The sequence below is a fragment of the Papio anubis genome, chromosome 2, assembly GCF_008728515.1.
Source record: "Papio anubis isolate 15944 chromosome 2, Panubis1.0, whole genome shotgun sequence".
NCBI classification, from domain to species: domain Eukaryota; kingdom Metazoa; phylum Chordata; class Mammalia; order Primates; family Cercopithecidae; genus Papio; species Papio anubis.
The window spans coordinates 32,481,700-32,615,556 of NC_044977.1; the positions used below are offsets into that span (position 1 = coordinate 32,481,700).

Consider the following 133,857-nt stretch of genomic DNA (forward strand, 5'->3'; position numbering starts at 1 on the left):
TGTCTCTATTGGTTTTCTCTTAACTACCATGACAAATTACCACTGTAGAGGCGGGAAGATGTGATACTTTTCCTCATCCATCATAAGGGTCAAGTTGGATACTCCTATAACAAAAGAAAGGTTAGCAAGAGAAAAGCATAACAAATTACTTAATCAAAGTTTAATAATGATACAGGAGCCTTCAGAAATGAAGACCCAGGGGCCAAGTGCAGTGGCTCATGCCTGTAATCCCACCACTAAGGAGGCCAAGGCAAGCAGATTGCTTGAGGACAGGAGTTCGAGACCAGCCTGGCTAACATGCTGAAACCCTGTCTCTAATAAAATTACAAAAATTAGCCGGGCATGCTGGTGCATGCCTGTAATTCCAGCTGTGTTGGGAGGCTGAGGCATGATAATTGCTTGAACCCAGGAAACACAGGTTGCAGGGAGCCAAGATCGAGCCACTGCACTCCAGCCTGGGTAACAAAGTAAGGCTCTGTCTCAAAAGAAAAAAAAAAAAAAAGAAAAAAGAAAAAGAAAAAGAGGTGAAGACCCAAACACCCACAGGAAACGGTCTATTTTTATGCTTAGGTTTGATGAAGAATGGACAGCTGTGTAGAAATGTGACTGGACAAAAGGGTATGATCTAATGATAATAGACTGAGATGGGAAACCCGGCAAGACCTGTCTGCTCAGATTCTTCTTGGCCTCTCTCTATAGCATTTCTTTCCCCCACGTATTGGGCAGGACCCCTCTGGAATGAGCATCTTATGAAATATTTTCAGGCAAGTTAGGTTAGAGAATTTCTTTTTTGATCAGTTCTCAAGCAGAAAAGTAGGCGAAGGTCACAAGGACCTTCTTGCTTCTGAGGCCCTCCCAAGCTCTTTCATTTCTTAATACTTTCGGGTAGTGTTTTCTGAGCCCCAACACCATAAACCTAGTAGATCAAAACAACACAAATTTATTATTTTATACCTTTGGAGGTGAGAAGTCTGAAATGGGTCTCACTAAGCTAAAATCAAGGTATTGGTAGAGCCTCATTTCTTCTGAAGGCTGTAGGGGAAAATCCATTTTCTTGTCTCTCCAGCTTCTAGAGGTTGCTTGTATTCCTTGGTTTGTGGCCTCGTCTTCTATCTTCAAAGCCAGCAGTGTGGTATCTTCATGTCTCTCTCTGATTATGACCTCTCCCTCTGCCCCCCTTTTCTATTTTAAAGGACACTTGTGGTTACACTGAGTCCATTTGGATAAACCAGGACAATTTCCTTATTTTAAAGTCATTAGATTAGCACTGAATTTCATCTACAACCTTCATTCCCCTTTTCCATGTAACATAATGAGAGGTGACAACATGCTAGCAGCCCTAACTCTTGGCGCCTCCTCGGCCTTGGCATCCACTCTGGCAGTGCTTGAGGAGCCCTTCAGCCCACCATGACACTGTGGGAGCCCCTCTCTGGGCTGGCAGAGGCCAGAGCCAGCTCCCTCTGCTTGCAGGGAGGTGTGGAGGGAGAGGCGCGGGTGGGTAGCGGGGCTGCGTGAGGCACTCATAGGTTAGCATGAGTTCTAGGTGGGCATGGGCTCGGTGGGCCCCACACTCAGAGCAGCTGGCTGGCACCACTGGCCCTGGGCAGTAAGGGGCTTAGCACCTGGGCCAGCAGCTGCAGAGGGTGCACAGGGTCCCCCAGGAGTGCTGGCTCACAGGCACTGTGCTCAAATTCTCCCCAGGCCTCAGCTGCCTCCCCATGGGGCAGGGCTCTGGACCTGCAACCCACAGTCCCCCATGCCCAAGCCTCCCCCACCGCCGTGGGCTCCTGTGGGGCCCAAGCCTCCCAGACAAGCAGCACCCCCTGCACTACGGTGCCAGGTCCCATCAATCACCCAAGGGTTGAGGAGTGCAGGCACAGCGCCAGACTGGCAGTCAGCTCCCCCTGCGGCCCTGGTGCGGGATTCACTAGGTGAAGTCAGCTGGGCTCCTGAGTCTAGATGGGACTTGGAGAACCTTTATGTCTAGCCAAGGGATTGTAAATACCCCAATCAGCACCCTGGGTCTAGCTCAAGGTTTGTAAATACACCAGTCAGTGCTCTGTACCTAGCTAACCTAGTGGGGACTTGGAGAACTTTTCTGTCTAGCCCTCTGTGTCTAGCTAAAGGATTGTAAATACACCAATCAGTGCTCTGTGTCCAGCTCAAGGTTTGTAAACGCACCAATCAGTGCTCTGTGTCTAGCTAATCTAATGGGGACTTGGAAAACTTTTATGTCTAGCTAGAGGATTGTAAATGCACCAATCAGCACTCTGTGCCTAGCTCAGGGATTGTAAATACACCAATAAGCACCCTGTGTCTAGCTCAAGGTTTGTAAATATACCAATCAGTACTCTATATCTAGTTAACCTAGTGGGGACTTGGAGAACTTTTCTGTCTAGCACTCTGTGTCTAGCTCAGGGATTGTAAACACACCAATCAGCACTCTGTCAAAATGGACCAATCAGCTCTCCGAAAAATGGACCAATCAGCAGGATGTGGGTGGGGCCAGATAAGGGAATAAAAGCAGGTTGCCCGAGGCAGCAGTGCCAACCTGGTTGGGGTCCCTTCGACTCTGTGGAAGCTTTGCTCTTTCACTGTTTACAATAAATCTTGCTGCTGCTCACTGTTTGGGTCCACGCCACCTTTATGAGCTGTGACACCGCGAAGGTCTGCAGTTTCACTCCTGAAGTCAGCGAGACCACGAACTTGCAGGGAAGAAGGAACAACTCCAGACGCGCTGACTTTAAGAGCTGTAACACTCACTGCGAAGGTCTGCAGCTTCACTTCTGTCAGTGAGACCATGAACCCACCAGAAGGAAGAAGGTCCAGACACATCTGAACGTCTGAAGGAACAAACTCCGGACACACCATCTTTAAGAACTGTAACACTCACCACAAGTGTGGGTGGCTTCATTCTTGAAGTCAGCGAAACCAAGAACCCACCAATTCTGGCCACAATAACATATTAATAGGTTTTGGGAATTAGGACATAGATGTCTTGGGATGTGGGGCTAGAGGGGCACTATTCTGCCTACTGCAGTGTGCGTTCACTGGAATGCTCATTGTTACCTAGTGGAAAACCAGGGAGTTATCTGATTCTAAAGGAATAGTCGTCTTGCTTTGACAAGGCTGTTTACTATTTCCCAGGCCCTGGGCTGAACACTGCATAATCTCTCTTAATATCTGAACTACTGATAGCCACATGTTACTAAAGAAGCAGCTAAGCCTTAGAACCAGTGAGTCACTTGTTCAAAGTCACATGGTACATCTTCTCTTTCTATGGATTGTAGCCTCACTTGCTGGAGCACCTGTAACAATACGGATTAACAAGAGAAGAGCATACCAACGTATTTATATATCTCATTTGCAAAGGTGCCATATTGTAGCATGTCCTGATCCCCATCACTGTTTTATCACTTTATTAGTTGGAGAAACAGGGTGATGCAAATAATTCTTCTCTTTAGAAATACAAATGGATTTTGTCTAATTGGTATATAATTGATGCATGCCTTGTAGGAAAGACTTTATTTTTATTTTTGAGATGGAGTCTTGTTTGTCGCCCAGGCTGGAGTGCAGTGGCGCAATCTCAGCTCACTGCAACCTCTGCCTCCCGGGCTCAAGCGATTTTCCTGCCTCAGCCTCCTGAGTAGCTGGGACTACAGGTGCCCACCACCACGACCAACAAATTTTCGTATTTTTAGTAGAGACGGTGTCACCATATTAGCCAGGCTGGTCTCAAACTCCTGACCTCAAGTGATCCACCCGCTTCGGCCTCCCAAAGTGCTGGGATTACAGGCGTGAGCCACCATGCCCGGCTGGAAAGATCATTTCAAACGTTAAATTTTATTGTCCTATAGATATTAAATAGTTCTGCATCAATTAGTAAATTCATTTCTGTATTGCTGAGTGCCTATATATGTCTATTCTTCAGATTATTTTTGAATCAGTTTTAACATCTTACTGATTTCTTCATTAATGCATTAAATAAAATATTTGATATGTATTCATTATACATTCAGATGAGTGATTATTTTATTTTTTTAAAAATAAATTTTGACACGCTTGAAATTACCTAATAGCCAAGAATTATCTGCCTGAATTATAAACAGAAGTTGATACTCTCTGAAACAGTATTCCCCCAGGTACACTCTATCTAACACAAATTCTGTGGGTGTTAATAAATTCCCTGAAAGAAGGGTTTCACTTTTAAATAATTTGGGGAAATTTTTTTATTCTTACAGCACTAGTATTTTATGTACAACATTTTAGAAAATTTTATTCTAGGCCAAGTGCAGTGGCTCGCACCTGTAATCCCAGCACTCTAGGAGGCTGAGGCAGGTGAATCACCTGAGGTTAGGAGATTGAGACCAGCCTGGCCAACAAGGTGAAACCCCATCTCTACTAAAAATGCAAAATTTCACTGGGAGTGGTGGCACTCACCTATAGTCCCAGCTACTCAGGGATGCTGAAGCAGGAGCATCGCTTGAACCCAAGAGGCAGAGGTTGCAGTGAGCCGAGATCGTGCCAATGCAGTTCAGCCTGGGAGACAGAGTGAGACTCTGTGTCAAAAACTAATAAACAAAAACAAAAATTTTATTCTAGATTTTTGGATCATTGTAAACTAATGACAAACCATTAGCCAAGACCCACATTCAATTATTGTGCTCATGTCAAAAAAAAAATTATTCTATTTCTTTGCCTTAGTTTTCCCACCTTCAAAATGCTCTTGGCTGTCTGGTTGGCTGTAACTAAAGCCTGCTTGCAACCAGTAAGGTTGTAGGTGTATAGGTGTGTCTTAGAACCAAGGGTATCTCTGATTTTCGTTTGGTTTGATTTTTCTAGGTAAGAGATTAAGATAGGATCTAGAATGTCAAATTATTGATTTATAATGGATCATCAGTGGCCCAAAAACTCATGTTCATCATTCAAGATTTCACCTTCCTAGTAACAGTGGACCTGGTGACTGGTAGTCAAATGACTGGTGACTGTGAATCAGAGTAAAGTGAGGTATGCACTTTCTCAGATCAAGTAATAATAACAAAGTATGATGATAATCACTAACACTTATTAGATGTTTACTATTTGCCAGGTCCTGGGCTGAACACTGTGCATAAACTCATTTAATATCTAAACTAGTAATATCTCCATCTTACTAAAGAAGAAGTTGAGCCTTCCAGCCAGTAAGCCACTTGTTCAAACTCACACGGCACAGGTTGAGCTGCGATTGAGGCCCACACAGTAGTGAGCATTATAATACACAGGCCTATAGTCCTTTGGCTGATTGGGTCCAGATGTAGTTCAGATTTCTGAATTGTTAAGATTTGAGAGAAGTAAACAGTTCATATACTGTACATTAAAACATCCCTAGTGGGAACTCTACCTTTTAACATTCTTAGTAGGAATACGGGCAGCCTCTCATGATTAAACACATTAATATATCTGTCATAAAATATAAAAATACATTAAGATAATAAAGACTATGTCCTCATATTGCAGGTAAACATTGTTGCCAAATGGGTCTCAAAAGAGTTTCCGTTTTCAAAGTTGTTTGAGTTTTAGAACTTCACGTAAAGGATTCTGGACCTGCACTGTTCACTAGGTTTCATATCTCTCCCTTCCCGGGGTAGTCCTGACAATACTGCTGATTCTTACTCTTACTTTAGGTTTGATGAGCCAAGCCTCCAGACTTCTAGCTCCAGGTTTTCTTGAGTCAGGGTAAAATACATTTGGCCTCTAGGGGGAGCTCCAGACCTCCAGTTTCACATCACTTCACCACTTCCCCACACCCCAATCTACACCCTCAAAAGCAAAGCCCTCCAGCCCCAAAGAGGAGTTGTACACCTGGGCATGTCAAGAAGGACTTACATTGAGCCACCATACAAAGGCTGTGGTCTCTTTTTCCCAGCATTTTCTTCGCTGGGAGTGTGTCTTCCCTCTGCATACGTGGTACAGTAGATGACCAGGAGCTGATCATCTGGCTGTGACTCATCCCTCCCCGAGAAAGCAATGGGGTGGGCAATGTCAACAGAACAGTGTCCCACAGTGCTTAAGAATATGCAGGCCAGTCCTCACTTTCCTTGGCAGGCTTTCCTACTGCCCTTCCTTGCCATCAGCGTGGTACAATAGAAAAGTCGGAAGGGCGGTGGCTCACGCCTGTAATCCCAGCACTTTGGGAGGCTGAGGCTAGCAGATCACGAGGTCAAGAGATCAAGACCATCCTGGCCAACATGCTGAAACCCCGTCTCTACTAAAAATACAAAAATTAGCTGGGCATGGTGGTGGGAGCCTGTAGTCCCAGGTACTCAGGAAGCTGGGGCAGGAGAATTGCTTGAACCTGGGAGACAGAGGTTGCAGTGAGCTGAGATCGGGCCACTGCACTCTAGCCTGGCGACAGAGCGAGACTCCATCTTAAAAAAAATAAATAAATAAAATAAAGAGCAGTAAAAAAAATTTCTATTGCCATTAAAAAACCATAATTCATGCTGCAGTGGCAAACAAAAACCAGTGCTAGTGTAACCACCCAAGGGGTTCACCTTGCCGGGTGCCTAGATAGAGCTGATTCATCAAGACAGGGAAATTGCAATAGAGAATGAGTAATTTACAGAGCCGGTTGTGTGGGAGACTGGAGTTTTATTATTACTCAAATCAATCTCCCTGCGCATTCAGGGAGCAGAGTTTTTAAGGATAACTTGATGGGTCGGGGGAAGCCAGTGAGCCAGGAGTGCTGGTTGACAGGGATGAAATCATAGGGAGTGGAAGCTGTCTTCTTGTGCTGAGTCAGTTCCTGGATGCGGGCCATAGGATCAGATGAGCCAGTTTATTGATCTGGGCGGTGCCAGCTGATCCATCAAGTGCAGGGTCTGCAAAGTATCTCAAGCCCTGATCTTAGGAGCAGTTTGGGGAGGGTCAGATTCTTGTAGCCTCCAGCTTTATGACTCCTAAATTCATAATTTCTAATCTTGTGGCTAATGTTGGTCTAGTCCCCAGGCAGGAAGGAGGTCTTTGAGAAAGGGCTGTAACCATCTTTTTTTTAAACTATAAACTAAATTTCTCCCAAAGTTAGTTCGTCCTATGCCCAGGAATGAACAAGGACAGCATGGAGGTGAGAAGCAAGATGGAGTCAGTTAAGTTAGATCTCTTTCACTGTCTCAGTCATAATTTTGCAAAGGCGGTTTCAATCGTGCTAATTATTCTCACTATCTACTTATGTGTAGTATGAAAGGAGCTATTCCTCGGAGAAACTGATATCTCTATCTGAAAGGCAGGATGTGGCCTCTAAGAACCCGCTCTTACTTCTAAAAGGACAGTTCCTAAGAGACTGCATCAAGTCTTCAGCTCACAAAGAATTGCTGCTGGTACCATTCAAATGATTCACTCTAGAAAGCCCAAAAATATATTTCCTAAACCTGCTAACTATAACCTTCTACAACAGCAGCAGAGACTACCAAAAGCCAAAAATATACGTTTCATTTAAACAGCTTTGAGCTTTGTGAAGCGTTAAGTACTGAACTGCTCATTGTACATGACTCAAAGTGTCTAACTCAGGGGTGTTTGCTGCACACATTAGTCAATGCCATCTCCTGATAAAATTTGACATGCCATTTGCAGCTCTACTAGACATTCTAAATAGCAGGAAAAAAAGAAGATAACTAAGGTATGAGATTGTTACATGCAGTTGTGAGTAACAGCAAGGGAAAAGCAATAGAACAGAGGTCTCTGGGCAGAAAGTTCCTACCAGAGAAATTCTGCTGGCTTGTTATAATACCCAGGCACAGGGTTAGCTTCCAATGCAAAAGCACAAAATATTAGAAGGAATATTAATATAACCTCTTACTCTATAGAGGAGAAAGCAAAATCTTTCAACTATATCTCAATTTTAGTTGAAGCATTTAGAGGAGTTTTGTGATGGATATACATAAAACCTGCTTTATACAAATTGGTTTTATGGTGTCCTTGGTTGGAGCATCTCTATTACATAAATCATGAAATGACTGCTTTGGGACAAAATTTCCCCTTTATATTTCTCTAGACTAGGGAACCTGATACAGTGTATGAAGAACTTTTTTCTTCTCCTATTCTCTTTTTTGGGGGGCTGATTTTTTGTTCTTATTTGTAGGTTCAAGGACAACTCTGTACAGAATTTTGAAAATTGAAACTTCAACCAATTTGCAGATATCCTAACCCAGTACTGTTGAAAGTGTGTTCACAGACTACTGACAACTGTTTCTTATCAGTTCATGACAAGATTCATACCGAAATTGAGAACTGCATTTAGAATGTTGCAATAATTTAAAATCCCTTAAAGCTAATGACAAGAAAAGAGTTGTTTATACTTTGTGTATTCATCCATGAGGAACTGGGAATTTAAAATAACTAGCTGGTTTTTAACCCCAGATATTTTGAGAAGCATCGTTTTAACTTGTGGTCTTTTCAACTGCCCATGCCTTGCTTTTGATCCATAGTTGTATAATGATTGATTCTGACCTTCTGATTAGCAAAGCCCAAAGTACAAAAATCAAGCACAAAGTCCAGTAAAAATAATTCATCAACTAGTACCAGTATAATGTGGTTTGGTTTTTGCCTTGAAAAGCACTATCACATGTTAGCTCATTTAAAGTTTTGCAAACGTATGAGATAGGAAAGATATTACATATATTTTATATGTGATTCAGCTGAGCTCAGGGATAGTGTGCCCTGTCTGAGATTCCACAGCTAAACTGACAAGCTGGAGAGGGTTAGGAAAGAGTTGAAAGACTATTCACTGGATGTGTGATCACAAAAAAATTGCTTCATTTCTCTGAGGTTCACTTTCCTTATTTGAAGCAAGCAGATAATAATTACCCAGCAGATTGAATGCTTGATGAAAGAAACAAATGAGAAAATATGGTAAACATTTAAAAACTTGTATTTGTCCTTATTACGATTTGTTCACTCGCATTACAGGTAGAACAACAGTATCTCACAAAAGTAGGTTAGTTTTCCCAGGGCCTGGAACACATACAAAAAAAATGTCAATAAATAGTAGCAGAATAAATGTCTAAATGAATGAGCATGGGTTTTTGTCTGTACTCAATTCTTTCTAATGCACACAGAACTTAACCAAAAGGAATGTAATCTTGACAATTCTGTTCTCTGCTAGTATATTACTTAGGATTTCATGGATTGTATTCAACTGTATACACATTTTTGGATAGTCAACCCAGAGATTTTTCAAACTCATTTTAATTAAAGAACTCTTTTCTCCAAAGTTTTATATAGAGTTTCATTGTTTCAAAACAAATATATATACACACACACAGAGTGTATATATATACACACAATAGATGTTGTATATATACTATATGAGGCATAGTATATATACAACCTCATAGTATATATTATATATACCATATATTCATATGAATATAGACATACACACGTATATATATGCATATATAAAACATATGTATATATAGTATACACAAGGGATTATTTTTATTGGACTTTGTGCCTCATTTTGTATTTGGTATTGTATCTGTGTGTGTATGTTTGTGTGTGTGTGTGTGTGTGTGTTTGTATTTGGTGACAGAAACAGTGTGATCTGGTTCCTGACTCATTCAGCCTCTCCCTGGCCCCAAAATAGCTCCTGAAATGCTTTCTCGGGCCCCTAGGGCTCCATGAAGCACAGTCTAAAAATCACTGTTTTTATTAGTGGACAGCATGAACAAGTGACAGTAGAAAGGAGTTTAACCAAAATGACCAGAATTGACAAGAATTTATAGTAAGTTAGAAAAAATAAAGGCAAGCATACAGACTTTCAGAAACATAGGTATCTCTCCTGAAAAATCTCCCAGAAGTGACAGCCATGAGTCAATTATTACATTTACCTTTGAAAGTCCAAACTGTAGTGAGTTATCCATAACCTTCTATGGTTCCACCCAATTTTGTGTTTTGCATGTTTTGAGAGAAATGCAGAATTTCCTGTAGGGTGCTGTGGTTTTCATTGTTTGGTTGATGTTGTGAACATCCAGAGCCAGCTTTCCTCAAGTTCAAAGACAGGAAAACACAAGACACCAATGAAGAAGTTACAAACCTCCTGATACTCTAGTGACCCTGACTTAGAAGGGTCAGGTAGCTGAAAACACTGGCCTGATCAGTCAGAGGAAGTCGAATGAGACCTCTTTAGCGATAAAACTTGAAAGAACATGCTACAGCCTCAGGTCATGTGCTAGACGAGACATTGAAGCTCCCAAAACATCGCCTGGTTACAGCAGTCAGTGCAGCACAGGAAGCTTACGCAGTTGAGGACACTGAAAAGGTAGAGGGCCAAGGGGCCCATCCATAGGTTAAAGTGGGCACATGGTGAACTTTCAAGGTGAGGAGCTTAGTTGTAGCTTTGCTGAGTTCATGGAGAAGACAGGACACGCCATTCATTTATTAAAGGGCCAAAAAGTTGAAAGAATCATGGCTTTGTTTTCCTGACTTTCCTGGTCCCATTCTCTCATCTACATAGCAGATGGACTCCCCTCTGTGCTGACAACCTTAGTATGGTTTGAATTAGCAAATGCTACTCCAAGGTATGCCATTCCATCTGTCTTCACCCATAGATTTTTCTTTTTATTTTTTTCTTTTTGAGACAGAGTATCACTCTGTCACCCAGGCTGGAGTCCAGTGGTGCCATTTCAGCTCACTGCAACCTCTGCCTCTTGGGTTCAAGGAATTCTCCTACCTCAGTCTCCTGAGTAGCTGGGATTACAGGCACCCGCCACCACACCCAGCTGACTTTTGTATTTTTAGTAGAGATGGTGTTTTGCTATGTTGGCCAGGCTGGTCTCAAACTCCTGACCTCAGGTGATCCACCTGCCTCAGCCTCCCAAAGTGCTGGGATTACAGGCATGAGCCATGGTGCCCAGCCTGATTTCTCTTTTTCCTTAATTGCAGAAGCTCTAATATGTAAGTTGGAGGATTCTTATCTCACTATAAACTTATCTTTTTGAGTCCTGCAGACAACAGAGGAGGTGGGTAGGAGAACAGGAAATACTTTAAAGAATCAGAGAGGACATCTCTTCAATCTGAGGTAGCAGCTATGTCTGATTTCATTTTTCCACTGCTCCGAATGATCTTCTCTTCAATTCATGTGACTTATGAGATAGTGACAGATAATACAGGAATTCATGATTGCTGGATGATTTTCATCTAGAAAGACCTCAGTGCAACTTGCAAGATTTATATCGCTTTCTAGCTGTCAGTTACAAATTCAACAATATACTTTCGCAACAGCACTTTAAAGACAGATACCCTCAACATTTCGCAGAATAATTTTGAAATAATATGTTTGAACATCAACTCTGATGCTGGTAAAGGAACCTAGCAGATGTGTCTTTAATTTAAAGCAATAGACTATTTCATTAAAACTCTGGAAAGGGCTGGGGACCACTATTTTCTACTTTACATACAGGTGAAATTTAGGCCCAGTAATGTTAGAGGGTTTGTAAATTCCGTGACTACGCTCCAGTTTTCTAGGTTGCTGACCTTTCACCTGCCCATTAAATTAGGGTTCATTCAAATGGAGTTTTTTTCAGAGGTAAGATCTTTCATAGTTTTTCATACCACAACATTTTCTATCCCTATTTTGAGAATTAAAACAAACAAACAAACAAACAAAAAACAGGTAAAACTTGACATGGGGTAAGAAAATTAAACCACGTTTTGTTATTTTTGGATTTCCAAACCAAGTCTGTGCTGTCCAACAAAGTACTACCACCTACAATATTAAATTTTAGGGGAAAGACCTTTTTAAATATTAGTTGTCCTTCTAGATTATTCTTCTTTCAACCAGAAGACTTAAAAACTGAATATAGACTTAATGAGGACGTCAGATGCTATTTACCTTAGAGTTGGGAGTGCTAGAATCTTAAAATCATTTCATTTTGATTGCCTCCCTGGGAGAGATGATAGGGAGTGAGAGAGAGGGAGATCTGTAGGTCATACGGTCATAATGAAATGTTCATTTCCATATGCACAGCCCGAAGATTGAGATGGGAGGAAGTAGTGAATTGCTTGATAGAATATCTTGCAGTTGACGTATTTGTTGGGCAGTTGGTAACCTAAGAGGACGCACATCCAGGTAGGATGAAGAGAAAATTGGTGAAGATGATGTGAGATTTATTTTCATTCTCTCAGGTCAGGAAAAAGGATCCAGGAAGGGAAAAACCATTCAAGTAAAGCAACCTATGTTGCAAATTATGCTACAAACTCCTCATTACACCATGTAGAAAATTTATGTACTTTTGATGAAAGCTTAGGCTTGGCTTGGCATCAAAGGAAGGTGAAAAGTTTGGGATTCCAGTCAACACTTATGCTCCCCTTCTTTGATGCCACAAAGATGGATCACAGTCTCTAAAGCCAAGAAGATGCATTTTGCCAAAACTAACTTATCTTGAACCATGATGGGTATGAAACCTCAAAATTATGATTTTATAATGAGTTTACACAGCCATTATGAAAAATATGATAGTTTTACCACATAGGCCAGCCAGGGTTTATTCCATTGGATTTCAGTTTGTAATGCAAACATTGTGATCAGGAGTATTTTCACAAGAGACTCAATATTCTTCCTTTTTAAGGCTTTTGAAGTATTTAAATATTACAATTGTCTGTGTCTAGTTACCACAGTGGTTTACGGTCCTGGATTAAATAGGGCAAGGTCAAAAGTTTGATCTCTTTAGGTCAGCTGGCCTTTCTCAGTTCCATGTCACTGCCAGAATGAATAAGAGCTGCCTGGTCCTAAAATATATGTAGTTTTTACCTTCTTATACATGCTGACTACTACGATTAGCCGCATAATCAATGCCCATAATGCTTGCTGGAAGTTTTGTTTACAAATTCATTCAACAAATATTTATTGAGCAATGCATTAGGCATCACCCCACTTTATCTTCAACTGGACAACTCTTCATCTTCCTTTAAAGTCTAAGAAAATATCATTTCCTCTGGGGGGTCTTCCCTAACACTCCTCTCATACAGTCACTGACGAATTAGTTTCCCCGTTCTACACTCCTAAAACACAGTGACTTCTCCTATGTAACACTATTATAATTTTAACAAAATAATCAGCTATTATTTATTTAATGTCAGTTTCTCCTACAATTGGGTGGAGAGGTTGAACAGGGCCCTTCCCTTTTATTTATGACACATCTAGCAAAACGTCTGGCATATAAAATATTTTTTGGATTAGATGAATGAATGAAAGGTTATGATATAAAGACCAAAGACTCAATAGGCATTCTGCCAGGATCAGAGACTGTGAAAATGGTCTAGAAGTTGCTGCTCTAAACCCTGGGGTATATGTGGTTGGGGCAAAGGAGTGGGAGAACAGTACAACAGGAGGAGGAGCAATATGACACAGAAACAGTGAGAAATCTTAGGGAAGACACTAAGGAATATGCTGCTAATTTGCACAGTAGATAAATTTATGAAATTTTACTTTTTTGAGAAATTAATCCGTTTTCCTCTACATACACTATGAATTCTAAGACATGGATGCACACACACACATTTAAAAACTATTTAAGAGTGCATAGGAGAGGCGCAGTGGCTCAGGCCTGTAATCCCAGCACTTTGGGAGGCCAAGGCGGGTGGATCACGAGGTCAGGAGATTGAGACCATCCTGGCTAATACAATGAAATCTCATCTTTACTAAAAATACAAAAAAATTAGCCAGGCGTGGTGGTGGGTGCTTGTAATCCCAGCTACTCGGGAGGCTGAGGCAGGAGAATGGCGTGAACCCGGGAGGGGAAGCCTGCAGTAAGCCGAGATCACGCCACTGCACTCCAGCCTGGGCGACAGAGCGAAACTCCATCTCCAAAAAAAAAAAAAAAAAAAAGAGTGTGCCTAAAGATTTTCAGATCAAAGAAATATCCAGAAATAGCTCTCTCCTAGTCATCATCCCATGCAATAAGTCAAATACTTTACCAAATGTTCTGCGACACAGAGAACTTAGAAACTTCCTGGAATCAGAGATGTGGGAAAGAGAAAATCTCTCATTTCTGGAGAAACACTTAGGGCAATTGTTTTAAAAAGAAATTCATTAAAAGAAGCAGTTTTAAGCAAGTGTTTCTTATATCTTTTACTTTCTGATTTCTTTCCAAACCAGATGAAAAGTACCAACTGAGAAGCCTAAGTCTGCTGCTTCAAATTTTCTTACATTTGCAATGAGGAGATGCAGTCTCTTTATGAGTTCTGCGCTCCCTATTGTTTTTGCCTTAGTATTCTCCAGGCTTCATGGATTTAAGGCATGTCGTAGCTGGCAGTGCCTTATCGATGACCTATTCCAGCTTTATCACTTTGCAGTTGAAGAAAACAGAGGAGTGGAGAGAATTGTCTATGCTAGTTGCTGGCAACTAGAACCCAAGCCTCTGTACTCCCTGTCTGTCCAGTTATTCTTTCCCTGGACCACACAGTCTCCCAGGATGAACTGTGTTTGTTTGTGTTTTGGAAAAGGGTGGATGAGAGGATGGGACAATGCTCAAGATTTGAGACTGACCAATCACTTATGTGGTTTAGGCCAGAGGGATCCAGACTCCCATGCAACCTAAGGAGCCAAAGGACATAATAATGTTTTAGCATAGAAATGAGAAGACTTGAAATGCTGCCTGATGTCTGCAAAAGAGCTTCTGACATCCTAAAGGAACTCAGATCTGGAATGACTATCCTAAGAAAACAAAAGCGGCAGGAAAAGGATTTGGAATATTAATTTGTTATTTATTGAATTTATAGAATTTGGTCTGCACCAATCCACATTTGGAGAGTATATTTTCTACCATCCTTAAAGTGTATTTTGAGAATATGATCAATAACAGATCAAAGTAATACCAGACAGAAAATTGAATACCTCCCCAGACCTCCTCATCTGTGTATCACTCCCATTTAATTAAATAAAGAAGATGATAAGATATAGAAGCCAGATTAGAAAAGAGACAGCCAGGGCCATTTTCCCACTTCAATGACATGACAAAAGTCTTGTAAAACATGCAAATGAGCGTAGGCCCACCAAACATCACCTAATGAAGATGAGTGTACGTGAAACCACCCAAGCAAAGGTGGCATATAATGAATGGCAAACGCCGAACCAAGTTCTTCTGTGCTAAGGAGCTGCAGAGAGCTGACTTTTATCTCCTTGTGAAGTAAATAAAGAGTTGAGACCTGGCAATGTGCTTGGTCAGCTCATCCCTGGAGCGCAGCACATCTGGGCCCTGACTTTACAAAGAAAAGCAAAGAACAATGTAATCCTCATAGTCTTTTGGCCCCAAAGATTCTTCAACCCGTTCCCAATCTGTCAGGGCGCTAATCTGTTTTGAACATTTGGTCCTTCTTTCCAGAACGTCTTCCCAGAGTAACCCAACCCTTCCTCCACACTGCCAGTACAGCCTGACTTCTGTGCTTCTCTCCGCTGGAATTCTACTGCACACACATCTGGCTGGTTGGCTTGCTTCCCTAGTAATTTAGACGCTACTTGAAAAAATCTGACTTAAACATGCATATTGGTCAGTGGTCTGCAATGTTTTGTCTTGTGAGTGTTCATTTTAAAAATGCGGCTTCATGTATATCATACCTATGAAAAAGTGCCGGTATCTACTGGGCAAGAAGTTATTGTGCTCTCTCTAAACCCTCTCAAAACTATGGCTGTCATACAGACTTGGAGGTAGTAAGGCTTGTGGGGAACAGAAGGTAAAATAGAAAAAGATCCTTTATCATTTAAATGATACTGAGAAATTAATTTACATGTTCTATTTTTAATCTCTCATATAACTGTAACCCGTATACAACTAGGCCTGGTCACTCTTGCTTTGAAGCCAGGTGCAGCTAAGGGTAACAGTTAAATCGCATCACTGACTCAGAAAGCTTTCAAGAATTTACAAGATTGTTGCTGTAATTTCCTTAAAACTTTCTAAAAATCCTCTTTAGACATGTTTTCTTCAGCCTAAGTTTTATGTTGCCATCGGCACCTTTCCTCAAATTTTAGCAGATAAAGTCCTTCCATCTAGTTATATATCAAAGAACATGTTGAAGTAATGAAAGGGAGCCATGTAAATTGTTTCATTGTTTAGCTTAATGAAATTTATTGAGCACCAGCTGTATACCACTCACTGTTTTAAGCTTCATGGTTACAAAGATAAATAAGACATAAGACACAATCCCTGCTTATTGATGATGAAATAGCAGGGCAGGCAACATCACTGTCTCCATTTTATAGGGAAGAATCTACACTCAGAGGTTAAGGGAGACATACAACTGGTGGTGGTGACATCTGAACTAGACCAAGGACTGCCTGGTTTTTGGATTATTACTCTCAAGTGGTGCATGTAAGAGTCTTTTTTTTTTTTTTTTTTTTTTTTTTTTTGCAGATTGAAAGACATGAGGCCGGGCACGGTGCCTCATGCCTGTAATCCCAGCACTTTGGGAGGCTGAGGTGGGCAGATCACTTGAGGTCAGGAGTCAAGACCAGCCTGGCCAACGTAGTGAAACACCATCTCTACTAAAAATACAAAAATTAGCCGGCTGTGGTGGCAGGTGCCTGTAGTCCCAGTTACTTGGGAGACTGAGGCATGAGCCTGGGAGGTGGAAGTTGCAGTGAGTTGAGGCTGTGCCATTGCACTCCAGCCTGGGTAATGGAGTGAGACTCCATCTCAAAAAAAAAAAAAAAAAAGAAAAAAGAAAAAAAGAAAGAAAGAAAAAGAAAGAAAAAAGAAAAGAAAAACATGAACTATTTGACCAAAAAAAAAAAAAAAAAAAAACCCGCAAAACCATTTGACAAAAAAAACCCCACAAAACTTATAGTTAGTTAAACATCATGAGCGGTCATAAAAATAATAGTCTTAGTCAACCTGGAATTTGAAATGGCTTTCTATATACTGTGTGAGACAAAGTAGCAAAGAAGCCATGTTTGCTCATTTCCCTTTGCTGTTATAATTTCACAAAGCCTCTGACTCTACAATGATGTGCAGCTCTTTTGAAAGATGTTTTGGAGACAAAACACAGACAGCACATACCTCCCTCCCACCTCACGTCTTTTGCCTGAGTCACTACATTTCATAAAAGATAAATGACCCTGTCCTTGCCTTTTCCTGGACATAAGATAACGTCTGACAGAGTTAGTGATTATGCTTCTGTAATCTACAACCAGATGTATTTTTACACCCAAACTTCGAGGTGATTCTGCCTTGATACAACTTCTGAGCAAGTTTTATGTGGTTTTGCAAGTACAGAACCCCTACCACATGTACATAAGCTGTGGGCTAAAATATTGTGCTGAAACAGGCTGACAGAACTGCATTGGGGCTCTAGACCGTAGTCTATAGACCTCAGTAAGACTTCTGAATAAAATTAACTTTAATTCTCAAAAAGCTTGATTTTTTTTTCTTTAGTCAACAGATACATTTACTCAGTAGGCCTTCTATAGCAGTACTGTCTAATAGAAGTTTCTGAAAAAATTGAAATACTCTGTGCCACCTAGTAGAGTAGTCACTAGCCACATGAAACTACTGAGCCCTTGAAATGTGGCTGGTGCAACTGAGAAACTGAATTATTTTATTTTAATAAATGTAAATGTAAATCTTCACATGACCAGCAGCTGCTGTATCAGACAGCACAGCTCTATAATGTGCAGATAATGCTAACGTTGGGGATGACCAAGGATCGCCTCTTACTGGAGGATAATCTTCCTCTTAACAGATATAGGGATATTTAACAGATATTTAACGTGTTTTCATATGGGGGGGTTTGCAGGTTCAAGTAGGGTTGAAAGAGAAACAGACAAATGTGCTAACAGGCAGCCTTTCATGAAACAAAATAAGTCACAATGACCATCATTTCACAAGCTGGTCACTGGAAGGAGATGGATGATCTATCTGCAGAGACAGGCAGTTATACTTGCAGCGATAGAGAAAATAAGCTTGTGCTTACAGAAGTCTGTTTCTAAATGAAAGGCTTGGCTATTTTTATCTGTTTAAGCCTAGACATATCACTGAATATTAATAAGCTCTGTGGTCTGAAATGAAGTGGTTAAAGGTGGGAGGGAGAGAAATATTTTTCTTCCTTTTAGTAAGAGACAAGCAAACCTGAAACTTTAAGTCTTTATCTATGCACACCAGAAAAATATTTCAGTCCTTAAAGCTTCAAGAGTTGGCTCAACAAAGGGCAAGATGGTTTTTTTTCTGGTATCCCTTCTTCTCATAATCCTCTGACTTGTACATTGTAGTGTCTAAGGATTTTTCTAATAAAAGCACACCTGCTTTTTCTTATTCATTTTGCATTTCCACACTACAAGAATATCCAAGCTGCTCGGTGTAACAATATTCCACCTAAGCCAAGGATGCTGGGGAGATTCCGTGACCAGGGCCCAGACAATGTAACAATAAAAGAGAAATTTTTAATGAAATCACTTTCACCAGATCCTTTCCACCAGCCCACTGGGGCATGATCACACAGAGGAAGAACAGAAGCCAACACACATGAAGTTCTAAGAACATCATAATTTTCTTCCCTTAATTATAAGAAATTATTCTGAACATACAAGACACAACATATGGTAATATAAAGGTAACAGGATATGAGTTTTTAACCAGTTTTGATATGGTGACATCACTACCTGTTTTCTGTTTCTCTTTGCTTCTTTGGAATGGAAGGACTGATTAAACCCATTCTAGGAGGGAGGGAACTTTCTCTGCCCCTACTCCCCACACCCAGGAGGGAAGGCAAATATTTCTTCTTCCCTTCTAGGAAGTATATGATGACTAAGCATCCCCAGCCTGGAAAGAGAAGTTAGCTTTTAGTTGTTAGCGATTTGAGCCCTGGATTTCATAGTTATTGAGGATAATTGCACCAAAGAAAATGAAATAGTACAAGGCTTTGAGCCTGAAGGATAGAGGGTCCAGAGCTGGCCACCTGGAAAGTACTAAAAGTTGGGGATAATGAGCAAAAGGAAAGGGGAGTTACTAGACCAGGAGAATTATCTGGAAAAACAGGATGGGGCAGAGAAGGTGGGTAAAGGGGCATTGAATAGGAAATATAGGGTGAACAACCGGAAAATAGTCTTGAACATGAGAACCATAGTTTTCTCAATTTATCACTCAGTGTTCTCACAAGTGAGAATCATCTTAAAATCTGTGCACAACACGTGTGTAATCCCACCACTTTGGGAGGCTGAGGCGGGTGGATCACAAGGTCAGGAGATCGAGACCATACTGGCTAACATGGTGAAACCCCGTCTCTACTAAAAATACAAAAGTTAGCTGGGTGCGGTGTAGTCCCAGCTACTTGGGAGGCTGAGGCAGGAGAATGGTGTGAACCCGGGAGGCAGAGCTTGCAGTGAGCCGAAATCACACCACTGCACTCCAGCCTGGGCAACAGAGTGAGACTCCGTCCAAAAAAAAAAAAAAAAAAAAAAATCTGTGTGCAAGACCTCTGGGGGGACTATTTCTTCCTCTGTATCGTGACTTCACTAAATTGGCTGCCTGAAGGGGACAGCAATCATTCTCGCCACAGAATGTTGCCATGCCATTTGTGGTGGTACTCTCTGGGCCACCTTACCACTACATTCCAAAACACTTTAAGGCTGAGGGGCTCCCTGGATTCTTCCACAGGTCATAGGGAAGAGCCTCTCCAACTGTATGTGGAAAGATTGGGTGGCAGAAGTTTCCAAGCAAGCTGTGATAGAAACCTTTAAATGGAAAGCTCTGTACCGTTAAGTCTAGTCAACCACTGATCGCTTCTCTGGTATCTATTCTCTTTTCCATCTTTTCCAAAGAGATCCCAAATATTTTTAGGTGTCCACTACCCCTTTTCTTTGTAGTCCTTGTTACCTAGGGGAAGTTGACCCTATTCCCAGTTTGGGGGTGGCTTCTTATTGATCCAAGTGTGGTTATCCCATCCCCATTTTCAGTGATTGGTCCAGGACGCAGGTTTAAGCCAATTAGCTCATGGTATTCCCTCTTGATTCAGCTACTGGTCCAGGGCTGGGGAGTGTGAACTACCTGGGGCACTGGTCCGCTTAGTCAAAAGGAAAGGACTTTTATTTCAAGTTTGGAAGAGATGCGATTGCTCTATCCTGCTGGACACTAAAAAAAAAAAAAAAAAAAAAAAAAAAGCGTATTTCCTTGATTCCTAATGGCAGCTATCTTATAATCCCATATAAACCAATAACCTTACACCATATTACCTTACACCGAATATATATGGGTTACACCCATATAACCCAATAACCTTACACCAAATTCCCCTAAAATTGAGGAGCCAACCTTAAGATGTTCAAAAGCTGTGAGACAGAGAGAGATGGAAAATATCATCACGTCTGAAAACTTTGTTGAGTCACGAACTCAGCCATTTTTGCAGCCCACCCTACCTATGAATTTATTCATTTCCTTGTTTAAATTAATTTTCTTGAAGTTTTCTACTACTTGTAGCTGAAAACTGGCTTAAAATCTTTATTACAAATGCCCAGGAAGCTGGTAGGGAAAATTACTTTTCTATTAGAATGAAACCCAGAACTTTCAATGATTATCCAGAAAGGAAAATCCAGTGTAGAGGTAGGGAGCTTATTAGACAGCTCCAATTTTATCCCTCCAAATCTCACACTTCTACATGGGGTTCTCCGAAGTTAGACACTGTAGCCACCACCATATTTGGACCCAAAGGTGTGTCAATTCCCTTTTAAAGTCCAGTGTAGATACAATTAAGCTGTAACTCCCAAGACAACTTTGTTACATGCCAAGAGAGAACAACAGGGACATGAGCAAAGAACATACCAGTGGATCAAATTTGTCTGACTTTCGAAGTACTACATAATTGTTCCATAGCTAGTTAGGGCCTGGGTTTACAGACCTTGTCCTAATATCTGAGATGTTTACCAAAAGTTGACCCAGCTTCACATGGGATCCTGCTCAGGTTTCTAATTTCCTCCTAATTGACCTCAACATAGAGAGCACCATTTTGAAATTTGTCCCTCTGGAGTTCCCTCTTAAAACTTTGATAAATTTTAATGTAAGATTTCCACTTGAGTTCTAGTCAAGAAGAGTCTATCCCTAGTTGTGTTTCTCAGTCTGACTCAAGAACCATCCACAGTAAGATCACTTAAAATGCAGATTCCTGAGCCCCAGTCTAAGGATTATGATTCTATAAGTCTTGAGTGGCACCCAGGAATCTACATTTTAGTCAGTTTCTTTAATGATTGTTCCCAAGACAAAAATTTTCAATTTTGTTTTAAGAATAGTTTTAACTTTTCCAAAACTAGCAGTAAAGGTAGTCTGTATATCATGCTATCATGAAACAAACATACAAATACAATTGTCCACAAATGTACATATAGTAGTTATTCTGGACTTTTAAATCTGGCTTATAGCTGCAGTTGTACAAGCCATTTTCTATATCCTCTTTTTTTCCCTTAACCAATCCAAATGTATGCTTTTTTTTTTTAACCAGAAGAATGAGTACAACATGACAAAATGTTTGTTCTCTCCTGCATTTAAAGAATTATAGTGAAAGTCCATATATACATTTCTTTGTAAAATGAGAATTTCACAAGAAGCATATGGAACGATATATCTAAGGCTGATCATAGAGTTTTGATGGAAATAATTTGATTTACAATAAATTTTAAAGAGTACTAAACACATATTGGAAACAGAATGCTAACACATTAGAATGCAAGGGTGATGAAAAATAAAAAGTAGTTCAAGAAGTGACCAGTCTGCAGGCCAAGCTCACTTCTACCCATAACATAATAAGAAGGGCTCTCCTATGGTAACATATCTCCTCACCCATCCACCCATCCACCCACCCATTGTCTTCTGTTTCCACAACACATTAATTTATTGTGTTTCACGCTGCTATAACCTTACATCATTATTTGGAAGAACATGATTTAAGAACCACATAAATCTACTGTAAACAGTTTATTTCAATGCATGTAATTGTTATTTAGGTGGAATACCTCTGCTGTAATGACACCCAGGTCAGATAAGTTTCACTGGGTTCTCCCAGAAGCAGTTGCCAAGACAAAGACTTAAGTACTAGTAATTTATTTGATGTCATAGCCAAGGAATCAAGGGTTAGGGAGAGGTGAAGTGAAATAGAGAAAAGTAAAAAGAATAACGGGGTGTGATAATGAGCCATTTACTTCTGTGGCAACTGGGACTTATCCCACAAGGGACCTCTAGGACACTACACGTAACACACCTCAGAGTTTTCCCAACCAAGGTGTAAGGAACCAGGATATTTATCCACCAAGTGCCTTTCATCATTGGTTGAGGGATGCTCCAGGGACATCTGTAGGAGATTGGTCAGAGTGGTGGGAGAAGCTATAGGGAAAGGAGCAGGCTTTCTGATTAGTCAGAAGGCTCTGCAGAGCTTTGGGGGAGAAGAGCTGAAGGCAGCTGTTCTCTACCCTTGAGGCAGAGGGTAAGGAGTAGGTACAAGGAAGTGTAGGGGAATTTATCTTAAACAGACCTGTTTACTTATGTTGACCAGGAACTGAACTTTGATCATCCATGGGTGTGACACAAGGGGAACAATAATGTTAATTACCCACAGATTGTGTTTGCTCCAGGCTTTGGCATTATGTCTGTACTGAATAAAAGCAAGTATCTCCAGCTGTTAGAGACTGCTAACTCTTTGGCCACTAGTGCTGGGCAGTCCCCCAGCTGCTTTTACACTGTATACCTGTGTCTGAGTACTCCTTTCATCCATTGCTCTGCCAGGGTCTGTGGGACAGACCTGGCAGTGTCTGCTGCAGTCCAGCCTTTGCATCACTCAGATTCCTTTGGGTCCCATGTTAAATGGACACAGTCCTGACACTGATTTTTCAGGAGGTGATTGGTCAGAATTTCAAAAGAGGAAAAAAAAAAAAGAAGAAAAACAACAGAAAGTTTAATAGGGTAAGATACAATCTAAACAGCTGCAGTTGATCCCAAAGTCACCCTTGATAATTATTATCTCCCTCCTCTACCCCTTGTTTAGCAGTCCTGCTAGTCGAGGTTGTTTGCTTCATGTGATAACATACACTTTCATCCCTGAGGGATCTGAGTCCCTGATTCCATGCTCTTATTAAACTATGACTGCTTGAATTACCTGGTCATAAGGATCACAATGTATGAACTCAATAAAAAGTTTCTCAATAAATTTCCTGAGTTCTAGACATCTTTCCTGCTCACATTTTGTATGAGCAATCCTATTTCTTTCTTTTTTTTTTTTTTTTTGACAGAGTCTTGCTGTGTCACGAGGCTAGAGTGCAGTGGTATGGTCTCAGCTCACTACAACCTCCACCTCCTGGGTTCAGGTGATTCGCCTGCCTCAGCCTCCTGAGTAACCGGGACTACAGGCACATGCCACCATGCCCGGCTAATTTTTGTATTTTTAGTAGAGACGGAGTTTCACCATGTTGGCCAGGATGGTCTTGATCTCTTTGATCTCTTGACCTCGTGATCCGCCTGCCTCGGCCTCCCAAATTGCTAGGATTACAGGCGTGAACCACGGCGCCCGGCTGAGCAATCCGATTTCTTTACAGTAATCAGGACCAATGACCACTCCCACTACAGTAATTCTCGTCTTTACTGTTGATCTATTAGTATGTGGAATCCAAAATGACTAGGTGGAAGTTATATCTTTATGTAAGAAGATCTCAGAGAGAGGTCTAAAGAGCCCTGACAGTTCCCAACACTGTTTTAGGGGGTGACAGAGGTCCACTATTTTCAACTGCATATCTGCAAGAGACCAAATTTTCTTCATATACTTAAACCGAAACATATCACAACAGAGTGAATACTGAAGCAGATATGAGAATCTATCTCCTATTAAACCACATATTAAAAAGATTTGTGAAAATATAAAATAATAGCATTCTCTCATTAAACCTTTTGGTTTGGAAATAATTTATTTTTTCATTAAAACGTGTTATTTATAATAACATGTAATGGGTTTACTATGGTTACTTTTAAATAACCATATTTACTTACATTTTAAATAGTAAAATTTATTTACATTTAAAAATACTAAATTTTTTAGTTTTAATTATGAATAGGGTATTTAGTGGTAGAGAAAAACCCACACAAATAAAACTCATTGGTCTGCAAAGAGTGTAAAAGATCCCTGAAAGCAAAACATGTGAGACCTCCGCTTTAGTTTTAATGGCACACTGACAGTATTCCCTGATAATTGTGACCCTTCCCTGTGTTATAAGAAAACTTCAGAAAAATTAAATTGTATGGAGTTTAATTGAGCAAGAAAACAAAATGATACACTAATCAGGCAGCCTCCAGAATCACAGCAGATTCAGAGAGACTCCAGGGATGCCTCATGGTCAGAACAAATTTATAGGCAAAAAAAGGAAAGTGACCTACAGAAATTGGAAGTGAGGTACAAAACAGCTGGACTGGTTACAGGTTGGTGTTTGCCTTACTGGAACACAGTCTGAACACTCAGCAGTGTATGAGTGGTTGAAGTACTACTGCTGGGATTGACCAAGACTCAGCTATTGTTACAGGCACACACTCCTGTTAGGTTTTAATCATGTTTGCCTATTATGTTCCGGTTGGTCCACAAGGACTCAAATATAGAAGTACGGAGTCCTTATCAGGCCATATTTAGTTCACTTTAACACCTGTGAACTAGTACCTCCACTGCAGCAGAGCCTAAAAGTGCTAGAATGGAAAGTACAAATGTCCTGAGAGGGTCACTGGGAGTGACAGTGAGAGGAATCACTCCTTCTACCACTGGTTTCTTTACCTACGTATTATAACTTTTGAGTCACCAAACCATGTAATGGCTATAGATTTGAAGTTTAGGCTGGGCACGGTGACTCATGCCTGTAATTCTGGCATTTTGGGAGGCTGAGGTGAGCAGATCACTTGAGGTCAGGAGCTCGAGACCAGCCTGGCCAACATGGCCAAAACCTGTATCCACTATAAATACAAAAATTAGCCACGCGCAGTAGCTCACGCCTGTAATCCCAGCTACTTGAAAGGCTGAGGCAGGAGAATCCCTTAAACCCAGGAGGCAGATGTTGCAGTGAGCCGAGATTGCGCCACTGCACTCCAGCCTGGCAACAGAGCGAAACCCTGTCTTTAAAAAAAAAAAAAGGTTATATCTCTGCAACTCTGCAGGGTATCATTCCCAGATAGGCATGTTAGTTGTATTTTTTAAATGATATTATGAAAATTTTCTAACGTGCACAAAAGTAGATAGTACAGTATAATGAACCTCTCTGTATCTAGCATCCATATTCAACAGTTGTCAAAATTATGTAACATGGTTTATCGTTATTCCTTTGTTTAATTTTTCCTCTTTTGCTCTGCCTATGTTATTTTAAAATTCTTTTACATTTTTTGAGATATAATTGAAGTACACTTCACACATTATAAATGTATAACTTGATGAGTTTTGACATATTATACACCCTTAAAGTCATCACGAACGTCAAGATAACAAACATTTCCATTACTTTCCAAAAGTTTCCTTCATGCCTGTTTGTGATCCATTCCTCCATCCACCACTGTCCCCGGGCAACCACTGATCGGTTTTGTCACTGTAGATTAGTTAAATTTTTCTATAATTTTATGTAAATGTGTTAAAAATATTAATTACGAGACCATTAGGCTGAGGTAGCTCCCGGGCTCTGGGTCCCTACATAAGCAAACCAAAACCAACTCACTGTACATAAAACAAAGCGTCACCAGTCAGAAAGTAGCAACTAACCTCTAATTAGGGACTTTCCACTGGAATGATCCAAACAAGGCTACTCCTCCACTTTGACCAATTTTTAAAAATTGTTTTGCCTTGCTTCCTCGTTTAGTCTATAAAAGTGTCCCCTTACACCCCTTTGGGGAAGCCTCCAAGACACTTGCAGTCTGGAGTTGCCTGATTCATGACTCCCTGTTTGCTGAAATAAGCTCTTGAATATTTGAATGTGACTCAGTTTATTTTTAACAAATTAAATTATATTAATATATGCTCTGTTTTTTGCTTGGATTCCTTCACTCAGTGTAACTATTTTGAGATTTATGCACTGATAGGGTTGGCTGTGTCCCCACCCAAATCTCATCTTGAATTGTAGTTCCCATAATCCCCACGTGCCGCAAGGGGTCCTGGTGGGAGGTAATTTAATCACAGGAGTGTTTACCCTCATGCTGTTCTCGTGATAGTGAGTGAGTTCTCATGAGATCTGATTGCTATATAAGGGGCTTTTCCCCGTTTTGTTTAACACTTCTCTTTTCTTTATAAATTACCAAGTCTCAGGCAGTTCTTTACAGCAGCATGAGAACAGAGTAATACATGCACATTGTTACATATCTCAATAAATTATCCATTTTACCATCGAGTAGTTTCCCACTGTATGAATATAAAGTTGTTCTGAATTATAATGCTTTGGTCAAGAACAGACCACATATATGACAGTGGTCTCATAAGATTATAATACTGTTTTTTTTACTGTACCTTTTCTATGATTAGATACACAAATACTTATCATTGTGCTAAAATTGCTCACAGTATTTAGTATAGTAATATACTGTACAGGTGTGTAGCCTAGGCGCAATGGATTATAGCATATAGCCTAGGCATGTAATAGGCTATACCATGCAGGGTTTTATAAGTACATTCTATGATGTTTGCACAAAGGTAAAGTTGCCTAATGACACATTTCTTGGAATGTATCAATTTCATTAAGTGATGCCTGGCTGTACCAGAATTTGTTTATCCTTTCACCTGTTGATGTACATCTGAGCTGTTTCCAGGTTTTGGTTATTAAAAATAAAGCAGCTATGAGCATTTGTACACAAGTCTTTATGGGAGTGTAGGTCTTCTTTTTTCTAGGAGAAAAATGGCCTGGTCTGTGATAGGTGGTTGTTTTTTGTTTGTTTGTTTTTTGGTTATTGTTTTTAGTTTTTTAAGGAACTGTCAAACTTTTTTTCAAAATAGCTGTACCAGTTTACATTTCCACTAGTAGTCCAGAAGAGTTCCTGTTGCTCCATATCCTCCCCAAAACTTGGTTGGTCACTTATTTTAGTTATTGTATTAGGTGTGTACTGATATCTCATCGTGGTTTTAGTTCACATTTCCCTAATGACTAATGATGTTAAGCGTGTTTTCATGTTAATTTGTCATGCATATATCTTCTTACATGAAGTGTCTGAATAAGACTTATGCTTATCTTCTTATATTTAAGACTTTTTATATGCTTTAGAAACAAGTTCTTTGGTAGATATATGTGTTCCAAACATTTTATCTAAGTTTGTGGCTTGCCCTTTCGATTTCTTTTGAAGAACAAATGGTTTTATTTTGATGAAGTCCAATTTTATAATTCTTTTTATTTTATGGTTTTTGCTTTTTATGGTCTGAGAAATCTTTACCTACCCCATGGTAGCAAAGATTTTCTCTTGTGTTTCTTCCTGATGTTTTATAATTTTACATTTTACGTTTAGGCCCTTCATCCATTTCAGGATAACTTTTGTGTATGCTGTGAGGTAGAGGTTGGTATTTTTCATATTCATATCAAGCATCAACTTTTTGAAAAGCCATTTTTGTTTCTCATTAAATTGCCGTTGCACCTTTGTAATCAATCAATTGATCATGTATCTGTGGGTCTATTTTTAGACTCTATTCTGTTCCATCGATAGATTAATAGATGTATAATTTTTTTACCAATGCCAAAATGTCTCTATTACTGTGACTTTATAATAAGTCTAGAAATCAGGTAGAAGAAGTCCTCCAACTTTGTTCCTTTTTTGAAAAATCACTTAGGTTATTTTAGGTGCTTTTCGCTTTCCAACTTCTACAAAAGAGCTTGCTGGAATTTTTATTGGTATTGTACTGACAAATTTGGTGATAATGGAAATTTCCATTGTCTCAAGTCTTCTAATTCATAATCATGTCATGCTTCCCCATTTACTTAGGTTTTCTCAAACTTCTCTAAGCACGTTTTACAATTTTCGAGTGTAGAGGTCTTGGACATTTTTAATTCAGTTATTCCTAAGTATTTTATGTTGTTCAGTTGCTACTGTAAATGGAATTGTATTTTTTCAATTTAATTTTCCTATTGTTTGCTAGTGATGTATAAGGAACAATTGATTATTGTATATTAACCTCATAGCTGTGGCATTTCTAAATTCATTCATTAGTTCTAGCAGTTGTTTTGTAGAGTTCTTAATATTTTCTACACGAGCAATCATATCATCTGCAAATTCTTTTTCCTTTCAACTTTTTATGCCTTATTCTTTATTTTTTATTTCTTATCATACTGGCTAAAACCTTCAAAACACATTGAATAGAAGTGGTGAGGGTGAGCAGGGACCTTTTTCTTGATTTAAGGTGCAGCAATTCACTCTTTCACCAGAAAGAATGATATTCATTGTAGGGTTTGTTTGGTTTTGTTTTGATCAGTTTAAGGAAGTTTCCTACTCTTCCTAGCTTGATGATAGGATGCTGAATATTTGAAATGCTTTATATGCACATATTGAAACAATATAATTCTTCACTTTTATTCTGTTAATATAGTGAATGACATTAATTGATTTTTGAATGTTAAACCAAACTTGCATTCCTAAGATAAAACCTACTTGGCCATGCTCTATTATACTTTTGACATATTGTTGGATCCTACTTGTTGACATTTTCTGTTTTATTGAGTTCTCTTCTTAATTATTTCCCTTCTTCTACTTACTTTGTGTTTACTTTGCCCCTGCTCTTCCAGATTCTGCAGGTGGAAACTTATGTCGTTGGTTTTATACCTTGCAGATTTTCTAATGTAAGCATTTAAAGCTATAGTTCCTTTTTGTATCCTTGTTTTTATTAAGATCAACATGTTTTCTAATTTTCCTTGTGCTTTCATCTTTCACCCATGAGTAGAAATGTGTAATGGTCAAAGAATACACTATGTATGATTTTGACCTTTCTAGTTTTATTAATTCTATTAAGAATTATCTGATTATATGTTTGTAACAATAGCTTGTGTTAGTATTATTTTACAAATGAAGAAACTGAGACTTAGGGAAGTTCTACAGCTGGAAAGGACAGAGTCAAGATTCCAGTCCAAATAATCAGGCTCTAGATCCGGTGCTAGGAAGGGCCATGTGATACAAGCTCTGCCTGCTTTCAGGCCTCAGGGTATTAGCCATGTGTGCTCTGTGGCATGGGCCCTTCGGAAAATTAAACTCTGCAAACAAATTCTTCTCAGCTGGATGACCAACAAGGCATTGCTCAGTTTGCATTAACAACTTCTGGCACCCAGACAAGGGCAAGAACAGGGCTCTCATGGGGACTAAGAATCATCTTCTGCTGTGGGCCCTCCAGGGCAGGTTCCTGCACTCCACCCTCAGCTGATTCACAGCACTAAGCAGACAGGGGACTCCCTGACATGAGCTTTCAGGATAAGGAAAAGGGAGGCTCTGCAGCATCCCAATCATTTCACGCAGCAGCTGCTTGGGTCCAAGCTAGCTGTGGATCAGCAAGGATGGCTCCGTTTGAAGGGCTGATGAGGAAGGTCTAGCCTCCCATGTGAAAGCTCAAGGCGCCAGGTGGCCTCTCTTGGGACTGATGTTCTTTGAGCATAGACCATTTTTCAGGTGTTTAATGTTCTTGGTTACAATTTATATTGACTCAGCTGCAGGCACTCTGCTGACACAGCTGTGTTGTCATCTGAAGATTGTTAATTCCTCATATAAATGTAATGATACACACATATAAGCTTTGGTCTGGGTCTGGCTGGAAAAAAAGCGAGCAGGTGCCCCCTCTCCAAAATTACATAGGAGCCATAAACCCATGGTAGGAGGCTACTACTAAATCTAGACATCTTGTACTAGTTAATGCTCTGCTAGCTAGGCCTTAAATCATGCCACTCATATCATTCTCTCTCACATATACCCCTTCTACAAATTCACTAAGCTTCACCGCACCTCTGACACTTCTGTGAGATACATGGGATCCAGCCTGAGAGAGCACCTCTATTTTGTAACAAGGAAACTGAAGTCCAAGAAGAAAGAGTAACGCACCCAAGGTGAAGCTGGACCAGAACTCAGAAGCAGGAGGTCTTTGTTCAGTAAACTTTGCGGTAGAGTACAACACCCTGGGTTAAACACGGTGGCCCACGTTCTGCCTGTCAACCTATACATACTATGGAATGGAAACTGTCAGTTCCACAGGGATGTTTGAAAAATAAATACTCTGCTTTCTCTGCGTTTCCTATAGATCCTGTGTTAGTTTCCTGTGGCCGCCATAATAAATTACCATAAATGTGGTGGCTTAAAGCAACAGAAATTCATTCTCTCACCGTTCTGGAGGCTAGAAGTCTGGAATTCAAGTGTGAATAGTGCTGGTTCTTTCTGGAAGCTCTGAGGGAGAGTCAGTTCCATGCTTCTCTTCTAGCTTCTGCCAGAAATTACTGGTATTCCTTGACTTGTAGATGCACCACTCCAACCTCTGCCTTCATCTTACTCACCTTCTCCTCTGTGTGTCTGTCCTCTGTGTGTCTCTTATAAGGATATTTGTTTTTGAATTTGGGGACCACCTGGATCATCCAGGATGAGCTCATCTCAAAACCCTTAACTTAATTGCATCTGCAAAGAGTGTTTTTCTAAACAAGGTCACATTTACAGGTTCCAGGTGAAAAGACAGGCACATATATTTGCGGTAGGGGCACCATTTGCTACATGCCAAAGCTAAGTAAAATACCAGAGTTCATCATTAATTTAAGTAAGAAAGTATTACTGAGTTTTTAGTATGAGGCAGGAATTCAGCTAGGAGCTGGTGATAAAGAAACAAGTGAGATATACCACTATATACCTAACTGTAATCTAATAACAGGCCCATATGCAACTGATCTAAACACTGGTAAGGTACAAGTACAGGAGCAGGCATTATGCCATCATCCTATTGGAGACATACTTAGCTTACATGAGTAATTTTAACAACAACAAAAGAAGTCTTTCCTAAAATCCCACTCACAGTTAAAGGAAATGCCATCATTTCCTTTGCTTTTGGTGTGAACCCACCATATGGGAGGGGATAGTACAAGAAGTCAACAGAGTTAAGATATATCAAACTTGACTCTTTGAAAGTACTTCATGTGGTGTACAGCAGAGCTCTGGCCAGTTTCATCTTCTTTGATTTCTGCGGTCAGACTCTCTTAAAGTGAATGTGGAGCTCAAACTACTTTTCACTGTATCAAGTAATAAACATGCTAAATCATTCCCAAAAGGCAATGAAGAATGAAAAGATGGGACTCAATAAATGAGAAGTGCATTTCCCTATAGCAAAAACAAAACAAAACAAAACAAAAAAACAAAACAACAACAACAAAAAACTGCTTCAAGTCTTTTTTTTTCCTGTGGAAACCCTGGAAACAAGAGCACATTCCCATAGAGATCCACATTCTCTCCTAGTTAAGAGATTGGCCCGCTTTACTAACTTTTTCCATCAATGTAGATTTCATAACTAATTCACGAAGACAAGACCCCTAAACCACCAGAATTTACAAGTATCAAAGTTACTGAATGAATTTTGTCTGAAATTAAAGGAGTGCCAAATGCTTTCAACTTCACCTCCTACTCCATTCCATTATCCCAGGTATGGCATTCAGTAGATTTTTCCTTCTCTGATTCTGACCCTCAGTTCATTGAGTCGGAGCCAGTTTAGAAGCTGATGCAGTTCAATGCTTTCTTAATGCAGCAATACAGTGGTGGACAGAAAAGAAGAAAGAAAAGCTTATATCTCTATGGATGCATATTCCTCAAGCTTGCCAGAAATATTAGAAAAGGTTTAATCCCCTCTAATTTGAGAAGATTAAAGCTTAAAAACCATCCTGAGCAAAGCAGTGTGTTCTGCCACTATGCTGCTGGCATGGGCTACAGATGAGATCGGGGCCCAAGACTTCTAGGTTTGGGCTTCTTTTTCCTAAAAGAGAGCGGGAAGGACAGGGAGAGAAAGAGAGACAGACAGAGCCTTTTGACTTAAGTAAATGGCCTGATTCGAAGCCCAGCTTGCCAAAGCACCAGGGCCAGGAGTTTCAGAAAAAGGAATCAGAATGGAGGTGCCCACAAGAAACGCCTTGATTTGGAGTCCAACTTAAAATTGCATTTCCAGACACAGCAGAAGGATGCGTTTCTGGTTGATTCTCCTTGCTGTTGTCATGACCAGGAGAATTCTGGTCCACATCCATTCTTAATTGGTTGATTACATTTGATCCTGAGGCCATGAAATTGGCCAGTTGGTTATACCCTTTCAGAATGGTTCTCTTTGGGAACCGCAGTCTGGTGTTACACTGGATGGGGAGTTTCCTTGTGGTTTTTACTCCTTTTACAGAAATGCACTTCTTTCTCCCCAAACAAGTCTCCTAGGCCCTTCCCATTGTCCCTCATAACTCTTCTTTGGCCTTCTCTCATATTGCAGAAGATTTCCAGGTTGTAACCTAGAAATTTCATTACTTAGAATTGTTTATTCCCAGTGTCACAAGAACATGAAAGACTGATCCAGACCCTGCCCACTTTTCCCTTCTAGGGCACATTCCAGAAATGCAGTCACAGCAATGTTTCTTATGTATGTGACCCTGCAACTTTGGTATTTGCTTAAAAAAATTTGGCAACACACGGTCCGAAGTGCTTAGTTTTACTGGGGCAATTTCTAGGTGATTTGTGTCCTCTAATTTGATTATTCAGTCCACAAAAATCTGCTCTTCAGACCTGTCTAGAGCATTTGCATTCAGTCTCTTTTGTCTCTGGGGAAACAAGTGAGCCTTAGGCCACAAAAGATGCTCTAATTTGCCCATCCCTTTATGGTAACAAGAATTAGCCAGCCAAAGACTGGAATAAAATAATCACTACTTATTTCCTATTTTACCAAAAGGACAAAATGATTACATGCAAAAAAAAAAATAGGAAGGTATACACTGCAAACAAGTTTCAGGGAGAGACAGAGAGGGGTAAAAGACGGTGGTTTCATTTGACAAAATTATTATGCTCATATTTTCCAGTTTGCTTAATCCACACTTGCTTTACTTTCCCTGTTACTGGACTGAATAATCAAATCAGAGGACACAAATCACGGAGAAAGTGCCCCAGTAAAACTAAGCACTTCGGATCATGTGTTGCCAAATTTTATGAAGCAAATATCAAAGTTGCAGTGTCACATACATAAGAAATATTGCTGTGGCTGCATTTCTGGAGTGTGTCCTAGAAGGGAATAACCACATTATTGGGGTTATTTTCTCAGGGTGCAAGTTATAGCTAGTCCATGCAAGTGTTTTCTTGGGTAACCTTTGGATCTAAGTAGCATGAGGTCACGATTGCTCAATTCACATGTGAAGATAATAGGAGTGAGAAGAGTGGCGCAGAATTAAGACCAGTTAAACAAAAAGTTAATTGCGAAGAGGATATGCTTCTGCAGCCCCCTTCCTGAACTTTCCTAAATCTGTTTTATTATAGTGCCCTTTTATTATAAAGAGAAAGCTTCTCTGTAGGCTTTCAAAGATCAGAGCTCTTCAGTCCCTGCTATATTGACCATTATTTAACCTTAATAATTAAGAGTTTTTCTCTCCATTCACTTCCTTCCACTGGGGACTTTATGTCAACCTTCCCCCCTCCGCAAAAAAAAAAAAAAAAAAAAAAAAAAAAAATGAGCTAGAAAGTTTAACTGTGTTTTGACTAATAAAGAGAAGAAAGAAAATGGAATTAAGCCTAAAAATGTGGCCCCAGAATGACGAAATTATTAGAATAAGGAGCATCTCAAATAAGAAATGCATTCTAGTCTGAAAAATGTTTAGAGATAGAATAAACCAGTGGCGGTCAGGCGTGGTGGCTCACACCTGTAATCCCAGCACTCATGGAGGCTGAGGCAGGTAGATCACGAGGTCAGGAGATCGAGACCATCCTGGCTAACACCATGAAACCCCGTCTCTACTAAAAAATACAAAAAATTAGCCAGACATGGTGGCGGGCGCCTGTAGTCCCAGCTGCTCGGGAGGCAGAGGCAGGAGAATGGCGTGAAACCTGGAGGCAGAGCTTGCAGTGAGCCGAGATCATGCCACTGCACTCCAGCCTGGGTGACAGAGCTAGACCCCGTCTCAAAAAAAAAAAAAAAAAAAGAATAAAAACTTCTACTTCTACTCCCCTTTCACCAGGCTCTTATATAATGAAATGTCCCTTGTTAAGTCACTATAGCTTTAGGAATTCTTTCATTTTTAAAATGTTTATCAAAACCACTAATGGTATGTATACTCCATGATCAGGTGGTACCGATTATACTTTATTTTAGGTCTGAGTACATCATTTTGAGCAACCCTTTCCTCGATATGTAAAAATATTTTCAGAAATAATCATGAGATGAAACAAATAATAAAATGGCCAGAAAAGAAATACAGACAATGAAAAAATAAATAAATAAAAATAAACCAGTGGTGGTGAAACAGTTTGAGACAGATGAAATGCTGTTTCTTTCCTGGACTGGCAATCATCCTCTAGTGGCCAATGTTTTTAAAACACAGAGTATATTGGGTTTGCTTTTCATTTAAGAAAAAAGCACTCAAGATAATCAGGGAAAAAAAATTGAAAAATACAGAAAAGGAAGGAGGAAAAACAAACCCACAAAAACCATCCACTTATAGTCCTACTAGATTAGAAACAATTTTGGGAGTGTGTGGAATTCTGCGAATTTTGTGAAAAGAACATGACCTTTGGAATCAGAGAGATCTGGATTATTTTATTTTATTTTATTTTGAGATGAAGTCTCACTCTGTCACCCAGGCTGGAGTGCAATGGCATGATCTCAGCTCACTGCAACCTCCACTTCCCAGGTTCAAGCAATTCTTCTGCCCTGAAGTAGCTGGGACTACAGGTGTGTACCACCATGCCTAACTTTTGAATTTTTAGTAGAGACGGAGTTTTACCATGTTGTCCAGGCTGGTCTCGAACTCCTGGCCTCAAGTGATCTAACCGCCTCAGCCTCCCAAAGTGCTGGGATTACAGGCGTGAGCTACTGCACCTGGCCGAGATCTGTATTTAAGTCCAGTTCCAAGCTGTGTGACCTTAGACAAATCCCTTCAATTTGAGCAGATGCTTAATGAATGGAAATTGAACAACAAATCTGATCATTTTTCTATATCAGAGTCACTGTAGAGGGATACTCACTTTTTCTATTCATATACCTCCCTGAGTTTCAGATTGATGTTTAACTATCTTTAATGTTCCTAATTTGGCTTGTTTATTTTTCATTGTTATGATCTGAACTCCACATTACTGGCTTCTTCATTTGGCCAGTAACTGCAACTCCATTGCAGCCTTCTTTTAGCTAAATCTATTGTAGCTCTTGCCTTTCTCCCCACAGGAACCCTTCTTTAGCCTTTTCCAAGGACACTTTCAGTCCCTACCTGCTAGCCTTCGTGTGCCAGTGATGTCCTACTCTTCTTCTTGAAAGAGGGAGCAGCCCATGAACCTGATGCTGCAAGACCTCCTTCTTAGTTCTCAAAGTAAACAAAGGTTAAAATGAAAATGGTTATGATGAATCATACTGATGCTGTATTTCAAAGAACTTTCTGTAGTAGTATGTCAACAAGATAAATTAATTCTGAATTCAAATGTTGGGAAAACTACTGCACCTCTTGCCCACTGCGTTCTCTAGTGTGCTTTGGAGGAGCACCCACTGCTGCAAGTCCTTCCCACACAGCTTGCAGAGCAGCACCCAAGAGTCCTGAGGGCTGCCCTCCCAAGTGGGATGTAAGTGAAAGTTTATGTACAAACTCTCTTCATTACCCAGGCTGCCGAGAGCGCCTTCTGGAGCTCACAGATAAAATTCAAAAAGCTCAAGCAGTAGCAAAACCTTGATGCTTATTGAAAACCAAAGCAAAGCAAAACAATAATCCACCTTGCTTATCAACACCTTTCCTGGGACTAGGTGAAGTCGTGCTTTACAAAACACCATGGGTTGTGAAATTAGTTTGACAGATGCAGTTCACAATTTTTAAATAAAAAAAGTAGAAAGCATTACAGTAGAAGATAGATGGTACAGGTAGATAACGTTTCACAAACTTTTTTCAGTGTGTGTCTTTGTGAAGCAAATATTTCTTCCTACGATCACAGTTAGAAAGGTTTAAAAACTTTTTCCGTGGTCTGAACATTTGTGTACCTCAGTTCATAGCTAAAATCGAATCCCCACTGTGATGGTATTAAGAGTTGGGGCCCTTGGGAGCTGATTAGGTCATCAGGGCAGAGCCTTTATGCACGGAATTAGTATTCTTATAAAAGAGGCCCAAGGAGCTTATAAGTCCCTTCCTCCATGTGAGGACACACAGAAGGTGCCGTCTATGAGGAACAGGACCTCGCCAGACACTAGATCTACTGGTGCCTTGATCTTGGACTTCCCCGTCTCCAGAACCGTAAGCATTACCTTTCTGTTGTTTATAAATTACCCAGTCTAAGGCATTTTGCTATAGCACCCTGGATGGACTGAAACAACCTTTGTGACAGGACTTGGGCCTGGAGTAAGAGCAGGGTAACACGAGGGATTTGAAAGATCCTTGGAGAAAAGAACAGGGCAACGATGGGGACGGGCAGGTGCTTGGGTGGGTACCAGAGAAAGTTCTCTTCACAATTCTGCCAGATTCCTACACATATATGCATGTACACCAAATCATACCACACCCTCTATACACATGTGCCTATTCCTAACACCACTCTTCTAAATCCCTAATATGTTTCCAATTGCTGCCTCCAGCATAAATGCCAGAGCCTCCATCTTTGATCTGAGAGAATCTTGGAAAATATCAGTCCAGGTGGATGCCCACAGGAAGAACATTAGGAACAATGCGAGACCTCTGTTTCTTCTTGAGCTGGGTGTAAACGCTAATGCAAGAGTGATCAACCACCTTGTTTACATATCTTCCTATTTTAGAGTTTCTGCTTTGGAATATTTAGATTAATGAGAATATTATATGTACATATGAACAAAGTCTCCAATTTTAGGTTACATTGCTAAGCAGCTATAATTCAAATATGAGAAAACTTGAAGTTTCATGTTCTTAGCCGCATCTTGTGCTCTACAAATGTTGACGGTCTTACCTAAGGAAGGTCTAGTTAAACCGCAGCCTCCTCTCAGTTCTCTCCAAATCCAGCAGGGAGTGTGCGTGTTGTTCCTTTTCCCTGTGTCTTGCTTGATCTCAAGGGGTACCTTAGGAAGGCTGCAGTTGGACAGCTGAGCTAAAGCCGCAAAGACCGCATTTAACTGTCCTCATTTGGGTACATTTGACATGTTCTCACATCTTATCACCATAGAAGTCCCCCAGAGAGAGTGTGAGTGAGGGAGAGGGGAACTGAAAGGGACTCACCCACAGGACATTACCGCCACGCCCAGAAGCAGATTGGTGAGAGGTGAAAGCAGCCTCCCGGGTCTCCTCAGCTGCTGGTCTACCCAGCCCTCATAGGGTGTGGGATGCTCAGCCCTGTCCCAATTCCCTCCCTCCCCACCGTGGGGCTAAAAGGCAGCCTCAGCTCCATTCTTCAAGCTTCTTTCCTGACCTTCCTCCCCCGACCCTCAGCCCCCTGACTCTGTCCCATAATATTTACCTGCAGTAGGCAGATGTTCAGATCACCTCACCCAGGAAACCTCCCTCAGAGAACTTTGCTTCTTCCCTTACCCTCCGAAAATTTTTTTTCTATAATTATTTATCTTAATTTTGGTGAGCCTTGTTGCATATTTAATCATTAGCATCCTATTGGTTTTTTGTACTACACTATTTCTTCGTGTTCCTGTTCAAGCTACCTTACACAAACCAACTATCCCGCCAGCTTGGCAGGGTGCCTTTATATTTCACAGATGCTGCCTGAGATTCATGAATTGCTAACAAAAGCCAGTTAGATTATTGAATTACATCTATTGAAATTTTGTTTCTTGACATTATAAGTATGAAAAAGAGCCCCATGAATGTTTGACATAGAACACAAATGTAGCCCAGGAGTGGGGTGTATGAGGATCAAGAGAATGGAAAGGGCTGAGTGCGGTGGCTCACGCCTATAATCCCAGCACTTTGAGAGGCTGAGGTGGGTGGATCACAAAGTCAGGAGACCGGGACTATCCTGGTTAACACGGTGAAACCCCGTCTCTACTAAAAAAATATAAAAAATTAGCCAGGTTTGATGATACACACCTATAGTCCCAGGTACCCGGGAGGCTGAGGCAGGAGAATCTCTTGAACCCAGAGGCAGAGGTTACAGTGAGCCAAGATCGTGCCACTGCACTCCAGCCTGGGTGACAGAGAGAGACTCCGTCTCAAAAAAAAAAAAAAAAGAGAGAGACAGAGAGAGAATGGAAAGGTCAAACAGGGAAAGACCACAGAAAAGACACTGAATCTGAATGTGATATTTGGGGCAGTGGAGAGGCAGTGGAATGAGCCTTAAAGAATAGAACTTGGGCAGGGTGCGGTGGCTTACCTATAATCCCAGCACTTTGGGAGGCCGAGGCGGGTGGATCACAAGGTCAGGAGATTGAGACCATCCTGGCTAACACAGTGAAACCCTGTCTCTACTAAAAAGACAAAAAATTAGCCGAGTGTGGTGGCGGGTGCCTGTAGTCCCAGCTACTTGGGAGGCTGAGGCAGGAGAATGGCGTGAACCTGGGAGGTGGAGGTTGCAGTGAGCCGAGATGGCGCCACTGCACTCCAGCCTGGGCGACAGAGCGAGACTCCGTCTCAGAAAAAAAAAAAAAGAAAGAAAAAAGAATAGAACTTACACCATTTAGGGTAGTATAAACATGTTGTGTCAGGTGGTTTCTCAGAAGTCTAATATGGCAAGTTCTAGTTAGTGTTTGGTCTCCAACAGTGATGTGGTTGATAAAATTTTCTAACATTAAATAGGCTGTATCACATAAGCAAAGATTTCTTAAACAGATTACAAAAATAAAGTGCTTATACAGAAAAAGAGTGATAAAGCAGACTTCATTAATTCCAAGAACTTCTCAAAAAAGATACCATTAAGAGAGCAAAAAGATATGCCACAGACTGAGAAAAATATTTGCAACTCATGTATCCAACAAAGATTCAGTATTTAATGTACTTAAAGAAATCACAGGTCAATAAGAGAAGGACAGTTGACTCAAATACAGTGACTTCTTAAACAATGTAGGGGTTAGGGGGCAGCAACCCCTGTGCAGTTGAAAATCTAGGTATAACTTTTGACTCCCCAGAAACTTGACTACTAATAGCCTACTGTTGACCAGAAGCCTTATTGATAGCATAAACAGTCGGGTGACACATATTTTGTATGTTCTATGTATTATATACTGTCTTATTTCAACAAAGTAAGCTAAAGAAAAGAAAATAATAAGGAAGAGAAGATATGTTTACTATTCATTAAGTGGAAGTGAAACATCATAAAAGTCTTTATCCTCATCATCTTCACTTTGAGTAGGCTGAGGAAGAGGAAGAGAAGGAGTTGGTCTTGCTGTCTCAGAGGTGGTGGAAGCAGAAGGAAATCCACACATAAGTGGACTTGCGCAGATCAAACCCGTGTTGTTCAAGGGTCCATTGTAAACACAATTTTATGAGAAGAGAGGCAAGTGGCAAAAGACTTGAACTTCACAAGTTATTCAGGGAAATGCAAATTGAAACCATTCCTTGCTCTCAGAATAGGGGGGGAAAAGGGTGGTGACAAAGACATAAAACATCTGGAATTCTCATACATTGTTGCGGGGAGCAAAATTGGTATGAACATTTTGGAAATACATTTTTAATAGAAGTATTTACTAATAGCTATATAAACACATACCCTATAATCCAAAATTCCATTCCTTAGTGCACAAGAATAGTCATAGCAGCAGTTTATGAGTCCCAACTGAAACCAGCCCAAATATTCATTAACAATAGAATGAATAAGCATATTGTGATAAATGTATTAAAATAGGATATTATTCAGCAATGAAAATGAACAGACTGGCACTAACATAGCAATGTGAATGAGTCTCACAAACATAATGTTGAGTAAAAGAAGCCCAATATGAGAATGATTTTGAAACCGCCTTTGCAAAATTATGACTGAGACAGTGAAAGAGATCTAACTTAACCGACTCCATCTTGCTTCTAACTTCCAAGCTGTCCTTGTTCATTACTGGGCATAGGCTGAACTAACTTTGGAAGAAGCTTAGCTTGTAGTTTATAATTTAAGCAAAGATGGTAACAGCTCTTTCCCAAAGCATACCTCCTTCTTGCCTGGGGACTAGACCAACACTAGCCACAGGATTAGAAATTATGGTTTAGGAGTCATGCAGCTGGAGGCTACAAGATTCTGACCCTCCCTAGACTGCTCCTAAGATCAGGGCTTGAGACATTTTGCAGACCCTGCACTTGTTGGATCAGCTGGCATCGCTCAGACTGATTAACTGGCTCATCTGATCCTGTGGCCCCCACCCAGGAACTGACTCAGCATAAGAAGAGAGCTTCAACTCCCTATGATCTCATCCCTGACCAATCAGCACTCCTGGGTCATTGGCTTTTTCCCACCCACCAAATTGTTCTTAAAAACTCTGCTCCCTAAATGCTTGGGGAGACTGATTTGAGTAATGATAAAACTCTGGTCTCCCACACAGCCCATCCTGTGTGAATTACTCTTTCTCTATTGCAATTCCCCTGTTTTGATGAATCGGCTCTGTCTAAGCAGAAGGCAAAGTGAACCCCTTGGGCAATTACAAATTTATTTACATAAATTTGAAATGACAAAAACAAGTTATGGTGATCACATCAAGACGGCAGTTATCTTTAAGGGAGTGGGAGGTGACTGAGAGAGACACAAGGGGAAATTCTGGAATGATTTTCATGTTCTATTTCTTGACTTTATGAAGGATAAGCATTTTTGGTTTTTAAAAACTCACCAATTTGTACACATTTATGAGTTTTATATTTGTCTGAGTGTGTTATATGTTAATAAAAATTCTGTGGTAAGTCTGGGCATGGTGGCTTACACCTGTAATCCCAGTACTTTGAGAGGCCAAAGCAGGTGGATCATCTGAGGTCAGGAGTTCGAGACCAGCCTGGCCAACATGGTGAAACCCCTTTTTACTAAAAATACAAAAATTAACCGGGAGTGGTGGTGGGTGCCTATAATCCCAGCTACTCAGGAGGCTGAGGCAGGAGAATCACTTGAGCCTGGGAGGCTAAGTTTGCAGTGAGCCGAGATTGTACCATTGCACTCCAGCCTGGATGACAAGAGGGAAACTCTGTCTCAAAAAAAAAAAAAAAAAAAATGTGGAATGTAATTATGTGGAATGTGGTTCCCATGTGAGTCTGACTTTGCCAGTGACTTGGAACTCTGCAGCCTTTCTGGGAGGAGATGCCTCATCTCCATGAGCATGAGCAGAAAGATAAGAGAAGCAGTGAAGAGTTAACAAGGTGCAATCCCATGAGAAGCCTTGTGAAGTGACAAAGCAACTTTTGCACCATGTACACTCAGTGTCAAAGGAGAGTCACTGCTAGAGGGAAGGCTCACGCATCAAGGAGTAGGGGAGGGCCTCAGGGAGACAGCAGATACTGCATCTGGGTCTTGCTCTGCCCATTAGGCAGGCACTGCTGTTAGAGAGAAGAAAACTGAGGCATGTAAAGATTTGGTACAGAGCGCCAGGTCACGTGAAGTGGCAAGATCTGAATCCAGGATTTGAACTTTCAGCAGCCTGTCTTCAGAGCTTGAGAACTTTACAACTATGCAGTGCAACCTCTTGCAAGGGCGAGGTTGTCCAATAGACATGGAAAGAGAGCCACATATGTGATTTTAAATCATCTAGCAGCCACATATGAAAAAGTAAGAAGAATGAGGTGAAATTAGTTTTAATATTATATTTTAACTTGATATATCCAAAACATTATTTCCACATGTAAGAAATACAAGAATAAAATTAATGATGAGATAGTTCACTATTTTTAAAATACTGATATTTCACTGTTTTTTAAAAATCTTTGAAATCCTGTGGATATTTTCTATGACAGCGGATGTCTGTGTTGTACTCTCCCATCAGATTAGTCCTTACGCTTCGCTGGTCAGAATCACATAACCAAACCTAAATAATTATTGCTGTAGAAGACCAAAAATGTGCCATCCAGAGTAGGACTGTAGGAGACCTGAAAATGATACCTCCAAATACGCCTCTTCATCATAAGGATTATTTTGAAGGTGTTATTTTGAGGAACTGCACACATGAGATTTACAGCACCTCTCTATTTGGACTAGCCGCATTGGCAGGGTTTATGTGGCTAGTGGCTACTGTACGGGATGGCGCAGGTCTAGAGAGCTGCAAAGAAAAGAGGAAGACTATCCCAGTGAGAGGAGCAGCCTGGGCAAATGCTCAGGACAGGAGTGCTCTGAGCATTTGGGGCATCTTTCATGAACGGCCTGAATCTGAGCATTCTGACAACTGCTTCCAGGGAAATATGTTCTGCCACCTGGCAGACTCCTTTCTGCCTCTAGTAATGAAAGAGAGCTGAAGTGCACATCCAAATGGGCCTCACTCAGAATCTCATGAACACACGGGCTTTCAGGCCCACAAGTCAGGATGAGGGAGAACCTACCTTCAGCCATGTCCCTGTAAGTCTCTAAATTTCCAAGGCCAACCCTGGCCCTAACGCCCTCCATCTCCACCTGACCCCCAACCCCCTCAGGCCTATCCCTCCTCCCCCTGCCAAGCACTCCCTTCTCAGGCTCATTCTTCACTGTCCTTACCCCTCCCACCCACCTCCATCCTCTTCCTCATTTCTGACTTCACACTTTGGGGCTGCTATTGTTCCTTCTTGCCTCCTCCTCTCTACCTCTCCAAATCTCCCCAACAGTTTCCTTAGGACCTTAAAGTAAGCCGTTTACATGATCTGTGAAGAGGCCAGCTCTAACCTGCAATCACAGTTTGGGCTGCACAAGCCAGCATTGTTCTCATATCCCGTATATCATAGTCTGGTTAGTTTCACAGCCAACTTGTCCCCCAACTAGAGCCATATCTTCTACCAACACAGTGTCAGAGAAATAGAAGGCAACTTAAAATAAGTGTCATGAGAATAAAATCTCCAGGGACTGAAAGAAACAGAGTTCTCTTGCCAATAGGACTCTTAAAAGGTGACATTTTATAATCATTGTGCATTTGCCCAACAATGTCCTGCTAAATCATTCCTTGAAGTCTGATTACACCATTAACTATGAATTAATTCTCCATCTGTATAGGAAGCAGATATGCAGTAATGTGAACTATGTCCATGTTTAACTCATTTAGAAATACTGGCAAGAGCCTGGGAGCGGTAGCTCATACCCGTAATCCCAGCATTTTGGGAGGCCGAGGTGGGCGGATCACCTGAGGTCAGGAGTTTGAGACCAGCTTGGCCAACATGGTGAAACATCATCTCTAGTAAAAATACAGAGATTAGCCGGGCGTGGTGGCGGGTGCCTGTCATCCCAGTTATTCAGGAGGCTAGGGCAGGAGAATCACTTGAACTGGAGAGCTAGAGGTTGCAGCCAGCCAAGATCGCGCCATTGCACTCCAGCCTGGGCGACAAGAGTGAGACTCCTTCTCCAAAAAAAAAAAAAAAGAAAGAAAGAAAGAAAAAGAAATACTGGCAAGAGTGGACTGAGAGATGCTTATTTGCAGACAAGCATGCCATGCAGGTGTGGGGGTGTTGTGAACAATGACGTGTGTTAGGGTCAGCTGCCACCAGAGATACATGACATGTAAATAGTGTTCTCAAATGTCTGCAATGATGCCTTATTTCTATGTAATCTCGGAAAAATTTAATTAAAATAATTTTACCATCATCCCTGAAGGCATGGTCCTTGCCTTGAGGTCTTCATCAAGTAATACTGACAAATGCTCTGTTTCTGGGAAACAGGTGGCTATTTCTTTTTTCTTTCTTTTTTTTTTAATTTTATTTTTGAGATAGAGTCTATCTCTGCCACCCAGGATGGAGTGCAGTGGCATGTTTTTGGCTCACTGCCACCTCTGTCTCCTGAATTCAAGCAATTCTCCTGCTTTGGTCTCCTGAGTAGCTGGGATTACAGGTGCCTGCCACCACGCCCAGCTAATTTTTGTATTTTTAGTAGAAACGGGATTTCACTGTGTTGGCCAGCCGGGTCTCGAACTCCTGACCTCATAATCCACCCACCTCGGCCTCTGAAAGTGCTGGGATTACAAGCGTGAGCCACCGTGCCCGGCCACAGGTGGCTATTCCTACAGATAAAACCAGTGGTCGCCAGGACCATTGTTAGAGGTGTGCTGTAAACCACAGGGCTAAACCTCTGTGCCAGGACCTGAGTCAAGTGCAAGATCAGCTGATAATTTGCAAGGTTGCTTCCTCTCTGACCTGCTTCTCTCTGCATCTGTGAAATGGGAGGAAATGAGCTTATATCACGGGGTGGAATAAAACACTAGGTAGAATGTACACATAGTGCAGGACTCTGCTGCTCACTGAATGGAGTCCTGAAGAGAAAGAGAACGAATGTGCCTTCTCTGATCCTCCCTGAAGTAGAAATGAAGCTTTAAATCTAGTTTCATAAAAAAATTATTGTGGGGTGCAGGATGTGAACCTCAGGAGGAGAGAGTAGAATTAAGCACATCATTAATTCATGGTGCCCAGTCATCATCATTCTGGGCAAGGCTCTTTCTTGTTTTGTTTGCTCTATTTTTATTTATATGAGTCATCCCTGACTTCTGCTTGCCCTCACCCTCTCCGCAATAGGTGCTCACTAAATGTTCTTGGGGGTGTGTATATAGTAATACATTTGAAATTGTATGATGTTGCATTACTCTGTCTATTCTCTCTTTCTCTCTCTCTCTCTCTCTCTCAATAGATAGATAGATAGATAGATAGATAGATAGATAGATAGATAGATAGACGGACAGATAAATAGATAGATAGATACGTGGTAGGAACTATAGAGCTCATGCTTTCTCTTCCTTTTTCACTCAGCATTATGCTTTCAGAGTTGTCCAGGGCTTGATGCACATCGTTCCATATTTACCTACCCATTCCCCAGTGGTGGACACAGAGGTAGATCATCAAGCGTAATGATTAGGACTTCATCCTCAGGAAGCAGGCTGCCTGGCATCATACCCTATTCACCAGCTGTGTGAATTTAGCCCGTTTACTCCACCTCCCACACCTCAGTTTTCTCGTTTCTAAAATGGAGATAGTAAGAGTATTGAGAAGATGTAAAGTGTTTAGCACACATAAGCACCCAGCAAGTGTTAGCCATCAGCATCAGTATCATCATTTTCATTCCCACACCCAGTGCTGCAATGAACACCCTCGTACACATCCCTTTATGAGTCCATGCCTGGGTTTGTCTGGGGTGTAGGCTCTAGAACGGGGTGGTTGGGTCACAGGGCGTAGACACACTTCATTTCACCATGTACTGCCAAATTACTCTCCAGAATGACTACCCCGGTCTACAATCCCACCATCAGGTCCTGAGCATTCCGGGAAAGGTTTTCGCAGCCAGAGAGAGCACAGATTTTTAACGTCTCCCCTCCAGTTGCACTGACATCATCTGTCTGAGAGACTTCTGTCCAAGTTGGATGGAGAAACTGCTCTAAGACACGTGGCTGATTTAGCAGTCTGTGCTATTCTGCACTCTACAGCCCTAGGCCCTGTGGGGATTATGAAACAAGGGGAATCAGAATCACCCTAATTGGGAGGAGAGGTTCAACGTACTTCCCCAGGGGTTTCTGACCTGCACACTCTAGAAGGATGTGGACCTCCAGTTCATTCCCTGTGGGTAAAATCCCTGCCTCTTGGAAGCATTGTCACTGATGGAGGATGTCAGCCCAGGACAAAAGGCAGAGAACCAAGAAGGGAGGACAGCCGTTCAGTGGCTCAAGGCCCTGGAGAAGCTGGAAGATGCTGATGCAACTTGATGGGTCAGGGGCATTGAATGTCCCTTATTCCAGAAAATTATTCTATTGTCAAAGATCTCTCCACAGCCTGGAGAATACCAGAAATGCCACTATTTAACTCAGTCTTTGGAATTAAGGCCACGTTTTCTCTGGCAGACCATGTACTATCAACCATTACCTTGGAGGGCTCTGGGCTCAATGCCTGTTAGTACCAGAGAGTGTAAAAGATCTAAGTGCTAGTTGCTGAAGAATTTGGACATCTGATAATTTTTTGGTAGGTGAAGCAGATGTGTGTCTCGGGCTCCCTGGGGATGATGAATATAGCTCTGGGGGAGATGCTGAGGCTCATGTAAGTGTGCCATTTAAATTCAGTCTGACATCCACATCATCATAAAGATATTAAACCTAACAGCTTCTAGTAATCCCAAATCTAGGTCTGGAATTAAATATCCTCCAAAATGCTCCTTTTTATGAAAGGCAAGTCAGTAAAATTTTGTTTCCTTTGTGTATGTCTCCCTCATAAGAGTTCATTAAACTTCAAAAGCAGAAACCGTGCAATTCACCCATTGCCTCACCCACTGGTGAACTGTTTCTTACTTGGTCATCCTCCCCTTCTAAAAAGTAGCGCTCTGGCTCCCAATTGTACTGAAGCTGCTAGGAAGTGAAATTGACACTTGGATATATGAAGGTTTGGAGCCCCCAGGGATGAGAAGCAGAGAAAGAAACTTTGAATCAGCTGATGAGCAAGCAGCTTCCTGCCTAGTGAAGCAACAATCATGTGATGCTGGTGGGCTCCCGGCTTTCACTCTCTGGTCTCAGCACTGTCTGCTAAGTATTCAAATTTCTGGATGCTAGAGAAGATAGTGAAAAAAGATTTAAATTGGCATAGCAATAGATCACCAATTTTAAACATTGTTTATTTTTCATTACTTTTTATTCCTTGTAATTTTTTCTGTGCAGCAATAAGCTGTCATCTAGCAACAGATATTTGTTGATGAGTGAGAAGTCAGTGAAGGACAGGGCTCCTCACTCAGTTCTCAGATCTCACTGAGGCTTGAGACCACTCTCACTTTCCCACATGGCCATTGATACCATAAGGTAAATATAGATTAAAATTAAAGAAATGGGCCGGGCGCGGTGGCTCATGCTTGTAATCCTAGCACTTTGGGAGGCCAGGATGGGCAGATCACGAGGTCAGGAGTTCAAGACCAGCCTGGCCAACATGGTGAAACCCCGCATCTACTAAAAATACAAAAAAAATTAGCTGGGCACGGTGGCAGCAGTCCCAGCTACTTGGGAGGCTGAGGCAGGACAATTGTTTGAACCAGGGAGGCAGAGGTTGCAGTGAGCCAAGATGGACCATTGCACTCTAGCCTGGGCAAAAAGAGCAAAACTCTGTTTCAAAAAAAAAAAAAAAAATTAAAGAAATGTTGAAATCTGATATAAACATCTCAGCTGGAGAGTGGTTAAGCTATGGTTGAAGCATTAGTCTGAGGTGTGGCAGGATGGGAATCCATGGGGCCTGAAACCTAGGCCAACAGATGGCTTAAGAGGGAGAGAGATCAAGGTCTTATGAGGATCAGGGTTAGAAAGTGGGTCAGCCTAAGAAACAATGATGTTTACAATGAACCCCTTAAAAAAGGCAGGGATTGATGTTGCAAAGGAAAAGATGATTTAAACAAGGAACATCTGATGGAAGAGGCAGGTTGAAAGGTGACAGTGGTGCTGGATTTAGGGGCAGGGATCTGATGTACAGGCAGTGGAGGGTGCTGGGATGAGTAAAATCACAAGGAATAAAAGAAGTAGAGGCTTGAGATCTGGGTCTAGAAGGACCTTTGTTACAGTTTTCCCTTGCCCATGTTTTCTCCCTTTACAGCGTATTTCATCCCCATCTCCTCCTCCCACTCCTGCATATAGGCAGCGGGGCTCAAGCTAGACCCCACAGCATCCAGAGGAAGGCATCTTTGGGGGTTTTGTCTCTCCAATTTGGTGTCAAATTGATATTAATGAGTGTCCTTGTCTCTATCTGCTGGAACCAGGCCCAGCTGGATTCAAGCCTCTGTGGCCCTCCAAGTGAGGCCCCCAAACCCACCCAAAGGTTTTCTCTGCCCCAGAATAGACAGGCCCAAGAAGAGAAATTTACCCAATCTTGCCCAGCCATCTAGGTCCTGGACCCAATCACTTTGGCCTCTAATCTGTCTCTGACTTTGACCCTCAGCTCTAAAAACTGCGCCAGATTCTTCACTCAAAAACATTGATGGACCGTCTGCTATGAACCGGGCATGCTCCTCCTTCCTGGAGATAGAGTTGTGAACAAGACTCTGTCCCTATGGTCATGGAGACTGTGGCCTAGTGAGAGACAGAATTCAGTAAATAGGCAATTTCAGGAAGATGTGATAAATACTGGGATGGGGAAGTGGAAACTCTTAGGAGGGCAGGGGGAGGCAGGGTGGGGCAGAAAAGACTTCCTAGAGGAAGTGAGAGCTAAATCCAGATGCAAAGGACCAGTAGAAGTGAACCAAGCAAAGAAGAGGTCTGTGGGTGTGGGCAGGGTGGTGATTTTGGAGGAAGGAATGGCAAGTTCAATGGCTCAAAGGCTAAAGTGTAGGACAGGTTCAAGGCTCTGAAGATAATATGGCTGAACCCAGAGGATCATGGAGATGGGGCTGGAAATGTGATGGCTTCCTACACAGCTGTGTGAAAAAGTGTGTCCACTGAGCATCCAGGCTTGGAAAGAAAAAAAGAGTCATGTCTGCCCTGGATTGGACTATAAATTTCTTGAAAAAAACTGTACTTGTTCATCTCTGCATCCCCAGCACCTTGCAAAGTATGCATAGTAATCTGTCAATAAACTTTCATTCAAGTGTTCAATTATTGCATGGGCTGGCTAATAGCTTTTCTCTCCCTACAATCCCATATGATGGATCACTGCAATGACAGTGTTATGGTTGCATAGTAAGTATTAGAGCAAACGCTGGCCTCAGTCAGGTGGTAGTGGTATGTTAAGAATACACAGACTAAAATGAAGATATTCTACATTCTATACATTCAATACATTCCAAGAGGGATTAAAGATATATCAGGATCCTCCCTGCCACCACATAGTACTACACGTGGACACTTTTGATTTATATGTCTCTTTTCTTCTTCAGAAGTTCTTTTTTCTACCCCAATTTGAAATGTTTTATAAAAATTATTTGAGGATATTCAAGTTTTGTGGCAGTAATATGGCAATGACTCACCTATATTTCACAATAAAATACTGTAAAAAGCAACACCCACAACTTGCCAATGAATTCCTCAGTTGTCTTCTCTATGACCTATGAAAATAGAAACATTTTCTTTAATCATCATCATAGAGAATACTGAAGACTTTGTCTACAATTTTAAAAAACATCATTCAGCACTAAAATATTAGAACAGAACTGGATTACCTTAGTTTTTAATCTCTAAACACAAATTCCAGATTATGTCAAAACATATAAGTATTCCTGAGTTACTACTAGGGTCATAGAAGAAAGAATATTTCTAGTAGGTTCTAGGAAGGTGATGATTATTAGAAATGAGGTAGTATGCCATAAATAGAGGAAAATGTAAATTGGGGTAACACTAAGCTTTTGGATTTAGGTGACAATTGCTCCTGACCTTCTCAAAGAATGATTACCCACAAGCTCAGGCGACCCTGCTTAAAATTCTGCAAGTCAAGCTGGTTTCTTCATGATACAGCAGGTAGGATGTATCTGAGGAATCTCACTCTGAACTTATTGTGGCTACTGGTTAGGATAGGAATCGGGTGAAAGATGAGGCCTGGCTCATTTGGAGTTAATAAAAGCTGGTGAACTGTAAGAGGAAAGGGATGGATATTCAAGCAAAAGGTCAGCAACACTTTGGTTTTTGCAACTAAGCAATCATCTTTATATAGCACCCTCTTCTTGGGAAAAAGAAACTGTATTCAAAAGATCAAAAATTTAAATCAGAAGAATTATATGGCTAAGCATGAAATTAGTGTGAAGTCAATGGTTAGTAATTCTTCAGGTATATTTCTATTTGACAGCAGCATATCTATTTTAAAAGCTATTTAATTCAGAAATGTTTAGATAAGGGATACATTGGTGGAAACTAATCAAACTTTAAAATTGCTGGTGCAGGCAGATTTATTTTCTTAAAACTTGAATGATTTTGCTGCTAATATGTTCTCTTCAGCAGTCCGGAACAAAATAAGTATATAAATTCTAGCTTCAAATAACAGAATCATTACTCCTTGAAAGACAGAAAAACTGAATCAAGAAAACTCTCATAGTTTTTCCCTAGAGCCAGGGAAAGTGGAAGGTTCCCTAATGATGAGAAAGTCCAGCCTGACTTTTTCTGTGAGAAACAGAACCATGCAGATAGTAGTCAGATGAGGCTTCAGTTTCCAAGAGCCCTACCCTGAGTGTCCTATTTTAAATTGAGAACAGTCCGCCCTGAAACTTCCCATCCCAACCACTTTACTCTGTTTTTTTCCATAGCACTTACTTCCTTCTAATATGCTATTTACTTTTGCATGTCTGTCTCCACTCACCAGAATGTAAGTTTTACAGAGGTTAAGGATTTTTTTTGCCAGTTTTGTTCACTGATGTATCTCACCTTCTTAGAACAATGACTGGTACATAGTAGATACTGAATTTGTCCTTATGTAATCAAAACTGGGAGACAGTAGACTAAAGAAGGAAGGTCAGACTATTAAGGACAAGTGCTAGTGCTTCAAGGTAGGTTATGAGCAAATAGTGAAATATCTAACAGGGAGGGCCAACAGTTAAAATTCAGTGAGGCCCAGGATAACAAGCTGCTCAGAAGCTTTAAAGTCCAAAGTAAGTCAGTAAAGATTGAGAGTCCAGAAGACATTTAATTCTTCGACAGACACTTTAGTTACCTACTCATTTTCCACTTCCCACTTCTACTCACCATCTGAAACCTTATTTTGGTTATAATAACATTGTGCACCACTTCAGATGGGGAGAAATGGACTAAGCCAATTATGACCATTCTTTTCCCAGTTTCTTAGCTGCTCAGTCCAAGCCAGTGAGAACCAAATAGAAGTCAACTGGGCGCATTTTGGAAAATAGAAATTGGTTTTGCTGGTAAATGGAGACATAAATGATTGGCATAGCCTTTCCCTCTTCTTCCTACCTTGTGCATGGACATTAGAGCTGGAGCTGTCCCAGCCACCTCAGGTGCTCAGGGAACGACCAAGAGAATTCTCTTTATTTAATTCACGGTACACGCTATTTACCTGCTTGTTCCAAAATTTATTTTGCACTCTTACCTATAAATAAAATTTCCCAACTCCCTTGCCAACTGCCTTCCAGCTAGATATAGTCATTGGCAGCACTAGGAGGAAATTGAGGAATAAGAGGAAGGGAGAAGCCGGGGAATTTATCTTCCCTTCCTCTGCTTCCAGCAGTATCTCCAGTGTCGACATGGTCTTCTCCATAATCCCGGCCAATGCCAACAGGCCCTCTTCCATGGCCCTAGCTGCCACCAAGCAGCCATCTTACACATCTTACACATCCGGCTTCAGGTGACTCTGACTTCCAAGCTCTGGTACACACTATCTCCTTTCTTTGTCCCTTCAGTCCTGTGGGTGGTAGTGGCTTCCTGCTCTTACTCATCTTTAAGCTGCTAATCTTTAAGAAGCCCTATTTGACTTCTTAGCTCTTCCAGTCTTTTTGTACCTAGTGCCCTGTGTTAAATTATTTCTATTGGACACCTGGCATGAACTGAGCTTTCCTATCTGGATCCTGATTTATATTACATCTTATTTGGCTTGTTCATTGCTTGACATAAACTACTTTTCAAATTGACTTAAACCTTAAGAAATAATTACAAATTCCTTATCTTGTGTACTGGTAGATTTTGTAGTCTATCCCCTTTTACAGGGTACTCATGGCCTCAGTGGGTAAGAAGAGAGTAAAGACAGCAAGCTGGTGTGGTCATATATGTGTGGATACATACATATATAACTACATGGTTATACATGTCTTTACTATCTCCGTACCCGCTGAGGTCATGAGCACCCTCTAAAAGCCGTGGCTGCTCCCTGTCTGGGAGATTCTAAAATCTGACTCTTCCATGTTATACTTGGAACATTCTTTCTTATTTTATCTCTGACTCACTCCACCCCAATGGCTCTATACCCTGACTCACCCTTTCTGTCAAGCGCCTTAAGATAAATAACATATTTAGATAGTCTATCATCTCACCCCAAGATTTTTCCTCCCCAATTTCTCCCTTGGATCTACTCACCTTCAGCCATAAAGCAAATGATGTACTATTCTACAGTTCACCAGTAGTCTCTTGGAACCAAAAACAGCCTGGACCTAAAAGCATCTGGCCTTCTACCCCTGCAAAGAAAGATCCAAACAGTATGTATGTGTGTATATGTGTGCACATGTACTACAGGATGAATTTAAAATTTCCTTCTTCTCATGGGTGCAGGACAGGATGGATGCTTTAGAGAATCAACAAATTTATTATTTCAACCAATATATATTTAGCTTTTGCTTTGGGCTTATTCCTCTTCTATATGCCAGGGATACAGCAAGTGAACAAAGCAGATAAATCTCTGCCCTCTGACCTCCTAGAGCTGATTCTGACTCTCCAGAATGGCAAAGAGAGCCATTAGGTCCTGTTATTAAGGTTATTAAGGTCATGTTTCCATAAGAGATGGGGTCAAAGTTTTGGTTTCAAAAGGAATACCCTTTCTCCTTATAAGATTAGATAGTGTTGTCCACCCGAAAAATGACTGCTCGTTCTAGCAAGGTGTGGCTTGCTTCGTGGGAAAATCAGCAAGAAAATAAACCAGAATGCTAAATGATAAGTAGACCAAAATAAAGTGAAGTCAACACTTCTACTTTCTCTCATTGGCTGTAATTCAAACCCTCCTCATCTACGGTCAGCAATTTGGGGGCTCAGAACATGATACTGCAAAGTATGGTGCCTTGGCATGCTAAGTACTTTGAACTGAAGGAGATTGGGAGGACCTCAGAAGCAAGGTCTCTATGACCTTCCCCCGCCCTCCTGTCTTCCACTTCTCTTTCTTCCCTGAAGGGAGTCAGGGAAACCAGAATTCCTCTTCCCCAAGGCAGATCATAAAAACTAGACTCCACTCGCCCAAAGCAAGCTATGAAAACTAGAAAGGTCATGCTGTCTCTCTCTTCACCCTGCATGACCCTCACTCCAGAGGGTCCTGCCCCAGGGAAAGGAATGCTACAGAGAGAGGCCAGAAAGAATCTGAGCAGACAGCCCTTGCTAGGTTTTCCCCTCAGTCTATTATCATTAGATCATACCTTTTTGCCTAGGCATGTTTCTACACAGCTGTCCTTTCTTCATCAAACTTAAGTGTAAAAATGGACACTTTTCCCTGGGTCTTTGGGTCTTCGTTTCTGAAAGTTACCATGTGACATAAGATTTTGTATTATGCTTTCTGCTTCTTAAACTGTCTTTTGCTATAAGAATGTTGGTTGTGACCCTTATGATGGGTAAGGAAAGGCATCACACCTTTCTGCCCTGATGCAGTACCTGAGTTACAGTCTTCATCAGCATTCGGTCCAGGACTGAGGCACCTAAAGTGTGAAGGATGTGTGAAGGGAAAATAAATCTAGGGACACCAAATTCACTAAGCCAAAGTGAAAAGTCAAGCTAGGAATTGCTTTGGGCAAGCTTGCCTCTCATTCTATTTCTAAAAAAGATAGCTACTAAGAAAAAAAAAAAAAAACAACTGCATACTTCCTTCACAATTTGTCCACAAGGCAATTCCTTGCAGACAAAGTACAGACAGGCTCAAAGTTATCCCTCTGCTCACCGAGATAAATGCACATCGAATTGCTTCCTTTGGAAATACTAATCAGAAACTCAAAATAATGCAATCCTTTTTCTCTTGTCAATTTATGACCTGGAAGTCCCCTCCGTGCTTCGAGTTGTCCCACCTTGCTGAAATGAACCAATGTATATCTTACATATATTGATTGATGTCCTCTGTCTCCCTAAAAATGTATAAAACCAAGCTGTGCCCCGACCACCTTGGGCACATGCCGTCAGCACCTCCCGAGACTGTGTCATAGGCGAGTCCTTAACCTTGGCAAAATAAACTTCCTAAATTGACTGAGATCTGTCTCTGATATTTGGGGTTTACAGATGCAAAAAGGGACTGAGTGATAGGCAGGAGGATGACAGAATCTGTTTCTTACTGAGAAAGAGTGGAATTATCAGAGAAAATAATGAGAGAGAGAAGGAGTGGGAGGGAAAAAGAGAGGGAGAAAAAGAAAGAGACACAGAAAAAGAGAGAAGAGAGATAGTGTCTTCATGGGACTCCCTCCTTTTGAAAGCTTGAATATATTACTCCCTCCACAGCTACACTCGAAGATGTCATGCATCCGTGTGAAGAGACCACCAAACAGGCTTTGTGTGAGCAGTAAAGCTCTTTAATCACATGGGTGCAGGCGGACTGAGTCTGAAAAGAGAGTCAGCAAAGGGTGATGGGATTATCATTAGTTCTTATAGGTTTGGGATAGGTGGTGGAGTTAGGAGCAATTTTTTGCAGGCAGGAGGTATATCTTCTTACAAAGTACATTCTCAAGGGTGGGGAGAATATTACAAAGGACCTTCTTAAGGGCAGGGGAATAATATTACAAAGTACTTTCTTAAGGGTGGGAAGGGTGTATTGTCACAAAGTCAATTGATTAGTTAGGGTGGGGCAGGAACAAATCACAATGGTGAAATGTCATCAGTTAAGGCTATTTTCACTTCTTTTGTGAATCTTCAGTTGCTTCAGGCCATCCGGAGGTGTACGTGCAGGTCACAGGGATACGATGGCTTAGCTTGGGCTCAGAGGCCTGACAGAGGATATATTCTTTAAAATTCTAGTTAGCATCAACATTCCAGGATCTAAGATCTACAGCAGAATGGAAAAAATCTCAAGTTCATTAACTGGATTATGTCTCATTTGATAAGGTTCAACATTTCTTAAGGAAGAACACTGTGTTTTTATTAGTTCTCATAAAGAAATAAAAAGTACGTTCTAATTTTCAAAAGTAGTTATGAATTTTATGCATCATATGTCTCAAGAAAGGTCTAAGTTCAACCAACTTGGTTGAACTGGTTTCTATAATCAGGATAAAAATTCCTTCTAAAAGTAAAAAAATAACTGCTATATTAAACTGAAGTGAGATCTTTGAAATATTTTAATACTTACTTTGCCTTTATGATCTGGCTTAATCTTCACATCTACCCTATGAGGTAAACAGTATTTTAAATTTTGCATTTATAGGTGTGGAGACCGAGCTTTGGAAAAGCTGAATAACCTGCTCAAAGCCACTTGGCCAGTGGTGATGGAGCTGGGATCTGAACTCTGGCAAGTTGATAGCTAGCTATTTATTCCACTATCCTATATTGCCTCAGACACACTAGAGGATGTTAAAGTGGCAAAAGACAGTAAGAGTCTCGAACTGTGCTTGCTTTAATCTTCTCTATGAAATTTAAAACAAAAATGCTTTTGTTTCTTTTTCTCTAATGAACACATACTGCTTCAGTTTATAAAATGTGTGCTTGTGATACACATATCAATCCACTTTCATCAACTGAATGGATATTCAGAGCAGAAAAAAATTTCTAAACAATGACAAAAAACATTTTGAGCAAATAATTGTAAAGCTAAGCGTAACTCAAGATACTGTTTCCCAAAACAGATTGCTATGGGTTGAATGTGCCCCTTGAATTCATATGTTGGGAACTTAACCTCCAACGCAACAGTGTTAAGAGGTGAGATCTTTAAGAGGTAACTGGGTCGTGCAGGCTCTGCTCTGCCCTGATGTGGGGATTAACGTGGTTAGGATGAATTCAGTCCCCTTCCACCATCCCCGAACTTGTGCTCTCTTGCCGTCTGCTTTCCTCCATGGGATGATGCAACACGAAGGCCCTTGCCAGATGTAGGCCCCAAGACCTTGGACTTCCCAGCCTCCAGAACTATGAGAAATACATCTTTATTCTTTATTTTATTTTTATTTTATTTTTTTGAGACAGAGTCTCACTCTTTCACCCCGGCTGGAGTGTGGTGGTGCTAGCTCGGCTCACTGCAAGCTCCGCCTCCCTGGTTCATGCCATTCTCCTGCCTCAGCCTCCCAAGTAGCTGGGACTACAGGCGCCCGCCACCACGTCCAGCTAATTTTTTGTATTTTTAGTAGAGACGGGATTTCACCGTGTTAGCCAGGATGGTCTGGGTCTCCTGACCTCATGATCCGCCAGCCTCGGCCTCCCAAAGTGCTGGGATTACAGGCATGAGCCATCGCGCCCAGCCTAAATCTTTATTATTTATAAATTACCCAGTCTCAGGTATTCTGTTACAGTGGCACGAAGTGAACCATGACACAGACAGACAACTTCATATTTAATTAGAGCAGCACACATCCCAACCATATACAAAAACAGCTGTGTGCATGTTTTCCAAGAGCAGAATCACCATCTTCATGGTTTTATCATCATCACTGAGACACTTAAGAGCAAAGTAGAATATATTATCCAGGTTTCAGAGGAGAGGCAGGAATGTTAGCCAATACTTCCATGTGAAATTTTTGTTTAGCTTACTTAACAGGATTTTCAACCTGCATGGTAAATAAACTTTTTGGATATTGGGCTGTTTACATTTTTCCTCTACAAGTTTGAAAGATGATTTCCTCCAGTGAAATGGATGTGAAAATAATGGATGAAAGAAGTTTTAAGTGCTCCAGCACTTAATGTAAAGGCACCATAAGATTGTACCCCACACACATTCTGTCCAGGAATAAGCTTATCAGGTGCCAGCCTCAAGGCAACTAGTCTGAAAGGACACTGAAGAGCTTTCCATTCTAAAGACTCTCGTTTTCCACCTTCCTTATCTTTAAGTGAGGAGACAAGTAGCAACAAAACTATGTATATCACTTCCTACAGAATTCTTGCTCCCTTATCCACATAGCTTCATCCAGTTTCAAAAAGGAAATACAACGGACTTTATCACCCTCACTCAATGGCCCCACTGCAGCAAATCTTTGTGGTCTACAGCATAATTTTCCAGATTATTGGAACAGATCCATTTTCCAGATATTTGTGAACACAGCTGCTGACTGCCTTATCAGTGAGAACAAGCAACAGGCAGCATAACCCGAGTTTTTTTTGTTGTTGTTGTTAAAAATAGGAGCATAGCCAGCTAGCACTCTGGGGTTGGGATGGTGAATGAAAGGATATAGAAACCACAAAGAAAAGGGGAGAGAGAAAGAATGTCAAAACTCTGCTATAGGGGGCTGGCTTTTATACAAAATATTTTTTAATGCCTTTGACCTGACAGCTACTGATCGAGTTTATGAGTTCAACTGCTTCCATCTGTGTTGCATCTACAATGAAGATCAGTCCTATCCTAAATTCCCAAACTCCTCCAGCAAAGTGTCATATTCCACAGGTTAGGAGATTTATAGCACTGGTTCACTAACGTTGTATGTAGAAATTGGGAACGGTGGTTCTCAACCTGACTTATGTAATGGAATCCCTTAAAAGCTTTAAAAACTGCTGAAGCCTGGACCCTCACCTCCAGCATTTTGGATTTAATTAAGCTAGATACAGTCTTGACCTCAGAATTTTGAAACTCTCCCCAACTTTCTTGGTCCTAGACAACAGTGTGAGACCCAATGCTCTCAAACCTGCTTCTTGAAACCGCCTGTGCAAAATTATGACTAAGACAGTGAAAGAGATCTAACTTAATCAATTCCATCCTGCTTCTAACCTCCAAGCTGTCCTTGTTCATTCCTGGGTGTAGGCTGAACTAACTTTGGAATAAATTTAGTTTATAGTTTATAGTTTAAAACAAAAACAATAACAATCCTTTCCCAAAGCAGACCTCCTCCTTGCCTGGGGATTAGATTGCCTTTGTAGGACTAACGATAGCCACAAGATTAGAAATTATGATTTAGGAGTCATGCCACTGGAGGCTACAAGATTCTGACCCTCCCTAAACTGCCCCTAAGATCAGGGCTTGAGATGTTTTGCAGACCCTGCACTTGATGGATCAGCTGGCACCACCCAGAACAATAAACTGGATCACCTGATCATGTGGCCCCACCCAGCAAATGACTCAGCACAAGAAGACAGCTGCGACTCCTTATGATTTCATCCCTGACCAATCAGCACTCCTGGCTCACTGGCTTCCCCCCACCCACCAAATTGTCCTTAGAAACTCTGCTCCCTGATTGCTTGGGTAATGTGATTTGAGTAATAGTAAGACTCCTGGTCTCCCACACAGCTGGCTCTGCATGAATTACTCTTTCTCTTTTGCAATTCCCCTGTCTTGAAACGGCTCTGTCTAGTCAGCTGGCAAGGTGAACCCCTTGGGCAGTTACATTCTGAGGCCGAGACTCTCTACCTGAAAATCAGGATTCTTTGGGACACAGTAAGGATTACACAGGTTGTCAGTGAATATGGTCTTGGCCATCTGGGGGTCTCCTGTGGCTCTACAAGTCACTTCTTTAAATGAAGACTGGGGCTTTAAGACAGAAGTTTCCTCTAGCATACCCACAATGCTGCACTTTCTTTTTGTTTTTTTATTTTGAGATGGAGTCTTGCTCTGTCGCCCAGGCTGGAGTGCAGTGGTGCCATCTCGCTCACTGCAAGCTCCGCCTTCCGTGTTCACACCATTCTCCTCCCTCAGCCTCCCGAGTTATGTGGTACTATAGGTGCCCGCCATCGTGCTCGGCTAATTTTTATATTTTTGGTGGAGACAGGATTTCACTGTGTTAGCCAGGATGGTCTTGAGCTCCCGACCTCGTGATCCACCTGCCTTGGCCTCTCAAAGTGCTGGGATTACAGGCAGGAGCCACTGCGCCCGGCCTGCACTTTCTAGCAATATAAAACCTCACAGATTTGAGTCAAAGCTACCAGGACTAATCAAAGCCCACCCATCCTTCTATCAATAGGTAGACACAGTAGGCCGAGGATGACTTCTTGGCCTGCTGTTTTCTTCTTGGACCTGATATTGAGTCAAGATGAATTTAAACCCATAATCAAATAATGAGAGTTCATCCTCTGCCCCATAATTCCTGTTGACCTGGAAAGTATATCACCTCCTTCCTAATTGCCATGCAAATAACATGCATCTGATGCTCAGAGGAGTGAGGGCAAGACCAGGATTTCAAATCTCAGAATTTGAGGTACATCTGATTCAAATTTAAAGCATTGCTGAAATTACGCATTTAGCAAAAAACATGCTATCTTCTCCCTGCAGTCCCCCTGAGAATATGTGCATAATAAAGGTATCATCCATTTTACATGCAAAGCCTTTGTGGGGTTTTCCAGTGTCTCATATCTAATCACAGTTAAGCCAACAAAGGGATTACAGCTTTATCGGGAATTTATTTTGCAAGACTGCCACATGGTTCTGCAAGATATGGTATCCTGTTTTTCCCACTATGCAGAGTCCAAAGATCCCATTAAATAAAGTTGAACTCTTCAGTTATGCAGAAATATAAACAGTCTGCTCAGTGTGGCTTGGTATTATATTTTCATTTAGGAAAAAAATAAATTTCTAATACTAAACAGTGTTGACCCCTGTAACTCAGAAGTTAGAATATAATAAAAGGAAATTCTAAAATTTCACCAGAAGAAAAGGCACTACATAGTCACATACACACATGCACATGTTTTGCCATTTAATGTACCATAGCCATAGAATCTACTTGCTAATCAATGATGCCTGAAGCTTTTCAGTGGATAAACTAGCGAGGGCGTTCTATACCCCTTTGTAGTATGAAACAAACGCAGCAGAAATCTTTATAGCATCAAATCTAAACTATTTTCTTAATACATAATTAATTCAGTCCAATCTGAACATTTGGTATTGTGTGGGATTGGTAACAGAGTGGCTGGAGAAAAATACAAATAGGGTGTCACATCTCCACTGTGTAGGTTTCCATAGGCTAAAGATCTAATGCTGCCATGGTCCTCAGCAGGCCAAACCAGTGGAATAGATTGTCCAGGCCCAGGTATGATTAGATTCAATCAACCTTTTTAACTAAAACAAGATTATTCTATTTCCATGTAATACTGTGAACTTAAATCCCAAGGAGGAAACCTATTATATACCTTCAGACCTCTATACACTCTCTTTCTACTAACAGTCATAGAAATTCAAGCCACATCTCCTCAGGTGCATTTCCTTTGATGAAATGATGAATGATATGGTAGGAGATGGTGGCAATGGCAGAAGATTGTGGAATTGTTTCTTTTGAAAGGACATTGATAACCCCATTCTACATTGGATTTTTGTTCACTCACATAGTTGCCTCTGGCTGTTACCTCCACATAAAGGGAGATATTGCATTTTCCAAAATGGCTGCAACAATATCTCCATCTTTCCTGCTCTTATTATGTGATCTCACCACTCCTCTATCTTGAAGGGAGTCTAATTCTCCTCAGTTTGAATCTGGGAAAAGTATGTGGCTACTCCTACTAGTGGAATACAGCAGAAGTGATGCTGTGTGACTTCAGAGACTGGGTCATAATAGATAATGTAGTTTTTGCCTTGTTTGCTAGAATGTTTACACTTGGAGTCCAGAGCTGCTGTGTAAGAAGTTCAACTACCCTGATGTCACCATGATGTTAGGAAGCCAAACTCCATGGAAAGGCCATTAAGTGGGTGCTGCACTTGACAGCCCAGTGTCATTCCCAGCAAACAGTCAACACCAACAGCCAGCCTTGTGGGAGAGTTGTCTTGAATGTCTAGACCAGTCTAATCTTCAGAGGACAGCAGCCCCGTGACATCTGACTCCAACCGCTTGAGAGATCTCATGCCAGAAACACCCAGCCAAGCTCTTCCCAAATTCCCGGCCCCAAAGAATTATTAGCAAAATAAAATGGTTGTTTTAAGTCACTAAGTTTTAGGGTAATTTGTTATGAAGTAATAGCAGCCAAAACAGAACTATTTCGTAGTCACTTTTATTTCCTATTGTTAGGGGGGGGGGGGGGGTCCTTTTTCTTAGAGCTCTCAAGATGGTGGCAGGCCGCTTCCAAGATGGTGGCAGGCCGCTTCCAAGATGGTGGCAGGCCACTTCCAAGATGGCGGCAAGCCTCTTGTTCTTTGACCTGGGGTTCTTGGCCTCACAGATTCCAAGGAATGGAATCTTGGGCCATGCGAAGAGTGTTATAGCTTTGTTAGAAGCCATGGGTCACAGAAGAGAACCGTGGAACCCAGCGACTAGTGTTCAGCTCGATTAGGATGAACCCAGGCACTCAGCTGTGCAGGAACAATGGCAAGCCTTTAGCCTGATCAGGAGAGGCAGTGGGGGCCTAGCTGGATCAGAAGAAGCACAGTGGACATCCTGCTGGATCTGGAGGGGTGGAAGTCAGCGGTGGGTCTGCGATGGCGGCAAACAGCAGTGGTGGACGGCAAGCAAAAGCTCAGCTCAAGCCATAACACACACAGACCAGAAGAGTGTGCAGTTGCAAGATTTAATACAGTGAAAACAGTCCTCCCATAAAATGGGAGGGGACCCAAAGCGTGTTGCCCCTGCTGGCACGAATGCCTGGATTTATATCCCAATTATTGTCCCTCCCCCTGTGCTCTCAGGCAATAGATGATTGGCTATTTCTTACCTCCTGTTTTAGCTTAATTCGCAGTTTAGTGAGCTCTCTTTACTACCTGATTGGCTGGGTGTGAGCTAAATTGTAAGTCCCATGTTTAAAGGTGGATGCTGTCACCTTCCCAGCTAGGCTTAGGGATTCTTAGTTGGCCTAGGAAATCCAGCTAGTCCTGTCTCTCATTATTCAGGCTGTTTCCAAATTTAGGAAAATCAGAAGTTTCTGGTCACCCTCAGGGAAGGAGCATCTTTTCTAAGATACTTGACTGCTAAACTTTCCAACATTGGTGTTCCTAGAATCTGCTAACAGCCAATGGCCCTGATAAGCAGCCATATTATTAGGGAATTAGTCATAGAAAATTACATTTACCAACACTCTTCGAAGAGAAATTGCTCTGTATATTTGGGAAAACACACTTTGATCAACTACATAGCAGGGATGCAATGAAAGTAGGGCAGAATGAGATATTCAAGTCCATTTTCAAGTAGTAACAGTCACTAAACTTCCTTCTAAGAGGAGGAGGGAGTCATATATATTGTAGATCTTTTTGCTTTGTTGAGCACCTAGCTAAGTAGGGATTGCAAATTTAGGAGGAGAACTGAATTACTTAGCAAAATAGAGGAAACTGGACCGTGCTTGGAAAAAGCAAAAAGGAGAACACCCCATTTGCTTAGTGGCCATAATGAGAACTTTGGGAAACAGAGATATTTAACAATATTTTGAAAGAGTTTGCTGTGGAGCATATAAGAAAAATGGAATCCCCTCTTATCCTTACCAGAGTTTCAGTAAATAATGTATTGTTCAATAATTCTCCTGTTGCTAGTGGTTTAGGGAAATGCAAAGGTATTGAAGTTAGCAAGGGGATGAGAAAAAGACTATATTCAGGAGCCATCAGAAAGCTAGGATAATCCTGTACTGGTAAAGATGTAGCAGGGACAAAACATTTAAAAAAAAAAAAAAGGGTGAGTCTGAGTATAGTAGTCTGAGTATAGTGACTCATGCCTGTAATTCCAGCACTTCGGGAGGCCTAGGCAAGAGGATCACCTGAGGCCAGGAGTTCAAGACCAGCCTGAGCAGTATAAAGAGACCTCATCTCTACAAAAATAAAATTAGCCTGGCACACACCTGTAGTACTATTGGGGAGGCTGAAGCAGGAAGGTTGCTTGAGCCCAAGAGTTCAAGGCATAGTAAGTGAGCTATGATGATACCACTGCACTTCAGTCTAGGTGACAGTGTGAGATCTTGTCTCTAAAAAACATACAAGTTTTTAAAAATTAAAAAGAGAATGAAAACTACAAAAATAATAATTTACCTTATGGTATCACCCAGTTATGGAAGGTATTTTTTAAAAGAAGAATTTTATGCACACCGTTCTCTGAAGATTGGAAGAGAGAACAGGTACACACACAGGAATTCTTACGCATTGATCAGTACTTTTTTTCTCCAGGTGCTAATGATTATTTGGTTTGAAGGATAAAGAGATTTGTGGAGAAAGTTGGAGTACAGATAAATAGAAAAAGTCATATACCAGAGTCCCATAAAAATGGCTCAATGTTTCAACCAACTGCTACCAGTGAGTCGTCATCTCTTGCTCTTTTTTAACCTTTTCAAAATCTTCCACTCATCTGTCCCATTTTAAGGGAATGAGTTCCAATGTGAGTCTACCCCGATGGAAAAACCTGCACTAAATTGTCACACACTGAGTCTATTTTATGTGTTTCAGCTCCCAGGGTCCTGTGCATTTGTAGCCTATGCAAACCTCTAACTCCATAAAGTTGGGTGTAAGGGAAGTATCTCATTTCTTTACTTCCTTCAAATTTAATCCAAATGTGAGTGTGAAAAAATGCTGAATATACCATTGTGAAGAGATTTTTTTTTTTCTTGAGCTCTCCTTAGCTGTCTTTTTAGAAGCAGAGCCTCCCAAAAGAATTCAATGATTATAAATCCCCTCCTTGAGAGTTAACCAGGGAAGATTGACTCCTATGGCTAGAGAGGAGAAGTTGGCACCAGAATAATAATTTCTCTAAACAAACATGGCCAGAAAACTATCTTTATCTCCCATCCATTCTCTTAAGGGCCAGTTTACCTTTCCTAAAAGTCTTTTGCTTTCCTGTAAATACCCTTTCTCCCACTCCCCTTCCCCTACAAAAGATTGTACATAAGTCCTCAATTTTAACCACTTCCTTGAGTCACATTTTGCTACAAACTTCTGTGTACATTCATGCATAAAATTTGTCTTTTGTCAGTTTTTGTCAGTTTCATTGGGAGGGCACCAAATACTAAACCTATGAAGGTACAGGAAAAAGTTTTCCTGCCCTGCAAGCCTCCTGCCTTCTGAAGTGTAGAAAAATTCAACCTCTCATTACTGGGGTTGGTGGAGAGGAGTCTTCTCTTTAGGCTCCACCTATAATGTGGGAGACTCAGGCTCCAACTAGAATGTAGGAAATAGAGGGAGAACTGAAGGAAGGCCATCAGTTCACCCTGATGATGATGCATGCTCATTGTCCAGGTTTCGTTGTTCCAGGATACTGCAGAGTCTAGCGTCTATAGAATCCCCTGCTGTCTGTGGGCAGAGCCCTGTGCTAGCGTCCAGCCGCCTTAGCTGCAGCTTTCTTAAGTCCTGTCTCCTTCCTGGGTCTCTTCATGGTGCAGGGAGCACATGCCCCTACTCTCCATGCAGATTTCCATTCACTCCAGTCTTAGGGAGTCGCCCTTCTCAAAAGACACTTATTTCTCCCCCATCTTCCTGGTACAATCTACTCAAAGGGCTCAGTTATTGGGAACAAAAGACCCAGAAAGATCCATGGTTTATAGTAATTTTTGCTTCCTATGCCCACCACATAAACCTCTCTTGAGGCAAGGGAAAGGCTCAGAGGGCAAAGCTACCTTCCTGGGAGAAGGAGAGGAAAACACAAGGCAAAAAGAAAAGAGTGATGTCTCAACAAAACACTCAAACACATATTTAACAAATTATTCCAGAAGCAGCAACTACTGCTAAAAGTAGCCCTATTTGAACTCAACGGAATGGACCCTTTAAAGTGAATCCTCTAGTTCCTGTGGGTCAAACCACAGCCTCTCCACAGAAAGGTGACACCCCATTAGAACACAATCCACTTGAGACAAATCTTGAGTTTAGGCATGTTATTCTTGGAGACATAGTTCTCGTCCTATAGCAATGCTTGTGGGGCTTTCATTCCCCCTCAACAGAAAATTCCAAACTGACATGGTCACCTTGAAGGTAACAGCACCCACAACAATCTTAGAATCTCTGATCACAATGTCCTTGCTTCTTTCTAAGGCGGGATTAACCGACCTTCCCTCTTGAGTTCAGTTTCCCTGCCCACCACAGTCTCCGCCCCATAAAAGATGAGACCTGCCTGCCAGGACATGGGCTTAAATGACCTCTGAGAGGTAAACACTGAGAAGACATTTTCCTGCCCCAGACCCTACCCTCCAGGAGCATGTCAGCAATGATTCTGACGTTAGTGAGCCAAAGGCAGCCCTGTCCTACCTGGCTCCTGCCAGAAGCAGCTGCCTTTGAAAATAGCAGAAAGAGCTTTCCCTGTTAGGAGGAAGCAACAGAACCCCTGGCAACAAGCAGACCTCATACTTCTCTCAAGTCACTTGTTTACAGACGGGCCCAGAGTAGGGAAAATGAGGTCAAGGAGCTGCTTCTGTTTCCCTCTTTACTGGGCCTAGGTGACCTGTGAGATGACCGTCAGAACCAGATACCTTTATCTACTGCCTCGGTGCCTGCGAGACTTGTGATATCAGCGGGGTTCTGCCAAAACCCCTTGTTGTCCTCCTGAGGATAACAAGTGAGAAGTCTTTTAAAATGATACAGATTTTCATGTGCAAACTAAGAGATATAGTCTGGAAAAGTGCAAGCTATATAGTTTTCTTAAGGCACTTTCCTGAATTCACTTTGATCAAATAACCAGCAGCCCAAGTCTTTACTCTCTGTATTTATACTTCTTTTAGCATCCGCACTTTATAAATGAGGTAAACTGAGGCTCAGAGGGATTAAGTGACTCATTTCAGGTCCCACAGCTAGTAAATTATACAGAATCCCAAGGATTCCAAGCTAACTGTTTACTTATTTGTGGTCTTTTCAGATGTGTATTTCACCAAAGCATTTTCAGGTTTATTTGTTAGTTTAAGATGGACGATTTAAGACTGAAACTTTCTAACATTAAGAGAGTCTGAATCCCTGTTAGAAAAACCACACATATATTTATGAAATTCTAAACAAATTATGTGTCTCTGGGAGAAACCAGTAGATCACAATTGGCAAAGGAAATCTAAACCAGTCTCTCTTAATTATGTTACCAAGAGTTGCTTTCTGTGTATAAGTCATTAGTTCAATTTAAGCATTAGTGTGTGCAATGGGTGTGTTTGTGTGTGTGTGTGTATTAGAGGCATCCGTGGGACAGACAAATAAGCTTTAATATAGAGCAGGGTAAAGCCAAAGAATAAGTACATTGTATACAACGGAACAACTAGAGCGTTCTGTAGCTTTGAAAAACATTGTGGCCAAACAAAATGTTCTGCCAGGAGCAACATGGGCTAGGTCTCTATCATCCCAATATGAATGGGTCATATTTTCAGGTTTTGTTGGCGTTTGAGGCGCAGCCTAACACACTATGTTCTTGTGTAGCTGAGTTGCCTAACAAAACCAACAGTTCCATTTGAAGATCAAGAAAGAAAAAGTTAATTTTCATTCCCTTTCACAGAACTGTACCTTTTTCAGAGAAATTCTTAGTTCTCAACAAGTGCCTCCAAAGAGAATAAAAAGAAACGTGTTTCCTTTGAGAAGCTAAAGCATTTTTAAAGCATGTTTTCAACTGGATGAAGGTTTCATTACAACCATGTAATAGTAACTACTGTTAATTGAATGTGCAGGTACAATACAGATGTCATCTAATTTAACCACCAAGAAAGGCTCATGACAAAGGCAGCATTTGTCATCTTTTCAGATTCAGAACTGGGGTTTAAGTATTTTAAGTAATTTGATCAAAAAGAACCTGTGGAAAGTGATGGAGCTTTCCTACCACAAAGCCTTAGCCACTATGCTATATTGCCTCTCAATTTTACACTAGGGAAAGGCTAAGTTATCCACACAGGATAGATGGTAGTTAGCACTAGATGACCAAGAACCAAGCTGTGAGGAATAGTCCTTGTAAATTAGAGGACAACTTTAATTTTTATCTTTGCTTTGAAGGGAACTCACCCCAACAAGCACACTCCAGTTTTTAGCTGGTTACATTTGTTTTAAAATATACTAATATTTAAATGCCATGTTAAAAACACAATTCCTCTCATCTTCTGAAACAAGAGAAAAAAGTCACATAAAATTATATCCAAATTATTCATATGTAAAAACTTCTCTTGAGCTGATTACATGATTATTTTGTCCTAAAGGAAAATTACATGGAAGTTCAAATGTATCTAAAATGGAGACCTCTATGGAAGCTTCCCTACAAGTACCAGTGACATTGATAATTTTAAATCACAGTAGTCTTCATACAAATTCCATTGTAATGTTCTTGAAAAGTAAAAATGATAGCACCAAAAATTATAAAATAGTGATTAGTTTTGTGTACTTGGCATTGCTAATGCTAAAGTCAAGATACAAAAACAATTACAGATAGGAGAAGTTACTTGCAATGCATACACAGATAAAAAAATTATAGCCTGAATATATAAAGAACATTCATAAATCAAAAGAAACATAAATATGAACAATGACAAATGATAGCACAAGAAAAAAAATGGCTTATGAACAAATGAGAAGCCACTCAACCTGACTAATAATCAAAGATATGTATTTTAAAATCATGAGATGCTCTTTCAGTTCTTCAGAGTAGCAAAAGATAAAAAGCCTAACAATACCAAGTATTGGAGATGATATTAAAAAATAAAACCATTAAAGTGTAGGCCAGGCGCTATGGCTCATGTCTGTAATCCCAGTGCTTTCGGAGGCCAAAGCAGGAGGATTGCTTGAGACCAGGAGTGTGAGACCAGACTGGGTAACATGGCAAGATTCTGTCTCTACAAAATAAAATAAAATTAAAGTGTAAATTGACACAGCCAGTTAGGAGAACTAGGTGTTACGACATTTTACATCTCACTATGTACATGTCAAGAGTTTTTTGTTGTTATTGTTTTGTTTTGTCTTTGTTTTTGTTTTTGTTTTGAGAAGGAGGTTCATTCTTGTTGCCCAGGCCGGAGTGCAGTGGCTTGATCTTGGCTCACTGCAACCTCCGCCTCCCAGGTTCAAGCCTCCCAAGTAGTTGGGATTACAGGCATGCACCACCAAACCCAGCTACTTTTGTATTTTCAGTAGAGACAGGGTTTCACCATGTTGGTCAGGCTGGGCTCAAACTCCTGACCTCAGGTGATCCACCTGCCTCAGCCTTCCAAAGTGCTGGGATTACAGGCATGAGACACTGTGTCCAGCCTCAAGAGTTTTTTACAGGGATAATCCTTGAAATAAAATTGTTAGGAAAGAAAATTCAATTTTAGTAAATATAGCTATATTTACAAGAAAAACTCTTGACATATACATAATAAGACATGTAGGATTAGCAGCATTATATGTCACAGAAAAAGTGGAGAATATCCATCAATGGTAGAATATCTAAATAAATAGTGATATATTCAAACAATGGAATATTATTTAGCAATGAAAATGAAAGAAGTACAGCTACACACAGTAACATGGATTAATACTTTGGACATGATGAGAAGCAAAAACTATAAATTTCAGGAGAATGAATAAATATGAAACCATTTATATAAAATTGAAAATATGAAAATTTAAAAATATATTTTATAAGTATACAAACATATGTGGAAGCTATAGAGAATTTCAAGACAATGACACATCTTGAGTTCAGGACCATGGTTATCTCTAGAAGGGAGAAAGGAGATGAAATCAGGGAGGGGCACGTGGAGGGTTTTAACTGGGTTTGTCCACTTTTGTTTCTTAAGCTGAGAAGTGGATGAGGTATTTCTCTTTTACTGTTTACATCCTTTTTTAAAAACAACTCTATGGGGAAAAAAATCTAATTTGTTCAAAAAATGGGCAAAAGATTTAAACAGATATTTCTTAAAAGAAGACAAACAAATGGCAAACAGGCATATGAAAATGTGCTCAACAGGCCGGGCACCGTGGCTCACGCCTGAAATCAAAGCACTTTGAAAGGCCGAGGCAAGTGGATGACTTGAGGTCAGGAGTTTGAGACCAGTCTGGCAAACAGGGTGGAACCCCGTCTCTACTAAAAATACAAAATTAGCCAGGTGTGGTGGTGCATGCCTGCAGTCCCAGCTACTCAGGAAGCTGAGGCAGGGGAATCACTTGAGGCGGGGAGGCAGAGGTTGCAATGAGCTGAGATCCTGCCACTGCACTCCAGCCTGGGCAACAGAACGAGACTCTGGCTCAAAAAAAAAAAAAAAAAAAAGCAAAGAAAAAAGTGCTCAACATCATTGATCATCAGATAAAAGAAAATCAAAACTAAAACTTTAATGAAATATCATCTCACCCAGTTAAAATGGCTTATTTATTTATTTATTTATTTATTTATTTATTGAGATGGAGTCTCGCTTTGTCGCCCAGGCTGGACTGCAGTGGCGTGATCTTGGCTCCCTGCAAGCTCCACTCCCAGGTTCACGCCATTCTCTCCTGCCTCAGCCTCCCGAGTAGCTGGGACTACAGGCGCCCGCCACCAAGCCCGGCTCATTTTTTACATTTTTAGTAGAGACAGGGTTTCACCCTGTTAGCCAGGATGGTCTCGTGACCTAATCTCATGATCCGCCCGCCTCGGCCTTCCAAAGTGCTGGGATTATAAAATGGCTTATATTCAAAAGAGAAGAAATTACATTTTATAAATTTTTAAAGTACCCCCAGAGACCGACACCCTCTCTCCAAGTGTGCAAAGTGAAGGACTGCTTGTCAGTTTTGGAACGCATCTGTTCCTTTTGACCATGGCTATGACTGAGCTCACAAGAACTTCCATTTCAGATAGAAGAATGAAGACAATTCCCAAGCCCATTCTGGAAGAATGAGAAACTCTCCCAAAGTTTTACCCTGAACTCCTTTTTCAACAATACTCAGGAACCCACTAGTGTGGATTCCATGCTCTGCCCTCAGCGTGGGAACTGGTGTGAAAAGAAGAACTAACTTTTAAAGGCAGAGATGGATTTGGGTTTGAATTCCAGCCTTGCCACTTTCTAGCTTCAGCTTCTTCATCTATAATATGGAACTAATAAGACAAACCTACTTCACTGGGTTTTTATGAGGATGGAGTTATTTCCTATAAAATGCCTGGTATACGGAAACACCCATAAACGATGTTGTCATGATTCATACAAGTCAGCAGTCTAGTAAAGTAGTCTATTCTTATTCTCTTTCTTGCTTTTTTTCTCTAAGATGTCTGCCATTTTCAAATTTGCCCTGTAACTAAATATTTTCTTTCAAATTCCCTTTCCCGAGGTTTATGGTGACATGCATCCTAATTCACTGTTAGATAGTCAATTTTCTAGTTATTTTTAAACGTAGAAAAAAAGAAAAAATATTAGAATGTTCTACTAACTCACGGTTCTTACTTCCTTAAAAGCACTGGTGGAGGTCATTAAGACCATTACCTCAGAGTGCTCAGACATTACTAAAACAAATTACTCTGGGTCAGTATAAGGAGAGCCTTAACACTCATTCCAGTAGAGGAGGTTAGGAGGCCCCCTGAGAAGAAGTGAAAGAATGGACCTCTTGTTGGCTCACACATGACAATATTTAGAAATGGTTTGTTTTTCTAATATGACCAGATGGCTCCCAGCCACATATAAAAACACTCCAAACTACACTGATTTGCTTGACAAGTGTCCTACAGCATGCAGTTAACCTAGACTGAAGGGTATGTGTCTCTCTGGGGGTAAACCTTATTCAAAGTTTGTATTGTCTGCTGATGAGAGCTCTTCCTTGAGAGTATTAAAATACCAGTGTTAGAAGGAAAAGCACTTAGTTGAGCCAGAAGTTGTATTTTCACTCCACTACTTCCTGGTGAGGGGGCGTGAGTAAACTGTTTTAGTTTCTAGGTCTCCATTTCTTCATTTGTGAAGCAGAGATTATAACACTGTAACTCACAGAGTTCTGATAAGATTTAAGGGAATATTATGAAAGACTCTGGAATGGAGCCAGATGCCTAGTAAGCACTCAACAGATATTAGGTAAAGTGTCAGCTGCCAGTAGGTCAACTTGGACATGTGTCTTCAAATTTTATATCCAAATTTCAAGATGGAACATAATGGAATAGAAAAAAGTTTTAGACTTGCTGCCAAGGAAAAAACTAAATTGAACTTGCTTCTGGCTGGGTGGCTCTGAACAAATTTCTCACCTTTTCTGAGTCTTATTTTTTTTAAATTTTTGTAGGTACATAGTAACTGTATATATTATGGGATACATGAGATGTTTTGATACAATCTTGCAATGTGACATGAGTCTTATTTTCCTAATGTACAAAATGGGGCATCATAGTATCTTCTCTGTCTACTTTCTAGGGCTGTTGAAGGGAACAAAGTTTATCTTTGTGTGTCCCCAGCCTTCACACTCTGCATGCCTTCTGTCTCTAAAAGTAATTACCATTGTTAAGCATGTATTCGTGTTTTCTCAAATTACTAACTTCTCAATGGAATCGATAGTCTTTTAAAATTTCGGTGGAAGAATTCTAGCTGGGCTTTGGAATTCCAGTCTCCTCTCAGGGAGCACTTTATATGTAAAGGCAAACAACAACTCCACAACAGAACACTAGTAACAGTAATGATTAGGATAATTATTTATCTCTGGAGAAATGCCACCATCTTCTGTGACCTTATGCTTGCAAGTTCAATCAAACGAAATAATTCCATCATAGTTTAAATCCCAGAACTGCCTTTACTCAGAATCTGAGTAATAGTTTCTGAATACTCTAGAAAGCAAATGGTATAGCCACTTGGCTGCCTTGTTGGGTAAATCAAAAGATAAGGCCTGGAATAGCCTGAGTTCTTGAAGGGTTCAGACTCAGTGAGTTGGATGGTATTCTAGCACATGGCGTGTGCATGGAAATTTACATAATGTGGCTTGGAGGAAAATAATTCTTAGATTTTAGTTTGGCTGAATGGGAAATATTCAACTTTATAGTCTTATCTCCCTTTAAAAAACAAACAAAAACTTTCTTTAATGTTTACATTATACATGAACACAATCTTACTAAAAAAAAAATTCTGTGAATAAACTTTATGTCTCCTTAATCACTACTCCCCTTCTTAAAGGTGACTACTATTACCAGTTCATTGTACATCCTTTCAGAACCCTTTTCTCTGAATTTCTTAGCACATGTATGTGCTATAGAAATACATAGTTTCATGAGTGTGTATTTGTACATAAATAATACAAATTATTCTATGACTAGCTTTTTACTCTATAATGTGTATTAAGAGGGAATTCCATGTCAGATTGCAGATAGCCACCTCATTCTTTTTAACTGTTGTATAGTACTCTGTAGCATGAATGTGTTACTTTTTTTTTTTTTTTTTAAGACAGGGTCTCCCTCTGTCACCCAGGCTGGAGTGCAGTGGCACGACCTCAGCTCACTGCAACCTCCACCTCCTGAGTTCAAGCAATTGTCCTGCCTCAGCCTCCCAAATAGCTGGGATTACATGCACCATGCCACCACAGCCTGGCTAAGTTTTGTATTTTTAGTAGCATGTATACATATGAAAAAAGTAATTACTGATCTTAGGATATACACATTAAAAGCTATAACCCTGACAAATTACCTTTCCACATGCCTGTCCCAGTTTATATCCTCATCAGCAGTGCATCATGGAACCCATTTCCCTGTACTTTCACCAAGATTTGATAGCAAATATTCCGTTTTTGCTTAATGAGAAGAAAATGTTATCTTATTGTGGCTTTTATTTGTATTTATTAGATTAGTAGAAATATTATTACCTTTTCACGAGTGTATTTCTTATGTGTATTTTTCTTCAATAAACTACCTGTCAATATATACATAAGTCTTCTCTGGACTTCATTCTTTGAATCTATTTGCACTTTCCTGCATAGATGCCACATTTGCTTAATTAATCTAGCTTTTTAATATGCTTTAATATTTGGGGGAAGGGAACTTTTTTCCATTTGTATAGACCATTTTACTTGCAAATTACGTACACAAGAAAATATCTAATCTCACATTACACTTGTCACCAAATGATAGATACTATTCTCCATTTCTTAGAAATGATGAAATAAAACCACAAAATGTACAAAGTCAGATCTAAAACCCGTACCTTTGGGTCCAGACTTTTCTTCTAAAGTTCTGCAGTTACACACAAATGCCACAGAAACATAGGATCTTAGAGGGGAAGTAACTTAGGTAAGAATTATCTAATCTAAACTCCTCCTTCTACAGATGAGTAAATTAAGGTGTGGGAAAGCTAAGTACTTAAAACCTAGTACTAGAACACAGAGCTTTGGTTTTTTGGTCGGTTAGGTTTCTATAATGGCAGTATTTCATAAACAAATTATAGTGGGTTTTTTTTCCCTATCACTGTCCTGAAAGAGGAAAAATCTAGAACCATTGTCAGATCTTCAGTTTTTTTCAGTTTTTAAATTACGAAATAAAGGGAAATAAATGGTTAAAGTTGAGACTGGGCACGTACGAGTTCAAACTCAGGAGTCTTTTATATGTTTATACCAACTCTGGGGGAGAGACAGGGAGAATAAAAGCATTCTCAGTTGTAATAATGAATATATTCTGTTCATCTACTGCCCACCTCCTGGGTATCTCAAACATTTCATGGACGGTGCTGCCTCTGTAAGCAAGGATGGGCAAATGTGTCCAGAACAAGCAGTTGTAACTATTGTGAGGCCCCATCTGGAACAGAAGGTGATTCAAGCTCTTCCTTTCATTGGAATCTTTCGTACCTTGGTTTTCAGCATTCTCAGCTAGGAAACATGTGAATACTGAATTTCAACAGCGATCTCATTTCACCTGACAGTACTTTTCTTTGCCTGGGCAAAGGAAAAGAACAGTTTAACCTTCATCACAAACTTCAAAAGAGTTGTAACAACTCCTGGAAAGAGAGAGATAGGAGGCTGCTCATGCTTCAACATCCTCTGGATTTTCAGCCAGAATTTAAAAAAAGAGGCAAACAACAGTTTGTTAGAACAAGTTCTAACAAAGTCTGGGCCCACAGTCTCAGATCCTCTGAGTTACACAGCAGGAAGGAAAGAGTCCCCTATGGGGTCATGAACCACATCGCCTGATTGAATAATTGGTGCTTATTTCTGGGTCCTCAACTTGGCCATCTAACAGCTTGCATGTGCTCTATTTACAGTCCTCAGGCAAAGTCTTTAAGCTTTTGGGTTGCATTTTTCATTTCTCTTGGTTATAAATAATAAGTCAGGACACATGTCTTGAATAGCCTAAGATCTAAACCATATGTTTGTGCAATGAGACCACAGAGGTAGAACTATAGAACTTGAAGCCAATTTTATTTTTAGAAGAGACTTTAGTTCTCTGTTCAACATATTTATTTTAAAAGTAATTTTTGTTCATCCAATATGCCATGCTATTAAGAAACATGCCAGATAAGAAGGCCAACTTCCTGCCCTCCAGGAGTACATAATCTCATTCCTCAGTGCCCCTTCTTCATGCTCAAAGAGTACCAGCTTGAAGAACTGGAGGTCCCAAAAAAGGTAATAGGAGTAAGGTGAAGTTGAAGGGGAGCACACTTTCCCTTCAGTCAGTCTCAAGCCAGTGAAAAATCCCTACCAATTTTCTTCAGACCCTTCAGCAGGAATGTAGAATAGCTGTATGGACCTCTCAACTATACATGATAGCTTTGGCCTAATTTATGAAAATGTTCCTTTGTTCCCTCGGAGACTGCAGTTCTCCTATCTGCGCACACACTTTCCTGACTCTGCAGCAGAAGCTTAGTTACAAGACCTATTTCTTAGGTCACTCTGTCTTCCTCTTTGGGTGAAGAAGTTTCCTTCTCAGATATTCCTCCAGTGAACTTTATGTCTTTCTTCACTAATTTTGCAGACACTTTCCTGATCCTTCTGGAGATTCCTGGTCCTAGAACAATTCCACTACTACTACTAATTCTTCTTCTTCTTCTTCTCCTTCTCCTTCTCCTTCTCCTTCTCTTCTTCTCCTTCTTCTCCTTCTTCTCCTTCTTCTCCTTCTTCTTCTTCTTCTTCTTCTTCTTCTTCTTCTTCTTCTTCTTCTTCTTCTTCTTCTTCTTCTTCTTCTTCTCTTTTCTTCTTCTTCTTCTTCTTCTTCTTCTTCTTCTTCTTCTTCTTCTTCTTCTTCTTCTTCTTCTTCTTCTTCTTCTTCTTCTTCTTCTGCTTCTTTTTCTTCTTCTTCTTCTTCTCTTCCTCCTCTCCTTCTCCTCCTCCTCCTCCTCCTTCTCCTTCTCCTCCTTCTCCTTCTTCTTCTTTCTTCTTTCTTCTTCTTCCCTGTCTTCCTCTTGTTCTTTCTTCCTCTTGTTCTTTCTTCCCCTTTTCCACTTTCTAGAAAAATAAGATCTAAGAGGTAATGATGTTGTGCAACAATCCTGAGTTACGATCTGACTCCACCACTTAATAATTGGAGCTTCAATGTTCTTGACTGTAAAATAGATGAAAACATTAACACCTACCTGCCTCGGCAGATTGATGAAATGATTAAGGTATATGAAGCAGATGCCTCTATAAGTATTGGCTCCATTCTCCTTTTTAAATCCCAAATTGCTGTTTTAGGCTATATACCATGCAATTCCGGTATGTAGTCATCTTTCTTACTTTTTAAAAAAGTGTTCTTGGCTTTAATCCCTGAATTCCTCCCTGGACCAATTTTCTCTGTCCTGTGAGCATAGCCTTCAGTTGGCCGAGCCAGCTTTGTCTCCAGTGACATTCAGCTTCCCCCACCACTACTCCCACCATTAGGTTGTTGTAAACTGTAGATCATAGGACCATCTTCCAAGGCATCCCCATCATATTCGTCCTACAGGTCTTGTGATATGTTGATTAGTTGCCTCTTTATTGAGATGGGTGAAAAGGGAACCCTGATTTGCAGTGTGGTGTAAGTATTCTTACTATGTTCTACTTTCAGCTACCAATGGTTTAATGATCAGCTTATAAATATCCTGAAGATTTAATAATAAATCTTTTAACCTATCAAGAGCTGGCTCCAGCATACAGCTGACACAGGTTCCAGCTAAATGTTCCTTTTGGTTCAAAGGGATCTCCTTATAACTCTGTAACTATCAGATTTCACAGGACCTTCTACTATATCTTGCCTCCACCATTAGTTTGTAGCCCATTTGCAGTGCTGAAATGATTGACATACCATTGAACTCGGCAAATTCCCCAGCTTTTCCTGGACTAGAATGCCTGTCACCTCAGATGGTAAACCATTGTCTCTGCCCCAAAGAATTTAGTCATTGGGATGTATTTTCTTTCTTTTCTTCTTTTCATCTTAAATGTGATGTTATTTATTTAAACCCAAAGAGATACATGCTGTAGACTATTTGTGTCCCCCTAAAATTCATGTAGAAATCCTAACCTCCATTATGATAGGATTAGGAGGTAGGGCCTTTGGGAGGTGACTAGGTTGTGAGAGCAGAGTCTCTTATAAAAGAGACTCTGGTTTTTTTTGTGTTTTTTTTGTTTTTTTTTTGAGATGGAGTCTCGCTCTGTCGCCCAGGCTGGAGTGCAGTGGCCGGATCTCAGCTCACTGCAACCTCCGCCTCCCGGGTTTACGCCATTCTCCTGCCTCAGCCTCCTGAGTAGCTGGGACTACAGGCGCCCACCACCTCGCTCGGCTAGTTTTTTGTATTTTTTTTAGTAGAGACGGGGTTTCACCGTGTTAGCCCGGATGGTCTCAATCTCCTGACCTCGTGATCCGCCCGTCTCGGCCTCCCAAAGTGCTGGGATTACAGGCTTGAGCCACCGCGCCCTGCATAAAAGAGACTCTGTAGAGCCCCATTGCCCCTTCTCCTGGAGAGGACACAGCAAGAAGATGGCTTCTCATGAACCAGGAAGCAAGCCCTCAGACACTGAACCTGCTGGATTCTTGCTCTTGGGCTTCCCAGCCCCCAGAACTGTGAGAAATAAGTTTCTGTTGTTTATAGCCACACAGTTTATGGTATTCTCTTATAGCAGTTATAGCAGCCCAAACAGACTAAGATAGACATATATACAAATAATTTTACTTAGAGCCAAGGAGAACGCTGTCAGAATTCTCCCCATTTCTCAGTTGATCTTGTGAGAGCAGCAGCAGAATGGGAAGAAACGGAATTCAACTCATGAGAGTTAAACAAGAAAAACACTAAGACTTGTCCTAAAGCTTGCAAAACAATGATCTTTATCTTTTAAGCATCACTGTCTGAAACTGCATGATGAAATACAGTTCTAGATGAAAAGAATCTAATACTTTAAAATACTTTAAAAACTTTCCAAACAGCCAAATGATGCTCAAAAAGAGCACTTCTTCTTAATTTTCTAATTTCTCATTTTATTCTGACAATTTTTGGAAGAGGACCAGGAAGTATCTTTCAATAAAGAAATTCCAAATTGGCTTTAGTTGAAAAAAATTCTTGACTCTTTTTGTGACACATTTGAATTTCTGGGTTTTGTTTAATCATTAAAATTTAATGGATTCAACAAAGCTTTTGGGATTCAAATCAAGTCAAATCAAGGATTATGATAACCTCCTTTGTGTCTATATGTCCCAGAGTCACATGGGTAATGGATCCATTTGAATCCACTACCTTTGTGAAATGAACCAGATAATTCACAAATTTCTATTTTGCTTTGGCTTAAGTCTGCCAGCTTCCAGTGATCCTCTCCTCCTAGTGTTCATGCCCCAGTGTAATTCTTTTCTACACTGATTAGGAATGATTTGTGTTACCAGTAGAATACTGTACAGAAATAGAAATGTCTTTTTTTTTTTTTTTTTTTTTTTTTAGATAGAGTCTCACTTTGTCACCCAGGCTGGAGTGCAGTGGCACAATCTCGGCCCTCTGCAACCTCTGCCTCCTGGGCTCCAGCGATCTTCCCACCTCAGCCTCCTGAGTAGCCAGGCCTATAGGTATGCACCATCATGGCCTGATAATTTTTTTTTTTTTTTAATTTTTATAGAGTTGAGGTCTCACTATATTGCCCAGGCTGGTCTCAAACTCTTGGGCTCAAGCAGTCCTCCTGGCTCGGCCTCCCAAAGTGCTGGGATTATAGGCATAAGCCACTGCGCCTGGTTGAAGTGTCAGTTAAAAAAGACACTGCAGCTTCTACTTTCCTCTCTCTTGGATCACTGACCGCTTCCACATTATGAGAGCCACATGAGAGCATTCAAACAGCCCTATGGAGAGGTCTATGTTGCAAGGAACAGAAGTCTCCTGCCAACCCTAGGCATCAACTGTCAGCATGTGAATAAGCCGTCTTTGAAGTGAATCCTGAAGCCCAAATCGAGTTTTCAGATGACTGCAGCCCGCCTGACATTTTGACTGCCATGTCATGAGAGCTCTCGAGCCAGAACCATACAGCTAAGCTGTCACTGAATTCCTGAACCATAGAAATGGTGTGACATAATGCTGACTTTTATTTTAAGCTGCTAAATTTTTAGTTAATTTGTTATACAGCAATAGAAAACTAATACATTTAGGTAGAAATTTAAAACCCAATATTAAGCGAGCCAGTGGTTTATAAGCCTCTCAGGGTCAGTAGGTGCAAAAAGATTCCACTTTAATCTTTGTGATAGAAAATACTGAGTTTTTAAGACCCTCTTGGCCTTTGAACTCTCCTTCACTGTTTATGAATTCTCTACCTTCTGGGTCTTGGTGAGAGGCTGAGCGTTTTCTTTCATCCTGGACCCAGAAGAGGCAAGATGTGCACTTGCCAACCTAGGATCTTGAATCAAGCAAGAGTTAGTGATGCAAACAGGTAGACAATGAGAGGTGGAGCAGTGTCCGATGCCCAGTGGCCACAGTGACAGTAGACTAAGCTACAACCACGGAGATTCCACGAACTACTTTATATTCCTTAATGCATGTGTTTTGTGCTTAAATCAGCATCTTCCGTGTGCATACTACATCGTGATAGGTGCAATTGAAGTCACAAGAGAAGAATCAAACACATCAAATGACTGTTGTCAACAGTAACTACCTAAGAGAGAGGATGACCTCATTCTGGCCAATTGAATCTGTCTTCAAAAGCACAAGTTAATTGACAGGAAGAAGCTGAGTCACAATATGGAAAAAAAAGGTTAAAAGGCACCGTCTCTAATAGAAACCATTAGAGATAAGCATCAGTACACCTGGAGTCTGAGATCCTCACGCATTGGTGATTTAAAAATGAAATGTTTTATAAAGTCTAAGTTCTTTTCCTTCAGTAGCTTTATATTTAAATTTGTATTAACTTACTAAAAACAATTTCAAATCTTTTATGAACTTCAAGAAACAGAAGGCATCAAACTATGAAAAACAAAATTAATTGTAAGTGAATACTAGCTAGAGCAATGACACTTAGAAAATAAAATTTAACTTGCACACAATTTAACATGCTTGGAATTGAAACCAGCTATAAAAGTCTGAGATGGTCATAAATATCAGATTTTTATATTGTTTTCCCAAATAATTAAGAAGGAATAGCCATGGCAGAACTTGAATTTAATGTTTCATCTTTCTCCTCATATGCCTTTGATTAATTTTTGAGTTACAAATTCTCATAAATTTTGATATTTAGGCTCCCAAACAGATCTGTAGGCAGGCCAGAAAAATACTACAGGAAAAAGAAACAAAAGTGCAGAATCACAGCTTTTTGCAAACAGTATTTGGCCAGCTGCATCCCAGCCTCATTTGGATCTACTCTTAGTAGCCTGTCAGCTCTAACCTCAGTCCCTCTCCATGACCTTAGCAACCCCTACAACTCTTGCTCTACCTTTTGGCAAGAAAGTATGTTGGATTGTTTTACTTTTTATTTTTTGGAAATACTTATTCTTAATAACACAGAATACATGAATACATTCTTGGTACAAAATTCAAGCATTACAGAGCAAGCCCCTCTTCACCACCACCCACTGTCAATGCTTGCAACCTTCCAGACAGTTTTCCATGCACATATTAAAGTATATACATACAGGTGTAAAAGCCTAGCCTCAACTCTGATTTGTAAGAGAAACTATTAATATTTAGAGGATGTATTATGTATTATGAAGCTAGCTTCATGAAAAAATTACTCCCAGTCCATCAATCCCTTCTATTCTCCCTTCCATCATGGTTGCATCTAAATTTGGTAATGGTTAGAAAAGTATCTGGTCCTCCAAATCATCTGCACCATAGGCATTTCGGAAGAAAACTCTTGTTCCCATCTTTTCAGCTCTTTAGAACTGGAGACTGCTTTTGCCACATTAAGGTCGGAAGAGTAAGAATCAGTCTTCTATCTGCAGTGCTATTATAGCAAGAGAATTCCTGCAATGCCATCCAGGTTCTTTTCTGCTAAAACTCCCTTTGGGGTCTCTCACTTTCTGGGTACTGCCTGGGAGAGATAGCTTCTCTCAAAGGAATCCACAGTCCCATTGCTTGCTCCATTTGTCCTACTCCTCTCAGTTCAAGGAATTTTTGTTCTGTTTTGCTTTTTAGGCTCGGGGGTAGGAGGGGAGAGAAGACTCAGAATTCCCTCTGTTCCCCTAAAACTTGGATGCTTTTAAAAAGCAGAGGTAGGAAGAGACATATAGGTGATATTTCCACCTTTTGTCCACTTACATCTTTCTGCTGAGGTAATGCATCTAGAGTAACCACGTTAGAAACAGGAGAGAACGAGGAGACAGTGAAATTATTAGAATAATATTACAAAAAGAAATCATTTTGTACTTATTCTACATGAATTATATCATCCTATATGAATTATTCTGTAAATTTATTTTTCTTCTTATCAATATGCCTTGGTGAGTTTTCTATGTTGTTATACATAGTTCAACATTATTCATTCAATAACAATTTATTGAGTCCCTATAGTACATCAGGCAATATCTGCTGGGGGCTCCCTATGTGGCACTGGAGAAATGGGCTACATCTCTATTCTCATCAGTCTTACACTTTAGAGAGGGAGAAAGATAATAGCCAAATAAGCATGTGCATAACTAATATAATAACATGAAGTGATAGGTGCTATGAAGACAAAGAAAGTGGGTAAAAGGACATAGGCAGGAGTGGTATTTCAGTTAGAGAAGGCCACTCTGCTGAGGCAAACTCATTGCTTTTAGCTGTTGCATAGCATTACATTTCCCTAAAAAAGGATAGTGAGGTTTATTTCCCTTTTTTTTGTCTATTACAAGTCATGTTGTAATATTTACCTCCTTGTGCACACAAACAGTAGTACTTTGAGTAGACACTGAAAAGTGGAATTACTAGGTCATATTTGTAAACTGCTCTCTGAAATGGATACGTTAACTTGCACTCCCATCAGAAACTGCATGTTCCCTACACCTCTCTTAGTAGTTAATACTATCAACATTATTAATTTTATCAATGTGATATATGAAAAAATGATATCGCAGGTATTTTTAATTGGCACTTCTCTTATTACTCTTTAGTTTGAATATCATTTCATATGTTTATTAAACATTTATTTTTCCTATCTTGTAAAATGACATTTTATTTCCTTTGCCCATGTTTTTATGGGATTTTCTTTTTCTTTAGATTTGTTGGCATTCATGTATTCACTTTGTCTTACACATGTTGCAAATATTTTATCTAATTCTTTGTCATATAGAACTTTATTTATTCATGTCACTGAACGTATCCATGTATCCCTTTAGTGGTCATATATTTCTCAGTTGCTGAGTTTTTAAATTCAAATTCAGGATATGTTTGTTAAGTATTCCCTATATATAAGACATTGTGCTAGGCAGTTTGAAAGACATCAAAGTAAATGAGATGTGGCGTCTGCCCTCATGAGTCTCACAACTTAGTGGTGGAGACACATGAAAACAAACACCTGTAGAGCCAAGCGCCTTGATCATCCAGAAAATACCATAAAAAGAATCGCTATGTTAGAGCAATGCTTCAGTCAGAACCAGGCACCTAGGAAGTTTTCACAGATGCAGTAGCTTTGAAGAGAAAACAGCCTTTCATAAGACAGGGATGAGAGTAAAGACCTTCATCTTAGGAGAAACAGTGCAAGCCAAGGCAGAAAATCCAGTAAGGAAGGGATAGAGAGAAATGTCTAAGAAAGCTGGACAGTGGACGTGTGGTTAGGGATAAAAGGAGTGTGGTAGAGAACAGATTGAAAAGGTAGGATGCAACTACTTAAACTTTTACCCATTAATAAGAAATATTGATAAATTCCACACTTCCTAGTCTTTTTGAAAAGCAGTCATTAAAGAAAAGAACAACTAACTGTGAGAAGTTAAGCACAAATCTGGAGTGACTGGGTGAACACAGATAGCTTCGCTCTAGTGTTCGATGACAGCTGAAGATGGATTGTCACACAGCCTGTGTGTATGCATGTGCACTGCCGGTGGATCTGCTGGTTTCTACCTGGCCAGAGCCCTTGCCCAAGAACAGCTGCAATTTGCAAGTCTTCTTAAATCTGTTTTACCATCCTGCAGAGGTAAGAGTTGGATAATTTATGCACTATGACTTCACAGTCCTCTGGGGAGGCTGCCAAGGAAAGCATGTTTTGGATAGAAATCTGAAAAAAGGCAAAACAAAAAAAAATGTAAAAACCTAAGCCCAGTTTGGCATAGGGCTAAAGTTTCACATCCAACTCCTCCCTAGGATCTGCCATTTAATCATCCTCCAGGATGCAAGGGCTGCCATGAGTTACTGGGGATAGCGATTAGGCATCCTTGGGCCGCATCAGCAAACACCCTCTCCTGATAGGCAGCTGGAAAGTAATGGGATTTGGGTTTTAGTTGTGAGAGAATGGTGGAAAATGTTACAAACAGCTGACCTCCTTTGCCCCTGCTGAAATAGCGGCCTTCCTCTGTACATTTTTATGTTGCTTTGGGGAGAGTGACAAAAGACAGATGCTTCTGGCTGGAATTCCAGTTGTTTAATCATTCTTTCTGGTCCCAAGACATTTACTGTAGCTTCTTGGAGCTGACATCTTGGGCCGCTCCTTGGTTTTCAATGTCTTGTAAATTGTGTTGCAATTTTCCATTACATGGAATATGGGAAAGTTTGTGGGAGAGTTTTTTGTAGGTGTTATGTCGCAGATGGTGTCCTCAGGCAAAAAGCCTTAAAGTTGGGAGTGCAGGAATTGCAAATAAACTGTAAGCTCTGTAGTGAGACACACACAAAAAAGACCTCATCTGGCTCCTGTCTCCTACACAGCTTCAGTCAGGTCCGCAGAAGTATTTATGTCCATGCCAAGGCTCGGCAGTAACATCTGAGATTAATCTTCCCAACAGCATGACCTGACCACACAGTGCCCACGACAGAGGAGACCTGCTTCTTTCTCCAGGTTCTGTGGCCCCACAGCACCCCGGGAAGCAGCATGGTAGATAAAATGTCCTTCAGAAGTATAGTAAACTCTCTTCTTAGCCACAGACTGCCCTCCTCAGCAGGTCTCTTGCTGTCTGTTTTCAGGAAGATAACATTAAGTTTTGAGAAACCGAAAAGTTTTGATGTAGTCAGGCGTTTTTATTATGTTAAGAAACAGGAGTAAATGATTAGTCTCATAATCACATACAACCTGTTTCCCAGGAGGATGGCATGCTTAGGAATAGGCAAATCATGACAGTGATTTGGAAAGATATTCATATTCTTTTCCCTTAAAAGTCATAGTATTTGGTTGAACTTCACGATTCCTCCTGTTTTAGTGTATCTTGTTAACTTTACTTTTTCTGAATGTGAGCCTGTGAATGTTTTTTGTCACCCTCATGTCATATTTACAAATTCTCCTCCTTCTCCTGTGCAGAGATGCCTATTTCTTTCCTCCTTGGTGACTACTATACTCTAAAGAGCTCTCTCCTCAATGTGTGGGAACTTCAGACTGAAGAAGTCACAGCTAAATACGTTGTATCTGTGTGTTGGCCCCCATGTCTTAGGGAGAAGAGACATTCTAGGGAAGAACACACTCACATTTTGTTGATGTACCAATGTGCGCATGAGGAGCATTTGGAGACAGGTAGGATGGCTAACAAGACTTTGTGTTTCTATGACACTTTTCACATGGACATTTATAAACATATAAAGATTATCCCCCAAACCCTCTCTTCAGCTGGGTTAAGAGCAAGAATAATTTTTGTATTTTATCAAGAAAAACCAGAATAAGGAGAAATGTCTCTACTCTGTCAGCTTTACCTAGTTCAGAAACCAAGTCCCACCCTTCTGAGAGTAGAGACATCGTCTGTCAAACTCACTGCCTCTCCCCAGCCTCTCTTTGGTTCTCTACTTCGTATAAACCAATGTTCTTGGCTCCTTATTTAATCTTAAAATCAGTGTTGGGTGAATCAGTCAGAATATTTGGACATTCTGTTCAGAAAACATTATAAATTGATCAAGATTTGCTTGTCCTGCAAAACTCTCTTGGCATTCTTAATAGCAGTCTTCTGTCCTTGGATGACTTTATGAAATGTAGAGTTTGTGTGAGGAGACGATATGGACAATTTCCCCATTGCCCTGAAAGAGACACACCCTGTTACACCTCTTTGCCTTCATCCATGCTGTCCTCTTTTCCCAGCATGCCTTTCTTCCCTGCCCGCATCCACCTGCAATGTTCTTCTGTGCCTTCTAAAATTAAGTTTGACTATTATCATCCCCCTCATCAAGGCTTCACACGTATTCTTCATTTCTCCTTCTTAACAAAGCCCCAGTTTTGTTCAAGTCCCACTCACTCCTCTCCCACTAGATGTGTATCTGGTGAAAGATGTTGATCTTAGTCCCATCTACATGAAAGGACTAATCAACGTAAACACAATCTCAGTCCCTTTGGCCGGGATTGGCTAAAGAATTGTCATGTGGTCTTGGCCAATCAGACAAGAGGGAAAGCATGTGAAGCGCTCTCAGTCCTAATTAGTAAGATGGGGACCAAGAAAGAGATAGTCAGCCCTCTTCCCCTAGTTGTGCCATGTCTGACTGTGGTCTTAGGGTGGCTGCCTTCCTCTCAGCAGCAAGCCAAGTAGGCCAGCTGGCTTCTTAGTAACACTCCACGGTCACTTAACTCTGAGAGTCTCAGTTTCCTCTTTTTCAAAATGAGGAAGTTGACCTCATTTATCTGTAGCTTCCTTTTAACTTTAGAATACCATACATGCCTCTAAAAGATGATGGGGGAGGAGATATGGAGGAGGATCTAGGAAGTGAAGAAGGCCAGTTAATTTTATTTGTAGCTCTAACCATCTGCTGCCATTAACATGAGCAAGCAGTTATTTGCATTTTATGGTTGAGTGATCTCAACTTTCCAGTTTAAGAAACAAGTACTAATCTTGGTTTAACCACTAAGATAAACTCACATTTCCCCATTCCCTGAGGTGAATCTATTAATATCTCTTTATCTTGTATGGTAAACAAAATGTTTTTACTAACATTAAATGAAAAGGGTAGTACAATTCAAGTTTGGGAACCAAAACGATTTTTTCCCCTTAATTTCAAGTTAAACCATTTTATCATCCTTCCTTTGTCTTCCTTCTGTAACTGTTCCAAAACCACCCAAGAAGACCTAAAGAATTTGTAAATGGAGAAGAAGTATGGAAAAAAAAATTTTTTAATGCAGGATTACATTGCTTAAGATTAGTAGATCTTAGCTTGCTTCAAAATGTTAAGAGACTTAAGTTGAAGCACCATCTAGTGGCTCTCAGTTGTGTTCTGCTAAAAGTTGCTCCCAGTCTCCCTGTATTTAGGACCATAGTTAATTTGTTGGGCATGTATATCATTGACCCTTGAACAGCAAGTTGAAAATGCACAAATCTACTTATATGTGTATTTCTTTCACTTCTGTGGCCCCGAGACAGCAAAACCAACTTCTTTACTTCCTCCTCCTCTTCAGTCTACTCAATGTGAAGACAACAAGGATGAAGACCTTTATGATGATTTACTTCCGCTTAATGAATAGTACATATATTTTCTCTTCCTTACGATTTTCTTAATATTTTCTTTTCTCTAGCTTTCTTTATTATACATATAACATACAAAATATGTGTTAATCACTGTTTATGTTATCAGTAAGGCTTCTGGTCAACAGTAGGCTATTAGTAGTTACGTTTTGGGAGAGTCAAAAGTTATATGCAAGTTTTCTACTGCATGGAGGGTTAGCATGCATGTTAACCCCCATCTTGTTCAAAGGTCAGCTCTATATGAACACATATGAGTGTTCAGAAAAAAAATGTGGAGTTTTTTTTAATCTTTATATAGGAATGGGAGGATGGGGGTAGTAGCTGTAGCTTTTTACTGTTTCAATCTAATCATGGCAGTGAGAATGGGATAAAGAAATAAAATGAATTCCCATAAATCTCTTCTAGAAACAGTAAAGTTCATCCAGTGGAAAAAAAAATTAATACAAATTTAATACAAAGAAAATTTCATAGATTTCAGTTCTCCTGTTTCTCCTACTCACATTCTCTCTAAAAGCCCGTAACAGTATCTTTATCTTCCTTCTGAATCCCATAATGTAGACATGTTCTCACACATCTAGGGATTGGCTATTAGATCATTTTTACATATCTCCAAGTTCTCAAGCACAAGCCCAGAGCATCCCTTGCATTTATATAACCAACAATTTTTCTTGAACTGTCATAGGGATAATACTCATACCTATGATTCCTATCTTCTAAAGTTACCTCTTTTCGTTATCTCTATGGGCAGAATGAAAATAGACCATAACAATTGGACATGAGTAGGAATATCTGTTTCATTGTCACTAGGGGAAGAACAAAAATTGGACATGAAAGTGGATATGAGTAGAAAATAATTTGTAGCAAGATTGACACAAATCTTCAGATTAACAAACTAGGTATTTGTATCAATTAGGATTAAGTTTAGCTACGTGTAGAGTAAAACCTAAAATAACACTGGCATGAACAAAATTTTATTCACTCTCACACAAAAGAAGTCAATGAATAGGTGGTTGAGGGTTTATAGGGAAACTTCATGGTCATCAAGCCCAGGATCCTTCTTCCATCTTTCTTTTCTTCTATCCTACTGAGTGGCTTCTATCCTCAACATCATCCATGGCCCAAGTTGACTGCTGGACCATCACTCATCTTACCAATGTTGCAGTCTAGGAGACAAGGAGGAGAAGCAAAAGAAGACCCTTCCTTCCTCTTTAAAGAGATTTTCTGAAAATATCACACAAGATTTGTATTTACATCTCATTTTCCAGAACTTATGCAAGTGGGCATACTCAGCAAAGGAAACTGAGAAATGCCTTTTAGCTGAGTACATTCCAACAATAAATTAAATTGGAGTTATGCTATTATTCAATGTGTCAATTAGCTAAGACACCAAGAATGCTGTATAACTAACAACCATAAAACCTCTGTGGCAACAATTGCTTACACGCCTGGGATCAAGTGGAGGTCAGCTCTTCTCATCTTGACTGAGCTTCCTCATATATTTAGGGAATGGCTGACTATTGCATCTTCTAGGTTGGCCTCAACAGAGAGTTAGGGATGGGACTGAGGGGACACAGCTCTGCTCTACATGGTTCTCATCCTCCATCTGACTGGGCCAAGCATGTTCTCATGGAGTAACAAGTAGAACAGAAGTTCTTGAGACCTGTGCTCAAAACAGGTACACCAACACTTCCACCTCATTTTATTGGCCAAAGCAAACTGCATAGGGTGGATAAATATGTACTCTCTGTATGGAAAGAACTCTAAAGTCAACTGAAAAATTACATGGATAGAGGGAGAGCTGAAGATTCAGAGTCATGGATATACTCATCTGCCACAAGGAGAAAGGGGAGGATGGGCATTGGACCAGTGATACGGCTTGGCTGTGTCCCCACCCAAATCTCATCTTGAATTGTAGCTCCCATAATTCCCATGTGTTATGGAAATCAATTCCATATTGTAGCTTCCATAATCAATTCCATAATCAATGGAAATAAATTCCAACTGTAGCTCCCATAATTCCCATGTGTTATGGGAGGGACCTGGTGAGAGGTAACTGAATCATGGGAGCAGGTTTTTCCCATGCTGTTCTCATGGTGGTGAATAAGTGTCATGAGATCTGATGGTTTTATAAATGGGAGTTCCCTTGTACATACTGTCTCTTTGCCTGTCACCATGTAAGACGTAGCTTTACTCCTCCTTGCTTTCCACCATGATTATGAGACCTCACCAGCCATGTGGAACTGTGAGTCAATTAAACCTTTTCCTTTATAAATTACCCAGTCTTGGATATGACTTTATTAGCAGCATGAGAACAGACTAATACAACCAGGTAACAAGCAATCCCTGCCACAATATTTTTTTAGTCTGTTATAAAATTGTATTAATGGACTGCTTCCCATTCTATGCCCTGTCTTAAACATAAGGGAATTACAATAAAAAAGAAAGGCACACAAGAGTTTACATCATATTATATATATGTATATATATAATTTCCTAATTTAGTTATTTTTTACTCATGTTCAATTACAAAAAGGGTAAGTGTTAATCTTAGTATTTGTTCTATTCTTTATTATGGGCAGAGACTGGGCTAGATGTTGCAGTGAACCTGATTCCTTTTCTTCCAAGTCAGCTAGACTACATTTTCCAGACTCTGTGGATGTTAATAGAGCTATGCTAGTAAGGACTAACCAATGGAATGTGAGCAGAAGTGATTACTGCTCCAGGCCTGGCCCATAAACACCTCCCACATAACATCCTCCATTCTCTCTCCCTGTTTCCTATTCACCAGCTGAACTAGGTAATATTCCGAGAAGGGCAGAGCCATAGGATAAAATGATAGCTTAAAGCAACGCTTCTCTTTCCTGCCCTGCCTCTGCCCCACCAACTGCACTAGAGTGTGATGTGAGCAAGAATTAAATTTTTGTGGTGTGAATACACTGAGATGTAGGGCCTGTTTGTTTCAGCAATTAAATAACCATATGCATATAATAGCATCCAATTTATGCATTCATTTTTTCCCTTAGGGCTTTGCTAAAAATAAAAGTAACAGACCAGATCACCAGTTTGTTTTCATGCTGTTGATAAAGACATACCCAAAACTTGGAACAAAAAGAGGTTTAATTGGACTTACAGTTCCACATGGCTGGGGAGGCCTCAGAATCATGGGGGTAGGTGAAAGGCACTTCTTACATAGTGGCAGCAAGATAAAATGAGGAAGAAGGAAAAGCAGAAACCCCTGATAAACCCATCAGACCTTGTGAGACTTACTCACTATCACGAGAATAGCACAGGAACTGACCCCCATGATTCAATTACCTCCGTCTGGTTCCCTCCCACAACACGTGAGAATTCTGGGAGATACAATTCAAGTTGAGATTTTGGTGGGGACACAGCCAAACCATATCAACCTGCTACTTTAAATAAGAAATGTCTTCTTTTAAATAAAAAAATCACTTTTTACTACAGGATTACCATCTGTATCAAGTGAATATAGGATCTTAGTTTACAGTGGCCCTAGAAGATATAATGATTTCACCAATGTCTTACTCTTACCATCATTAATCCATCCAAATACTACAACCTAGAGTGTAAACAAGAAAGGGAACTGAGACATTAGAGCTCTAAAATGTAAGGGGACCTTCAGTGTCATCTTCAATGACACTGATATTTCCTCAGTTGAGATCAACTTACAATTTCTGCTAAAATGCAAATACTGCTAAAAATGACTCAGCCATTTGCTCAATGATCAGTCCAAACATGCAATGCTGCTGCCCCACTAATTGCTAGCAAGCAAGTAATGGATGGAAGGTCAGCTACTAGCTGACTCACAGACAGTGTTTGCAGTGGCTCCTGCCATTGCAGCATTGATTAGCAACTCAGGTATGCAGAGGAGCCAAGAAGCTGTGAGGAAAGCAGCATTCAAAGAACCCAAAGGGTGTAGAAAAACTGCCCAGCATCATTATTTGCCTTTTGCTGAGCCATCTTCTTCTTTATCTTGAAAAGCAGTTGTGTCACATTTGCAAATAGAAATTTACTAAGGAAAATGCAAAAGTAGATAAAGTATCCTAGGCATTTATGATGGCAGGCACGAAGCTTTTGCATGTGTACTTACACTGTATGCTGAGTCTGAAACAGGTCTTGGTAATTGTATTAGTCCATCTTCACATTGCTGTAAAGAATTCCCCAAGACCAGGTAATTTATGAAGAAAAGAGTTTTAACTGACTCTCAGTTCCACACAGCTTAGGAGGCCTCAAGAAATTTACAATCATGGCAGAGGGCGAAGGGGAAGCAAGGCATGTCTTACATAGCAGCAGACTGGAGAGTGAGCAGGGGAAATTGCCACTTACAAAACCATCAGCTCTTGTGAGAACTCCCTCACTATCACAAGAACATCATGAGGCAAACCACCCCCATGATCCAATCACCTACACCAAGTCCCTCCCTTAACACATGGGGATTACAATTTGAGATGAAATTTGGGTGGGGACACAGCACCAAACCATATTAGTAACTATCACATTGAGTCACAAAAGAAGTTAAGCTAGACTTTGAACCCAAAGGCTTGTTGCAAATGGCTGCTTTTTTTTTTTTTTTTTTTGCGATGTCTCATCAAATATAAATTGACATCCAGCTCTTTCGATTTTCATTCTTTAGGGAAAAAACCCATAAAATATTTCATTAAGCAGGAAGGAACACAAACCCTTTACAGAGAAATTTGAAAGTAAACACTTGAAAAGCCCCAGAAACCTTCCCCCACCAAATTCCCAAGATGTGGGCTAGGCCACTTCTCTCCTAGACTAAAACCACAATGAAGCACTTTCACAATGAAGTTCTTGCCCAGTGCTGCAGGCACAGCTGCCTGGGCTCTCAATTGTGAATGATGCCTTCACATTAAAGAAGGAGCTGGAGGGAGAATACAACATAACCACAAAAGTGTCAAGCTTTTCCCAGTACACTGTAAACTCAAAATGTTACAATGATTTTTTTTTTTCTTTTTCTACTGTGTCTTATGCTTTTCAGTCTTCAGTTTCTACCTGACATAATTTATCCTCTGGAAGAAAACAAATCCTGTGGTGACCAGAATGACCACAAAAAGAGAGAGTTTCACATAAAGAATGATCAGTAAGTCCAACGCTGGAGATCCTGAGGTTCTGAGACCTGTAAATACAGACAGGGGTAAAAAAAATCATTTCAAGGATTCTTCTAATTACAAATTGGAGTCAAACATAACCAAATCGATGCAATTAAAAATGATAAAGGGGATATCACCACCGACCCCACAGAAATACAAACTACCATCAGAGAATACTATAAACACCTCTACGCAAATAAACTGGAAAATCTAGAAGAAATGGATAATTTCCTGGACACTTACACTCTTCCAAGACTAAACCAGGAAGAAGCTGAATCCCTGAATAGACCAATAGCAGGCTCTGAAATTGAGGCAATAATTAATAGCCTACCAACCAAAAAAAGTCCAGGACCAGATGGATTCACAGCTGAATTCTACCAGAGGTATAAGGAGGAGTTGGTACCATTCCTTCTGAAACTATTCCAATCAATAGAAAAAGAGGGAATCCTCCCTAACTCATTTTATGAGGCCAACATCATCCTGATACCAAAGCCTGGCAGAGACACAACAAAAAAAGAGAATTTTAGACCAATATCCCTGATGAACATCGATGCAAAAATCCTCAATAAAATACTGGCAAACCGGATTCAGCAACACATCAAAAAGCTTATCCACCATGATCAAGTGGGCTTCATCCCTGGGATGCAAGGCTGGTTCAACATTCGCAAATCAATAAACATAATCCAGCATATAAACAGAACCAAAGACAAGAACCACATGATTATCTCAATAGATGCAGAAAAGGCTTTTGACAAAATTCAACAGCCCTTCATGCTAAAAACGCTCAATAAATTCGGTATTGATGGAACGTACCTCAAAATAATAAGAGCTATTTATGACAAACCCACAGCCAATATCATACTGAATGGGCAAAAACTGGAAAAATTCCCTTTGAAAACTGGCACAAGACAGGGATGCCCTCTCTCACCACTCCTATTCAACATAGTGTTGGAAGTTCTGGCTAGGGCAATTAGGCAAGAGAAAGAAATCAGGGGTATTCAGTTAGGAAAAGAAGAAGTCAAATTGTCCCTGTTTGCAGATGACATGATTGTATATTTAGAAAACCCCATTGTCTCAGCCCAAAATCTCCTTAAGCTGATAAGCAACTTCAGCAAAGTCTCAGGATACAAAATTAATGTGCAAAAATCACAAGCATTCTTATACACCAATAACAGACAAACACAGAGCCAAATCATGAATGAACTTCCATTCACAATTGCTTCAAAGAGAATCAAATACCTAGGAATCCAACTTACAAGGGATGTAAAGGACCTCTTCAAGGAGAACTACAAACCACTGCTCAGTGAAATAAAAGAGGACACAAACAAATGGAAGAACATACCATGCTCATGGATAGGAAGAATCAATATCGTGAAAATGGCCATACTGCCCAAGGTAATTTATAGATTCAATGCCATCCCCATCAAGCTACCAATGAGTTTCTTCACAGAATTGGAAAAAACTGCTTTAAAGTTCATATGGAACCAAAAAAGAGCCCGCATCTCCAAGACAATCCTAAGTCAAAAGAACAAAGCTGGAGGCATCACGCTACCTGACTTCAAACTATACTACAAGGCTACAGTAACCAAAACAGCATGGTACTGGTACCAAAACAGAGATATAGACCAATGGAACAGAACAGAGTCCTCAGAAATAATACCACACATCTACAGCCATCTGATCTTTGACAAACCTGAGAGAAGCAAGAAATGGGGAAAGGATTCCCTGTTTAATAAATGGTGCTGGGAAAATTGGCTAGCCATAAGTAGAAAGCTGAAACTGGATCCTTTCCTTACTCCTTATACGAAAATTAATTCAAGATGGATTAGAGACTTAAATGTTAGACCTAATACCATAAAAATCCTAGAGGAAAACCTAGGTAGTACCATTCAGGACATAGGCATGGGCAAAGACTTCATGTCTAAAACACCAAAAGCAACGGCAGCAAAAGCCAAAATTGACAAATGGGATCTCATTAAACTAAAGAGCTTCTGCACAGCAAAAGAAACTACCATCAGAGTGAACAGGCAACCTACAGAATGGGAGAAAATTTTTGCAATCTACTCATCTGACAAAGGGCTAATATCCAGAACCTACAAAGAACTCAAACAAATTTACAAGAAAAAAACAAACAACCCCATCAAAAAGTGGGCAAAGGATATGAACAGACATTTCTCAAAAGAAGACATTCATACAGCCAACAGACATATGAAAAAATGCTCATCATCACTGGCCATCAGAGAAATGCAAATCAAAACCACAATGAGATACCATCTCACACCAGTTAGAATGGCGATCATTAAAAAGTCAGGAAACAACAGGTGCTGGAGAGGATGTGGAGAAATAGGAACACTTTTACACTGTTGGTGGGATTGTAAACTAGTTCAACCATTATGGAAAACAGTATGGCGATTCCTCAAGGATCTAGAACTAGATGTACCATATGACCCAGCCATCCCATTACTGGGTATATACCCAAAGGATTATAAATTATGCTGCTATAAAGACACATGCACACGTATGTTTATTGCAGCACTATTCACAATAGCAAAGACTTGGAATCAACCCAAATGTCCATCAGTGACAGATTGGATTAAGAAAATGTGGCACATATACACCATGGAATACTATGCAGCCATAAAAAAGGATGAGTTTGTGTCCTTTGTAGGGACATGGATGCAGCTGGAAACCATCATTCTTAGCAAACTATCACAAGAACTGAAAACCAAACACCGCATGTTCTCACTCATAGGTGGGAACTGAACAATGAGATCACTTGGACTCAGGAAGGGGAACATCACACACCGGGGCCTATCATGGGGAGGGGGGAGGGGGGAGGGATTGCATTGGGAGTTATACCTGATGTAAATGACGAGTTGATGGGTGCAGCACACCAACATGGCACAAGTATACATATGTAACAAACCTGCACGTTATGCACATGTACCCTACAACTTAAAGTATAATAATAATAAATTAATTTTAAAAAAAATCTAAAAAAAAAAAAAAAAAAAGAACATTTAAAAATATTCTAAAGAGTTCACAGACTGTCATAATCATGAAACCTTCTAACTTACAACTCAAATGTTACTAATATATCATTCTTCCATGACAGAGTTTAGGAACCATGTTTGTGTTTTGTACCTCGTAGGTTTCTGATAAATATTTTCTGAACAAATAAATGCACACTATGCATTGCTAATACTTTCCAATTTTATAAGAAAAGCAATATGTCAAGCTTTCCCCAGTATATTCCAACTTCCCATGCAAATACTAGCCTTTGAAAGAACATTACTCTTGATATTTGGGGTTTGATCTGATAACACTTTCCACACATTGAAGTGATTTTCTTACTAAGTTGATGTAACCTCTTTAGCAAGGTGTTTTGTGTCTTCCTACTTTCATTTTATTTATCTGTGAAATGCCCCTAGGAATTATTGAAAAGATAAATCAAACTAATTGGGGATCTTGGCTCACTGCAAACTCTGCCTCTTGGGTTCAAGTGATTCTCCTACCTCAGCCTCCAGAGTAGCTGGGATTACAGGCATGCACCACCACGCCTGGCTAATTTTTGTATTTTCAGTAGACACGGGGTTTCATCATGTTGGCCAGGCTGGTCTCGAACTCCTGACCTCAGGTGATCCACCCACCTCAGCCTCCCAAAGTGCTGGGATTACTGGCGTGAGCCACCATGCCCAGCCAGAAGCATAATTCTGAAGTCTCTTATCCTATGAAATTGACCACCTAGGCAGGGTGCAGTGGCTCACACCTGTTGGGAGGCCAAGGTGGGTGGATCACCTGAGGTCAGGAATTAAAGACCAGCCTGACCAACATGGTGAAACCATGTCTCTACTAAAATACAAAAATTAGCTGGGTGTGGTGGCATGGGCCTATAATCTCAGCTACTCGGGAGGCTGAGGCAGGAGAATCGCTTGAACCCGGGAGGCATAGGTTGCAGTGAGCCGAGATCGCACCACTGCACTCCAGCCTGGGTGACAGAGTGAGACTCTGTCTCAAAAAAAGAAAAAAAAAAAAAAAAGGAAAGTAAAAAAGAAGAAATTGGCCACCTAAAGAATGTGTGAACTCTAAATACAAGTCTGACTCCTGGCTCTAAGATGTTACTCTATCCCATTAAATAACCTGCTCAAAGACTAAACTAGAAAAATGTCAGACAATCCTAGGCATTGTGAGGAAATAAGAAAACAGTATGGTTACAGTTCTCAAAATATCTCATAATCCAACTGAAGAAGTCAGACTCATACAAATGAAAAGACAACTTATATAAAATAAAAATAAAAGCTCAAGACCCCAATTCACTATGCCAAATGGGAAAAATTAAGCTGAAAGCCGAGTCATGCAAGCAACTGCCTTTCCTTTTATTCCTAAGCACATAGCTACATATAAAACGTAAATTTCTCTACAGGTAGCTACTCTATGTTCACCTTATCATAATTGACTATTCCCCTACCTGCTCCTTTTCTCTTGCAGCTTATGAATTACCATACCCTTCCTCTTTCCCCTTCAGTGCACTTTTGCCCTTTAAATATTGAAGCCCTCAAAGTCATCTTTGGAAAAAGGCATAGATCACGACTGTTTCTCAGACTCTGTGGTGTTTTTTTTATTTTGTTTTGTTTTGTTTTGTTTTTATCTGTGCAAATTGTCCTAAACCTTGGCAAAATGATCTTCTAAATTAATTGAGACCTGTCTCCGATACTTTTTAGTTTAAAAGTACAATTGAGAAAACAGTGCTGGATGAACATTACAGATTATAAATCATCTAAGGAATAAGAACGTTTAATCAACTCTAACACGGAGGTCAGGGAGAAGCAGGACTTGAACTGGGTCTTGCTGGTCTGCAGGATTGAATAGGTTAAAAGAAGGACTTTTCAAGATAAAGAAACAATTTGAGAAAAGTTTTAAAGATGAGTTCACCTAAGTCATATTTGGAGCGTAGAATGGAATATGTAGAGATGAATCTGCAATGATTTGAACCTAATTCTTCAGTGACTTGTATGTGTCAGCTACTGTGCCAGACTTCAGGAATACAAAAATAAAAAAAGTGGTTCCAACTCTCAAGGACCTTATACTGTGCTGAGATTAACAGAAGTAAGTGGCTGTAATATCATAAGAAATATGTATGTATGTGGTCTTTGTCCCCCAGTTCCCGGCACACTTCCAAGGATTTTTCCTAAACTTCTTGGAAGTTCCACAGTGATCCATCTTTTGTACGCTAATGAAATGAGTGGTGGCTGGGAGCCTGAAGACAGCTTCAGGATGGGACTGATAATTAGAAAGGCCAAGGCATGGTTAGAAGGTTGAAACTTTCAGCCCCATACCACCACTGTCCCCTTCCGCTGACCTTCTGGGAGGGGAGAGGGGCTAGAAATTGAGCTAATAAGCAATGCCCAATAATTTAACCCATCATACCTATGTCATAGAGCCTCCACAAAAACTCTACATGACAGAGTCTGGAGAGCTTCTGGGTTGGGAGATTTTCTGAGCTGGTGAACACACCGAGGGGCTGGGAGGTTGGCACTCCCAGAGACATCACGGAAGCTCCTTCCTCCATACCCTGCCCTACGCATCTCTTTATTTATTTATTTTTTTGTCTGTTCCTGAGTTGGCCACTTTATAAGAAATTAGTAATAGTAAATAAAGTGCATTCCTGAGTGTGTAATTTAAAAATCTAAGCTGTTGGAACTTTAAAATATTTTGAGCCTTAACGGAATGTGATTATGGGACCCGAGTTACGTAAACAAGCAGCTACGACCTAGGCAGCCATAACTTTAATTTCCCTGATAGTACATTAGCCTTTTTCCTTGCCTATATTGTTTTGTAAACTGCTGTAAATGACTAAAGGGTGCAGGGGAAGACCCCTTCTCTCTAAACTGTGATCTTCGTTATTGATTAACTTCCTTCTTTCTTCTCTCACACAGTAACTATCACATTGCCTAACATGAAATGTTAACTATACTCTTAAAATTGGAAAGGAAATGAAAACAAACTGTACAGAAAAGAAAACAAACTGTAACTTTAATTAATTAAATCATTATAACTCATAAACCAGCCTTATATGTAAAAAAGGTATAATCCTACTGAATTTCTTTTCTGCCTCTATAAACAAGACCTTAAGTTTGAAGTTTGAAGTTTGAAGTTTGAAGCACTGACCCCATTCCTTTGGAGTCTGTGTTACCCGAATGGCTGTTCTCAGACTTCTGCTTAAATAAACTCTTTTAAACTGGATTCTGATCCTTTTGATTATTTCAGGTTGACATGGGTTCTGTGAGCCATTCTAGCAAATTATTAAACCTGACAAGGGAATCATGGGAACTCTCTGAAATTATAGCCAGTTGATTAGTTCAGGTGGCAATCTGGGACTTGTGACTGGTGTCTGAAGTGAGGGAGGTCTTATGAGAGTAAGCCTTTAACTTGTGGGGTCTGTGCTAAGTCCAGGTAGTTAGTGTCTGAATTGAATTGTAGGACACTTAGATGGTGTCTAGAGAGTTGGAGAATTAGTTGGTGTGGGGAAAAAAACACACACATTTGGTGTCAGAAGCATTGTGAATGAAAACAGTGCCGAGCAGTCAATTACAGGGCTGTGGAGGTGCTCTGACAGAGCCATGTATGAAGCATTCTGTGAGCACAGAGGAGGAACAGCTAACCGAACTTCAAGGCCAGAGAAAATCATCCCAGAGGATCAATGTCAAACTAAGTCTTAACACTTCAACAGGAATTGATCAAATGTAATGGAAGAAGAGAGTATAGGGAAAGAAGTGCCTTACAGAGAAGTAGAAATTGCATTCAAGGCCAGGCATGGTGGCTCATGCCTGCTAATTCCAGCACTTTGGGAGGCAAAGTGGGGCGGATCATGAGATCAGGAGATTGAGGCCATCCTGGCTAACACAGTGAAACCCCCTCTCTACCAAAAAATACAAAAAAATTAGCCGGGCATGGTGGTGGGTGCCTGTAGTCCCAGCTACTAGGGAGGCTGAGGCAGGAGAATGGCATGAACCCAGAAGGCGGAGCTTGCAGTGAGCCGAGTTCGCGCCACTGCACTCCAGCCTAGGCGACAGAGTGAGACTCTGTCTCAAAAATTAAAAAAATAAAAATTAAAAGAAATTGCATGTAAAAGGGAACAGAGGAATAAAAGCACTTAACACTTTTGAAGAGCCCAAAGAGGCCCACATGCATGGGGTACAGAATCATAAAATACATTATTAAAAATCTAATAAAATATTTAAAATTAGTAAATACATAAAATTATATATTATGAGACATTTAAAAGTAAATAGTTATAACAAATATTATGAAGAAGCTAATTAAGTGAACAAAGAATGAAACATTTATATTTTATTTGGCACTTGAGAGATGCTTTTTGTCAGAGCATTTTCTGCGCAGGGAGACACAAATGAGGTAAGGAATAGATGCGAGGTGATAAAGAAGAGACAATGAGTGTAGGGTCCTCTTTTAAAAATATTCTTGGATATGAGTGGAAGCCAAGAGTTAAATGTTTGAGGAAGTCATAACACCAAGCTTTTGGATACGGAAGAAAAATAGGCATGTTTTATGAGCAGCTTTAGAAAAATAATTTAAGGAACAAAAAACTAAACAAAAGAGAGAGGAGAATGAAGCAAAGCTCCTAAGGAGATAAAGGGGAAAAAAGGCTTAGAATTTGGGTTGAATGTTGGTATACAGAAGGGAAGATCAAGTAATACTGAAAATAAATATATAAAAAAAGATAAGACGTATGAAGTAAGAACCTAGACTTGATGGGAGATTGATCATGGAAAACACAGCTAACGAATACATGGTTTCCTTTTGGGGGTGATAAATATGTTCTAAAATTGATTGTAGCAGTGGTCACAAAAGCATTGAATTGCATTCTTTAAATGGGTGAAATGTATGGTATATAAATTATATGTCAATAAAGCTGATGCAAAACAGAAAATAAACATGAAAGATATTATGAGGAATAATTAATATGATGATATTTAATATTAGTTGTAATAATTATCACAATAGCTAATTTTTATTAATATGATACATATAATAGCCAACATTTATTAATATAAGGAAATCTAGTGGCTAAAATTTGCTGAGTGTCAATTATGTAGTAGATATATTAATACAATTATATGTACAGCATGTTTATATATATATATAATTTTATTTAATTAACCCAATAATCCTATTAGGTGGTTCCCATCGTCTTCATTTAACAGATAAAGAAACCATGAGAGGCCGGGTGCAGTGGCTCAAGCCTGTAATCCCAGCACTTTGGGAGGCCAAGACGGGTGGATCACAAGGTCAGGAGATGGAGACCATCCTGGCTAACACGGTGAAACCCCGTCTCTACTAAAAAAATACAAAAAATTAGCCAGGCGAGGTGGCGGGCGCCTGTAGTCCCAGCTACTCGGGAGGCTGAGGCAGGAGAATGGCGTGAACCTGGGAGGCGGAGCTTGCAGTGAGTTGAGATCCAGCCACTGCACTCCAGCCTGGGTGACAGAGTGAGACTCCATCTCAAAAAAAAAAAAAAAAAGAAACCATGAGATAAAACCATGAGATAGAAATGTTAAATACTGTCCAAGTTCATATAACTGGTGAACAAAAACCATATGAAGTGAAAGGCTTTGCTCCTAAACACCAGATTATCCTGCCCAAAACAATATAAAGATATGGACCTTATCTTTTCATCTTTGCATCACCAGCTTCAAACTTATAAATAGCATTCAATAAGTATTTTCTGAATTAATTAATAGATTGCTTTTAGATGACGAGACAGGAGGAATTACTTGTGTCTTACTCAGGGTAACAAAGTAATAAGAAATAAAATCAGGAAGAAAATAACTGTCATTCTGGGCTATCTACTGAACAAGGATTGTTAAAACTATATAAAACTCGTGATATTTCATATCAAGAATTAATCTCAAAGTAAGAGCCTATAGATCACTAAGTTAACAAAATCTATTTTTATGGCTGTTCCACTAAAAGATAAGATTCTAGCGTTGTAATGCATTTCTCAGTTTTGGAGAATATTTCCAACCTAGAAGCTCAAATTTTCTTACCTACTGTTTGGTTATTCATTATTTTCTATGGAAGAAAAAGTTAAGCATCAAGTTTACTCTTCTACAAGAGACAGGCGCTTACCTGAATTCAACTTTATGTACAGACTCTTGTTGCCAGTCAAATGGGAGACATGGCAGGTCACGGTAGACGCATTGTGGCCCCCCCAGTGGCATGTACTCTCAACAGTCACTGTGCCATTGCCCCAGTACTCATGCTTAGTGGCACAATCCCCCTCTGGGATCCAGGAGATCTGAGCAGCTGGCTTCCCTGCAACTGCCTCGCATACTGCAGTTCTATTCCTGCTTTGAAACAGGGTCACTTCAGGTGTAACTGCAGAGAGGAAAGGGGGAGAAAATGCTTTGGTTTTCACATAAAGCATATGGAATTCAGAGAGACATTTGTTTCAGTCACAAATCTGGTGATGTGAAATACCACAATATATGATGCTCCTTACCTAGCACTTGGAGGTGATATCCACGATGGAAATTCCCATCAGGAGTTGCCATTATGCATCTGTAATACCCGTCATGAGTGATGGCCACTGGGTGAATCTGAAGGTCCGAATTCTGATCAGGTGTGGAGACCCAGGTTATTCTCTCATCAGTACAGTTGGTTTCCTTGGTCTCATTTGTTTCTTTCCTGTAGGCTTTTGTGCAGGAAGGCTGGCCTCTTATGATTATTTCCCATACTATTACAATCAAATTTCTGAACTCAATAGGAGGGCAACAAAGCACAGCATTTGTATCCATCAGTACAGGCTGTGAAATGTTACCTGGACACACACACAAAGGATAATGATAAAGAAAACCTTGACAAGGAACTTCATGTGTTATGTTTATCCACAGTATATTACATGAAGTCATATTAGAACATAAATTTGCTGATCTTATTCCAGAAATATTAGACTTATGTAAGAAAATAACATTCACAAAATATAAATAATATATTGAACCCAATCTAAAGATTAACAAACTTTCTCCAGTATTATGTATTATTAGAAAAACAATATACATAACATTGTATTCTGAAATACAATAAAGTATTCTGAAATTAATTCAGGAGTTTTAATATTTAGAAACAGAGAAGAAAACAGAATTGTAATTTAAACAACAAAGGCAATGCTCTAAATCTAATCTTTAGGTGGTAGAGACTACTGTATTTATCATACAAATCATGTGCCTTGGAAAAGAAAATGGAATAACTAGTGATGTGATTGTCTCCTCCTTCGTTTTGGTGAGCACAAGAAAAATTAGTAACATCAAAGTTAAACACCTGTCTCTAAGGTTGTTATTTCAGACAAACATAAATGTGGAAAGTTTATGGTTCTTTCATTAAAGGTAACTAATATGGCATTCAGGTGGAGCTAGCTGGACATGTTTTATTTAGATAATTACATGCTTTATTTAGAGAATTACAGAGTCAGTGAGACCCATAGATCTTTAAAAAAATCTTTAATTTTGCCAGTTGAGCCATCCCATGTAAGTTAAAAAAATGCCTATTGATAAGATGTTTACAAATATTTATTTCTAGTTTAAAAAGTAGTGTGGCATATAATTTTTAAAAGCTTTATTTTCCTTTGGACATTTATCATGAAAAAGTTTTACTGCAAATTCGTGACCTTGTCATAGCCTTTGGATATTTTCCTTCCTTCCTGTTTAGTCACACATATAATCCCAGAGAGTTCAGTGGTAAACTTTGCTCATAGATTTTATTTCTGTATATTCAATCCAATTATCAGGTGTAAATGTGTAAGTCGACTCCTTTCTGTCCATCTTTTAAAGTAAAAATTAAGCCCTGCATCCTACAAGCATCTTCCAACATAGATTCTCATGCATCTCATAAGTCAACATAATGTTTCCACAACTGATCAGGGTTTACTGAGAGGTACTTATTCTGCCAAAGTACCTGTCACTACTCACCTGTAACAAAGGTGAGTGTCAGAGATCTCATCACGATAGCATAAGCAGAATCAGTTACAGAGGGGCAAACCTTTATGTGGATGAAGCTTGTTTTTGCTACACCCTACATTTAATATCACTCCTCTCCTGTTTTGGTGTCACCTGTCTCTTAGGTGGTACTTCAACCCTTATATTTCACAGTCAGATAATGATCACATAACCAGATACAGAAAGAAATAGGACTTTAACGCAGACCTGAAAGGTCATTAAACCCATGCTCCTTCCACCACTCCACCTTAGCAAATGTTCAGAGGTAAGCAAGAACATGGCTTGTTTGGAGCACTAGAGACTGGGACATTCAGGGTCCCTCGTACCACAGCACTCAGATCAACACATTCTTCAAGTAGTCACAAGGCTGGCCCCCAGCCAGGCCATCAGCTAATGATTCCACCAAAGTTCAACTTTCCATCCCTCAGTGTTGGCCACTACTAAGGAAGCATATTACCTTCTGCAGACATTTTTGAATAATTCTGTGTCATCTGCTTTCCATCCATACATGAACTACTTGAAGCTAGAAAATATTTAGAGAAGAATAAATGAAATCAATTTTATGTACTCAGAGTGGAAGCCAGTGTTTCCCCACAAAGTCTTACTCAACATAAAGACAATTAGTTAACCATAACTAAAATTATACAAAAATAATTGTAAAACAGAAATTAGAAGTTATGCCATCATTAGAGGAAAAAACCTGTTAACATCTTAAAAATTATACTTATAAGCAATTAATAATGATTTCTCATTCATGAGACGCTTTGTTTAGTCAACTAGCTTGTATGAGGTAACCAAGCCTCCCCCTATTCCTCCTTCCCCAACCAAGGAGATGGGTCCATGTGGGCATCTCATATGAGCTGGTCCAATTACACTCCTTTCTCCAAATGCTGGAGACATCATCTTTAAATGAAATTTCTCTGTACATTTTTGTTTTCCTTTTTAACCTAACTCCTCTAAAAGAGTGAAAGAAATGAACACAAAACTGGAATAATGACTAACCAGGAAGTAGCTCTATAGTCACTCTTGTTGCTACTCAAATGTGCCTACCATGAGCTCATGGTAGGCACATTGTGGCCCTCCCAGTGACATGAACTCCCAATAGTCACTGTGCCATTGCCCCAATATTCTTGCTCGGTGGCACAATCCCCCTGTGGGGTCCGGGAGATCTTTGCTGCAACTGTCTTGCACACCACAGTTCTATGCGTGCTTAGAAACAGGGTCATTTCAGGGGGAACTGCAGAGAGGTAAGGAAAAAGTGCTTCAATCTTAACATAAAGAATATGAAATTTGGCCGGGTGCGGTGGCTCAAGCCTGTAATCCCAGCACTTTGGGAGGCCGAGATGGGCGGATCACGAGGTCAGGAGATCAAAACCATCCTGGCTAACACGGTGAAACCCCGTCTCTACTAAAAAATACAAAAAACTACCGGGCGAGGTGGCAGGCGCCTGTAGTCCCAACTACTCGGGAGGCTGAGGCAGGAGAATGGTGTAAACTCGGGCGGCGGAGCTTGCAGTGAGCTGAGATCCGGCCACTGCACTCCAGCTTGGGCGACAGAGCGAGACTCCGTCTCAAAAAAAACAAAACAAAACAAAAAAGAATATGAAATTTAGAGAGATATTTGTTTCAGTCCAAATCTGATGATGTGCAATACCACAATATATGATGTTCCTTACCTAACACTTGGTACGGTTAGGATTAGGTACGTCAGTGATGGCCTAGGGGAATGACTGTTGCAGTAATTCTCAAAGCGTGGTTTTCAGAGGGCTACGGATAACCAAGACCTTTTCAGTGGACATCATCGTGGGTAATATCCATGATGGAAATTCCCATCAGGTATTACCATTATTCACCTGTAATACCCATAATGAGTGAGGACAACACGATCAATCTGAAGGGCAAGATTCTAGTCAAGACTGGAGGCCTACGTTATACTCTTGTCATTGCAGTTTTTTTTTTCCATTGTTTCATTTCTCTCCTGTAGGCTTTGATGCAGGAAGAATTGTCTCTGATGAGTATTTTCCATGCTGTTACCATCACACTTGTCAATAGGATGGGATGGCAACAGAGCATAGCCTTTGTATACATTCGTAAAGACAGTAAAGTGCTAACTGGACACAATAAGAAAATGAAAATGATAAAAATTTCTACATGCCAATTTCTTCCACTGGGTCTCACTTAAAGTCCCATAAAACCTTTATTTATTTATTTATTTATTTATTTATTTATTTATTTATTTTTATTATTTTTTGAGGTGGAGTCTCTCTCTGTCACCCAGGCTGGAGTGCAGTGGCGCTATCTCAGCTCACTGCAAGCACTGCAAGCTCCGCCTCCCAGGTTCACGCCATTCTCCTGCCTCAGCCTCCTGAGTAGTTGGGACTACAGGCGCCCGCCACCACGCTCAGCTAATTTTTTGTATTTTAGTAGAGACGGGGTTTCACCTTGTTAGCCAGGATGGTCTCAATCTCCTGACCTCGTGATCCACCCGCCCCGGCCTCCCAAAGTGCTGGCATTACAGGCGTGAGACAGCATGCCCAGACAAAACCCTTCTTTTTCTTAATGAGTATTTTGCCCGCCTTGGATGTAAAAAGGTAATTGGAAAGAGTTCAGCTTGCAACTCAAACATTTGATACAAATGCATTTCCTCAAGGTAATCATCATGATTTGGTACGCAAGAAAAATGCGTTAAATGTATTTCCAATTCGATCATGTAGAATACTTAAAAGATACTGTATGTAAGGCTTGAGATTTAATACGTTAATACTTTTTACTGAATCATCAAAGACATTCTTAGGCAATGTGTGTGTGTGTGTGTGTGAGTGTGTGAAGAATACAATGACTATTGGTGCAAATTGGTGCCTTTTATAGGTTGAATTATATATCCGAAAATTTATATGTTGAAGTCCTACCCCTCAGAGATGTGCCCTTATTTGAAAATAAAATCGTTACAAATATAGCTAGCTAAGATAAAGTCATACTGGAGTGGCGTGAGCCCCTAATGCAATACAATTGGTGTTCTCATAAAAAGAGCAAATTGGACACAGATATGGATACAGGGAAAGCATCATGTAAAAACTGGAGGTATGCTGCACAAGCCAGGAAGTACCAGAAGCTAGGAAAAGGGCTTGAAACAGATCTTTTCGTAGTGCCTTCAGAGGGAGAATTGCCCTGCCAACACCTTGATCTTGGAGTTTTAGTTTCTAGTACTGTAACACGATACGTTTCCGTTGCTTCCACCTCTCGTTTTATGGTTCTTTGTTACAACAGCCCTAGCAAACTAATACAGTACTCTGCACTTTATTCATGTTAAGCCACCAGTAATTTTAAACAACAGTTCAATTGCACTTTCAGTGAAAATATCAGTAGAAAGGCAAATAACATCACTGTATTATCATTATTGTTATTGTTGTAACTCATTTTTACCTAGGGGACCCCCTGAAAGGGTCTTGATTATCCCCAGCCATCTGAAAACCACACTTTGAGAACTGTCGCAATAGTTATTCCCCTAGTCCTTCACCAAAGAACCTGTGACCATGTGTTTAGGTAACCATAACTGGCGAAAAAGGAATACAAATATCTTTTGAGGGTTATTTGAATACTAATCTGAACTGATCCTGATACCCAAGAACACAAAGAACATTAAGGGCCTCCTGTTAGAGTAGAAACATATCGGAGTCAGGGGATAAAAGAAATCCTGGGCCTGGTTTATATCACAGTGGACCTTCAAAGTCCACAGATTTATCCAGTGGAGGTTTTTCAGTGGCTGAATATTTAATTAGAATGAACATGCTTAGCAGCTTGCAGACCGTCTTGTTGATTCCTTGATCTGTAAAGTAAGAGCTATTATAATAGGAAAGACCAAGAGAAATCCCCCAAACCACTCACTTTGGCGAAGATAGTAAATAAATATTAATATTGAAGACCTAAGTATGAGTCTCCTTTCAGAGACGTAAAGTGTACTAAAATAGTGGTTCCCATTATGTCTCCTACTTAATTTACCAGTTCGATCCCTGCAAAACACTGGATGGTGAATTACAGTAGACCAATGCAAAATTATCAAAGTATCAGCCCCAACTGCAGCTACTCTGCCAGATAAGCTATCTTTACTAGAGATACTCCAGTTATAATATGTGGTTATTGATCTGGTAAATGCATTATTTTCAATATTCACCAGGAAGGAACATCAAAAGTAAGTTTGTATTCCACAGGACAGTACACAGTATATAAATATGGTCTTGTCTTAATTTCTACTTTCATGTACAGTGTAATCTATAAAGATCTAGGCTATCTGGGCATTCTGCAGGGACCATCATATTGGTCTACTCTATTGATGACATCATATCAATTAGATCTTCTAGCAAAAAGTGAGAGTTATTATGAATACCTTAGTTAATCACATGCATTCCAGAGGTGAGAAGTCAATTCTACAAAGATTCAGGGCCTGACACATTAGTGAAGTTTCTAGTAGCCCAGTGGTCTGGACCCTACCATATATCTCCTCCCGAAAAAAGGACAAATTATTTAACCTTACTTCCCACCACTGAGTAGCACAATACTTGGTTTTGGAGGCAGCCTGCTATATATTTGCGATTACTGCTCTGACCCTCTAATAGGATGCTAGTCCAATGTGCTCCAGGCCAAGAAAGGAATCTGTAACAGGTCCATGCTACAGTATATCAGCCCTGAAAAAAAGTTCATCAAATCAGGCAGATCTGTGATACAAGAAGATTCTGTGATAAAGATGCATTGTGGAGCCTCAGACAAGTCCAGTAGGACAGTCAGTGCAGGCCTAGGGTTCTGGAGTAAATCTGTGTCATCTGAAGCAGATAACTAGTTGCCTTTTTAAAAATAGCTCATGGCATTCTATGGGACCCTGGTGAAGACTGAGCATCTAATCATGGGATACGAAACGATCAGGCTCCTAAAACAGCCCATTGTAAGCTGCATACTATTAGACCCACAAAATCATAAAGTAAAGTGGGTCCAGCAACATTCCATTATAAAACAGAAAGAGAGAACACCAGTCATTTAAGTGAACAAATGGTCCAGGCCCCCACTTCATATACCACTGTTACACTGTCATCTCTCCCTCAGCTCACATCTAAGCCCTCCCTGTAAGTTCCCTAGGACCAAAACCCAAAGCTTAGCTTGTGGATGGGTTGCCTCAGTCTGTGACATAAGCCAAAAGTAGACTGTTGCAGCACTGTAGCCCCACTGTGTTCTGGCCCTGAAAGACAGCGATGATGAAAAACACTCAAGTAAAAAATGATTCAGTAATAAAAGAGATAAACTCATGAGCAGTGGCAAATGGTTTGGCTTGTTTGGTCAGAGACCTGGAAGAGTCAAAATTGGAAGGGAGAGGACAAGAAGGTGTGGGGTAGAGGCATGCGGATGCATTCAGAAATTGCCAGCTTGATGGAGCACTGGCGTAGCCTCTTGAAGGCACAACTGAGGTTTGGAAATCATATCTTATGAGGATGGGACGCCACCCTTTAGGAGGGTGCTGTGTCCCCAGTTCCCCAGTTCATAGAATAAACTGGATCTGAGAGACAAGGAGTAGAACTGGGGTAGTCTCACTCACCATCATTCTTTTTTTTTTTTTTTTTTTTGAGACGGAGTCTTGCTTTGTTGTCCAGGCTGTAGTGTAGTGGCATGATCTCGGCTCACTGCCACCTCCGCCTCCCTTCACCATCATTCTTACTGACTCATTTAGAGAATTTGTGCTACCAAATCCCAGTAATTTTAGATTTGTGAGTCTAGGATCTTGAGTTTCAGAGGGGAGATACTTCTACCAGGAGACACGCTAAGAGTTCCTCTAAGTTATAGCTTTCCCCTGTATACCAGTAGGCACAACATGGAGTTGCCTTTTGGCAGGGGTAATTTAAGCCTGATCATCATGAGACAATAGTGTTACGGGATCTTTGGGATATCACTTTGCCGGTTGGAAACCTTTGTGGCCAATGGTACCTTTGCCCAAATTTTGCTGTGGCCCACTGGGCTCATTCTGCCCATTTGGCCTGGCAGGCTGCACTTGGCTGGCAATATTGGCCTGGATCCCAATCTGCCAAGGACGAGCCAGGCACAGACCAATAAAGGAATGTATGAGTGAGCATGGGATCTGGCTACTGCACACAGCCAGACACACTACCTGCAGAGGAGTGGGCAGCTCCAGGTGCTGGCATGGGTGCCAGCTCCCTGCAAGGCTGCAGCTTGACAGGCGTACCATAAACAGCTTCGGGGGAATGTGGTGGTGCCCAGAAGCTTGGAGACACCAGGAACTGCAGAGCCGTAAAAAGGGTGTCACAGCCCTGGCTCAGGGAGCTCCTAGGTCTGGGCTCCCCAAAGTGCCACAGCTCTTCTCTCCTTCTCTCTTCTCTCCTTGTCACCCACAATGTGGCAAGCAAGGGGCGTGTTTCAGCCCTGTTTTTGTTACAGCTCTTTTAACCCTATCATTTGGCAGGTAGTGAGTTCTTGTCCTGTGACTAGGAAGAATGAGGTACGCAGAGAAGTGGAGGGCGAGCAAGGTTAAGAGGAGCTTTACTGAGCGATAGAACAGCTCTGAGGAGACCCGAATGGGTAGCTCCTTTCTGTAAGTGTTTGGTTCCTAGCAGAGAAGAAACCCTAGAGTGGGTAGCTCCTCTCTACAGGCAGGTCATGCCATTGAGTGTTCAGCTCCTAGCCGAGAGGAAACCCTATAATGGGCAGGTCCTCTCTACAGGCAGGTTGTCCCATTATCTGTTCAGCTCTCAGCAGAGAAGGTAGCTCCTCTCTGCAACTGGTTGTCCCATCTTCTTTTCAAGTCTTTCTAAATCCAGGGCTTTTATCGCCCCAGAGGGGAGAAAGTGCATGCCAGTTGTTCCATGCCAGTTGAGCCATCCATAGATGGGCTCAGAAAAAGCACCACAAGTTCTAATTTCAGTCTGCGGGACCAGTAGCCCAGCCCCAAGGCTTCAGGCCTTCCTGGCTTGAAGGCGGGGTTTTGCCAGGGACCTGCACCTTTCCGCCCTGGAGCCTCTCCACCTCCTGAGGTTCTTCATGGCACCCACGCTGTTCATGTCGAGGGGCACCTGCAGGCCAGCAGTAAGCTGCCCTCAGCAACCCCCTTTGGCCTTCCTCCCATGCTTATTGGTGCCCAAAGTCTGGAGGGGGCCAAGGTGGCGGGGCTTCTGCCTGTTCCCAGCTCCCAAGAGCACAGGGGTGCCCAGGTTGTAGCCACAGCTTGGGCAGCTACAGTTGCACCTGGGGAACTCCTGCTCTGCCAACTTGGAAGGGGCAGGGCTCCCACTTGTTCCCAGTTCCTGTTGGCTTCATGGAATGCACAGCCCTGGCTGCACCTCCTCTCTGTGTTTTCCCCACAGCAGCAGTGGGCAAAGAGCAGGTGGCATGGTGACCCCAGCCAACCCTGCACAAAGGAACCCAATGCGACCAGGGCCAGCAGTGTGAGTCCTGACTGTGCCTTCAGCCAGGTGCTTGCGGGCTCCCAGGATGAAGCAGGGGGTAAGGCTGAGGCCATAGTAAAGGCTCAGTGCCTGGGAGTGGGTCCTGCCTGGCTATGCGAGGGTGGGGGTAGTGCGGTCAGCTGCCTCAGAGACACGGAGCACAGAGGTCCCACCACTACCACTGCGGCTCTCACAGCCAGTCCTGCTGCCACCGCCCGCACCTCCCTTCTGCAGCTGGCATGATGGCCATGGCCACTCCAGACAGCCCGCCACTGCATCAATAGGACTGTTTTTATATAATGGGAGTAGGGAGAAATATGCTTTTTGTACTCTCATAACCAGCTTTAATTGTAAATCATTAAGTATGTGTAAATCAAGAAGGTCTTATAAGGGCCTGGCAATCAGGCCTCAGACCACTCAGGGGTCTATGCTTAAGACTCAGTCTCAGTCATGCCGTGGATGTATCTTTGATCCTAACTTCACTAGGATGTTTTATAAGTCATCAGCAACAAATTTATCAAACACCTTTTTGACATATACTGAACAGTTTTTGAGATTCTTTTTCTCTTTAATCTAAAATTAGGTAAAGTTTATTAGTAGATTATTTAAATCAACTATTTTACATTCCTAAAAATATTACCTTGTTGTTGGTTTAATTCTTTTAGTGCACTATTGATTTGATATGCTGATATGTGGAATCTTTGCCTCTGCATTTACAAGTGAAATTAGCTTAGAAATTTTTTTGTATACCAACTTTGTCAGGATTTAATATCTGAGTTATACTTGTAAAATTTAGAAAACACTTCTCCTTTCCCTAGTCTATGGAAAAACTAAATGACATAAAAATTATCTGTTCCTTAAAGGCTTAAAGTGATATAAACTATTTCTCTTACATAGCAATATAAGGCCACACATTTTTTGGCAGTAATTCTCAATTTCTTTTATGGTTCTCTATCTGCTCACGTTTTCCATCTCATCTTGAGCCAGTTGCTAATTTAGTTTTCCACTAAAAAATGTATTTCATGGAAGTTTTCTAATTTAATAGGAGAAATTGTACAAAATATTCTCTTACATTTCTTTGGTTTCTTGCTATTTGTTGTTAATTGTTGATTTTCTCCCCATATTTTGTGTATTTTTTTCTTTACTTCCCATTTAGAATAGTCTTTATCCCATTAAAAAAATCAATTCTTGGAGTTATTTATAAATGCTAGCTTTCCACTTCTTAATTCATGCAGTTCTTCTTTTGACTTTATTACTACCTTTCCTACTTCCTTCCGCTATTTGAGTACAACTTGACTTTCCCGGCTCTGCTCTCAATGCAAACCAGCATGCACACTAAACTCCTCCCACCCCAGACTGTTTCTATTGGCTGAACATTTTATGTGCCTTTCTACCCTGTACTTTAGTCCACAATGATCCCCTAGCCTCTTTTTTCCAATAATTTATGCCTTCTGAAATACTTCTATAGCCTGTGCAAAAGCTACGATCTGTAATACACTGATTTTGTATTGATTTTGTATTACAGTGCTCATCTCATTTTACCTTGTAATATAATTCTGTGTCCTTGTCTAATTCCAAGACCAGAATATGTAGACTACTTGAAGGTGCTGTAAGTTTTCTTCTTTTTAGCTTCTATTTTACCAAGCACATTTTTGTGTGCTACTAAGAAATCTACTTGTTTGTTTTTTGTTGTTGTTGAATTAAATTGAATAAGTAGGTCCTTGCTTGGTCTTCAAGCAATAGTGTGCAGAGAGGTATCTGTTACAATTGCACACAAGACAAATGACCATATAAATGTTTCTGCTGGTGATCCAACCCTCCCATCAAACTGGTTATTAAGTAAGTGAGCATTTTACTTTCATTAAGAAGTTTTCTCTGGCTCTGCATTTCCAGTTGTGTCATCAGATAGGAATTATTATCTGAACTTAGAAAATATTTAGAGAAGAAATATGGAGAAAATTAATAAACTTTATTTACTGAAATGGACTAGAATCCCCTGATTTCATATATTATGATCACAGAAAACAACATTTCAATTCCTTAAATGAATTAATAATCACACCAAAAATCACAAAAACCTCTACATAAAAGAAATCACAGTGAGATCATAACTAAATAAATGCATGTATGTCAGGATTTTGACATTTCTTTTGCAGTTATGAATAAATGATTCATCCAATATTATTATATTATTATAACAGATCAGTCTCTACCAGTCTTTTGCCAGTCACACCCACTTCTAATCAGTGGAAGAGTTCAATGCAGGGCCCAGGAGTAAAGTTCCATTTCCAGAACTATTATAGAAATGATAGACAACCTCCCCCACTTCAAAAAAAGCTTTAGAAGTGTAGGATGAATACAATTCCTGTTCCAAATGCATGGCTGAATTTGCAAAAAAGGTAAGGGAAACCTCTCAAGGTAAAAAATGACAAGGAGACAGGAAACCACGAGATCATTTGCTGGTCTCAATAACAGAAAGCCTTTTTAAAATAATTACTTAGATAAATTTAAATTTATTGTGATTTGTTTTACGGCCCATTTAATGGTCTGCCTTGGTAAATATTCTGTGTTCCCCTGAAAAAAATGTGTATCCTCCTGTGATAGCTAGTTTTATGTGTCAAGTTAGCTAGAGTATAGTAGTCAATCATTCAATCAAACACTAATTTAAGCATTGTTGTGAAGGTATTTTGTATGTGATTAATAACTACAATCAGTTGATTTTAAGTAAAGGAGATTATTCTCAATAAAGAAGATGGGCCTCACTCAATCAGCTGAAAGGCCTTAAGAGAAAAAGTGATGTTTTCCAGAGTAAGAAAAAAAAGTCTTCCTTAAGACGGCAGCATTAGTTGCATTAGTTTCTGCTCAAAAGTTTCCAGACTACCAGTCCACCCTATAAATTTCAAACTTACAAGCTTCCACAATTTCAATAATTAATTCCTTGAAATAACACCCACACACATACACACATACACGTACATATACATACTTTCTACTTATTACGTTTCTCTGGTGGAACCCTGACTGATACAGATTTGGTACCATAAGTGGTCCTCAAGAAACAGAATATTAAGGATGAATTTTCAGAATTGGTTCGGGGTTTTCTGGAATTGGTCATCTAATCTAATTAGATTTAAAAGCACTAATGACTGCATTTCTAGTGCTAGAGGGCACACTGATAGTCCATGGCGTGAAGTAACAGTAGAGATATGCAAAAATGTCACCACTGGATAATCCTAGTCAAATACTTATAAAAGGCAAGGTCTGAGTGATCATGTGTTTGGTACCTTAGGACATTTATATATAATGAGATTGACTGGTTTCTCCTAATTTGCTGGGCAAATGGATAAAGAAAAAGATGAGTTCAGGGCTTCAAATTCTCAACTTAAACTATATGAATGAACTGGAAGTTTCTACATCTGCCATGAAAGAACCCCCTATCTTCTCAGCAAGGCTAAAGTTTCCAGATACCAAAACTTATCCCGTAAGTGGTTAAATGACAACACAAATTGAATTCCTAACTTGTCAGGGTATCCTCGGCTAGAGTGAGGTTATTGATTGGAAAGGAATGGGATCCTGAAAATTGGAATGTGAACATATAGGCAAAAGCTGAGGAAACTGAGCACGTAAAATCTCTAAAGTCTCCTAAGTCTTTGCCCATAGAAGCAGTCCTCCTACCCCTGTTTGAAGTGGTTAACCCCCAGCTTTGCCTGAAGAAACTATAATGATTTTTCTTCAACTAGTTGCCTTAAAAGACACTTTCTATTCTCCTCAGGATCTTCCCCCTCACTCCTCTTTGCTTCCAGACTTATAACCAGACTTGAGTCCCCGCAGGGCGCAAAAAGTGAGGTACAGTGTGATCCACAAGGAGTTACACCACGCACCACAAGAGCTATATGACTTTTCCAATGGATACAGTTATAAATCTAGACAATATGTATAGGAATGAATATTAAGGATGTGGAATAATGAAAAAGACAAAGCTGAATGAGGCCAAATCATTGATATGAATCCAGTTAGGCAGAGATTCTAGATTCAATGCTGTAGCTCCAGGCATTAGAAAAGGCTCTGTGTGTGTTGGTCAGTTCTTGCGCTGCTATCAAGAAATACCTGAGACTGGGTAATTTATAAAGAAAAGAGGTTTAGTTGGCTCATGGTTCTACAGGCTGCACAGGATGCATGGTGGCATCTGCTTCTGGGAAGGCCTCAGGGAGCTTTTACTCATGGCAGAAGGCAAAGCCAGAACAGGCATGTTCACATGCCCAGAGCAGGAGGAAGGAGGTGTGGGTGGGAGATGCCACACACTTTTAAACAACCAGATCTCATAACTCAGTCACTATCATGCAAACAGCACTGAGGCAATAGGGCTAACACGTTCATAAGAATGTCACCTCCATGATCCAATGACCTCCCACCAGACCCCACCTCCCACACTGGGAATTAGAATTAGACATGAGATTTAGTGAGGACACAGACCCAAACCATACCACTATTAATTTGTTTAGTCAGCTGAAACATTGACCAAATTGTGGTCTACACTAAATAAAAATAAAATATCAGAACTACTTCAGTATATGGAAAAATGAGAGTGCCAGAGGAAAAAAGTTCCAAAATCTGCACATAAACTCTCCCCACTTCTTGCTAGAATTCTAGCTGGAAAAACTTTGAAATTGTTTGCTGAGTGTTAATACGTGAACAATATAATTTCTTCCTGGAAAAAAATACGCTTATTGTGACTGTGATTATTATATAAATTATATACATATTTTATATTAATTATTATTATCATTATTATTATTTAAAAGTAATGGTTGTTGTTTTGATTCTTAGGAGCTATTAGCATCACACAGTCCAAAGTTATTTCATAACCACAGATCTGCCCCTTAATCCCAGTCAGGGATATGGAATGTATGTTAGTGATAGCAAGAGAAGAGAGGAAAAATATATTGATAGTTTGATATAGTTTGGTTTCCCACCCAAATCTCATTGTAAATTGTGATCCTGAGGGGGGCCTGATCGGAGGTGACTGGATCATGGGGTGGTTTCTAACGGTTTAGCACCCTCCACCTGGTGCTGTCTCATGATAGAATTCTCACAAGATCTGCTTGTTTAAAAGTGTGGAGCACCTCCTCACCTTCTGCTGGCCATTTGAAGACATGCTTGCTTTCCCTTCACCTTTCTGCCATGATTGTAAGTTTTTTGAGGCCTCCCCAGTCATGCTGCCTGTGGAACAGTGAGTCAATTAAACCTCTTTTCTTTATAAATTACCCATTCTTGAGTAGTTCTTTATAGCAACGTGAGAATGAACTAATACATGGTTACTTAATGCCCAAAGAATAGGCAGAGGCACAGCTCAAACCTGTGTGGCACCTAGAAGATTTCTCATGTGGGGCAGGTGCAGCAAAACACAACCATATACGGCCATTGCCAAGGTTTGCCATCTTTTTCTGAGTGATTCTAACCCTTGCTGACTGCCAGGCTGGCAGAAGGAAGGGCTGCCTTTCCCACAGGACTAGTGTGTACCTAATCTACCCTTGTCCACCAGCCCCACCCAAGGCCCATGCCTGGCCACTCCTGAAATAGGGTGCACACAGCACAGCCTCCATTTCCCCACCTGAGTGTTTTGCAGTGGCCTGGGAGCAGTTTGGCCTCCCCAGCACACCTGGTGCTCAATCTTGAGGTGTCAGAGGATAAAACTATGCACTCGATCCCAAAGTCCAGGGTTCAAGCACACCACCCAGAGGTATCAAGATGAGATCTGTGGCCTAAGTTCAAGCTAGGGAGGAGTCCCCACTCACAGAACACTGAGAAGAGTGAGGAGTAGGTTTGTGTTTTGGCATGGTAGTTGGGCGTCCCTTTATCTGTGAGACTGATCGAATAAGGGTTTAGCCTATTGGCCATCTGCAGCTTCTGCCCAAGGGATCTCCACAGCCCACAACATCTGGAACACCTCAGTGATCTGTACACAAAAGGCTTGGGACAAAACTAGCTGGTTGGGCCTGCTCCTGGGACTGACACCACAGGGAAAACTGGTCAGGAGAGCACAAGCTGGGTAGTCTTCACAACCATGTTCTGGGCAAAGAATCCAGGCTACAGGCACCACACCAGTGTTGCGGGAAGTCAGGGACCCCAAACGGAGGGACTGGCTGGAGCCGTGGAAGAGGAACGTAAATTGTGAAGATTTCATGGACATTTATCAGTTCCCAAATAATACTTTTATAATTTCTTATGCCTGTCTTTACTTTAATCTCTTAATCCTGTTATCTTCATAAACTGAGGATGTACATCACCTCAGGACCACTGTGATAATTGTGTTAACTGTACAAATTGATTGTAAAACATGTGAATTTGAACAATATGAAATCGGTGCACCTTGAAAAACAACAGAATCACAGCGATTTTTAGGGAACAAAGGAAGACAACCACAAGGTCTGACTACCTGCAGGGTTGGGCAAAAAGAGCCATATTTTCCTTCCTGCAGAGAGTCTATAAATAGATGTGCAAGTAGGAGAGATATCACTAAATTCTTTTCCTAGCAAGGAATATTAATATTAATACCCTGGAAAAGGAATGCATTCCTGAAGGGAGGTCTATAAATGGCCGCGCTGGGAATGTCTGTCTTATGTGGTTGAGATAAGGACTGAGATATGCCCTGGTCTCCTGCAGTACCCTCAGTCTTACTAGGGTGGGGAAAAACTCGGCCCTGCTAAATTTGTGGTCAGACCGGTTCTCTGCTCTCAAACCGTGTTTTCTGTTGTTTAAGATGTTTATCAAGACAATACATGCACTGCAGAACATAGACCCTTATCAGTAGTTCTGCTTTTGCCTTTTGTCCTGTTTCCTCAGAAGCATGAGATCTTTGTTAGACCCTTATTAGTAGTTCTGCTTTTTGCCCTTTGAAGCATGTGATCTTTGTACTTACTCCCTGTTCTTACACCCTCTCCCCTTTTGAAACCCTTAATAAAAACTTGCTGGTTTTGAGGACCAGGTGGGCATCACAGTCCTACCAATACGTGATGTCACCCCTGGTGGCCCAGCTGTAAAATTCCTCTCTTTGTACTGTCTCTCTTTATTTCTCAGCTGGCCGACACTTATGGAAAATAGAAATAACCTACGTTGAAATACTGGGGGCGGGTTCCCCCAATACACCAGTGCACACTTGCAGCAAGAGTCTTGCCCAGGGATACTCATCTCTTTACCCACTGCATTGCCAGAACACCCACAAACATACCCCACAACCTGCTGTGACTCTGCCAAGCTTAGAGGACCAGCAGGTCCCCAAAGAGTTGTGGGCCTCCTGGTAACCTAAACTTTGCCCTAGACAGGAAGAGAAAGTAAGCAACTTAGAAAACATATTTGAGGATATAGTCAACAAAAATTTACCCAATATCACTAAAGAGGCCAACATGCAAATTTGAGAAATTCAGACAACTGCAAGATGCTACGCAAGATGACCATCCCCAAGACACATAGTCATTAGACTTTCCAAGGTCGATGTGAAATAAAAAAATCTTAAAAGTAGCTGGAGAAAGGGGCCAGCTCACTTACAAAGGAACCCCATCAGATTAAAAGCAGACATCTCAGCAGAAAGTTTATAAGCCAGAAGAGATTGGGGTCTATTTTCAGTATCCTTAGAGAAAAGAAATTCCAACTAAGAATTTCATACTTTCCAATTAAGCTTCATAAGCAAAGAGAAATACAATCTTTCCTAAGCAAGCAAACACTAAGAGAATTCACTGCCACAAGGCCAACCTTACCAGAGATCCCTAAGGGAGTTCTAAACATGGAAATTTAAGAACAATACCTGTTACTACAAAGACACACTTAAGTATATAGCCCTATAAAGAAACCACACAATCAAGACTACAAAGCAACTAGCTAACAGCATCACAACAGGGTCAAAACTTCATATATCAATATTAATCTGGAATTAACAACCTTAAATGCCCCTTTGAAAGGCAATAGAGTGGCAAGCTGGATAAAAAGAACTAGACGCAAATCCATCTCAAGGCTGGGCTTCCAGAGAACCATCTCACATGTAACAAAACACACAGGCTAAAAGTAAAGGGTTGGAAAAAGATCTATCACACAAATGGAAAACAAAAGAGTAGGGTCATTGCCTTTTTTTTTGAGACGGAGTCCCTGCCAGGTCGCTTCTAGGCTGGAGTGCGTATTAATTCGCTCACTGCAAGTCTCCGTTCACGACTCCGGGCCCCAGCCCGGTAGCTGGGACTACAGGCTCACCACCTCACTCGGGCTAGTTTTTGTATTTTTAGTAGAGACGTTTCACTCCATGTTAGCCAGGATGGTCTCGATCTCTGACCTCGTGATCCACCCGCCTCGGCCTCCCAAAGTGCTGGGATTACAGGCTTGAGCCACCGCGCCCGGCCGGGGTCACTATTCTTATATCAGACAAAATAGAATTTAAACCAACAACAAAAAAAAAAAAAAAAAAGGACAAAGAGGAGCATTACACAATGATAAAGGTTTCAAATCAAAAAAAGAGTTAACTATCCTAAATATATACATGCCTGACATTGGACACTCAGAATAAAAAAATTAAAAAAAAAAAAAGTATTTCTAATCCTATGGAAAGACTTAACCACTTAATAATGGTTGGAGACTTCAACATCCGACCAACAGCGTTAGATCATCAAGGCAGAAAACTAAGAAAAGAATTCTAGTCTTAAATGTAGTATTTGATCAATTGGGCCTAACAGACATCTACAGACTACTTCACCCAAAGACCACAGAATATCCATTTTTCTCATCTACATATGGAACATACTCTGAGGTCAGACACATGCTCAACCATAAAACAAGTATCAGTAAATTAAAAAATGTCAAAATCATGCCAACCATACTCTCAGACCACAGTGGAATAAAAATAGAAATCCATATCAAGCATGTCTCTGAAAACTCTACAAATACATGCAAATTAAACAACTTGATCCTCAATAAGTTTTGGGTAGACAATAAAATTAAGGAAGAAATCAAAAAATGTTTAAAATTAATTAAAACAGAGACATGACATTAAAAAAACCCTGAGATGCAGCACAGTGTTAAACGTTTATAGTGCTAAAGACCTACATCAAGAAGTTAGAAAGATCTCATATTAACAATCTAACATCACACTTAGAAGAACTAGAAAAGGCCAGGCACTGTGGCTCACGCCTTTAATCCCAGCACTTTGGGAGGCTGAGGTGGGTGGATCACAAGGTCAGGAGTTCAAGACCAGCCTGGCCAGCATGGTAAAACCCTGACTCTACTAATAATACAAAAATTAGCCAGACGTGGTGGTGGGTGCCTGTAATCCCAGCTACTCGGGCGGCTGAGGCAGGAGAATCTCTTGAACCCAGGAGAAGAGGTTGCAGTGAGCCAAGAAGGCACCACTGCACTCCAGCCTGGGCAATAAGAGCTAAACTCCATCTCAAAAAAAAAAAAAAAAAAAAAAAAAAAGCAGAAGAAGAAGATAGAAAAGAATTAGAAAAACGAGAATAAACTAACCCCAAAGCCAGCAGAAGAAAATACATGACTAAAATCAGAGCAGAACTGAATGAAATTGAGATCCAAAAATCTATACAAAGGATCAACAAAACCAAAAGGTGACTCCTTGAAAAGACAAACAAGATCAATAGAGTACTAGCTGGATTAACAAAGAAAAAAAAAGAGAGGAGGTCCAAATAAGTACAATCAGATATTACACAGGTGACATTACAATTGATCTCATAGAAATACGAAAGATCCTCGGAGACTATTATAAACACCTCTATGCACACAAACTAGAACAATCTAGAAGAGATTGATGAATTCCTGAAAATATGCAACCTCCCAAGATTGAATCAGGAGAAATTGAAATCCTAAGCAAACTAATAAGTTATCAAATTGAATCAGTAATTTTAAAAATCTACCAACAAAAGAAGCCCAGGACCATTTTTAGGTCACAAAATTTTAGTTTCACTTCAATCCCAGCCCTCAATTACTCTGAATTCAGCTAGTCACCTAGTCAGTACACCATTGAGATAAGGTAACTCAGAAGGAGTTTTGCTGGACAATGTACACATTTATCACCGCTGCTAGGACAAGTCAAGAAACACCTTATAAGTAAGCAGATCAAGAGTAACCTCATAATCACTGAAAGAAAGCTTTATTTTCAGCTGAAAATGTCACAGTATCAGACTTACCAGACACCATGATAATAATGGAGATCAGTAATCTTGAAGCTGACATCTTTCCTAAAGTATGCATTTGGAGTGGGTTTCTACTTAAACATACATCCACTTTAAATCAATCAACAGACTCAGTGAATCTGTTTCTCTTGGTCACTTTTGCTTATTCTCTCTTCAACACGATTGCAAAATGTATTTCTTCATTATCTTGCTTATCTTTAACTTTTGCTTTCATTTTATATGTTTTTGACTGATTAGCCACTGATGGGAAATGTCAGTGAGTTTTGCTGAGTAATAAAGCAAAAAAGCCAATGCTTACAACTCATTGCTTCTCCCACAGCATTGAAGTAGGAATATAAATCATATAACAATTCATTTAAAAAGTAGTATTTTGAGAGTATAAATTAAATATGGTAAAATGAACAAACCTTGAGTGTACAGCTTGATGAATTTCTACATATATATACACTTATCTAATTACTTCCAAAACCAAGGTGTTGATAATTTTTATTATTCAAAGTGTCCTTTGTTCCTTCTCTGCCAATACCCTCTCCTCCAAAGATAAACACAACTCAGACTTCTAATAGCATTAATTCATTCTGACAGTTTTTGAACTTCACATACATGAAATTCTTTGCACAGTTCAATTTTTAATGCTGTATAGTAAATTTTTAATAACTATGTCACAATTTATTCATCCATTTCTCTATAGATATAGATTGTCCCAGTTTGGGGCTAATATAAAGCTTCTAAGAACATTCTTGTTTGGTACATAATTTTTGGTCTATATGTACATTCATTTTCTTGGATATACACATAGGAATTAAATTGTTGGGTTATAAGATAGTCACATGTGTGTCTTTAATAAGTACTTTCAGTCATGGGTTGAATAGTGCAACCCCCGCCCAACATTTATTTGTTGAAATTCTAATTCCCAGTACCTCAGAAGATGATCTTATTTGGAAATAGGGTCATTGGAGATATAATTAGTTAAGATGTGGCCTTGCTGAAATAGATTGGTCCCTAATCCAATATGACTGGTGTCTTTGGTTTTTTCTTTTTTTCTTCCTTTGTACTTCTTAGCTTCTTATGGTGTCCTTATAAAACGAGGAAAACTGGGCGCATACACAGGAACACCACGTGAAGATAAAAGCAGAGATCTGAGTGAAGTTTCTTCTACAAGCCAAGGAAAACCAAAGGTTGCCAGGAAACCATTGGAAACTAGGACAGAAGCAAAGATTCTACCCTTCTGTTTTATAAGATTAAAGATTCTTTTGATGACAGGACACAACACGAAAACTCTTGGATAGATGAAAGGCAAACCTCTTTGTTACTTATAGCTCCAAACAAGAAAAGAGTTCCATGTAGGGCCACAGAGCAGTTGCACACAGGGACAGGGTAACAACACACTGGAGCTGTAGAGAGCACCTTATATATGGCAACTGGAGCAGAATTAGATTCCCTGAGAACCCTGTGCATTAGCTAATTTGAATAACTTCAGAAGCTCTGGGACATAGCTGTCCATGGGGCTGTTTGTAGTTGTCTGGTACTTGGCCCTGGGCAAGTAGGGCAGGTATACAGTGACAAACAGTGTGAGATCCAGATAAGGGAAGTGGTTGGAGGGACTTAAATCAGATATTCAAGAAGGGGAGCTGACTAACTATTAGGGACTCAAAACTGGGACTAGAAGGTATTTTTTTTACATGAAAACTATATTAAAATTGACTTCTTGATCTCCACATTAGTGTTAAGCTTGATTACTCGAAGTATTTGAGTGGCCTAAATTGTAGAGAAGATTTTAGTAAGTAGTGCATACATTGCCCTAAATTGCATGCACAAAAAAAAAAAACCATTTTATTATTTTCTCCTTAAAAAGGAGGAAAACAAGTAGGAGTATAAAGAGTCCTTGTAGGCTGAAATCAAGTTTCACATTGTATGGCCTTAGCCAGGAAAACAGATCCCGGATTTCCAGGATCTCTAACAATATACTGATTGAGTTAAAGTATGTTAAAACATGAGCTATATTTTTGTGTGTGTGATAGTAATCTCTCGGTACATTCCAGGGCTCAAGGTGGCAGGTCCAACAATTACATTTTTGCAGAGTATGAAGTTAGTTAAGTAAGGTATATGTAAAGATTAATGACAGTTGTAACATGGGGGAAGAGGTAGCAGCTCTGAGTCATGGATGCAGGACAGGATGTTGTGTTGGCAAACTGGAGTGGAAAGTATCAGAGGCGGTAATGCGCAATGGGAGGTCCTCTCTCCAGGAGGTTAAGGGGTGAACCCATATGAGGCAGTTGCTTCCTCGGGAAAGCAATAATCTCATTAATTATTAGAATGGCTCAAAGAGTAGTACACTCTACCAGATTTTCCTTTAGACATGGAAGTATAAAGAGGTACATTTTGGCAGAGAACAAGAGTATAAGCTAAGCAAATGGTGAACTCAGGAAATGAAACAGAATTTCTTATATCAAAGGAAGTAAAATGATAAATGTCCTATGTCCAATTTTTTAGATCCGTAGGAAAGCCAGCCTATGGATGTTGCTGGGATGTTGGTCTCAGTGTCCTGGGTGAAGTCATTTCTGGGGAAAAGGGCAAAGTCATCTTCAAGGTCAAAGTCTTGGGCCAAAGCAATATCATCTATAATGTGAGACTAAAACTGGAACTGTGATGTGGGACATCCTTTTCAAATGATCACAAACTTGAGTTGATATGGGTCTTATTTTTGTGGCTCTGTGGTATTATAACAAGGCTGAACCACATGTGGAATATGAAGGCAATGTTAAGCTTAGGGGCTTGATATGCAAATATCATTTAAGTCAAGGAGCTTTGAGGTGCATGGTTAGCAAAGGTGAGGTCAGTATCCATGATACTGCTGTAATGTATCAAAGCACCAGAACTGAATGGCATAATTAAAGCCTCAATTAAGCGTGGCTGAATTTAAAATTCCCAACAGCCCAAGGTTTTGAGTTATGAAATAGGTTTTGCTGCAAACAAGTCTTCAATCAGGGGATTTCTCCTCCAAGATGGTCAACTAGAAACAGCCAGGAGGATTATCTTCCACTGAGAGACCTGGACAGGATTATCTTCCACTGAGAGACCTGGACATTGGAAAGGCTGGCACACTTCTAGCCCTTCTTCAGAGGCAAGGCATTGAGAGTAGATGGAGAGAAGAAGCAGAAGCTGGGCTGAAGGGGTAGGAAGATGGGAACTCTGCATGGAGCTATGGAACATTAGAGCTCATTCCTGGCCTCCAGTGACTCCTACAAAGTGATGCGTTAAATAGGCAAGGAGCAGCCCAGTTTCACCATGGGCCTCTGGAATCTCAGCAGGATAAGACCCCTGGATCACCACGGGCACTTGAACTGATAGAAAGACCTGCTTAGAGAAGTGATAGAAGCAGAGCTCCTGCTGGTGTGAAGCCCAGAGAGTTTGGTTCTAGAACATCTGTAGTGAAGCACAGCCAGGGTTACCCATGCCGCTAGGCTCAACTTGCTGCCACAGGAGACTTTAGCCCTAGGGGAACTGTTGGACCTTAACTCTGTAGGGTGGTTTGGCCCATGAGATGGGGCTGGTTTGACTTGAGCACCCCTTGGTCTACTGGCCTCTCCTAGGGCTCCAAGTATCAGGTACTTCTTGGGGGCTCAGATAATAGCTTCTGCAATGGTGGACCATGCCTGAGTGGCAGAGTGCTCCAGCAGAGCAGCCCCTGCAGAAACACACCAGCTCGCCTGCACCCTCCCCCATCAATAGGCTCACTTACGTCACTTTGCTGCATGCACTCGCCCACAGCCAGCCCTCCCCCACCAATATTACTTTGCTGGTGCACGTGTGCACCAGGGGACCTTCCCTTCCCTTACACACCACCATGTGTGTGCACATGCACCCTTCCCTGTCACTGCTGCAAATGTGAATGCACCACACCCCTACCCCTTGCTGAGCAGCCATTGTCACTGGAGCATTGGCAGGCACAGAGCACACTAGCCCTGCCCCCACCTGCAACTACCCTGTTCTGACACTGCCACCAGAGAGAAACTATAGAGGCAGAAAAGCAGAACCACCCCTGTCCTAAGCAGCCAAGGCTACCAGTGTGAACTCTCGCAGAGGGCATACACAGTCCTGCATCTGCCAGTAACCTGCCCCCAAGCTAACACCATGAATGGCACAAACGAGTGCACAGACACTGGCAGAGGCCCTGCACCCCTGAGCTATGATCTCACCATACTGCTGCAAACAACCACATGAAGGCTGGCAGCTTGGCACCAGCCAGGGCTAGTGTGCTCCCTACCTGCCAATGCTCCAGTGACAATGGCTGCTCAGCAAAGGGTAGGGGTGTGGTGCACTCACATTTGCAGCAGTGACAGGGAAGGGTGCATGTGCACACACATGATAGTGTGTGTTAAGAAGACTTAACTAACCTAATTATATAGCACCCTGGTAAAGCCCATGAGTGTGCACCCTGACATGCTGCCACTGTCACTGTTGCTGGTACATGTGAACCAGGATGGATCCCGCTGCTACTGCCCTATGAAGTGCTTTGGCTGGCACCACCCATTAGAGTGTTGTGACCATTAGATTGTTGCGACCAGCTTGGAGCACCATGGCCCCTCCAGTGCAGCAGCTTCCTTCCTAACCTCAAGAAGCCAAAGGACAAAACCAGGGCCCAATACCAGAACCCTAGAGTTAGAGCATGAAGTTCAGGGGTCCTGAGCTGAGCCTTGGACCTCTAAAACATTCCAGAAATGAAGCCAGTTGATTGAACCCACCTTACACCACAAACAAACTCCTAACATCATCAAATAGGATAAAAGCAAAAGAAAGCCTATCCAAAGGACAGCAGCTTCAAAGACTGAAGGAACATTAGTGCACAAAGATGAGAAAAAAACAGCACAAGAACTCTGACAACTACAAAAGCCAGAGTGTCTTCTTTCCTCCATATGATCATACTAGTTCTTCAAGAAGAGTTCTTAACTCAGCTGAGATGGCTCAAATGACAGAAGGAGAATTCAGAATGTGGATAACAACAAAGATTGTTGAGATTAAGGAGAATCTTGAAACTCAAACTAAGGAAACTAAGAATCACAATAAAATGGTACAGGAGCTGACAGACAAAATAGCCAGTATAGAAAAGAATGTAACCAACCTAATAGATCAGAAACTACACTAAAATAATTTAATAATGCATTCATAAGTATGAAAAGCAGAATACAAAAAGCTGAGGAAAGAAACTCAGAGCTTGAAGACTGGCTTTTTAAAGTAAGACAGACAAGAATAGAAAGAGAGAGAGAATGAAAAGGAACAAACAAACCTCCAAGAAACATGGGATTATGTAGAGAGGCCAAATCTACAATGCATTGGCATCCCTGAAAGAGAGGGGGATAATGGAAGCAACTTGGAAAACATTTTTCAGGATATCATCTATGAAAATTTACTCAATCTAGCTAGAGAGGCCAACATTCAAAATCAGGAATGCAGAGAACCCCACAAAACACTTCACAAGAAGATCATCCTCGAGAAACATAATCATCAGAGTCTCCAAGGTCAAAATGAAAGAGAAAAATGTTAAAGGCAGCTAGAGAGAAAGGACTGGTCACCTACAAAGGGAAGCCCATCAGAATAACAGTAGATCTCTCAGCACAAAACCTACAAGCCAGAAAATATTGGGGGCCTATATTCAACATTCTTAGAAATTCCAACCAATAGTTGCATATCCAGCCAAACTAACCTTCATAAGCAAAGGAGAAATAAGATCCTTTTTAGACAAGCAAATACTGAGAGAATCTGGCACCACAAGACCTGGCTTACAAGAACCCCTAAAAGAAGCACTAAATATGGAAAGAAAGGGCTGGTTATCAGTCACTACAAAAACACACTTAAGTACACAGACCAGTGACACTATAAAGCAACCACACAAAAACCAGCATAATAACAACCTAATAACACAATGACAGCATTAAAGCCACACATGTCAATACTAACCTTGAATGCAAATGGGTTAAATATCCTAATTAAAAGGTATGGAGTGGCAACCTGGACAAAGAGGTAAGACCCAATGGTGTGCTGTCTTCAAGAGATCCATCTCACATGCAATGACATCCATAGGCCCAAAATAAAGGAGAGGAGAAAAATCTACCAAGCAAACAGAAAACAAAAATAAAAAGCAGGGATTGTGATCTTAATTTCAAACAAAACAGACTTTAAACCACCAAAGATCTAAAAAGGCAAAGAAGGGCATTACATAATGGTAAAGGGTTTAATTCAACAAGAAGACTTAACTAACCTAATTATATTAAACATACATGCATTCAACACAGGAGAACCCAGATTCATAAAGCAAGTTCTTAAAGACCTTCAAAGAGACTTAGACTCCCAAACAATAATAGTGGGAGATTTCAACACCCACTAACAGTAATAGATAGATCCTCCAGGCAGAAAATTAACAAAGATATTCAGGACCTGAACTCAATATTGAACCAAATGATCCTGACAGACATCTACAGAATGCTTCCCAAAAAAACAACAGAATATATATTCTGCCCATCACCAGTTGGCACATACTCTAAAATCAACCACACAATTGGACATAAGACATTCCTCAGCAAATACAAAAGAACCAAAATCATACCAACCACTCTCAGACCACAGCACAATAAAAATATAATTCAAGACTAAGAAAATCAATTACCACCATACAATTACATGGAAATTAAACAACTTGCACCTGAATGACATTAGGGTAAACAATGAAATTAGAGTGGAAATCAAGATGTTCTTTGAAACTACTGAGAACAAAACTACAACATACTAGAATCTCTGGGACACAGCTAAGGCAGTGTTAAGAGGGAAATTTATAGCACTAAATGCCCACATCACAAAGTTAGAAAGATCTCAATTTAAAAACTGAACATTACAACTAAAAGAACTAGAGAAGCAGGAGCAAACCAACCCCAAAGCTAGCATAAGACAAGAAATAACCAAAACCAGAACTGAACTGAAGACAGCCTTGGAGACACAAAAAATTACAACCAAAAAGGACAAAAGGAATATTACCACTGATCCTGTGGAAATACAAATAACTATCACAGACTACTATGAACACCTCTATGCACACAAACTGGAGAATCTAGAAGAAATGGATAAATTCCTGGACACAAACACCCACCCAAGACTGAACCAGGAAGAAAAGGAATTCCCAAACAGATCAATGACAAGCTTTGAAATTAAATCAGTAATAAATTGCCTACAAAACAGGAAACACCCTGGACCAGATGAATTCATAGCCAAATTCTACCCCATGTGCAAAATAGCTGGTACTATTCCTACTGAAACTATTCTAAAACATTGAGGAGAAGGGACTCCTCTCCAGCTCATTCTATGAGGCCAGCATCATCATGATACCAAAACCTGGCAGACAGAATGGAAAAGCAAAAAAAGAAAACTTCAGGCCAATATCCTTGATGAACATAAATGCAAAAATATCCAACAAAATACTAGCTTACCAAATGCAGCAGCACAATAAAAAGCTAATCCACCAAGATCAAGTAGGCTTTATCCCTGGGATGCAAGGTGGGTTCAACATACACTAAACAATAAACACGATTCATTACATAAACAGAACTAATTACAAAAGCCACATGATCATCTCAATAGATACAGAAAAGGCTTTTGATAAAATTCAACATTGCTTTATGTTAAAAACTCTGAAGAAATTAGGTATTGAAGGAACATACTCAAAATAATAAGAGCCATCTATGACAAACCCACAGCCAACATCATACTGAATGGGCAAAAGTTGGTAGCATTTCCCTTGAAAACCAGCACAAAATAAGGATGTCCTCTCTTACCACTCTTATTCAACTTAATACTGGAAGTCCTGGCCAAAGCAATCAGGCAAGAGAAAGAAATAAGGGACATCCAAATAGGAAGACAGAAACTTAATCTATCCCTACTTGCAGATGACATTATTCTATATTTAGAAAACCCTACAGTCTCAGCCCAAAGGACCTTTAAGCTGATAAACAACTTCAGCAAAGTTTCAGGATATGAAAATTACTAGTATTTCTATATAGCAACAACAACCAATCCAAGAGCCAAATCAGGAATGTGATCCCATTCACAATTGCCACAAAAGAATAAAATACCTAGGAATGCAGCTACCCAGGGAGGTGAAAGATCTCTACAAAGAGAGTTCCAAAACACCACTCAAAGAAACTGGAGATGACACAGACAAATGGAAGAACATTCCATGTTCATGGATAAGAATGAGTATCATTATAATGGCTATACTGCCCAAAGCAATTTATAGATTCAATGATCTTTCTATCAAACTACCAATGACGTTCTTCACTGAATTAGAAAAAAACTGCTTTGAAATTCATATGGAACCAAAACAGAACCCAAATACACAAGGCAATCCTAAGAAAAAAGAACAATATTGTAGACATCATGCTACCTGACTTCAAACTATACCACAAGACTACAGTAATGAAAGCAGCATGGTACTGGTATAAAAATAGACACATAGACCAATGGAACAAAATAGAGAACCGAGAAATAGGACCACTCATATACAACCATCTGATCTTTGACAAAGCTGCCAAAAACAAGCAATGGGGAAAGGACTCCACCCAATACATGGTGCTGAGATAACTGGCTAGCCATAAGCAAAAGATTTAAAGTGGACCTCTTCCTTATACCATATACAAAAATCAACTCAAGATGGAACAAAGACTTAAATGTAAAAACCGAAACTATAAAAAACCTTGGAAGACAACGTAAGTAATACCATTCTGGACATAGGAACTGGCAATGATTTCATTACAAACACACCAACAACAATTGCAACAAAACTAAAAATTGACGGATGGGATCTAATTAAACTTAAGAGCTTCTGCACAGCAAAAGAAACTATCAACAGAGTAAACAGATGACCCACAGAATGGAAGAAAATATTTTCAAACTATGCATTCGACAAAGGTCTAATATCCAGCATCTATAAGGAACTTCAATCAACAAGCAAAAAACAACCTCATTAAAAAGTGGGCAGAGGACGTGAACAGACAGAAGACATAAAAGCGGCCAACAAGCATTTGAAAAAAAGCTCAATATCACTGATCATTAGAGAAATGCAAATCAAAACCACAATGAGATACCATCTCACACCAGTCAGAATGGCTGTTAAAAAGTCAAAAAGTAACAGATTCTGGTGAGGTTGCAGAGACAGGGAATGTTTATACACTATTGGTGGGACTATAAATTAGTTCAACCGTTATGGAAAGCAGTGTGGTGATTCACTACAAAGCTAAAAACATCATTACCATTCAACCCAGCAATCCCATTACTGGGTATATACCGAAAAGAATATAAAGTAAATGTAACATGTTCCTCATAAAGACCCATGCCCACATATTTTCACTGTAGCTCTATTTACTATAGCAAAAACATGAAATCAGCCTAAATGCCCATCAATGATAGACTGGATAAAGAAAATGTGGTACATATACACCATGGAATACTATGCAGCCATAAAGAAGAATGAGATTTTGTCCTTTGCAGGAACATGAATGGAGTTAGAGGCCATTATCCTTAGCACACTAACACAGAAATGGAAAACCAAATACTGCATGTTCTCGCCTATAAGTGGGAGCTAAATGATGAGAGCACATGGACACAAAGAGGGGAACAACAGACACTGAGGCTGACCTGAGAGTGAAGGGTGGGAGGAGGAAGAAGAGCAGAAAAAATAACTATTAAATATTAAGCTTAGTATCTGGATAATGAAATAATCTCTACAACACATCCCCATGGCATGAGTTTTGATATATAAAAAACCTGCACACATACTCCTTAGCCTAAAATAAAAGTTAAAAAAAGATTTTCTATCATATGGTCTAATTGTGTGCATGTTTTTAATAGAGGACAGGTTGTTTGCTAGTTAAAGTATCTGTGCTTGAGATTGGAGCTCCAGACTGTAGCGACACCCTTCCATTTAGCCAATTACTCTGGGCCCTTTGACTCAGTTTTCAGTTTGGTTGGTGATGGGCAAGTCAGTGAGGTTTTGGGGCTATAGGGTTTGCATTAGCCAAACTCAGTGGCATATAGGCCTCAGTAGTTGTCATGTTTGGTTGAAACAATAGCTTACTTGGAGGGTTTGGGTCTTTTGATTACCAAAAGCACTGAAACCAGTATTAACAAGACCAACAGTCAACAAAATGATGTGCAGCTGCCCTTGAAAGTCTTTTGTTGTCTGATTTTAATTTTTTCAGCATGTTTTATCACCAAGGAGGGGTTGTCTGGTTTTATAATTATAGGATATGGTTAATTTTATTACTATCTCCAGATGTGATTTTTATTTACTAACTAGAGTTTTCTATATCCCTTCTTGGCAATGCACACTGTGAAAATGACCTTGGAAACACTGTGAGAATTCCCCTGAAGGGAAACAGACAAAGAGCCCAGATTAATTACCTCTTATGACCCAAATATTAAGGAAAGTTTTTTGGGTGGTGGACATTTAGGCATAAATGGGTCCCCTACCAGATGGGTAGGTACCTGGCCCTTGGGGCAATCTATGATTAATAGGCCCCAGGAGAGTATATGTCTTCCAGCTGACTTCCAGCCTTTATGGGATGTGGACAGGATCAAAAATCCCTAAAGACAGAGGTGGGGAAGACATTATTAAAGGGTCTCAGGTATAATGAGTCATCATATACTAGGATATGAGACATAGCCCCATTAAATATAGGAAAGGGTAATTTAAAACTTTTTAAAAAACTGGTATGAGGTATAAATTGGCTAAGGAGACTTGAATTACGGAAGATTATGAGGCAAGATAGACCCATTTAAGAGTTTATTTGCCAGAGAGAACTTTTTAAAAGTTGTTTAAGGAAACCATTGTGTCTCTCAATTAAACAGACTGTCTGGGGAGATAATGGCCATGGATATGACAGCCCAGATAAAGGAAGTGGTTGAGATTTGGCCTCATTCGGGTGCTCAAGACGGGAACTTTCTTGCCTATAGCCAACCAGGACCTCTAAACTGAGTCAAGACAGCATTAAAAACAGCAATAACAACTATATTAACAGTTCTCAGAATGAACTAGCCCTAGTGACACCTTGATCTCAGACTTCTAGCCTCCAGAGCAGTGAAACAATACATTTCTGTTGCTTAAGCCATTTAGTTTGGTAGTTCTCTTTATTACAGTAGCCCTAGCAAACTAATACACTTCCAAACTAGCAATGCCATTTTTCATGCCCATTAGTTGCAGAGGGCAGATTTTACCACACTGTCACCATATCTCCCACCCCAGTTCTCCAAATTTCTGACTACAGCTATGATTATCCTCATTTTAAGTGGTAAACAGCCCTTGTGGTTACTGCTAACATGTTAGTCACCACCATTCCATTAATAGAGCATAGTTCATTTGTATGGTCATTATGATGCTCTAAAATTTTCTGATAATATATATTTTTCAAAAGATAATGTGTTTAATCTTTTCTCAGACCTTGAGAATATTACCAAAGGTTATTCCAAATTATTTTTCATCATATAATTTTAAATGATATACAACTTACAACACAGCCATCAAAATATACACAAGTTTCTCATTCTTCTGTACTATTTACTCAAATTTTCCAGTAAAATTGAAATAAGCTGCTACACCATAACTTTGATAACAACATGGAAAACGAAAGATTTTATTATGTCATTTGTCAGTTTCCCTAACGATTATTCTTTTTTCTCTCTTTCTCTTAAATGTTACAAGTCACTAAAATGCATTTATTAACCACATAGAAAAATCATTTGACAAAATTCAACACCAATTTTCTTATTCTGCCCAGGCTGCCATAAAATACCAGAAACTGTGTGGTTTAAACAACAGAAAGTGATTTCTCACAGTTCTACAGGCCAGAAGATCAATATCAAGGTGCCACCAGGGTTGTTTTCTGGTGAGGTTTCTCTTCCTGGCTTATGCAGAGAGAGGGTGATCTCTAATGCTTCTTCCTTTTCTTATAAGAAAACCAGTCCTACAGAATTAGAGTTTCACCTTTATAACCTCATTTAATCTTAATTACTTCCTTAAAAGCTTTATCTCCCAAAATGGTTATGTTTGGGATTCAAGCTTTAACATATGGATTTTAAGAGGACACAATTCAGTCCATAACACCAATTCATAATGAAAACTCCCAGAAAAATAGGAATAGAAAGGGAACATCTCCAACTTGATAAAGAGCACCTGTAAAACCTATAGATGACATTGTACTTAATGATGAAAAACTGAATGCTTTTCCCTTAAATGGTGAACAGGGCAAGCATGTCAGGTCTCACAACTCTTATTCAATGAAGTATTGAAGGTTCTAGCTAGTGCAATAAAGTAATAAAGGAAATAAAAGACATACCAGTGAGAAAAAAAGAAATAAAATTGTTCCCACTTGGAGATTACATGATGGAAATGTTGTCAGGAAGTGTGGGGGTGCTCGGTTCTTGTTTTACTTCAGAGAAAGAATTCAGCCAAGAGACAATTCAGCAAAGAGAGCAGAGAGTTTACTGAAGGTAAATAAAGTACACTCCAAGGAAAAAGTGGGCTGGTCTGGCTGGAAAACAGCAGCAGTAGCAGCAAAGTTTAAGTAGTAATAGAGTTTATTTAAAGAGGCAGTACACCCTGAAAGATGAGGCAGAGCAGGCTGCTGAAAAGAGAATTGAGTCATCAGCCCCTAGACTTCTGCATTGTGGTTTTTATTATGTTATACTCTTGCTTAAAGTTCCTCCTCTGTCTCAAGTCTCCACTTTTGTCTTTATCCAGTTTTCCATTTCTGTGTTAAGTCTCCACTTTGCCTCCATCCCTCAATGCTGAGATCCTACCCCAGGTTTGTGGGATTCCCCCTTGCAGTCAGTGGATGCACATGTGCAGGACTGATAATCAATACAAATCCTACCTAACGGTCCATTGCTCATGACTGCGGCTCAGGAAGGTCGTAGTGTGGTTAAATCTGAACTTACTGCATCTGCATATCTCTTAGGAATTTCCCCTTTGTGCTTTTTTTCTTCTTATTAGCAGGGAGCTAGCTATATTCTGACAGTTTAACAGCAGAATGAGCAATTACTGGGTGTCTTAAGAGGCATTTCTTTCTGCATAGGTATCTCTCCTCCTTTCTACTCACATTTGACTAATTGCCCACCCATTCCAACATTAGAGATGTTATTAGTATGCAGATTTGCAGTGATCCCTGGGTGGGTGAGGCTTCCTAGATCTCCCTTTCTCACAGGCTCCCTCTCCTGCTATGTGCCTACTCTAACAGAAATGTTTTCTATCTTAACTGTGTCAATGTCAGTATCTCGATTGTGTTATTGTTCTAAAGTTTTGCAAAATGTTAGCATTGGAGGAAACTGAATTAAGGGTACGTAGGCTCTCTCTATATTACTTCTTATAATTACCTGTGACCCTACAATCATCTCAAAATAAAAAGTTTACTTTGAAAAATTAAAGTTAAAAACAAATTCCGTTATCTGTCACTTGTAAGTGTTCATAAAGATTCTTTTTCCAATAAAAAAAAAATTAACTAAGAATGGTGGTGTATGCCTGCAGTCCCAGCTACTCAGGAGACTGAGGTGGGAAGATCACCTGAGCCCAGAAGTTTAAGGCTGCAGTGAGCTATCATCACACCACTGCACACTAGCCTAAACAACAGAGTGAGACTCTGTCTCTTAAAGAATAAGATTATTTTTCCACCCTAGATGTTACAAACAACTAAGGTGTATTTTTATTGCAGAAAATACATGTAGCAGAAACTTTACTATTTTACTCATTTTAAATTGTACAATTCACTGACATTTCATACATTCACAATGCTGTGCAACCATCACCACTACCAAGTTCCAGAAGATTTTCATCAAGAAAAAGAAAACTTGTACCCATTAGACAGTCACTCCCCATTCCTCCTAACCCAGGCCTTCATAAACAGGAATCTGCTTTCAATCACTATGGATTCTCCTATTCTGGGTATTTCACACAAGTGGAATCATATACCACTTAGCCTTTCTGTCTGGTTTCTTTCACATGGCATAATGTTTTAAAGGTTCATCCATGTCGTAGTATCAGTATTTCATCCCTCTTCATGTTTGAATAATAGTCAGTTGTATGAATATGTCACATTTTGTTTATACCTGTATCACCTGATGGATTTTGGGGTTGTTTCTGACTTTGGCTATTGTAAATAGTGCTGCTATGAACATTAGTGTGCAAGTTGTTGTTTGAACATCTATTTTCAATTATTTTGACCATATAGTGAAATTGCTATACCACGTTGTAATTCCATATTTAATTTATTGAAACTGTGGTTCACAGTGGCTTCATCATTGTACACTCCCACCAGCAATATATGAGGTTTCCAATTTCTTCACATCCTTGCCAATACTTTTTATTTTTCAATTTAAAATTATTATTATTGGAGGGCGCGGTGGCTCATGCCTGTAATCCCAGCACTTTGGTAGGCCGAGGCAGGTGGATCACCAAAGGCTGGGAGTTTGAGACCAGCCTGACCAAC

General features: G+C 40.3%; 1 protein-coding gene and 1 long non-coding RNA gene across 7 annotated transcripts; one reads left to right on the forward strand and one right to left on the reverse strand.

The window, feature by feature from the left end:
• Positions 1-54,689: 54,689 nt before the first annotated feature.
• Positions 54,690-121,138, reverse strand: LOC101003331 (cell surface glycoprotein CD200 receptor 2). Of its 6 annotated transcripts, none has more exons than XM_031663019.1 (6): positions 119,330-121,138; positions 102,167-102,232; positions 100,218-100,451; positions 99,845-100,093; positions 90,600-90,723; positions 86,521-86,728 (listed from the first exon to the last, which is right to left on the reverse strand). In XM_031663019.1, exons 1-6 carry the CDS (start codon positions 119,391-119,393, stop codon positions 86,713-86,715), a joined length of 753 nt encoding a protein of 250 aa, XP_031518879.1. In that variant the 5' UTR covers positions 119,394-121,138; the 3' UTR covers positions 86,521-86,712. The 6 variants fall into 6 exon arrangements, with proteins under 6 accessions (XP_031518880.1, XP_031518879.1, XP_031518875.1 ...); XM_031663015.1 differs by having other exon boundaries at positions 100,218-100,535; XM_031663021.1 differs by having other exon boundaries at positions 100,218-100,468; positions 119,330-119,978.
• LOC110742518 lies at positions 57,779-60,785 on the forward strand. The gene is made up of 2 exons (XR_002520271.2): positions 57,779-58,114; positions 60,445-60,785. It is a non-coding gene; the product is annotated as an uncharacterized LOC110742518 (long non-coding RNA).
• Positions 121,139-133,857: the final 12,719 nt, after the last annotated feature.

Coding starts and splice junctions, on each gene's coding strand:
- LOC101003331 (XM_031663015.1), bottom strand. CDS start 119,393: ATGCATACTTTAGGAAAGATGTCAGCTTCAAGATTACTGATCTCCATT. Junction 100,536..102,166: donor TTCAAAAATGTCTGCAGAAG/GTAATATGCTTC, acceptor GTGTGTGTCCAG/GTAACATTTCACAGCCTGTA. Junction 100,094..100,217: donor ATATCACCTCCAAGTGCTAG/GTAAGGAGCATC, acceptor TCCTCTCTGCAG/TTACACCTGAAGTGACCCTG.